Here is a 121,896-nt window from a genome sequence, read left to right on the forward strand (position 1 = left end):
AAGCATAGCAGATGGATGCTTTATCAGCTTGTCTCTTGAACCATGGGCAGGAGGGTGCACCAAAGCAAAATGGTAAGTCTTGTTCTATTGCTTACAGCCTCTTTTTGTGGATATGTACTATAGTTACAGTTCCCTGATGTTCACATCGCGGAAGAACTCACCTGGACAACCAACACCAGCTCCCTGCCCAAGAAATCCCAGCAGTGCCTGCATTTCCTCCTGCATTTCCTCCTCTGAATAAGGCCAACATCCTCCCACCCATCCTCACCATGTTCTACAGGGGCACCTTAGAGAGTTTCCTGACCAGCTGCATCACTGTCTGGTTTGGGAATCTCCAACAGAGAATAGTGTGGACAGCTGAACGCATCATCAGCACACAGGCATTTTCCACTCACACAGCATCTGCATGGCCTCTAGCATTGTGGACAAGCCCTCCCACCCCTCCCACAATTTACAGCTTTTGCCCCTCTACCATCCGGAAGAAGGTTACACGGCAACCACTCAAGAACTGCCAGAATGGGTAACAGCTTCTGCCCCCAGGCTGTCAGACTCCTGAACACTGTGCTGCCCCCTCCCAAACACATCACCCTGGGATCCAAGTAATACCCTCCAGCCTACTGCATTTTAAATCAATAATGATGCACATGTCACTCTGTTCATTTACTGCACTAATGTACTGTTTACAGCATACCAACACTTTCATTGTACTGACTCTGTCACTTAAACTCCATTCCCCATTCCTCTCAGGTTACTATCACAACCATTACTGCACTGATACTTTATACTAAATTTCCATTCTTGTCACAGCTATGGAGCTTATGGTTACTTCACTGTCTTATCGTCATGTTTAAATGTTCTTTTTGTGTGATGGGAGTATATAAGCTCTGCTGCCTCTCTGTGTACTCATCCCCACTGTTTTACATACCCCCCTCCCTGTATGCTTCTTGATCCTGTTGCACTTTATTAATGTCCTGTCAGTACTGTGTCTGTCATACATATATCTTGCACCTTGGGACCGGGAGAAGCCTTATCATTTCATTGTGTACTGCACACTGTATATGGCTGTGATGATCTACTTGACTTGACTAACGTCACCCCACTTCAATATTATAAGGCTACTGCACCCAGCAACTTACTGAATTGTTTAATGTGTAACAAATAAAGAACAACTCAGGTGTGGCTACTAAATATGAAACTGAATATTTACACAGAACACAGGATGGTATATAATTAACATTTAATGGAATCCATAAGATAAACAATTAAGACAGCTAAATAAATAAAAATTAAGTACCAGGCTCATCAGATTTATTGCCATCACAGAGATGAAGAATTATAAACACTGTCCTGGAGTGCTCACACATAAGTGAACATGTGGCAGTGCTGTGATCTTACAATTTTTTTTGTACTTGCATTATATACATGAAAATGGGAACCACAGTAATAAATATTTGAAAGTTTCTGAGCATGGTTTCTGAAGTTGTTTTCTGTGTTCCCAAATCACCTTGTGCATTGCTCATTTTATTTCTAGGGTGTTGTTTTTATGTGACACAGAGGATTTTTTTCATTGTGCAGGGAAGGCATAACTCTGAGTCCATATGGTGCAGATTGGTTCTTTTAGTGTTCCCTATCAACTTTGACCATTAGTACCATTTTTTCAAAAGTACAGTAAATTGGGCTGAGACTTTCTTTGAGAATTTTAAGCAAACAAACAAGGATAGGCAGTTGGTGTTCTCTTTAAAACAGCCTTCCAGTTCTCTATGCTAAACCCACTACGATTCAAGATCATATACAGTGTTTGGGAAACATACAGTGTGATTCACCAGCCAGAATTTTTTTTATTTTTTTTTGGCCTGTTTGGGCACATTGAACACAATTTTACTACAATTTTATATCATGATTATGTAAGAGTTTTGATTAATTTATGTCAAATACCAGATAATTTTTTTAGCACCAGTCACCAAGCAACTTATCTCTGGTTGAGTGTTCATCACCAATCTGGACTTTGGAGGAACCGATACGCACTTCAGGTAAAAGCTAAAAGTTATTCAGGTAAAGGTTATTTTTATGAATTTTGAATGAAAGCTCATGTGAATGGTTCACATGAAAGGTACTGAGATACTACTGGCATTAGCAGCCATTAACTACACAGCTAGATTTACTACTGGGGTGACATGTCTAAGAGTATGACACCATGATGTCAAGTAAACTAGTTAATAGCTCTTGAGATTTTGCAGATTTTTCATAATTAACTTAAATTTGGAGTCATGCTGTGGCAATTTGTCAATTTTCTTTCAGATTTTATTCATATCTATTCTAAATAATTTCAATTAGCAATATGTATGTGGTTCTAAAATTATTGGTTGTCTTGATTTCAATGAGTCTACCTATTTAATTTTACCTTTACTACTTCATTAATGAAATTAATATATTTAGCAATGGATTACTTGCCAGTTATTTGAAGTTAGAGATAAGCAAATTGAAGTATGTTATATTCTTCCACTTCTTTATGGCCTGTTTACCTCTAGCACTTTATCACTATACAGTTACTGTCACAAACTGACACCCGCACTCACTTCTGTTTGAGGGCTTGACGCTAAATGTCAAGTTGCCATTAAGACACTAAACAGAGCTTGATAGCATTTAAGTATTAATAGCAGAGTGTGATGCACATAATGTTTGTTTATAAACTTACATATGATAGTATTTTAAAATTATGGATTTTGACATACAGTCAGGTTCAGAGTCTAGCACTGGAAACTGAATTTGTCTATATGTTTTCAATTCTGCTGAGATGTGCGTTTTTCAATTTATGTTTGCATATATTCATTTGGCAGATGGTCTTATCCAGTGTCATTCTAATAAAGCAGATCCAAGTACACAGTTTTGATCAAAGGCCCAGCTGTGCCTGTGGCAGTTCTGAGATTTGAACTAACAGCTTTAGAGTCTCTAGTGCATAACCTTAGGTGCTGAGTTAGTACTGCCTATAGCTCTTTGTATTTGTACATGTGAAGAACAAGAGAGGCTCCGGTACCACCAAACGAACATACAAGGAATTACATCTACAGCAATACAAATGCAAACAGATTGATTCATCTTGACTAAGAGTAAAGGTATATAAATTTAAATAAATAAAATTAAAATATATTAATTGAGGCAAAAGAGTCAAATGCTAAACTGTTAGCAGACACATGCATCCTTCATATCATATGCATGCAGTTTGTAAGTAAATATATAAATTCTAGTGTTAGATATACATTTCATATACAGTATACATAATACCTATAAATAGACTATAAGCAATGGAATATTGCTATAATTGATTTATTATTTGAATTCCCTTATTTACTGTAGATGGATTATTTTCTTGTGGGGTTCATGCCAAAGCAGTATATTCACAAAAGAGTTGTTTAGGAGTTTGAAAATATATATCTCCATGAATTTTAATTAGGAAGGAGGGTCTTCCTTGAACATATGATGGACCCCCTCCAGTGAAATGTGCATACACAAGCAATGCAAGGCAGTTCATAAAGCACAGACTGAATTTATTTTGCTGAACACAACAGAATACCTTGCAGCTTAGCAGGCATTTTCCTCAGCCCTAATATACAGAAGACCAATCAAATTGTAACATCCCATTCCATATCCTGTACCATTGACATTTTCATGATAAATGTTGTGCCATCATTTATGGACCAGGCCCAGACTTGATGCCCTTTCCAACCAAAATAGCAAACAGTTGAGAGATGCACATTTATGTAACCACAGAATGGACTGCTAGAGTGAATCCAGTAGTAGGAATACAATAAATAAATAGTTTCAAAGCAGAAAGGCCTTTTGCATGCAGATTAAATGAACAGAAGTATAAACCACTGATTTCCCCTGACGAAGTTACTATGTACTCATCCATTCTAAACACTGTATCAGCAGAGTCATCTAAGCCTTCGTGTGATCTTTGTAGCACTGTCAGCAGTGCTACATGGCATAGCTTTCTGATGTGTGCTGCCCTTTTTTTTTTTTTTTTTTAAATCAAATGCCACTCAAGTCCATCAGAGAGAAGGGCTAATGGAATTAAAGCAGGATGCAGTCATACAACATAACACAGTTATAATAACAGCATACCTTTAACAGAGCATATTGACCAACTAATAATTTTTTTTTGTGTGTGTGTTGTTTCTTAGTGTTTGACTACCTGACCTGAGCCATATGGGCAATGATTCTGTAAAAATTCAAAGATATTACATATATAATAAAAACTGTGTGTGTGTGTAAGAGAGAGAGAGAGAATCAGTTGAGTGTATAGGCAAAAAAGGAATTGCAGTTTTGAGGTTTAGCAGTCCTCACAATGAAGCAGAATCAAACTGCAGCCAAAGGATTCTTGTTTTAATTCTAATGGAAATGGAAGAATGTGGATAGGAAAGGGGGGAAGCAGTGAGAATTTATACTTAGGTATAGATAATGTGTAAAAAAAAAAAAAAAATGGGAGCATTCAGCTAATTGTACTCAAGTGAAAGTTTGTAAGTATTAAAAAGTAAAATGTAAAGGCTTTTTTGATGAAATTAAGTTAATGTCATGTTCTTGTGTGTGAAGTATAATATTATTTATCAATAAATATTAAAGGATGACTTTGTTTTAAAACAACAGTGTGATTTTCTTTCTTCAAACATGATAAGCTGGATTATTGCCAAAGAGTTCTATTTTTGTTTCATCTGACCAGAGTACATAGTTTCAAAAGAGGTCTGATTTGTGTACATGATTTGAGTGGGGTGTGGGAATGGAGGTGATTGGGGTGCAGTTCATTGCTTATTATTCCCTGTGTAATAAATCTGTAAGTGACTGCTGGCTTCTCTCTTACCTTATTTATCATTAGTCTGAAAGCACGTCTTGGCATCTTGAAATCTTGCATGGCACACCTGTCCGGGGACGATTAGTTGTGGTTCCATGACATGACAGATGACAGATGTATAAGGTCTTTTCTATGGGTCTGGGGCAAAAAGATCCGGAAAACACTTAGCATAAACATGGTCAAGAACAGGCAGAGGGTCAGGCAATTTGTAAACAGAATATCCAAGGCAAAAACAGAATCACATAAAACAGAGAAACAAACCAGATCAAAAACTAGAATCATGCCGACGAGATACAGGCTTGCTTTGTCACGTGATAACAGCTGATCGGATACTTCACAATAAGTGTATGTTCAAGGTCTCTATTTCTTGGGTGTGCTGTGTCAGTAGTTAGCCGAAAGTGAATGTGTCAATATGTGAGGTGGCTGGATGTTGTAGTCCGTGGTGGTCATATTTGTAGGCCGTGGTGTGCTTGAATGGAGACCGATGCTGATTTTGGCACTGACATGACAAAATATATTAAATAACAGAAACAGAATACTTATTTCCCCCTAATTGTATGCAGGACTAACATTTCAAGGTTTGCTAATGAATTAATCAAAAGTAAAATATCCTGTAAATAGCCAATATTAAACTTTAGCTGGAATTTGACTTGCTACCTTGCTACTAATTTATGTTACTTATTATCTTTGCTAGTCTAACCTGGCATTAGCAAATAAAACAGGCTAATTTATTTAAATGTAGCCTGTCTAGTTACAATATCATACCTTCTAGGGAGGCTAAAGAGACACGTAATTTTACATTTTACTGAGGTAGGTCTAGGGGTGCTCATCCTCAAGTCCGACACTGCAGTGCGTGGATTATCAATCTTCAAACACACATAGATAGCTAAAGTACTAACATATTGATAAATTGATGATAAAAAAGAGAGCTTTTTGGATTGTAATAAGTACTTTGAATGTCTAAATAAATGGAGGGAGTGAAAAGGAAAGTTTCTTTTTTGGAAAGAAGCATAGAGAGACAATTAAATTAGAAATGCCTTAATCCCCCATGACATAGGATGATAAAATTGTCCAGCAGGCTTATTCACTAGCAGAAATCTGCTAATTTATCCTGATATATTTTAGACATATTTATGAGAAGAATAAGTGCCATTTATTTGCCTTTGACTTGCCATGTTATTAAACTACATAATCATTTAAATATTCTATGCATTTTTATTTTTGTGATCCATCATTAATATACAAAAATTTATAGAAAAGCTATTAGTTGATATAATCTTTTATATAATAATTATATATAATCTTTGATATAATAGTTCCTATCACCTTAACCCTGTCACATCCAGATTTACATTCCTCACTCTCATAAACTCACAAGTTTCCTATCAGTTTCACTGTATTTACTGAATAATTCATAGTAGCTGCTGATTTAACCTGAAATAACCTATGACCTGGCAATACTATTTTTCACAGCTGTCAACAAATCAGTTTATTTGGTGAATAATGTGTGTTGATTTGGGACAAAAATGTTTTGAGTGAGAAATAAAGATACAGATTGACCAAAACTGGACAGTCTTGATTTCTGCTGAGGCACATAGATGGTAGGGTCAGGATTTGGCACCAACAGCATGAATTTATGGACACAACCTGTCTTGTGTCAACAGTCCAGGCTGGGGGAGGTGGTGTAATGGTGTGGGGAATGTTTTCTTGGCACACTTTGGGCCTGTTAATACCAGTCAATCATCGCTTGATTGCCACAGCCTATTTGAATATTGTTGCTAACCATGTGCATCCCTTCATGGCAACAATTGACCAATCTTCTAATGACTACTTCCAGCATGATAATGCACCATGTCACAAAGCAAAAGTCACCTCAAACTGGTTTCATGAACATGACAATGAGATCAGTGTTCTTCACTGGCCTTCACAGTCACCGGATTTGAATCCAGTAGAACACTTTTGGGATGTGGTAGAACAGGAGATTCACAGCATGAAAGTGCACCTGAAAAATCTGCAGGAATTGTGTGATGCAATCATGTCAACATGGACCAAAATCTCAAAGGACTGTTTCCAACATCTTATGGAATCAATGCCACAAAGAACTGAGGCTGTTTTGAGAGCAAAGACCCTAGGCCCTACCCAATATTAGTATAGTGTTCCTAATAAAGTGTTCAGTGAGTGTAGTAGGTAATTTTTGGCTGCTGTTTAATACCAGGTTACTAAAAAGTGTGTCTTTGTAAGTTTCCTCAGAGTTTTCCAGGTTTTCTCCCACCTCCCAAAAACATGGAGGTAGGTGAATTGGCTACTCATAATTGCCCATAGGTGTGACTGTGTGTGCATGGTGCCCTATGATGGACCAGTGTCCCTTGCATCCGGATAGGCTCTGGATTCACCACTGACCAAGACGATGTGTTTGCTGAAGATGAATGAATAAACAAATGAATAAACAAACAAATACACACAAACACACAAATGAACTTAATGCTGAATCATAGTCTATAGCATTTTTAAATTTTAAATACTCTTTAGCAGCTCATAGTCTGTAACTTTGTTTCACAGTCTCCAGTGCTATCACCATTCTCAAGTCATCACTCATTACATGACTATGTCGAGTACTGTTAGTGAATACTTGACGCTGCTCTAAGTAACAGTTTGTACCTCAGCCATTTCTCACTGTCTGAAGCGTCACTGTACTGACCATGGAGAGAGACTTATTAGTATGTACAAAACCTCATCATTATCAGCCCTAATGGTTCTGTGTGCACAATTTTTTTTTCTTCTCAATTGTAGTGGGACAAAAAAAAGCAAAAGAAAAGTCCATAGACAAGTTGCCCATTCCAGGATTACTGTGACGAATATATGACTTGGTAGATAAACAGTGGCCTTAAACAAAATTTTTGGATGATCAGCATGAAGCTGTAGAATGAAATCCCATTTATGTATGTATGTAAATCCCCTTTATTTGCAGAATGTACACAGAGAATAGTATATGCACCACCAAACATTTCTTATTTCATTACTTATTCCATTTCAGGATGAAAAAGTTCCTACTGTAGGTTAGCAACTGCATCATTGGCAGCCCATTACCTGTTAACTTAATGTAATGTCACAGGCCTGAACTTTAATCATACATAAAGGGTGCATGCACAGTGGTCCTTCTCACTGTTTTCTGCATAATTGTATACACCCACTTTCCATCTAACCTTGCATCTACAGGAGAGCAGAGCAGAACCTTCAATATAGTCTAATTATGGCTTCAATAATATACCGTATATACTGTTCAAGCACTAGTACTAGAACAGGATAAAGTAATGGAAGGTATGACTTCTGTTCCAGCAATTTCTACATGTAAAGTGCCCCATGCTGTGGGAATTCTAATTCTGGTTGCACCAAGTTACAACCATAACATTACAAATTTTTATTGTAACCAGCACACATCTAGCCTAGCCCCTTGTTCAAGCCTGACATTGTGAAGTATAAACAAATCTAAGCAATAATGGATGCAGTAGTTTTTTTTATTAGTTTTCATATTTCTTACAATATAACATTGATGTCAGTTCTCAGTGACATGAATGTCTTTTCATAGTTTCATTATTGGGTCATTCATAAGGAAAGAAGCATAAAAAGCCTTCTTTGTGTATAATACAGATTTGCGATATTGTCACGTTGAAATCTAGGTAAAACTTTACATTAAGACTCCCTTAACTTGACATTACAGTATTTAACACCTTAGTTAACATGAACAAACCACAACCCTCAGATTATACAATAATACATCATACACCGATCAGCCATAACGGTAAAACCACCTGCCTAATATTGTGTAGGTCCCCCTTGTGCCACCAAAATAGCTCTGACCCATCGAGGCATGGACTCCACAAGACCTCTGAAGGTGTGCTGTGGTATCTGGCACCGAGATGTTAGCAGCAGACCCTTTAAGTCCTGTAAGTTATGAGGTGGGGCCTCCATGGATTGGACTTGTTTGTCCAGCACATCCCACAGATGCTCGATCGGTTTGAGATCTGGGGAATTTGGAGGCCAAGTCAACACCTTCAACTCTTTGTTCCTCAAACCTTTCCTGAACAATTTTTGCAGTGTGACAGGGCGCATTATCCTGTTGAAAGAGGCCAATGCCATTAGGGAATACCGTTCCCATGAAGGGGTGTACTTGGTCTCCAACAAGTACAACCTACCTCCAACCTGTTTAGGTAGGTGGTACATGTCAAAGTAACATCCACATGAATGCCAGGACCCAATGTTTCCCAGCAGAACATTGCGCATAGCATCACATTGCTGGCTTGTCTTCTTCCCATAGTGCATCTCTTCCCCAGTTAACATACCCAGCCTTCCACATGATATAAAGGAAAACATGATTCATCAGACCAGGCCACTTTCTTCCATTGCTCTGTGGTCCAGCTCTGATGCTCACGTGCCCATTGTAGGCGCCTTTGGCGGTGGACAGGGGTCAGCATGGGCACTCTGAGGGGTCTGCAGCTACGCAGCCCCATACGCAGCAAGCTGCAATGCACTGTGTGTTCTGACACCTTTCTATCATAGCCAGCATTAACTTTTTCAGCAGTTTGTGCTACAGTAGTTCTTCTGTGGGATCTGACCAGACGGGCTATCTTTCGCTTCACACATGCAGCAGTGAGCCTTGGGCGCCCATTACCCTGTTGCTGGTTCACTGGTTGTCCTTCCATGGAATGCTTTTGGTAGGTCATAACCACTGCATATGGGGAACACCCACCAAGACCTGCCGTTTTGGAGATGCTCTGACCCAGTCATCTAGCCATCACAATTTGGCCGTTGTCAAAGTCGCTCACATCCTTACGCTTGCCCATTTTTCCTGCTTCCAACACATCAACTTCAAAAACTCATTGTTCACTTGCTGTCTAATATATCCCGCCCCTTGACAGTTGCCACTGTAACTAGATAATCAATGTTATTCACTTCACCTCTCAGTGGTTTTAATGTTATGGCTGATCGGTGTAACATTAACAAAGTAACTACAATAATAAACCAACCAACATGACCAACTGGCAACATTCAGAAATGAGATTAGAGGTCAAGTCCCAATATTCACAGAAATTTCAGTTAGTTCTCAACATTTAGGAACATTCTGTAATTAAATTTTTTGCTAATTTATGTGGACTTATTTTTAGCCATGGGATGGCACAGTGGTGCAGCATGTAGCATTGTCACCTTACAGCTCCAGGGTCTCTGGTTCAGGCTTGGATTACTGTCTGTGTGGCTCTTTGCATGTTCACCCCATGTCCATGTGGGCTTCCCGTGTGGGCCCTCTGGTTTCTGCCTCCCAATAACGTACCAGTAGGTGGATGTCCTACTCTAAATTGCCACTATGTGTGAATCTATCTGTATGGTGCCCTACATTGTACTGGTCTCTTATTCAGTGTGTGTTCCTGCCTCACACCCAGTGTTCCAAGGATAGATTCCTTGTCCACCACAACCTTGACCAGAATAATGTGGTTGCTGAAGATGAATGAATGAATGAATGAATTTTTTTAGCCATGGATTGAAGGAAACAGTCAGTGCAGATGTATTTTGTCAACATTAAACATTTGTCAATTAATGCATGTGCTAATTTTGGTAATTTGTTACTTTTGTAATTTTTACGTGGATTGAAACTGTATTTCCGTGTGCACATGTGGTTTATGAGTGCAGGTTAGAGTGTGCTCTAGGCGTCATTAGTCATTTACAGTTTCTGCTGAATTTTAACAGATAATTAATTGGGATAATCTGCCTCATAATTCTTCATTATCTTCGCAAAGTAGATATTTACACTCAATAAATTTCTCATTATGCTCTCTTGTTCCCCTTGTCCAAGAGTTGGGACTTAGTGTGGATATACAGTGTGTGTGTGTGTATGTGTGTGTGTGTGTGTATATATATATATATATATATATATATATATATATATATATATGTATATATATATACACATATATATATATATATATATATATATATATATATATATATATATATATATATATATATATATATATATACACACACTCAGTTACATTGTGAAGTTGCTGAACACTACTGAATTTGTAACTGTTAAATTAATTTTAACCTAAATGGGAACTACTCTGAAAAATTGGTTTAAAATATGAAAAACTGTCGCATGAACTGGTTGGGTTTGTTTTTACCTCTGCAGCTTGGCTTGGTAGTTAATGCTGTGGAGTGTCCCACCACAGAGGGTCCATGATGAGGCTTCAAAGCAGGTGAGGAAGCTGAGGCATCCTGAAATGAAGATCTTACCAACAGAGCTCCAGCGAATTGGGCTCATTAGGCTCAGTGTGTTTGTGCACGTACTGGATTTGTCTGTTGGAATTAGTCTGCTGTATGGTAAGGTATAGTTCCCAAGTCAGACTTTGATGTGAAATGTACAATCCTTTATTTGGTTGTGGGCCTGGAAACCTATATTCTGGGTCTCTTTTAATTCTCAGTAATAAGCAATTGCAACAGATAAATACATTTTTTAAAAAAGGTTTAAAACTATATTTTTGGTGGGGGTCTTGGCAGAATATTTTGACTTAGAAATCACAAACAAGAACATGTAGCTGAGTACCTACATGTGTACATTGTGGCTGTGAAGATGCAGGTGCAGCAGACTCATTACTGCTTCTCAATACTATGTAAAAAACTGGTGTTGGAAGCATGGGACTCACTGCAGTCAGTGCAGCACTCGCCTGTTTGGAGGTTGTCATCAAGGTTGTCATCAACATTCAGAGCATTCCTCAAAGATGACTATTTGAGTTTCTTTATTTTGTCCCTTTTCCTATCCTTCCAGTCTATTCTCCACCTTTTGGGTCATGACATAGTCCAAAGTTTGAGTTCCAAAATGATCCTCTGGATTAGTAGTAAGCATACCTCAGCTAGGCAAGATTGGCTATTGTTTTAGAGAATCAGGAAGATATGCTGGAGGAACACACCTCATCTCTTACTTTTTGAACCTTGCATCATTAGCCCCTTCAGTGTATGACATGATATTGCTGGATGGTTGACTTTGGGGATATTCCCTTTCTGGCTTCTCTTGCTACACTGCAGGAATTCCATTAATTGATTTAATTTGCAGACCTTTAGGGTGTGAGCTTTGTGGGAGTTATAACTTAACATTACTATTGCCATCCTTTTGGGGGGGATGCGTGGACAAGCAGCTATTCTTATCCATTTCTAGCTCCAACTCACCATCCAGATCAGCTCTCCTGACACTCATAGTGATTCGTGCAGCTACATCCTGTCAAGAATTCCCCCATTTCAGTCACAATTTCAAGTTTGATTATGTCAGGCTTGCCAAATACAAGGCATTTAATGCAAAGCAGAATCTTTACAGAACCTCAGTTTTTTACATGTTCTTTCCCCATTCTACAATTTTCAACATATTTCACACTTATTTCAATAATTCTGTCTGTACACCATCACATTTCCCTCTCCTTCCTGTTCTTTATGTTTCATGCACTCTAATTTATGATGTCCTTTCCTTATTAATCATTGTTGCTATCATTTATCCAAATGACTGGCAAGTGAATGTATAGAATGCCCTTGGAATTAAGGCTTAATGTGTTTTTTTTTTTTTTTTTTTTGATACAAACGGGCAATAATTGATGCACATCATGATCACTACACATTGTCTAACATGTTGAGCTTTTTTTCCGAGCAATTAAGCAATTTAATGACTGCCTCGTTTTCATTTCAAGAGCATGAAGAAGATAAGCGCATTCCCTAATAGTGCAATACAGATTTTCTTAGAATGAAGAAAGGGTGTGGCAGGAGGTCTTTTTATAATTAGAGCTTCAATAGGATAATGAGGAAATAGCTTCTGTATGAATTCCATGCATTTTAAGCAACTTTAGTTAAAAGATACACTTCCTCAGAAACCTGTACTGTTGTAAAGGGCATGATCTATTGCATGAGTAATCAAGGGAAGTGAAGCATCATCTGTCCTGTCCTCAACATAATGGCCATTATCTTAAGGCTTCTCTCTAATGCCTCAACTGCATCTTGCATTTTGTGCATTTAAAGTAAGGGCATTAATGTGAGTCTTGCAAACATTTACAGTAATATTGGAAAAAATTAACATAAGCTAATTAAATGGCTGCAAAAGTATAACAATCTGATGCCTTTAAGCAGAATAATGGCGTTGTTGTGGTCTTGGCCAGGGCTCCAGTTTTTTCAATTTCCTTGTGTTTCTCTGTTTTTCCCTTTCTTTGTGTCTCCTGTGTTTGTCTCTCCCTTTCTTCCTGTTTGTTTGTGCTCGTGTATGCCTGGGTGTGGCGCTTCACTTTGTTCCCCTTCCTGTTTGAATCAGCTGACTCACCTGCTCCTTATCATCGTCTCATCAGCCTGCAGTATTTAAACCCTGATTCTCCAGTCACTCGTCGCCAGATCGTTCCGTCTACCTGTGTGGTACCAAGGCTAAAGCCTAGTGGTTCTTTAAGGCCAACGCTAAGGCCTAGGATCTAACTCTCACGCCAGTCCCCTGAGTTCGACTCCCAGCCCTGCTTCACTTCCCCTGTGGCTCACAGAGAAAGCATTTGACCCTCAGGCCGCTGACCCAAGTTTGAGTCCTGGCCTCAACAGAAACACCATGCCATGCTTCCTCCAGTCTTTCACCATCTCTCCCTTCATTAATCTTTCAACAAAACCCGTTCTACTTTCTCACTCAGAGTCTGTGTTCTGCTTTTGGGTCCAAAACCGTCATTGGTCGTAACAGGAGTTCATCAGAGGTAGAGGGGATCTGGCTCTACTGCTCTGTTTAGTATAAAATCCTTTCATTGGGCTTTTATGCAAGAACCCTTTAATGACAAGTATTTTACTACAACTGCCAATAAAACACATACAGATGGGTAACAAATTGCAAGTCTCTGAAACTGTACTGACAGGATGGACACCATTCTTCCAAAAGATATTCCTTCACTTGGTGTTTTACTGATAGTTGAGGAGAGCGCTGTCTAACATGTCACTTTAAAATCTGCCATAGGTCTTCAACTGAGTTTAGATCTGGTGACTATGAAGGCCATAGCACAGCATTTACATCATTTTCATATTCTTTAGCCCTTCAATGAGCCCTTGTGCCTTGTGGATGGGGGTATTGTCATCCTGAAAGACACCACTCCCATCAGGATAGAAATGTTTCATTGTAGGATAAAGGTGATCAGTCAGAATACCTTTTGTATTGATTTGCAGTTATCTTTCCCTCTAAGGGGACAGGTGGACCCAAAACATGGTATAAAAATTCCCCCACAGCATAACAATCACTGGTCAAGTATTCATGCCTCTAACATTCTCTAGCCATTTCTATTTATCTTGAGCCTGCTCAGCATTTTTATATATACCACAGAGCATGGTGGGATAATTGTATCATGCAATACACACGTAGAAATTTGTTTTGTTTCTTCACTCAATTATTTAGATTTTTCTTTTCATTTGTAACCTGTCTGTAAAGTTGTCTTTTCAAATTGTGCAGTCATTCAATTCAAACAAAAAAGAAAAAAGGCACTATTTTTGATATACATTTTTGTGGGATATTCGTAATCCACTGACTGTGTGATATGTTCAGTCCACCTTCGGTCTAAAAATGAACTTGATTACCATCTGCTGAGATGCCCATTTGGAGCAAACACAAGACGAGGTATTAGCGGATTTAAAGTGTATTATATATTTACACGGGTTGTTACCCACAAAAGTGCACAAGAAGACAGTTGTCTGGCAGCTAATTTCTACCTGTCATCTCACAATCTTGAGTAGAAAAGAGTCTGACTGATATAGTGTAAATGGAAAAGGTGAGCACATGGAAGAGACTCTTTGTGATGCAACAGGAGCAAAGAGCAAAAAGGCACAAAGCAAATTAAAAGAGCACACTCTGTCTAGTCCACTTGAGTTACTTAAATGATGACTATATATAGCCTATCACAAAGTCATTAATGAAAAGAAAGAATAAAAACTTAAAACAATGGGGTAACTATTCACTGCCAGTCTTACATGCGTAGTTGTGTGCCTGTTTATAGGCATGCAGTGAAGAGTAGATCTAGTGAGGTAAGCAATGGAGGAAAATTTAGCTAAAATAATTGGCTTTAAGCATGATTCAAGAAGCAATCTGTCTAGCCCAGGATATTATTGATCTGTCGTAGTCTGCTCATTGATTTTGCACTTTGGCTTCTTTAAAGAAACTCTGAAGCTGTATTGAACCTATTATCACTGATTGTTCAACCTACAGTTGGAATAAAACTGTGAGTTTAAAAATATTAAAAGTTTATAGGATAGTGGAGTTTAGTTTTGTTGCACTGGAACTTAGTGCAGAACACAGAACAAGGACCATGGACATTCCACTAATAAGAGTGTGCAGTCCTTCTGTGTAACCATGTTAGCATGGCTAGCCAGCACTATGAAAGGTTAGGTTTCTATTTTCAAAGCCAAAGCAGGCCTCAGCACCACTACTTTCAAAAGGTAGAAAAATACTGTGTTTCACAAAATGTCAGCATGCTGGAGGCAGTTAGAGTTAGAGGTTAGAGGGTTGTGCTGCATCCAGCGGTGTCTTATTTTAAACCATTTATGGGATGGCATAAAAGTGCCTAATTTTTTTCCTACCTTGACATAGCCATGATGTTGAGAACAGCAGAGAGGCAGTTGTGGTACAGTGATATACAGTCCCCTCTGAAAGTATTGGGATAGAAAGGCCAGTTCTTTTGTTTTTGATATCCAGAAGACATTTGGGTTTAAGATCAAAAGATGAATATCAGATTAGTAGATCAGAATTTCAGCTTTCATTTCCTGATATTTAGACCTAGATGTGTTAGACAACTTAGAACATGGCACCTTTCGTTTGAACCCACACATTTTTCAAGTGATCAAAATGTTGGAACATGTGACTGACAGGTGTTTGTTGTTGCCCAGGTGTGCCCTGTTAGATTGATTGTTTAAACAATTAATAGAATGTCTCTGAATGTCTTCTCTTGGTTCGAGCCCTGCATTTGTTGTTAATAAGGATAAACCAAAATGAAGACCATAGAGCTGTCTATGGGCGAAAAGCAAGTCAATTTGAAGCTGAGAAAAGAGGGAAAATTGATCAGCGCCACTGCACAAACATTAGGCATAGCCAATACAACAATTTGGAATGTCCTGAAAAAGAAAGAAACCGCTGGTGTACTAACAACCAGACACCAAACGGGTCAGCCAAGGAAAATAACAGCAGTTGATGACAAAAACATTGTGAGAGCTGTGAAGAAAAACCCAAAAACAACAGTCAGTGACATCACCAACAACCTCCACAGGGCAGGAGTGAAGGTATCATAATCCAAAGTACAAAGAAGACTTGTAGAGCAGAAATGTAGAGGCCATACCACTTATCAACAGAAAAAATCAGAAACCCAGATTGGAATTTGCAAAGAAATACAGAGATGAAGCACAAAAGTTCTGGAACCAAGATTAACCTCTACCAAAGTGATGGAAAGGCTAAAGTGTGGAGAAAGAAAAGATCTGCTCATGATCCAAAACATACAAACTCATCAATCAGGTATAGTGGAGGTAGTGTCATGGCTTGGGCTTGCATGACTGCTTCTCGAACAGGCTCACTAATCTTTATTGATGAGGTAACATGACTACAGTATGACAGACATGACAGTACCTGCAGAATGAATTCAGAAGTCTACAGAAACATACAGCAAAATTACAGAGAAATACATCCAATCTTATTGGGAGGAACTTCATCATGCAGCAAGACAATGACCCAAAACACACTGCCAACACAGCAAAGGGGGAAAAAAGTGGAAGATTTTAGATTGGCCAAGTCAATCATCAGATCTTAAACCAATTTTCATGTATTTCACTTCCTGAAGAGGAGACTGAAGGGAGAAACCACCCAAAACAAACACCTGAAAGAAGCTGCAGTACAATCCTGGAAAAGCATCACAAAAGAAGAGGTTTGGTGATGTCAGTGGGTTACCGGCTTGATGCAGTTATTGCGAGCAAGGGATATGCAATCAAATATTAAGTGATATTTACTTTAATTTACTTTAAGTCTATCCTATGCTAAGTCTACACTTTAAGTCTATTGTATCCTAAGTCCTATGCTTTTTTTTTTGGAAATTGGGTGGACTGACCTGGGGCTGATAAGTGTCCAGCAGCGTTACATTTGTGAAGGTGGCATGTACCAGCATTGTCTCCCATATATAAATGTACAAGCACACAAACTGTAAACATTGCAACCAAAATTACAGTAATACTGGAGAAAGTAATGGTGAAGCCCTGGTTTTTCTTGAATTGGTCAGCTAATGAGTCTAGTAGAGGTAATCAAATTTGGCACCTGAAGTGTAGACAGGAAGAAGAGATGGACATCCGTCAGCCAGAGAAATAGAAATAGAAATAGATGCAATGCGAACACAGTATTTAACAAAAGAAATGGACTCAAAAAGAATGCAGCTGAAGAATGCAGCTAAATCAGGGGTACCCAAACTTTTGGAGCAAACGACCCCAAATGGATATTATATATTTTTGTGACCCCAAGCCTTGACCATCTTACATTTTTTAAATTCCAGATTTATAATTTAAGACTACTGTAACATTTGAATAATTTATTGTGTCAGTAACATACATATGTGTAACATAAGTAACTAAAAAAACAAAGGAATATTCCTTGTACTGATTTACCAGTCTAGTCTAGTCTTGTGTTGTGTTGTGAAAAAATCCACACTGGAGTGGTGCGATATGGCCTGAAGCTAAGCAGAAGAGCCTGGTTTATTCTTGTTGCATGACTGTACGTGTGCATGCAGAAGCAGCAGCAGCACGACTGGCACTGTTCACACACTCACTGTGCATCTTACATACATCCAGAAGATTTAAAAGTGACATTCACTAGATAATATTTCAGAGAGAAAAACATCCCTGGCTGTCAGGTTTCCAAGTTGAACTGTAAAATGTTTATCAGTTTTATGCACAGCAATGTGAAAGACAATGACGAGCTCTGTCTCTCTTAAAACGTTTTGCTATCGTCATGATTATTGTTATGGGCTGCATCTCAAATTGAAAAACTCTGACCTTACATTCAAAAGTATTTACTAATCTAGGTAACCACCTTTGTGGTAGTTTGAAGTTTGGGAGGTTCTTAAAATTCAAACACAACTGCAATGGAAAACCATTAGTACATAGTAATGGTCTTGACTATAACGTATGTGTTTTGAGACACAGTGCCTGTTTGTTTAGCAGATGTAGGTGACGGAATTTGTCCATTTTTATTGCTGAACTGTTATACTATTAGTGCAGCATGTCAGGATAGTGAAAAGACTAAAATAATATGTACCATATTATTTAAAATGTGGATCATCAGAATGTGACTCAAACTAACATTTCAAAATATTACCCCAAAAAAATTGATCTTTAACATTTATAATATTAAGTTATAAAATAAATAAATGAAACAAAACAGGAGCTTGAGTTTCCCTCGTGAGCTCATTTGTAAATTGACCCCTAGTTTGGGAAAACCTGAGCTAAATGCTCAAGAATAATGGTCTTGCAAGAGAGTATTGTATCACTGTAGACATTGTGAGCTTGGAATTTAGTCGGCATTAGTTTGCAACATGTTAAGCGTGAAGATTAGGTCATAAGTCATGATGGGTCGTATCTTAAAACTTCTCATTGTTTTCATTCTATCCCTAGCTGAACAGCTTCATTACCATTTTACACTACTTTACCATACAACAAATACATTAGAGTAGGCAAGATGGAAATAATGAGATTTTAGTAGCAGTAATCTAGTTAATGTACAGGGCTTATTAATAAAAAGTACCACCTTTTTTTTTTTTTTTTTTACATTTGTTACTCTAATAATCATAGCTGTTATAAATAAAGAAAGAAATAAAATAAGCCCTTGAAAAACAGTCAGCCTGTTTTGTCTGTTTTTTTACTTTCTTGCTTTATTTCCTTAACAAGGGCAATGTCTGTGTGGGTCTATTTTAAGTTTTAATTTTGCTCTAATTAGCATGTGTCAGTGTGTCTCAGATAATCCCCTAAATGTGTGAGTCCCACACTTGCCCTCAAAGCAATGAGTACAGTAGTACAGTAACAGTAGAGCCTAGAGTGAAAAATATGATTAAGTTACCTGATAAACAGTGTTCCACAGATCATGAAAACTAGAAACAACTGGGGCTTTTCTTTCATTAATATTCACATCCTGCTATTAGGTTCATGATATTACAGCAATGTCATCATATACGGCAGGCATGGCTGTGCTAGAGCTGTGTTATCTCTCTTACACTTTAACTTTACTGTTAAACCTTACTGTTAATTTAGTGTTGTAATGGACATTTGTTTCTATTTGTTGCTGTGGTGCTGTGTGTTGTAGGTTGAACTATAATACTGTATCATGCTATGACAGGTTTTACATAGAGAACATAAAGTATAACTGAAAGGACACAAACTCTGCTTCTAAGCACTACTCAGTGAAGATAATTTTTATTTTACAATGTTTACTATTAATAGCACATAAAGCAGTTGGTAGTGGTAATTAAATATTCCACACTTAGAGCAGAAAGGCAGCTGTGTCTCATACTTATACTGAGCCCTGAGGGTGTATAATCCTGCTGAGATTTATGCACCACATCTGAGCTTTTAACAATTTCAACGCATAGGCTCCTACATTTAAAGATTCAGTATAATCCTTTTTTAAGTAATAATAAATGTGGCTTGAAAGAAGATTAGAATGTGTGTGTAAAACCAGTGGCATGCCGTTTGTAATAGATTTGTTGCTTTATCATCAAAAAAGGTATCCGTTTCACGGGTGCAGCTCTATTTTATGTAATGGTCACAGTAGCTTTATGAATTAATCTGTGTCTGGTGTTTGAAGGAATGGAGAACAGTCCAAATAAGGACTTGATGAACAAGCACTCTAATCATTTTGACAGTAATCAGTGTGTTCTTTGATGTAAGTGTAACCTGGGCTTGGTCCAAGCAGGCGATCCTAACTGCATCCAAAGTGATCATATGCCTACATGTCTGTCATTTTACTAATTGACTCCATTTTAGAGGAGGTTCTGTTTGCTGTAAGATCAAATCAATGGCACCCACGCAAGAATACACTCCATATCCTGACACAAGGGCTCCTTTTGCTCCTCATAAAGTTGTCACACCATGAGAGTGCCAAGTTTCTCTCTGACCTGAAAAAAAAAACCTCTACACTCTCAGTGAAAAAATTGCCAAATCTAGATGCTCTAAGAGTTCTACAGGGTTTTCTACAGAACATGGCAACAGTGCGTTTCTCTATCAGAAAGAGTTCCAATCTAGACAGTCCCTCCAATTTTTCACGGTTCTGATCACAGAACACAACGCAAAATCAACAAAATGTCGCATTTTTTTGCAATCCCGCACGATTCACAATTTTAATGCATAATTGGTAATTTAACTGCAAAATAATCACAAAAAAGTAGGCTACAAATTATCCATAATTTAATTTTCATGAGGCTACAGATGTCACACGTCACACACTTGATGTCGTCAGTCAGTGGTCTGTGTGAAACATGGCGAAAGCGAATTCTTCTCACCTGCCGTCTCACATAAGTGCCAAGGACTGGGCGAAGCAATATCTCAACACATTACACGAGAGTGGAGGTTAATTGTTTTGCAGTCCTGTAATAAAATGTTGGATCAAAAAAAAAAAGTCTACTGTTGACTACCATCTCAGCGAGAGCAAGCACCTACAACAACTGGACCCATAGAATGAAAGGAAATACAGGCAGTCAGCGATGTCTGAGCTAGCTGCTAGGATAGCTCCAGGAGAAATAATAGGGAGAAGTGTACAGACAGGAGAAGGAACAACTTAAAGAAAAACTTTCAGGGGAGCCAGTTGCTGTCATCTTTAATGAAACTCCAGACGTGGAGGGAAGATGTGTGCTAAACATATTGATAGCACCACTAAAGAATGATGAGTCTGGAAGAATCTTTGCACATCTGGTGAATACAGTTTTCATGGAGAATTGCAATCACTCCACTGTTTCAATGGTTGTTTTCAAACCTCTACAAGAGTATGACACTGCCAGATGCCTTCCACAAACACTTCACTGACTTGAACACATTTATGATGTACTTCAGACGTTTTACATGGCAGGGATCGCAAGAGAAGATACCTGTCCTACGTGTCTGGCAAACTGAATGTCAGTAAACCAACCATGGCCCCAAATCCACGTGCTACCCGTTGAGACTCCTGGTGCAATATCACACTGAGCATTTCACTCATTACAGGGAATTTCTACAGGCAGAAATGCAGGTAAGTTTAAAGCATAAAATCATTTTAAGCTAGTTATGTACTGTTGTGGGTACAGTATGAATAAAATAACCATAGTCTCCTCTTCCTTCCTCCTCGTCTTTCTCAGGTGTGTGGGCGCAGTGCTCCACAATCAGTGGAAAATCTGAACAAAATGCTGGGAGACCCAGAGTGTGCAGAGTCCCTACAGGTTCAACTGAACATTGTGTCTGACAAGTGCAAGGTGATCCTGCAAGTGTTGGACCTTTTTTGAAGCACATGCCCTGTCAGAATGAAGGAATTGATTACCTTGAAGATCTGCAGATGAACTTTGTGGCAAACAAAGAGCTCCATGATGAGGTGTGTTGTCAATACTTCTCACATTTTCTGTTGCCTCAAGAGAAAAGTCTTAAATCAGGCGAAAGCAGCATTCAGTGATGATGGTGAAAAACCGAGTAAGCACATGGTGCATGGACAACCTGGCACTGAGTTTCTTAGATTTTTGAGCCACGATGCCTTGCATTTATGGATGACAGCCCCACCAGCTACAAAGCCTTTTCTAGCTTCTCCTCAGTGTCTGAGGATGAGATGAATAGCTACATCACCAACCTGGGATCAGCAGCACTTCGAGCATCTGTGAGTGGAACTGTAGACTTTGACAACTTTTGGATAGGTCTACAGGATAAGCTTCCTGTGTTGCACAAACTGGCCCTGTGCTACAAATATGCAGTTTCCAACTCTGCAGATGCACAATGCAGCAACAGCATCTATAAGATTGTTCTCTCCAACCCAAGGCACTCTACTTCAAGCAGTAACTTGAGGACTCTGGTCTTCCTGTAGTACAATCAGAAAGAGAACAGTGGTCTTCTGGAAATGGACGACCCACTGCTCAAAAGTGAAATGTAATTGCCTCTACCCAGTGTGTCTACCAGTTCCCAAATATGTTTGCAAGTGTAGCATATATTAGAATGGCCTATAATCAATGTTTACATTCTATTTGTTTAAAGTATGAATTGATGATAAAGTTTGATTTTGTGCCTAAATTGCTGAGCAGTGAATTAACAGGTTCAGGGATGTCACCTGTGTTTTTGCTTTATGTGTGTAATCATCTGTGATATTGAGCCTGTGTGAATTGGAGTTATATACAGTATCTATGTATAAATTACTATACCTGCTATTTGTGCATGTTCACATAGGTCAAGTGGGGAATTTTTCTATGCTTATGTTGTTGTCAAAGTTGTTTAAAAGTTGTCTTGTACATGTGACAGAATTTGGTAAGACACAAAAATAAACAAGCTTTATGCATTTTGTTTGTTTTTTGTGTCATGTATGACTATTGTACATGTAACAGCATACATAATATGATAAATGTGGTATCCTAATTATACAAAATTCTGGAAACTACAGCCACAAAATCAGTCATTTCGATCACAAAAATCACAAAAAAAAATCTGAAATCCTGACTGACAAGAATCCTTTCAGAGGGCTAAGAACCCATAACTACACAAAGAACCCACTGGATAACCTTTCTTCTAAGAGTGTATCATACTTTTCACTTTAGGCATTCTCACTGGGTGTATGTGTAAATATCATCAAACAAATATAAGCTGTATATCATATATGTGTATTATATACTAATATATATGAAAGATTAAGTGCATAGGATTTTTTGGTTTAAATGAATAAAAAAAAAAAACAGAACCAGAATTAACCAGGAAAAAAACATCCTGCATAATATGATTTTCCTGAGCTGCTGTGAGTCACCCTGGAAATCCTGTAATAGTAATTCACAATAATCCACAGTCAATTCAGATTGGAATTTGGAGTTTCAAACAAACATGTCAGTATGGCCAAAGACTCCCAAATTTGCAATACAACTTTACACAGATCAGGCAAGCCTTTTATGTAAATTGTTGGGCTCCAATAAGGCAACAATAAAATACAGCTGATGGGTAGAAACGATGGTTATATCGTAGTTTATTTCGTTTATTTACTAAAATTAAACATTTTTAAACCGTGATCTATTTTGGTACATGTCTGTCCTTTCATTTACGTGAGTAGTAATTGGTGTGCAGTGCTTGCATTTTGGGACAGTAAGACTTAAATTGATATAGTTAAAAAGAAAAACAGGAAATTATCCTATTTTGCCTTCTAAGCAAACAGGTTAAAGGAGAAAGGCTTTGTTCTTCATGTGCTACTCAGTAAATATGACGGTCATATTGATGTGTACAATAGTTTTTATTCTCATACCTTTTCTGTAACACTTTAAAGACCTTGATAACAGACAGATGTAATTACTGTATATCTTCCATTCCAAACCACATAATGCAGTAGAATGTCAGTACACCAATGGTGTCTATGTTATTTAGCCATTGTACTGTATATGGCATCCTGTTTGGGTTGCAGCCCTGAATTCTTGTTGAATGTGCATTATTTGCCTCTCACAGCCTTCAGATTAATCCGCATGTTGAAGAAGCAAACACCAAAACGCACATTATAAAATGTATGAGATTGCATTTTCTACCAGAGAGGGCAAAATTCCAAAATCTTACATGCAGTAGGTTTAAGCAACAATGGAAAATAATTTTACATTTATTAGTATCAGCCTGAGGCTAGTATTAAAATACCAGAGTCATTAAACTTTTTATAATTGTTAATTCTCGCATGAGTGTGGGAAAAGAAGAGGGAGGTGAGTTTTTTTTTTTTTACATCTCTTTGGATGCATCCTGACAGTCCTTGGGGCAAAGTCTATTCTATTCTCTTTTGCTGTTAGATGGTTTAGGGTTTTTTCTGACGGCCCCTGACTTGCTTATTCTGCCACAAAGAGGCTCCTCTCTGCATGACTGTCCTCACTACACTACAGAAAAATTATACACATTCCTCCATGCCTATCATGTACCTTTTCATTTAGTCATACTGTATATGTGGGTTTTCATAAAAATGATTTGTAGACATTTGTAGAAACTGAATACAATTTAATACAAACAATTTCAGAATTTCATATTTATGTTCAAGGAGAAAGATTGGCATGGCTGTCCTTCACCTTGCCTCTGTAGTGACCCTAAATTAATCAGTGTTTTCTCTGATTCAGACCACTCAGTTGTAGACAGTTTTGTCTTTTGTGTGTTGTAGGTCAATACACTGATGCTTCTCCACCTGTCAGATTAATACTCCTGATGAGCATTGTTATGGTTATGACAAAAGCCCTGTTTCAGCCACAAACTTCACAGATTCGCTGAGATGTTTGTGCTTCTTGTCTTTGTCCTGTTCCATCAAAGTCGACCTATACAAGTAGTGGCAAGGATTTCCCTTAACATATTCATTTGAACAAGATGTTAACCATAAAGTCCTACATCTACCTACATTTTATGTCATCACAAACTGTATTATCATGGTTTATTAAACAGGCACAAGAGGCTTTTACTGTCTCTTAAATAATTGCTATTTTGCTCTCTTGTCACTTTCCAGATGCATAAAGAATATGCATAAAGGTTTTCTTCTCAAAGCAATAAATATTTTGTGGGGATTATTGTAACAAACCACCTCTTACTAGTTTCTCAATGCTGAGTAATTACTTTGCATCACTTGTGAAATACTGGTACTATTTTTGGCACATTAATGGCTAAAACCTACTGAAGACTGCAGAGACAGTATATTTAAAAACAGTGTTTTGAAACACAATAATTTAAGGTATCAAAAAAAAAAAAAAAAACACTTTAAATTAAACATGGCTTTTTTTTGCACTCAGTACAATAGGCTTTTACTCAGTTACTAAAACAGGCAAACAGAAAGCATATAACTTGCTCAAACTCTAAAAACCACAAATATTGCTGCAAAATACCCCAGATCTTCCCTTTTGATTATTTACTGTTTCCACTGAATATGAACAGTTATACACATACATAACGTTGGCATCTACTATCATGTAGAAACCACTCTTTCTTACACAGTCACTAATGTCAAACAATAAACAACTGATGACTCACTAAAACTGTAACTAAATTAACTAACTAAAACTAACTATTCACTAAAACTGTAACACTGTGACATGATGTTTTTCCTTTAAAGCTGGAATCTCACTTGAATGTAATCATCTCAATAGATCAATCAATTTCCAAACTGATAAGAACAACTTAATAAAAACTGTGGAACCAACAGTACATGAATTAATTCACATTTATTTGAAATAAATGTGGCACATAATAAAAACACAAGCAGGCTAGACTTTCCAGAGAGCATGGCGAGCACAAAGAGAACAGAACGCAAAAGGAAGGATACATCCATATCAAGTCTGTCCAGAAAGAGTGTAGTGATGTGATCAGTAATGATGAAAAACAGCCCCTTCAGCAGACTAATCTGGATCTTGTTCAGATATTATTAAACTAGCTTGGAGTGTGTAAACCTCTAAGTCAGAGATCACAAAAGAGGTCTCACAGACTGCCAGCACTCAGTAGCTTGTTATTCAATCATAAAGAAGAGCTCCATAAATCTATGAAAGATTTATAGGATTAGATGAACTTATTCTAGTGAGAGTGAGATAGCAGGAGAGCAGTAGACCTGAAATGATATGAGCAATAAAATGGCTTACACTGATGCATGAAGGAGATCAGGGGCAAATCTCTACTGTCTAGAAAAAAGTTTACTGTATTTATTTTGTTTTGTTTTGTTTTTTTCACTGTGGCCTGGAACACAAGTGACTAACTAACTACAAGTTATTAGAATGCTAATATGTTGGTCACTGACTTTTTTCTTTCACTCATCTACCAGACAAAAAAAAACTGCTCGCTGTTTACCACTAAGCAAAGCTTGTTTATATGTATTTTCCAACTGATCCCTACACTTCTTGGTGGTATTAATGTGCATTATTGCTATAGACTACAATTTTCTACTAATTTCTGAATCTCAGAACCTTGAAACAGGGCTATACAATGGATGTTGATTGGGCAGTGATAAGAACTAATTTTAGTTGAACTACTAGATCATCATGCATTTATGTATGTTAAATTATCCTAGCCAAAATTTCTTGGCCTAGATAATGTTAGCCAGCTATAACTTCACATAATAATAACTTATATTCTTTGTTAGGTCCTTGCTCTCAAGACGTGACTTTGCAGGGATCCAACCCTAACTGAAACAGACAGAACATTGACTTTGCCAAAGTACCAGCACTAGTACATCAGCATGTAACAAGAATTATGATAGCTAGATGACTGGGTCAGAGCATCTCCAAAATGGCAGGTCTTTTGCGGTGTTCCCGACATGCTGTAGTTAGTACCTACAAAAAGTGGTCCAAAGAAGGACAACCAGTGAACCAGCAACAGGGTCATGGGGACCCAACATTCATTCATGCGCATGGGGAGTGAAGGCGTAGCTGCAGACCCCTCAGAGTGCCCATGCTGACCCCCGTCCACCGCCAAAGGTGCCTACAATGGGCATGTGAGCATCAGAACTGGACCATGAAAAATGGAGTACCACTGGAGTAAGGAAAAATGGTGGCCTGGTCTAATGAATCCCGTTTTCTTTTACATCAGGTGGACGGCCGGGTGTGTGTGTGTCACTTACCTAAGAGCTGGCACCTGGATGCACTATGGGAAGAAGCCGGTGGAGGCAGTGTGATGCTCTGGGCAATGTTCTGTTGGGAAACCTTGGGTTCTTACATTCATGTGGATGTTACTTTGACATGTACCACCTACCTAAACATTGTTGGAGACCAAGTACACCCCTTCATGGCAACAGTATTCCCTGATGGCAGTGGCCTCTTTCAGCAGGATAATGCACCCTGCCACACTGTAAAAATTGTTCAGGAATGGTTCGAGGAACATGACAAAGAATTCAAGGTGTTGACTTGGCCTGCAAATTCCCCAGATCTCAATCTGAGCGAGCATCTGTGGGATGTGCTGGACAAACAAGTCCAATCCATGGAGGCCCCACCTCATAACTTACAGGACTTAAAGGATCTGCTGCTAACATCTTGGTGCCAGATACCACAGCACACCTTCACACAGCACACCTTCACACAGCACACCTTCAGAGGTCTTGTGGAGTTCGTGCCTCGACAGGTCAGAGCTATTTTGGTGGCACAAGGGGGACCTACACAATATTAGACAGGTTGTGTTTTAATGTTATACAGTACAACTTGCAATAAAAAAAGAGTTTTAAGGCCTGACAACATCTGACAGCATAACCTGACTCCTGTCCAAAAATGACAAGGAAGAACTGCTTGAAATTAATATGGACTTGGTGTGATATTATAAATTCAAATTTACTAATATTTAACATTACATTACAAATAATGTTTCCTTTGTAGATAAATACCAAATTATAGCATACAATTATTGAGGCTGATTATTGATGTTTGATTTTTTTTTTCCATGCTACTACAAAAAACAAAAAAGGAACAAACTTGTGTTTATCCATATGAAAAGTCCACTTAATACACTGTTGTGTCTTCTAGATTACTATTACTATTACTATTACTACTATTACTATCTAGATTAACTGTAGAGTTTACAGATACCCAAAACATGAGACTGGATGTGCCAGTGTGCTAGCTAATTAGTTTATGATTTGTCCTTTTCTGGAGAAAGATGTACAAATGTGTCCCATGCCAATGGAATGACCTTTGAGAGTAGCAGATAATAAATTTACATGTATGGATATAAATGTCTCCTATCTGAATTTGATTAGAGACTTTGTAAGCATGGCTCCTGTGTGTCAACAATTCAGTATGGGACATGGAGAATGCGACCAATATTTAATAAGAGCCTGAACTCATGATATTCAGGACAAGAACATCTACCACAATTAGTGGAGTAACAATTTCACATTGTTATTTTCAGCATTTTCAGCATTTAGAGAATGCTATACTAAAAATATAAGTGGCAGTGTACAAGCATCACTATGGCAAAATTTCTATAGTCTTCAAATGTGTACAGTGCCTTGAAAAAGTATTTGCCCCCTCCTGATCTGCCACCTGCCAAGAATTCTGCAATGTCACCCAAATCCAGCAAAGTTTCTATGGTGTTTAATATTATCTTTACCAGACAATATGAGCGACTATGAAATAGGCATGCAGAACAGTGTCTGATGTGTGTCTGATGCCAGGATATGACTCCATTTGCACATTTGCAAGTCAGTTTGCTACTTTTAAAAGTGTAAAAGCTGTTCTTGAACCAGCATGCACTCTAGAGGACATTTCCTTTGACTTCTGGGCCAACAAAACAGTGTTGAGCAAAAATAATAATTAATCAAATAGTTCAGGATTATAGATCAATTAAATAAACAATAATATAACCATAAATATATATATATAAGGGATGCACCTAATATAACGCATTTCATTTGTAATCATTATTATTACATGTGAAGTTTAAACTTATCTTTCTCTGGAAGACATATTCATTTTACTCACAGTATTTAATTTTATTAAATTTAATATATATATATATATATATATATATATATATATATATATATATATATATATATATATATATATATATATATATATACATTAATGCAAACACTTCAATTGGCTGTTTCCTTTGATTATTTTCTTTGAAAATCATGTATGCATCCATACACCTATAATGAGACTTTACAATGCATTATGGGTAGCTCATTCTCTCCTCAAAGACTCAACACCTTTTTGGCACCCACACAGTCTGTTACAATTTTGAGAATCCTGCCTCATTTAGAGCCTTTTCTGACTGCTATCTCTAAACAAAGTGGCTGTATACTTTCTCCTTTTTCTCTGCCTTTGATGGAGAGACACCCATAGGCATTGTAAGAGAGAGAGATATTGCAGTTTGATAGATCGGGAGCAATTTTGCAAGAAAGAGTGGAATAAAATTAAGGTGTCAAATAAAGATGTGCTAAGTTGGTAAGTTGGTGGACTCTTAGACCACTGAGTGCTTTATTACAAGCCAAAGGTTCTTTAACAAATTATTATTTAAGAGGTGTGCACTCTTATGCAACCAGGTTATTGTAAGTTTTTTCTTTTTTCCCTAAAACATTTTTTTGTTTGTTTTACATTGTTTGTTTTTCCCTTTAATTTTGATGGTTCCTATATCACATTAAAGGTGAAAAATGATCTGACATGTTTTATCTTGGTTTCATTTTTTTTACAATTTTAACAGGGGTGTGTAGACTTTTTGTATCCACTGTAGTTTCAGATGAATAATAGTCCTTGTACTACTTATACATGACTAAACTAAAAAATGCCCCCCCCAAAAAAAGACTTTAGTGCTATGATATGACCATTTTAATAGAATTCCAGGGGGCCTTGACATGTAAGAGGCACTTCTGATAAGATAATCAGTGTCTGCTCACTTGTAAAGTTACAGCTCTGCATTCAGCAAGACCTCAGCAAGAATACAAAGAACAGAAAGGACTGAACTGGTGATGGATGCAAGATGTGCGAGTTATATCCTTGGGCAATTCGAAACTGTTTCTTTTCTTTTCTGATTTAGCAACTCTCTAGAGGTGAAAGAGAGAGAAAGTGAGTGTGCTTAGTTTATCAGAAAAAAATGAGGACTAAAAAGAAAGGGCATATTTCCTTTTCTAATTTTTATTTATTTTTTTCACTGAAGTCTCTTTCTGGTGTTTTTTTGTTTTTTTTTTTCCCCCGTATCATTTTCTATCCTATTTTTTAACTCTTACAAATAAATTGTCTTCTTTTGTTAACTGTGCGTTTAAGGCATATACACTGCTTTTGGGAACACCTTGAAAACTTTAAAGTAATTCTTATTTTTCTTCAACCCAAAAACATTTCAAATCTATGCAAGAAATATAGCATTGCCTGGGATAGAATATTCCTCCCAGTCATCTAATCTTATCTCCATCAGTGTGGAGAAGGACAGAGACCTCTGGAAGGTCCTGGTAGAGCATCCCTCCCACAACAGAGCATCACTAATAAAGACCTTGAGAAACTGACTGTTTGTATGAATGTGTGCAGCAGTAATAGCTTCAAAGGAAGAGGTTTTCAATAATTTATAGTTTAATTGATATTTAATTATTTTCACAAATGTTGAATAGTCTGATACTAATGGGCATGTTGCCAAAGAATTGACAGTCCCAGTAGTTTGCAAAGGTGCTAAAGTTTTTGCTAAACATGTTCTTGGAGCATACGTTTTAGTGGTTGATTGGCCTTAGGCGAACCTCTATCACTCTGTTTCATTCTTCTTTACTGTCAGTCAGAACATTGTCAGCAGCTTCTAGCTATCTATTGCTTGGCCTTAAACAAGTAAGCAAACAAAAATTGATTAGTTACATTAAAAGACACTGATATTCCTAAGACAATAAATGAACTTGGGTATGAAGAAAAAATTCAGAATATTGGAGATGATGCTTTTTTGCACTACACTCTTTTGGCCTGGCACCAGATTCAGACTGGAGATCCAGCTACGACTTAGCTTTCATTAGTTTCTTCCTTTTTCCTAACTGTTGGTTAAAACTATCTTTAGTCATGATGTGTATGCACAAACATCACTTTACTCATATCAGCATGCAAATATTCATATCAGGGATAAAAATATATATCAGCATGCAAATGTTGTGCTGATATTCAACACTACCCATTTGTGCATGGCTTGATGTGACATCTAAAAAGAGAATGCTTTCCTTAAGCAAGCCCCTGAAGAAAAAGTACCTCTACACTTATGTTCACATATGTAAAACAAAGTAATATAAAACATGTAATGTAAATATATATCATTTACATGTACACTAAACGATTAGTTTACAGATACAGTAATTGCATAAGGAACTTGCATCGTTTTCTTTTTACAATCTGCAATTACATTTAGCGGCAAAATTTCTGAGAATTGATTAAACTTTCATTGAAATTATAATATGTAAGAAATTTAGACAAAGGTTAAAATGGAGATAAAGCCACTATTGCACAATCAAAATGGCAGTGTAAAGGAAATGAGATTGTATGAGGTCTGGATGTATTAGGTATGTAAAAAGCATTGTAATCCCTTCATGCTCTCTCCTCCCAACATGATTCTTCTTCTAACACATCTCCCAATTCAAAGCCCAGTCTATCTTCAGTAACACTGGTGACTCCCAACATCCAGTCCATTCTCCCAACACACTTGCAACTTCCAGACTTGCAGGTTTTCTTTGGTCACACTTCTTGCTGATCTTACACTTTTGGAATTAAATATATTGACTTCCATTGCTGTAGCCAAACTAATGTGTTTGCTCATTGGTGCTATAAAAGTTTTAGAGAGTAGATAGAACAGGTATCCAGAAGTGCACGTAAAAATGCAACTGCATAACCCACTACCATAACAAATTAATGACTAATGTTTAGCTATTAGCATAAAAAGTACTGAAATTTCTCTTACAAAACAGCAAAAGAGGAGTTCTCAGTAGGCTGTGAATCTGTGGTTCTGGTCCGTGCTGTCAACTGGGTGATAACCAATTTACCATAAAAAGTATAACATCAAATTTCTTCCACCACAACGGCTATATAAAGACTAATAAGTAATAAGTCTTTTCCATGAAGAATTTCTGAAACTAATTGTCTGCCTGCCCCATAAAATTACTAACGAAATGAGACTAATCATCAGTGAAATGTAAACAGCATGTGCTCTTGTTAGAAACAGTAAGATCATCCATCAGGTTAACTTATTTTCCCATATCACTGGGTCAGCACATCATAAGAATTTAATAAACACTGTGTAGACACAAAATGAACAGGAAAGGTCCTCCCTGCTAAGCTCTTTATTTATGTGTTGGATATGTCAAGTCTTCAAGAAAGCATAGAAGAGTTTTACATTTGCCAGTTCTAAAAAGCAGTAATGAATTGTATTGCCGTGGTAAATATCTGTTCCAGTGATTAATGATCAGCCACAAAAAAGGTCATGAAATGTAATTTGCAATAATTACTACACTTAACATAATGACTTTGCCTCTAAATGAGCGTAAAGTGCTTAATAATGAACCACAGAGGCTTAAAGAGCCAACAGTGCAGCATTATGGACCAGAGGGAACAAGTGCTTTTGAAATTCATGAGAAGCTAAAGTGAAATGGAGAAACAAAAACTTCACAAATGAAATAATGAATGCTTTAAAGAATTGAAGGGACTCTGGAAGAGAAGAAAGCAGTTACCATTTCTGCCATCTTACCTCTCACAGTTAGTTTCTTAGGATTTTTGTTATACATTTTAATTTAATTTACTTTAACACGTAAGTTCAAGGTCAGAATCGCCCCAAGCACACAACCCCCCACAACTGTCTGTAGTTACGTCTGGGGTCTGTCCTGTGGACAATGTTAACTCCTCACTACACACACTTAAGTCAACTCTGAATACAGCCCTTTATGATTAGTGTAAAACTGTTGTAGTAAAGGTTGCAAAAGCAAAATCTCAGGTCAAAGTCTTATTCAGTGCATCACTTGCAACAGGGAAGAAGCAGCAGTGCAGCTGGGATTATTTGGGCCCATCAGCATATCACTCAAGCACTGTTACAGGACCTTAATTCATTTGTAGGTTTACTGATTGCCTCACTACTCCTCAGGAAATGCTGAGCCTTCATGCAGGTTGTTGCAGATGTTGGAGTAATTATCCAATTAAAAGTCCAAGAAATTTGACAGTAATATCTAACCAAATTGTTTCTAGGAATAGGAGGAATTGGTCAGTAGCTACAGTTATTCTGTGTTTTACATGGAGAGATTAATCACAGGCAAGAGAACAATTGCTTACAAATGGCAGCAAGGGCGATGACAGTGATACCTAACACAGTTCTTCAAAAGCAGATTTCCATTTTTAATGAGCACAATAACGCTGCAAAATCAAGATATTTTAAGAGGTTTTATGTGTATTGGTCATTCTGTACTTTCACTGAAAACATTTTCGTAGCAAAGCACAATCAATGAGTTAATGAATACAGGCCTTTGTGTGTGTCTCTGTGTGGTCGAACACACCCTAGAACATGGCTCAGACATCTCTTTGGCATGTGGCCTGTCATAACTTCACAGTGTTAATCATATAGCACAAACTATGATGACTTAAATGCTACTTTATGAGTAAAGCTTTCATGACCTAATAATAGCTCTGCATGGAACTCTCATTAGTTACTACGGAGAGGAAAAGGCAAAAATAAGTAAATAAGGGTGTTAGCATTATATATATATATGTATATATATATATATATATATATATATATATATATATATATATATATATATATATATATATATATATATATATATATAAATAATATACGCTCACTGAGCACTTTATTTGGAATGCTATACTAATATTGGTTAGGGCCTCCCTTTGCTCTCAAAACAGCCTCAATTCTTCGTGGCATGGATTCCACAAGATGTTGGAAACATCGCTTTGAGATTCTGGTCCATGTTGACATCAAGCAATTCCTGCAAATTTTTCAGGTGCACTTTCATGCTGCAAATCTCCTGTTCTACCACATCCCAAAGGTGTTCTATTGGATTCAGATCCAGTGACTGGGAAGGCCATGAAGAACACTGATCTCATTGTAATGTTCGTGAGTCCAGTTTGAGGTGATTTTTGCTTTGTGACATGATGCATTATCATGCTGGAAGTAGCCATTAGAAGATGGGTAAGTTGTGGCCATGAAGGGATGCACATGGTCAGCAACAATACTCAAATAGGCTGTGGCATTCAAGCGATGAGTGACTGGTATTAACAGGCCGAAGGTGTGCCAAGAAAACATTTCCCACACCATTACACCACCTCCACCAGCCTGGACTGTTGACACAAGGCAGGTTGAGTCCATGGATTCATGCTGTTGGCACCAAATTCTGACCCTACCATATGTGTGCCTCAGCAGAAATTGAGATGCATCAGACCAGTTTACGTTTTTCCAGTCTTCAATTGTCCAGTTTTGGTTTTCGGTGCCCACTGCAGCCTCAGCTTTCTGTTCTTGGCTGAAGGAAATGGAACTTGACATTGCCTTCTGCCATTGTAGCCCATCCGCCTTAAGGTTTGAAGTGTTGTGCATTCTGAGATGCTTTTTTGCTCACCACAGTTGTACAGAGTGGTTATCTGAGTTACTGTAGCCTTTCTGTCAAACCAGTCTAGCCGTTCTCTGTTGACCTTTCTCATCAACAAGGCTTTTCTGTCTGCCACTCACTGGATGTTTTTTCTTTATTGCAGCTTTCTGAATAAACTCTAGAGACTGTTGTGCATGAAAATCCCAGGAGATCAGGAGTTATATGAATACTCAAACCAGCCCCTCTGGCACCAACAATCATGCCATGTTCAAAATCACTGAGATCACATTTTTTTGATGGTTGACGTGAACGTTACCTGAAACGGCTGGCCCGTATCTGCATGATTTTATGCATTGCACTGCTGCCACACAATTGGCTGATTAGTTAATTGCATGAATGAGTATGTATACAGGTGTACCTAATATGGTTCAAGGTCTTAGCAGCACGCAGAAGGAGTTATAGAAGTATGCAAGCCCTCTTCAGGATGCAGAGTGTTTCGCAAATGCTACAACATTTTTTTTCAATTATGCACCCACAAAATGTCAGCTGTGAGTGACAGTCTTTAATTTGGAAAAAACATAAACATTCTACTACTCTCACAAACATTTAATAAAGCTTAGTTTGTTATAAAAGTTCACCCATGCCCCACTTCCAAAAGCTAATTGATTTTTACAGAGAAAGAGCAGTGGAACTCTCAGCTTGCATGGCATCCCTACTGCTTCACCTTGCCAACACTTTGTCCCTTGTTAAATTGACTCGAGTGTACTTTTTCTAAGAAGTATGAACTCCAACCAAGGAGTGAACTCCAAACAGCATGGCTGGAAGCCAAGCGCTCTATACTTTTTTTTTTCTTTCTTTTTCTGAAAGGATCTTGTCCCCAACTAAGTTTTCATATGTTGTTTTTCACACTCGTTTTCTCTCTCTCTCTCTCTCTCTCTCTCTCTCTCTCTCACTCATTCACCACATATCTTTCCCATTTTATATCCCCTGTAGACCCAGAATGGAGCTTATTGACAATAATGAGATATCAAGTGCATAAATCAGTTCCAGCCCACCTATTAGGATGTATAGACTGATGTGGTGAGGGGCCCTCGTGTGGCTTTTCTTTTTAGGTTTAAAAATAATTGTTAATTTTTTATTTGTTCATTATTTTCATTGTATTGTTAGTAATTGTGTGCCCGCTTAAGCTTTATGCCAGTAACCTGACTGGGGTGTAAGCTGGTCTAGGCATTTATCTACATATCTACACCTACAGAATGTAGGGAATCTACATTGTACATTGTAGAGGTAATACAAAAAAAATGGTTTCAAAGTTATGGTTAATAAAATGTGGAGTCTTTTTTAATTTTAGGCAGAAATATCAGCTTTACCTAATTCCAGTCATTCGCAGTCTATTTATGGCCAATTTCCTTGGGCAACAAACTCTGCTCAAGTTATCTTGAGGTAATGTTGCAAATCAAGATAAAATTATTTTGTGCAATTTGCAGGTAACATCATGTTACATTCTGCTAGCTAGGTATTACCTTGGTGTTTGTTTGTGTGTTGTTGGGTATCACTGCCATTCGTCTGCACTTTTAAGAGCATGTAGTTAGTTTGGGACCAAGAAGGCATGAGAATAAAATATTTTCTTTCATGTTGACCTCTAGATAGCTAAGATGTTATGTTATTTTTAATCCACTGAGTTAATGACACTGTTCAAGTGAGATAGTTGCTAAAGATTAGTGACAGTTTCTAGTTCAATATTATGTCAGTTAGCCTGAAATAATCCATATTGTCTAATGTATTACTATATACACTGAGTTGCCAGTGTAATAGGTCCACTTGGACAATACCCAATAACCTGGAAATTAATGTACCTGGAAAGAAAAAAACACAGAGAGTTGATAGTTTATTAGGTGCTAGACATGTGAAAGTCAGACAGCAAAATGAGTCATGCCTCAGTGCCAGTGCACACTTCCACCTTTTATCTGAACCACATGTCGTTGCGGAATGATGTAGACAAGCTCATATATTCTGGCTGCCAGTCCAAAGTCAAAAATCAACCTAAATCCATATTTCAGGCATAATATGGACTATTTTCATCCCAAAATTGAAATACATGTAGTTGGACCATTTTGGCTCAGATTTCAAATGCCATAAGGTCACTTTTGGTCCTCAAGACATTTTTTTTATATTTGAATGTGATGTTTTTATCTGTTCATATAAAACTAATATTTAAAGTTGAAGCTGCACTCACTAAACATTTGTCACATCCAAGTCAGCTGGCAGGCATTGCAGGTACATTAAACCCAGGCATAAATATTATATAGAAAAATCAAAACTTTCTTGTAAGTGCATTCCAGGAAATAAATAGGCTGCTATTCACTAGACAATGAGAGCAACACAATGAATGAAATTGTAAACTATATTGATTATAGTTTAAGTAAGGAATAAAGCATAACGGGGCATGCTGTTATGGGAAAATAATCAATGACAGGTTGGTGTGATGCAGCCCCTCTTGAAGCACATCTCAAAGTTTCTCTGTCTAAAAGACAAAAATAAGACAAAATGTAGATTGTCATAGTATCGAGAAACTGCAACGCTCTCCATCCTGAAGATTTCCTGTTCTTATAAAACTTAAAGGAATAGCCTTACCTCTAACTGTTACAAGGCACTGTCACTGGAGACTCCTTCCAAAAATGTAATTGTCTCCTCACAGAAAGCTTCACCATGTCTGTTTAACGGCTGCCATACAGGTCCTTGTGTAAGTTACAGTATTACTATAGAAATGATAATGTATTAGAACAACCACATTAATATAACCCTCTGATTCACTTTACAGCCAGCTGCTGTTATAGAAAATTAAACACCTTCTGCCAAATCAGAATCGAGAACAGTACAACAGTAACATCATAGTTTAAAAGAATTTAAACTGTAATGCTTACCTTACTTCAGTTCAACAAAATTATATTGTAGTTACTTTGCAGTGCGTCACCATGTGTAATTTATAAAAAGAAAACTTTCAATATTTACCTCTGACTTATAGCAATTAATAATCACTGGCTAATCCATGATGGAGTCTATTCTCCTTTACTTTTCCTTTCTGTCTCCTTTCCAATCTATGTCTGGTCCTCTTTATTTTTAATAATTATTTCTCCATTTTCTCACAGATGATTTACCCTTACAGAATGTTTTTCAGAAGCAGACAAGGAGTAAGCCTCTCTGCTTGTCTTGTCCAACCCTGAAAGACAAGCCAATTACTTTGATTAGGACAAACATGGTGAAAGAATTTGATTAAGTACAACACATTGCCCTTTCAAGGACTCCCTAAAGCTTATTCTGTTGCAGCAGTGGCATCTCTGCACAAAGGTTTGTCAGGCTAAATCCTTCCATCCTAAATCACAGACAACACAGTTATAGCCTTTATACAAAGAGGAGCTCCTAATAATCACACATTAATTCACTCATTGTGTATGTTCCAGAAGTAGCCAATGATTTGAAATACGTAGCCCCCGTTAACATGAAATCTTTGATGAAGCTAGTCCATATGAGTTCTTTAAAGAACAACTCCAATGCTCATTCTTCCTTTTGACACACCCCCTGATGTAATCACTAGTGTGCATTTTAATCATTTTCATAGCTCAAACACTCACACACTTTCAGTAACCGCTTATCCTGGTCAGGGTCGCCATGGATCTGAAACCTATCCTGGGAAAACTTGACATGAGGTGGGGATACACCCTGAATGAGATGCGCGTATATCGTGCACACACATTCACACACTCATTCACATGTAAGAGCAATTTATCTTATCCAATCCACCCACTGGCATGTTTTTGGTAGGAGGGAGGAAACCCAGGGGAAACCTGGGACACAAGGACACAAGGAAAATAGTGCACAGAAACTCCACATAGACAGTAAACTGAGCTGAAATCCAGAAGCCTGACAGCTCAAATAGGCTAAATTGAGCAAGTCCACTAATTCCCAGAAGCTGATCATGAATTTATTAAGCCTGATGTGTTTGTGTTCTTGTCAAAACTTAATGACAGAAGATCGTTGGCTGTTTTCTCTCTGTGTTGTCTCTTTCACACTTTTATTTTCACTCTGCATGTGTTTAAAGCTCACTGGAGCATTGTAATAATTACAGATTAATGACTTCTTGTGCCACTCAGTTGCCTTTGTAGTTATTCACTACAATAGATAAAATGTTAAAATCCTCACCATTTTCTCCACTTTCTCATTTATAGCTTACCAGTACTACTACACCCCACAGCCTTGCTTCTAAAACGATACATTTACCAGGCCTGATTTTTGGTGCTCTCTCACTAGTGTCGGCTATATGAGAGTGTTTGTATCAGACAGACTAACACAAAAATTTGACAGCATAGGAAGGCTGAATTTTTTGTATAATTAATACAATACTAATAATACCATTATACTAATAATGGAACATTACTTTTGTTGACTAATGAATATTGAGCTCAAGCTCACCTTTTTTGCTTCATTTTCCATGAAATTTGTTGGCACTTCTCTTCAGTCAGCTTTCATGCATTTATTCATGCATTTATCAATTTAGCTTCAATAAAGAAATTTGGAAAGCCTGGAGATTCTGTATTTAAGATGTTTTTCTCTAAGTATTTTCTCTGGGTTGTGATATTGCATCTACAGATCATTTGGCTGAGAGACAAAGAGGCATCTCAGCATGTCCTTCCTCAGAAAGCAGATTGATGAATGAACAGATAGTTGGATAAGGAGAACTCAAAGAGCACCACAAGCCTTTCTAAATGTCATGTCTAGTTGTTCTCTCTTTATGTCAGGGATGTACTTAAGTATATTAACTCTGATAACTCTGATACACTGACAAGTACTTTTGGATTTGCTCAGCTCAGGTGCTCAGTCTACTCACGAGTAAATTAGTGATTTCGTGAATTCATCTGACTGTTCAAGCTAAAACCTGTAAGTCACTATCAGACTTTTTTCTTTAACATTTTTCTTTAATGACCTGTTAAAGTTGAATGTCAGTTCAATTCCCCTGATAAATTTCATATACACTTAGGGATTTCATTATGTACACTTTTTCCTATAAGTAATCAAACTTTGTTTGTCAAGGAAGTAAGTATCAGGAATACAGTGGAGAATTGTGACTTATGTCAAAGGTCAGTTAAAAAACAAAACAAGAAATTGTCATTGCTTAGTCTGCTTACATGTAAAACATCAAGTGTACACACTCATTTTGAAATGAAGCACAAGAGACTGTGAGAATGTGGGCTTGGCTTCTGACTGGAACACAAAAACAGGGTAGCTATTTGAATAGCCAATTCATAATTTTTCTCTTATTCAGGTAAACTGCTGTTAGCTGTATAGCCTAGATATAAATTAAAATGTCACATTTCCTTTTTGGAGGAGTAAATTGGCACACAGTAACTGCCATAGAAGTTACATATAGATTGATACAGATTCCACCAGACTCTAGGAGATCATAGGAGATTCACAGAATACTCAAAAAAGAAGACCCTAGCTGCTAGATGAACACAGAAGAACCTCAACTTCACCTAAGTTTAATAAGGACAGAGACCAACACTTTAATTTGTATTCATATATTTTCTGTTTCAGTATATCTCATGAGAAAGGAGTCTGAACCCAATGCCGACTAATTAGCTAAATAATCCAACAGTATGTTAATTTGAGGGAATTGGGGATTTTAAACCCCTGCAGGTATCATCAAATATATCTAAAAATATAAATATATATCTAAAATAAATTAAAACAACTAATAATAACTGTTTACTCAACATGTTTAGTTATTTTTCACCAAACAAGGCTTGGTGGTGAAGCAGATAGTGTTGGTGCCACAAACTCCAGGGTCTGGGATTTGATGTTTAGTTCTACTTGTCTATGTAGTTGTCTATGTACTATTGCATGTTCTCCCACATACCTGTGTAGAAATTAAGCCTGTATAGCACAGCTCTTTTTGCCTCATGACATAAATATCTTGTAAGCAGTCTTCTTCTAATTAAATTGCACCTCCAATATATCAGCATGCACATAAAAGTGATTTATGTACATAATTAGTTCATAAATGCTGGAGAATACACAGTGCAACATGCTGTTAGCAAAATGTTAGCAAAAACCAATATGATTATGGCTGAATGAGTACAAATTCCCACAGCCACATTCCAAAATCTAGTGGAAAGCCTTCCCAGAAGAGTGGAGGTTATAACAGCAAAGGGGGAATAAATCTGGAATGGGATGTTCAAAAAGCACATACAGTATGGGTGTGATGGTCAAGTGTCCACAAACCTTTGGCCATATGCTGTATGCTGTATGTGCTGGTTGTGCAAGGCTAGAAAATTAAGTGCTTTGGTAAAGAAACATTGCTGTGCACACAACTGGAAATCAAAATGAATGGCCTTAGATAGGACACTGAGATTTGTTTGGTATATGAGGTTTTTGTATAAAGAGAGACGGGATGAGCACTGCTGAACACATTAATATATGTAGCCCTCCACATGACATAAGGTTTGGACTATTTGGACTATTGTGTGTTATTTTCACACACTAAGGCAAAAACCTTTGAGCAAAACACACATAATGAGGAATTAATACATCATTATTCAGATCTCAGGGTTATTTATGGACCTAAGTGCTGCCTAGATAGAAGCATGTTTGGGGTAAACTTTGCCCAAAACAGAGGTGTCACATCTGAAATTTTGAACTTGAACATAAGTCAACTCTAATGTGAAACTGCATTAAATCCAGTGTCACTATCTGACTATTTGTTGTAACAACCATAACCCCCATGTTCCAGTCAAAGTAATTACACACAAAACTACTGAAAGCCTTTTAGAGACAACGTAAAATATGTAAACATATCATTTCAAAATAAATAATCTTGTGAATCATCAAAACATCTTCTGCAACCCCAAAAGCATCAAAGGCTTTTTTTTTTTTAATCCCTAAGCTTCTTGCTTTCTGTATGGCATTTGAATAGTATTTTTAATAGAGAGCTAAACACAAAACCTTAGCTCAAAGTACAATGTGCAGGAATAGAAGTAGAGATAAAACGGTAACCTACTACTAAAACAAAAATGCATGAACAGCTGCCAATTTCAATTATAATGAAGAGTGTATAGGTAAAAAAGGAATAGTGGCAGTAGTTTAGTTTAGCAATTCAGATCAATATGACTGGAGCCAAAGAACATTTGCTTTGATCCTAATAGATATAGATGATGAAGGCTCAGTTTTCTTATGTTCGTTTTTTCTCTCTCAGAGACCCAGAGTATCATACTGACAATCCCATGGCACTAAAAGCAAAAGCTTACATATTCAATCTAATGTCAGTCTAAAGGCTACTCAACATACACATACTCTACACTCCTGGGCAGAAAAATTGGGCAAGTCCAAAATGGCAAAATATTAAGTTTCAATGGCCTTAATAACAAATCATTGGTCAGGAAATTAGCAAGAATTAAACAAATAGATAAAGGAAGTTAGTATGGGAGAGCTTTTCCCTTTGATTTCTTTAAATGTTTGAGCCTTGTGGCCCTTGATGGGCTGTATCAGGTGTGGCAGATAACCAAATAATGACTAATCTTTTAAGAAAAAATATCCCAGAAGTTGTTTTTGGATTTTGTACACCCAGACACGTGTTAGTTTGAATTTTACATCAAACATTTTAATCATTATCATGATTTTACCTTTGTGTACAAGAAGACTATGTAAGTGAATTTCCCTGTTTCTAGCTTTTCCCCAAACAGTCCACTTTAGCAAAAGTAAACGAGCAGATGGTGGCACAGGAGCTCTCAGGAGTGCATTTGTTTAATTCTTGCTAATTTTCTGACCAATGATTTGTTGTTAAGACCATTAAAAGCTTAATATTTGCCATTTTGGGCTGGGCCCGTTTTTTGCCCAGGAGTGTGCATACACACAAACACACAGTTTGTTTTTAAACACTTATCTTTTTAAAGTCATCAGTCTTTTAGAGTAACATTGGGGATGGCATTGCAAATTCAAGCTGTCCCAGACCACCATTACCTACAACGAGAATCCCACATATCAATCATATTCTCACTCTCAGTGCTCCAAAAGTGCTGATAATTAAAACTGTCTGCACTCCAGCTCAAAATACAAACACCCAATGGCACCAGCTAGCTGCTGCAGCACATATCATTATGAAAGCTGTCAAGAACTTTTCATGCAGCCAAGTAAGGAAGGCCACCTCCAGCCTTGGCTTTTAACAGTCCATCCTGTGTGTCTTTAGTCAGGCATATTTACCATGATAATATTAAATCTATTCAATAAATCCAATTCTGAGCCTTTCACAGGATCATCATGCAATCAACAATGGTTTAGCGTCCCAGGCAGTTGATGGTAATCTAGCATCGCATCACTGCACCTAACTTCTCCCTTTTCCCATCCTTTCACTCTTTGTAACTAAAACCTTCAGCTGCTATATTAAACACAGCTTTTATAAACTTTAAATTGTTTTGAAGACAGTTTAACTCAGTTGGAAGAGTCAGAACCGTCTGTGGGTCTCTTGCGGCGTGTGTGTGTGTGTGTGTTCATTTATATACAGCCACATGTCAACAATCTCTGGTGTATTAAGGGCTGACTGATTGATGGAGTGTTTTGGAGATTTGTGCATTTAATAGAACAACATATGAACATATTGTATGTATTATAATAGATCTGCATACATCTACTCTTGTGTGGGGGTATTTGTGTGCATTTAAAAAAAAAAAAAATCTCTACTATGGCCCCTCTTCTACCCTATCCCAGGAGATAGGGTAGGAGCAAATTTTTTAAAGTGAGGAATTCCTATCTGGTCATCAATCAGGATTACTAAAATAAATGCATTGTTGATCTAAAATGGCAAATTAAGTCTTGATTTAGAGTCATTAAATGCCAAAATTTACTGAACTTTAAGTCTCTATAAATATACTCTTACTCTTACTTTGAATTTTTTTTTTAATCTCTAAATGAGAAACAAGGTGTCTAGGCTTGCAGGCTATTTAAGGATTGCTCATTTGACATGCAGGAGCGATATCAAATTTAAGATCTCTTTCTTTCTAGGAAGCATGCTAATTCATACATTACTTCTCTGAGGCTAATCAGTTAACTTTACCACATAATTAGCTGCTTTGAAGCTTTTTCTTGATGGATCCACTCACATCAGGCTGCAAGATAAGCCTGCTGGTTGATATTCTTTACCCCAGGGACCAGAATAACTACAAACTGATCTAAAACAGGAATGCATCAACAGAATATCAAATTCAGTTATGATGACGTGTGTATGTAAAAAAGGAACAGCGGTGGCTCTGAGGTTTAGCGATCCATATCAAGAAATAGAACATTTCTGGAGCCAGTGGGTTCTTACTTTGATCCTCACAGACATTGCAAATGCTTAGAAATCACTGATAAATCAGATGGAACAGGTGCAAATGGATTTTACAGGGACAGGGTGGTCCTGGGACAAACTATGTTCACCTTATGAAAACTTGGAACGCTTGCAGGAGATACACATATCTTTCCTGACACAGTTAATGCTGCGCCTGAGCTTAAGTTGAATATTCACATGTAGTTTTGAAGTATGAGATGCGTAGCTATCGGGCAAAACAGTGTTTGAGAGATAAATTAGATATTTCAGGAGGCCAAATAGCTACTTGGAATACATGATCCCAATTCCGATAACTGTACACATTTAATTACCTGTCAAAATTCAGCAGATGCTGCACATTTTGAGTGAAACTGAAATCTTGAGCACCTACCAGTCTACACACATAGTCCGCACTTGTAAAGAGAAAGACATGTTACAAATAAATGCTAACCATTCCGTTTTTGGTAAGACACTTCATGCCAGTGTGAAACATACACATGATCCGCAAAATTTCTGGCATCAAATTAAAATACCTGGTGATAATACTGATGAAAATGTTATGAAAATATTCTAAAAGTAACAAGGTGCAACAAGAACTATTACATATTTCACTGCTGAGTTCCGTTTACAGACTTCACAATTCATGGCTGGTGTAGGAACAGTGGGATGCTTCTATTTTTTATAATGGCATTTTATCCAGGCCATACTAACCCTTCACTAAGGTCACCCTATATTTTATAAAATACCTTTTTATTATCATATACATTTTTGCAAAGTTCAGTGGGCAGATGTGAGACAAAATGTGAAAGATGTTGATGCTGCTTTTTGCTGCATTTTTTTATAACTGGGTGCTAAAAACCTGAAAATATGACGGAGCATGTCACAGAAACAAGCATTATAGACTAATGTCACATTTAATACACCAATGCAGGGCATATGAATTACAAGAAAATATATGTATGAAACATTTCCACATAATAAAGTAAGTAACTAAATGAATGCTTAAAAATCTACTGAGCACCACTGTAAGTACCTGTAAATACTATGGCCAATTAACATAACTAGTGTTTGTACTACCATTTAAATATGAAAGAGACATAAAAGATTTTCCTCTGTTTGACTGCCACACACATTTACACACTTATCTGCAGACGAAAAGCTGTTTAAGCTCCAGTCTTTACTAAATGGTAAAGGTAAAGCAATAAACCTCAGAAACTAAAATTTTCAGAAATCCTTGTCTCCACTTGTCAAATGCCACTCTTCACTGTTTTTTTACCCAGTCCTCAAGGACTCCCAGTCCGCATTTTGCTGTCTCCAAGCTCCTAACACACCTGAATCAAGTATTGGGAGTTGGAAAGAGCATAATTGTGGACTATAAAGTGCTTATTATTTGTTTAATGTATCAACCAACCTGGTTCTACATGCGCTTCTGCAGAGTGGTAGAAACCTCTGGTGTAATGTTTTCACACAAAGTGCACCATTTTGGAGTGCTAATAATCACAAATTTGACCAGTATTTCTATGCTGAAGACAGCAATATTGAGGGACTGTTCACTTAAAAATTACTTCACTCTGGATAGCCAGAATGGATCACATATATATATATGTGTGTGTGTGTGTGTGTGTGTGTGTGTGTGTGTGTGTGTGTGTGTGTGTCATACCAAGGTTATTAAATATTGGACAACATTTAAATCTGCATTTCTTTTTTAGTTCTTCTTATTTAAAAATAGCTTTGTGAAGTCCAGACATGGAGAATGCTTGTCCTCTATTTTTATACATGCTCCATTTGTACTTTGAGGCTGATATCTGGAGAAGCAGATACAGTTAATGGTCACCCTTTCATAAAGTAATTCTGCTGGGTTCTCTGTGAAAATGCTGATAAGCGTTTTGCCTTGTGTTTTGTTCCCCTCAGAGACAACTACAGAGAACTCGAGGGCCCAGTATGATATGTCACCAAGCTGGAGGTCACCATTACTGGTAGTCTTAATAGAATGACATTGGGGAACTGTTTGACATGCTATCCACTATATGATTTGTGTGATTTTTTTTTTTTAAATTCCATCACCCCAGTTGACAGGTTCATGACAGGTTGTTCGTTTTCAATTAATCCCAATTCTGCCAGATGCTTAGAAGGTTTCAGCATGCTCTATGGAAAGAGAATCTTGACTCTGCATTAATGTTTATGCACTGGAGGGAGTATGGGAATGCTCTGAATGTATCAGCAATATTAATCTCCTCTTGTAGAAGTCCTTTTATAATTACTGTCTGATCTTTATGTTCCTCTGAAGATCACTGAGTCACTGAGTGGTTGGTGTATAAAGGTCTTCTGTCATACACATGACCTACTCAGTAGGGCTGCAGAGGTTGTAAATAAGTTCTGTCCTATAAACTTGCTGAGACAAGTCCTACTGTAGTCTGTTGATGAAGCCAACTTTATAAAATCAGCAGAGATGATTACAGAGGAACAGCAGACAATAAGACTATAGAATGTTAAACACATGAACAAATTCAAAAAGGACATCCAGGACACTGGCAGTCACTGTGGTAAAGTACTCTTTTGAGATACTTTGAAGGTTGGCTTTTCAATGAGGAATAGCTGACTGAAGCAATGGAGGACAAAGTAATATTAATATCAATTAATTTAAGCCTACATTTGAATTCGTAACTCAGTGACAATATCTAAAGTGATATTTAGTTCCTTATTTGCTCCTTATGTCAGTGAAAATATGCTAAATAACACTAAGCCACCAAGGTCCACTGACATCTGTCCACATATATATTAAAGTCATCCAAGGTTTAATGTTGATCATATTAATGTCAGTGATGGGTCCACTTAAAACAATGCATTGTTTTAGAATATAAAGGGGGCAACTGGGTGAAATGTGTATGAAAATGTAAATTTTCTATATATTGTGTTCAAATCTAGAATTGGGGGGCCAAAACTTTCAGAGATATGTTTTCACTTTTTTATAGCACTATTTAAGCATAGGACCTCAGGACCTGGTTAATTAGACAAATAAGGGAAGCTAAAGAAATAGTCCAGCCCAGTGGTGACTTGTCCATAGGGGCAGGTTGGGCAGAGCCCCACCATACATACCCGCTGTTCAACAAATATTTATCTTCATAAAGTCCTCATTCACAACTCCATACATTTTAGCTTCTGTTGAAATACTACTGAACTCTTTTGCGTGACCAATGGTTTTAAAAATGTTGCTATCTGACAGATATAAGCCTATGTTCCATTGATTTGCTCACCTTTCTTGATATTGCACAATCATGGGGCCAACCCCATTTAGCTCCATAGAGTTATTATTGCACCTAGGGAAAATGGGAACAACAGCAAGTGTTAATAGAGGCCTACAGGCACAGTAATCACACTGCCACATGCATGCTCTGTGAACATTTTCAGTGGAGGAGAAGCAGCAGACTGGACAGATCAGATCGTCAGAGAGGAAATAATTTTATAGGAAATAATCAGAACAAAAATTAATCTCTTTTCTATTTCTTCTATTTTCTGCAAACAAAAGTAAAGTTTAAATGCAGACAGTGTGTCTATGATGTACAGAACTATTTCTATTGTATGATATATTGCAAAGATTGAGAGACGGAAAATGGGATTGTGGCGTGGATAATGTCCACACGTGCATCAGAAATGCATGTGCACTATGTGCAAATGCAGTGCCATTGCTTCCCGTGCAAAGGCTGAGAAAAATGTGTCTCTCTTTTCTAATGCTGCTTTTTTTGGGTGGGGGCGAGGGGGCTTTTTTCAGGCATTTCTGTGGTTTTTGAGATTTTTTTTCTTTTTAAATTTTGCTGAAACCTAGTGACCCTGGTTAATGATATTAGCGATTATGTGTGTGCCGAACACATGGGAAACACTCCTGTTGTATCAAACACAGTTGAACAAAGGTATTTCTAAAACTGTTCGAAACCAGCTGCTAGACTGTTTGTTGTCATCTCGCAACTGCCTATTATGGGGTTAATTTTTAAAAAAAATTACTAGTAGCCTATAGCATAAATGAGGAGAGATAGCATCTTGACTTAATTTTCTTTGTGTTTCTGGCCTTTCTGTTTCATCATGTGCAGCAATAAAAGACTTTGGTGCTCCAGTCTTTCATTTACAGCTCATGTAGATAATATTACTAGGATAGCCCTCTTTCATCTAAGAAATATTGCTACGATAAGAAATATAATGTCACTAGACGATGCAGAAAAACTAGTTCATGCTTTTGTTGCCTCTAGATTGGATTATTGTAATGCTTTAGTGTCTGGATATTCTAGTAGGTGCATAAAAAAGCTCCAGTTAGTCCAGAATGCAGCAGCCAGATTTCTTACTATAACCGGAAAATATGACATCACCCATATCTTATTCACACTGCATTGGTTCCCAATCAAATTTTGCATTCATTATAAAATATTACTATTGACCAATAAAGCACTGAATGGTCTCGAGCCGCAGTACCTGGGCGAACTTTTGGTCTTTTATGATCCACCACGCCTACTTCAATCAAAAATTGCAGGCTGCTTGTTGGTACCTCGAATAGTGAAGGCTACAGCAAGGGGCAGAGTTTTATCTTACAAATCCCCACAGTTAGGGAACAGCCTTTCAATTAGTGTTTTGGGCTCAGACACAGTCTCATTGTGTAAGTCATATGTGTTTAGCCAAGCCTTTTGTGAAAAGTTTTTTCTTAGGTAAAGAAGCAGATCTGGAGGGTTCACGGGCATAGGGTGTTTTGGTTAACTGGGATGTTTGGATGCAGTCGCCCCCCCACTCTCACACTTTCACTCATGCTTGTTGATGGTGGAGTGGCTGGCCACTTTATGTCCCAAGGCGCTCTCATGTCTGTGTTAGCTTCTGGCTCTCCTTAGATATGCTGTCATAGCTAGTCCTGCCAGAGTCACTGATTGCACTCTGCACACAGTGTACATTGTCCTTAACCATTACGTGACAACTAGCATACCTAATAATTTCTCTCTCTCTCTCTCTCTCTCTCTCTCTCTCTCTCTCTCTCTGTCTCTCTCAAGCTACACATGCTACTCCTGAGATACCAGTGATTACCCCTTCTGCTCTCCAGACCTGCCTGATCCATCTTGGACAGACCTGCCTGGACCCACATGGACAGCCTAAAGTTACATGAGATTACTGTGGATGGTACCACTTAGAAACCATGAAGATGGCTTTTGACTGTAACTGATACGAACAGTTTTGCTACGATGGCTTAGGACTACAATTGCTTTGATAGCTTTAGGACTTCAATTCCCATGAACAGTTTTGCACTCAAGTCTCCATCAGTGAACAATTGATAACTTCAACAAAAGAGACTTCATGTGAAAACTATAATGAATTTTCCTGGTTACACAATTCCATTTTTTGACCATATAGTACAAAGTTATAGAAGGTAATTATTTATAATTACCATTAATCTGGTGTCACCCAGATGAGAATGGGTTCCCTTTTGAGTCTGGTTCCTCTCAAGGTGTTTTCCTCATATCGTCTCAGGGGGTTTTTACATGCCACCATCACCTCTGGCTTGCTCATTAGGGATAAATTCATAAATTTAAAATTTATATCCTGAATATATATATTTCTGTAAAGCTGCTTTGTGACAGTGTCCACTGGTAAAAGCGTTATACAAATAAAATTGAATTAAATAAATTTTGTTTGAGGCTATGATATTATTAATGTTGACCTTCTGCACTAAAATCTGTGGCCACGCTGGTCCCACCAAAATAGATACACCTAATTTAGTTGATCATCCAGGACATGAAGTCACTGATGATGTTACAAGCTTAAGTCATAAACCTTCTGATAAACAAGAGACATGCAAAAAAGAGAGATGGGATGAATTATGTTTAATCACAGACCGAAGTCTTCTCTCTGCTTTCCCAATGTCTTCATTGCCTTGTTGTTATCTGGCATGTAATACATCTGTAACGCAGCATAGAGGGTCTCCAGAGACAGGAAGGATGGCAAAGAGACGGATAGTGTTGCATTACTAAGAGCTTCTTCCCTTGATGCCCTTACCCTCCACTCTCTTTTTCTTCCTCATCTATTGTTCATGAGCTGGCCCCTGTTCTCAGCCCTTTAGAGAGGCTGCTAAACAGCTGAGGTGGCGTTACCTATGTTCATCTCTTTCACTGGGTGCAGCCTCCAGAGTCCAGGCCTATTTATCACACACAACATAGGCATGGGCAGCTACAGAAACAGATGAAGAGGAGAGGTAGTGCATAGAGCTAGAGAGAGGAGGATGGGCAGAGAGGGCAAAAAGGTAATGGAGAGAAGGGAGATTGGGCATTAAATATATGTTAGCTGACACATAAGTAAGCAAAAGCTAACAGGATTGTAGATGAAAGTGGGTAATGAAAAATGAAAAGCAGTTAGGCCATGGATATAAAGAATATATGTTATATATTATAGTATACAGTATACAGCCATCATACAGTAATTCCATCATAAAAGTAAATCTACAATATAGACATTATATATGTCAAGACAATTATAAATTTGCATTACTATCTCAACAAGAGGTGTGTTAAATGTTAATAAGGCTAATTCACACCAAAGACGTTCCATTTTCATTAATGCTACGATACTGACCACTGCTGTCAGACATCTGTGAGTTAAAGTATTTGATATAAATATCATTGACATACAGCCATCATTTCCCTTTTTTGTTCTTGCCATGTACATATGTTGGGTCTTGGAGCTATCTGCATAACAGCTTGTGACTACAGTCAAAGTAACCTATCCTGCAAAGTTGGTAATATACTCCAATCATGCCTTATCATCTCCTTTCATCTCTTTATGGCTGTCTTGATTATATTTCATACTTTTCTGAGCCATTTGGTACTCTATGGCTACTAGCTTGAGTTCCCTCATTAGCTTGATAGCCTTGTTATATATCACTCCCATGCTGTCAATGAGTTAGCTATGAAATGTTCTCTTTCTGCTTATTTTGGTTTGTATTTCTTTCCTTAATGAATGTAAGCTCACACCATGGCTCTTTTTACATGGCTGATTGAAATGTGTCTAAATGTAGGCACTGTTTAACACACAGCAGGATTCTAATTGATACTCATTCTGGGAAATGCTAACTTCCTGTTCTATGCTGCTAATTTGTAGCACTAGATCCGAGGAGACAGGGACCTGTGGAGCATCAGAGCCAGTTCATTTCAGGAATAATGTTTTACTGAGTCCCCACCGACACTGCTGCATCTCATGAATTTGTTAATATTGTCGCATGGTGCCGTTCCTCAATTAGTGTAGAGAAAAGTCACAATGTGTCCACTTAATGAACATGTTGCTAGATGGCTTCTTTCAAGTAGAAACAAGATAGAAGTGTAGAAATACAGGCTTATAACCCAAGGTTTGTGGCAATGACTGTATCTATGAGTGGACAACTTGGCGCCAATTAGTCCTATTGTTAGGTTTTGAAGCCTTGTTGGTCAATTTGAAAGTCACCATCTTGTGAAAATTGGAGCTAAAGTCTGCACAGGAGAGATCTTGGAGCCAGAGCAGTAAACACAGTTACTTGGACAGTGGCCCCCTTCTCGCCCCCATATTAGAGACAGACACTCACTTTTTCATGTTGGGAGCGAGCATGCTGTGAGGTATTACCTGAAGTTTTAAAACAGCACATCAGCTAACTCAGTGTGGCAAGTTCAGCGTTATTAATTAATATGTAATATGCCAAACTGTAGTCATATAATTTTCACAAGAATATTAATTTTACTGCTGTCAGGAAAAGCTTTGAGTCATGACTGACATAGCTAGCTAACATTATCCAACATTTTAATCAAAGTGTGTAAGTAAAACTGACTAATTTATTGTACCACCTGAAAATATACTAGTAAACAGCAGTCAGCAATTATGCTCAAAACAATTTCTTTTTTTTTTGAGGAAAAAAATAGCTGTGCTCCATGATTTTCATCTAGATCTGCCCTCTGCAGTAAGTTACCCATCTGAATGGAGAAGTCTGCTATTTTATGCCCCACTCATTCTGTTGGTGGAGTACACCTAAAAAGTAGTGACTAGCTAACCTTCACAAATTACTTCAAGTGTTAGCGAAGGTCATACTGTCAATAAATTGATATGAAATTTAGCCAGTGTTTGGTTTATCCAATCACTTCATTCACTCATGTTGGTTTGCTAGTTATAGTATCAGTGCAGCAAATTATAGCTTAGAAATCAAAATGAGCAACATACCAGAAAAATTGCAAAGAACTCCCTGCTGAGGGTCTGTTAGAACAGTTTACAGCAGACATGGCTTTGCTACAGAACTGTCAAAAGCTTTAGGTGTGTGTTGGATAGTGCGTTCCTGTTCATGAGGCTCCGTATTAGACATATTCTAGGTCTAATAATAAACACATTAAAAATGTGTCCTGTGTGGACTGACTACACTAAATTGCCCCAAGATGTAAATGTGTTGTGTGTGTGTGTGTGTGTGTGTGTGAATGATGCCCCACGATGGACTGCCATCCCATCCATGAATTCCATGAAGAAATGAATAGGCCTTAGACTCTGACCAGGATAAAGTAGTTACTGAAGATGAAAGAATGAATAATTTATGCACTTAAAATTTCATTATTCATCAATAAGTTCCATTCAGAGTCCACAGGGGAAGGTGCATAATTGTGTGTGTGTTTGAGAGAGAGAGAGAGAGAGAGAGAGAGAGCGAGAATTTTGTCATGCTGTTATGTTGTTAGAGGCAAAAACATGTCAGGAAAATGAGTGCAGAACTGTGGGTTTCAGCCATGTGAAAAAATACACTCCAGTCAATTTACCATAGGGGAAATGAATTTATGAGCTGAAGCATTAGGTGTTGGAATGAGGAGAGCCACAAAATGTTGCAAGCCCTCAGCAAGTTTTTCTCTCCAGTGATTCTTTAAAAATGTCCTGGGTGAAAAGGTGCAGTAAAGCCCATCCTCTCCCTCGCCATTCATGCCTTTGGGAAGGAGAGGAGAGTACAAATGCTAATGTGTTTATCTTGGAAAGTGATAAGCATTTTGGGTAAGTGCTTGATTATCACACTGTAAAGGCTGTTGCATCTGTCATTTGGCTACACCATTTTAGCTAATGTACATTATATGGGCAAACATTTGTGGACACCTGACCATCACACCCATATATGGGCCTTCCCCAAACTGTTGCCAAGTTGGAAACACACAATTGTATAGAATGACTTTGTATGCTGTAACTTTACAATTTCCCTTCACTGGAACTAAGAGGCCTAAACCTGTTCCAACATGTCAAGGCAAGGAAGAACTTGGGTGGCCTGCACAAAGCCCTGACCTCAACCCCACTGATCACTTTTGTGATGAACTGGAATGCTGACTGTACGCCTGACGTCACTAATACTCTTGTGGCTGAATGGGCAAATCCCCACAGCTATGCTCTCAAGGGGAAAGCCTTCCCAGAACAGTGGAGGTTATTATAACAGCAAAGGGAGGAATAGGATGTTCAGAAAGCATATATGGGGTCAGGTGTCCACAAACCTTTGGCCATATAGTGTATGTCTGAATATTCTGAATAAATGATGGTGCTTTTGCTGATTTGCAGAACTTCAGCATTTATCCTTACTCAGTATCGGTTGACTGTAAGCTCCAATTACACTTACTTACCCACAAGATCTCTCACTTTAAAAAATCAAGATCAGTTCAACAGAATTGGTTAAACATTTCCCTCTATGCCTCCAACATGAAAAATGTATCTACGTAGATTTATATGAATGTACATAATGTCTTTTACTTCCGTTAGGAAAAGCACAGCACAATAACAGATTAATATGATGCCAGGAATACGGATACCATGACCATCCTTTGAGCATGTCATATATTAAAAATCTTTCTAATGCAAACAGTTTTGCCAGAAACTGATGACATTATTAGTGATTAGGTAATTAACTTGAAAGTGGGAAGCAGGAACTCGGAATTACATAATTTTTTTACCTCACATGCATTCAAGCTACAAAGTGGGAAAAAGCCATGAACGCCTTCATGTTTGTCTTTTGTTAGCCAGCTAACTGTGATGAGTGCTGTATATTTCCTCCTCAGATGGTATACAATAGTACAGATGGTATATTCAGTGGTATACATTTAACAAGCAAATATGTCTCTGTGTTAACTGATCTATATACATACATACATATATATATATATATATATATATATATATATATATATATATATATATATATATATATATATATATATAGATAGATAGATAGATATAGATAGATATATATAGATAGATATATATAGATAGATAGATAGATAGATAGATATAGATATAGATAGATTCATATATACACAGCCATAATATTGTGTAGGTCCCCCTTGTGCCACCAAAACAGCGCTGACCAGTTGAGGCATGGACTCCACAAGACCTCTGAAGGTGTGCTGTGGTATCTGGCATCAAGATGTTAGCAGCAGATCCTTTAAGTCATGTGAGTTGCGAGGTGGGGCCTCCATGGACCGGACTTGTTTGTCCAGCACATCCCACAGATGCTCGGAAGCCAAGTCAACACCTTGAACGCTTTGTCAAGTTTCTCAAACCATTCCTGAACAATTTTTGCAGTGTGGCAGTTCGCATTATCCTGCTGAAAGAGGCCACTGCCATCAGGGAATACTGTTGCCATGAAGGGGTGTACTTGGTCTGCAACAATGTTTAGGTAGGTGGTACATGTCAAAGTAACATCCACATGAATGCCAGGACCCAAATTTTCCCAACAGAACACTGCCCAGAGCATCACACTACCTTCGCCGGCTTGCCATCTTCCCATAGTGTATACTGGTGTTATCTTTTCCCCAGATAAGCGATGCACACACACCCAGCCGTCCACATGATGAAAACATGAATCATCAGACCAGGCCACCTTCTTCCATTGCTCCATGGTCCAGTTCTAATGCTCACGTGCACTTTTGGTGGTGGACAGGGATCAGCATAGGCACTCTGACCGGTCTGTGGCTACCCAGCTCCATACACAGCAAGCTGCAATGTACAGTGTGTTCTGACACCTTTCAGAAACATTACAGGCTCAGTATCATAGCCAGCATTAACTTTTTCAGCAATTTGTGCTACAGTAACTCTTCTGTGGGATCAGACCAGAAGGGCAAGCCTTCGCTCCTCATGCGCATCACTGAGCCCATGACCCTGTTGCTGGTTCACTGGTTGTCCTTCTTTGGACCACTTTTTGTAGGTACTAACTACAGCATGTCGGGAACACCCCACAAGACCTGCCGTTTTGGAGATGCTCTGACCCAAGTTGAGGGAGTGTTTTCTTTGGTTTTAGTCGAATGCATTGGGGCTTAATTAATTATTAATATTAAATTAATTCAACACTAAATCCATGAAATGGAGACAAAGCAGTCTTTATTTCTTTTCAAATCTTTGCAAATTCCCGAATAAATACTTGCCTGTAAACCAACTCTATGTTTAAAAATGTAGCAGGTAAGTTGAATTTACACATCCACATTCTTTTTTAGGCAATTTTATGTGGGTGACAGAGCAAATGTACAGAGCTCCCTAAAGTATGTCACACATTTAGAAATAAATCAGATTATTGCCTGAACTAAGTAGAATTGTTTTCACCACAGAGTTTTTATTTCTATTTTGTTTTCCCATCATTAGATTAGTTATGTCAGTGTAAACATATTGGACGATTGATTACTTTTAGACTAGATTATTTTGAACATGTACATGTAATTACTCTTTATGTAAAGCTGTATTTCTTGTAGTCCTCATGTGCCTCAATGCAACAAGTTATTGATGATGAAAAAAAGAGAAATAAACTTTAGAAAAACATTATATCTGTATTGACCAGTTTTCATAATGTACTTTCAATAGTACTCTAAGTCTGCCTTGAAGTATTGTAAAATAGATTACATTTTGGACATTCACTCATCTGTCATCTGTGAGAGATTATGTTCTTTTTCTTTTTGATGGTGGAAAGTGAACTGCGATGTTCAGAACTGAGAGCACTCACAGACCCACATAGCTAATCAACATGAGAGATTTTCAGTGTGTGTGCCAGAGAGATGTTCTGATCACAGGTGAGATGAGAGGGCAGAAATGAGTGTCCTTCTGCTTTTACCTCCCTCTATCTCACATAGCTCTTCAATCCCTTATTGACTTCTGTTGTGAACGACGTTGGTAAAGGAATGGACTTTCTTTCTTTCATTTTGCTTTCATTTCTCAGAAACTAAACAAACTGCTTGGAAAAAGAAACACTGGTTCCGTCTGCCCTTTAAAGCTGCACTGGTACCTCGGTGGTTTATTAGTAAGCACTTTAAAGTGTAGACATAATTTCTGCTGGAGACATGTCCTCACCACTGTGTGAAACTGTAGTCTTTTGTAATCTTTCACAGACCACGCAGAAAAATGCCTTCAGTCATTTAATAATGTCGGATGTTCTGTGTTCTGTTCTGTGGTTGTGTGTGTGATCAACCCAGTCACATACAACTTATTTGCAGCACTTTTGATGCGATGAGTATTAACATTCTGTCACAAGCACACAATGTAAATCAGCTATGGGGGTAACACAATGACACTCTCTATATCTGTATCTGTATCCGTTTAGTGCTCCAAATATTTGTATCTCTATTGAGATTTAAATCCAAACAGTTTTTTTTTTTTAAATTAAACCTGCACCTTTGAAACCCTGGAAAACACTGAAAAAATTCAGAGGTAGAAATGGAAGCACGGTGGTAGCATGGTCTGTGAATTCTGGCTCTGACAGATGTCACATCACGCAAGTTCATAATTGGTCTACTACAGATGTGCACTACTACAGTTCTTTAATCCCATTCACAAAGTTATTATTTTTTGTTTGTACCTGCCCATGATATTATGTAACAAATTTAGTTGGTAATAATTCCCAAAATATAAACAAACTCGTGACCTAATTATAACCACCACGACTATGACCAGTAAGGGACCACTGCATATGTGCGTTAATGAATGTGGTCTTTCTCTGTTCCAAAAGCTTCATACTCACACCCTTCAAGCTCACACCAGCCTCACATGAAAGTAAAACATCCCACTTGTGGGGCTTTTTTGTTGTGTCTTTACTTTCACTTGACCTCTCTGAAGGTCATATTCTACACCATTTAACCATGTCCATATAAACATACTGGACGTAGCCCATTTCATTGGTAATTTAGTGCTTTTAGTGATATGGCCAACGGTTTGGAGACCATCACACCCATATGTGCTATTTGAACATCCCATTTCAGATTTAGTCCCCTTTGCTGTTATAATAACCTCCACTCTTCTGGGAAGGATTTCTACTAGATTTAAGAGTGTGGCTGTGGGGATTTGCCCATTCAGCCATAAGAGCATTAGTGAGGTACATAAGGTAATAGTGAGGTATACAACTGTGTGCTTCCACCCTTGTGGCAGCAGTGTGGGGAAGGTCCACATATGGGCATGACAGTCCACAAACATTACTGTATGATTAGTCTTAGTAGACTCATAAAATTAATAGACTAATAAAACAATAATATAATATAGACATTTCATTTTTCTTATTTTCACTACCTAAACTAGGAAGCTTAATGGCTATGTTTGTAAACTATGGCTAGATCAATACATTAACAACCTTTAATTACAAAATGTTAGAAACAAATTTAGTCAACAAAAGTGACCTCAACCACCGCAAAGGTTAATTCTGTTATTTTCCATTTTTTCCATTAACTCAAAACATATTTTGCAGCATTTTAAAAATGGTAAATACAGTTTACAATATGTAGTTTTCAGAACTACATTTAATAGAAAGTACCTGAATTTACTGCAAGAAATATCTTAGCAAGTGAAAATATCTTGAATAATGGCAAATTTATCTAATATTTCATGTTATGAGATTATTTTAAATCAAATATAAGATTATTCAGGCTATTTCTAGATCCTTTTACATATTTCAAGCTTTGAATATTCTATTCTTTTGGCAGATACTTTAGGATTTTTGTGGAAATAAATGCTTAAAATTAGAAAAATTATATGCCAAAAAACAAGACTATTGTAAGTTTTGAAGAAAAAAAATTTTTTTTTTAAGTCTAAAAAGTTTTATTAATCTTACTATATATTTGGTTTATTGTAATCTTTGAAATACTAGATAAAGTTGAATATATTTAAAATTTTTCACCTGCATCTTCTGCACTGAAGGGATTTCCCAGGCCACTACACATTTATCATGTCACCAGAAATGGATTGAGAAATAACTTTTATTCATCCATTTCTGTAACCACTTTATCCTGATCAGTGTCACAGAGGATCTGGAGCCTATCCTGGAAACACTAGACACCCTGGATGGCGTGCCAGTCCATCACTTGGCATCATGCACACACACATACACACAATCATTTACATCTAGGGGCAATTTATCGTAGCCAATCCACCTAGCAGCTTGTTTTTGGACAGTGGGAGAAAACCAGGGAACCCCGAGGAAACCCACACAGACATGGAGAGAACATATGAAACCCAACAGTAACCTGAGCTCAGGATTGAACCAGGGATCCTGGATCCACATGTGTAAACTTATGTTTTAATAAGTTTACATATGTACTTATTGGTAAATAATATTTGGTATGAAAAAGGTATATATATGCATTTCTATAATTTGACCATCATAGTGAGATTATATGATCCCATCACTTCCTAGCTGTTCCCTGGTATTTTCAAATGAACAGACAGAGGAATCTATAGCTGAGCACTTTTCACTGTGCACTTTCATACTTTCATTATTTAAGATAATCTGTTTAAAATATTACCTTCAATCACATTCTTTTTGCTCCTGATAAATCATCAAAGCCATATAAGCCTTTTAATTTATATTGTTCACTCTTAACATTTCATTTCTTTGATCAGCAGTGGAATCTTGCCAGCAATTTAAAGAAAGCACATGTCAAATTCAGCTATTATAAATGCTAAGTTTCCCACTACCCTCTCCATCAACCCTTTACCTCCTCCACATTATCACTTTTATGCACTTTCTGTTGCAAACTAACACTTGCACCCACACAGAAGGTTCTACGCTGCATATGCTGTCATAACAATGGCAGTGAGCTGTCACTCAGGCCCTGAATAATGATATCATTTAGGTTTTAAAACCTTGAGTGTAACACACACACATACACACACACACACATTAGTTTTTCCGCTAAGAATATTGTTTTATAATATTAACTATCGTGATAATATTTTGAAGTTATAGCTCTTGACCCATTTGTAAATGACTGAGATTGGGATTCTAAAATTTTAACACATGACACATTTTCATGCCATTGGAAAATCATGGATTTTTTTTCCTCCTCAGTTTTGCCAAGTGTCATGGTTTTCACTTTGTGTAACCCATTAAGTAGTTAAGCAAGTGATTATGGTGCCACCAAGTGATCCTGCCAAGAATTACATCAACACAAATAATGAACGTGGAGAGAATTGATACATAAAGTCAGATTAATTATTAAAAAACTATTAAAATATATTAACTGAAGCAAAAACATCATCACTTAAACTGATATTAAAAATGTACTTCTCACTCCTAATATAGACATGCATTTATTGAGTTCATAATTGGAACTTTTGTGGTGAAATATAAAGAATAAGCAACAGCAAAAGTTTAATTGTAAGAAAGAATTTAATGCTTTCCTATTGTAAAGTTCTCTAATATTCACATCAGAGCTGTGCTCTAGAGGAGTTTGCTTTTATTTTTGCAGTTATTTTTCTAAATTCATTTAAATTACATTCAGTGTCACTTACATTCAGTTGTTTTTTGGGGGCTTTTTTTCAGTAAGTTTGGTGATTTAGAGTAAAAACATCTACACCAAACATCTTCCCTCCTGTATTCCAGCCACCAGCACCAGCAGTGTCTGATTATAAGCAGATACAAGTATATCTAATGTATCATTCATTATATAATAGATGACTGACACTACCTCACTATTTCAACATCCTTACAAGATAAACTTTGAAAAACCCAGCGCAGAAAAAAAAAGGGGGGAAGTCAGTCTTGGAGGATCTGCTCCAGAGCAAAGAGGAGGCTCCTCAGTCCATATATGTAGCCTTCATCTGAGCTGTCACTGGGAAACACATGGGCAAAATCAATCATCCTGACCTCCACATCTTCCTCCTTCCCTCCATTTGAGCTCTTGTCTTCAACATCAGTGTTTGTTTTTGCCTCCATTTCAGCCGTCATTCCCTTATCCTGGTGATGTAGAGAGTGAGACCCAAACCCATTCACTTTCCTCACATAGTGAATGGCTTCAAGAATGCTACTACAGTTTACCTGCCCACAGGAACTCTTCAACTTTGAGCAGGTGAGATGAGCATTATTTTTATTCTCTAGCTCAGCTTGTATATGCTTCTGTCCTGTCAGAGCTTCACTTCTGTTCTTTGCATTGGCTAGGTGAAGAGAGCCCTCATACACAAACAACAGAGAGCTGGCATAGAAGTGGAGCTGTTTCTGGCCCTCAAACCAGCGCAGGATGTTACGGATTTTATGGATGCTTGAAGAAATGGCATCTTTTCTTAGCTCTTCTCCATTATGGAAGAATCTAGCTAATCCTGCAAAGAAAAATAGAACACTGTACTTAATATCTGCACAGAAACAATATGAATGATTACTCTTATTAAAGAAGCATTCAAGTCTCATTCATACCAGTTTTGAGTGTTCCCTTTGTCAGACTGCGTCCATAGAACTGTTCGTGACTAGTATAGCTTCCTGAAGCTACATGGTAAACCTGAAAATGAGAAAAGGAGACATGAAGGCTGAAAGAGACACTTCAACATCAATGGACATAGCATTACTCTATTTGCATTGCTAGTTGTTGTTGTTGAAATGGCATGAATATCCTGTTTTGATAATAACTAATACATCATTAACCATGCTGATATCAACTAGTTTCACCTCCTACAGCATCAGAAGTACTTTGCATTCACAGCTGATGAAGGACTTTTTGTCCAAAATACCCTGGTCCACTGGAAACTTTTTACTCTGAACTTTTACTACATCAAAAATAAATCAAGGTTCATCGGACCAGGCAATGTTTATCCAAGGCAGGGATACACACTTTATTGTCCATAAAGTGTGTCCATCACAGGGCAGCTCATACAATTGTCATGCAAAAACATTTAAAAGTGCTGTTTTAGTCCTTTTAGTTTTTACGTAACATTATGTTTGCCAACATGTTAACAGCTGCAGCCCAAAACTAACTAGTGACCATTTGGCAAGTTCATGAGTGACAAAAAGATATGTAAGGAACAAAAATATTGGGTAGAAAATAATGCACATAATGAACGTCTGTGAAGATTAGATATGGAAAACACACACACTGTCTCACCCTCATTCCTAGAATCAAGAACCCGATCTCTTCCATTAGAGGATACTTTCTAATCTGCTCTTCCCGTTTATCTTGTGAGGCAAACGGATCATAGCTCCTTCTCCCAATCTTCACATCCATGATGCATGGACATGTAAACCTCCTGGCCACATCCTCCAGCTTCAGATACAGCTCTATGAAAGAAAGTGCATTGAGGCAGAGAATGTTTTCACAGATTTAGTGCATGAACAAATTTGGGTTTGTTATGATTAGTTGTGTTTTTAGTTAAAGAACAAAGAACAAAGTGTCATTCAGGAGTGACTCAGCAACACTTTGACTTTGACTTAGAGTTATTAATTTCAATAATTACTATTTCTTGTCAAACATGAGCAGTAAACGTTAAGTCAGTGCAGTTTCAGAGGGCAGGGCTGCAGCTTCTCTGCTGAGAGACTCTGATAAGACTTTATAACAAGTCAATACTTTTCAGTCAAGTTAGTAGTCATTGTCAAGCCAATCCTCAACACAATCAGCTGATTAGAGTCTCCATGACGAAGTGCTTTATTGTGTGCTATTACTGGGATAGTTTAAAGTTCAACGTTGGCCAAAAGTTATCCATTAACATATATGCACAAGAGGTCAGGACTAAGTACAACTACCCTATAATTACATCCCCCTCTCTCTTTCTTTCTTTCTTTCTTTCTTTCTCTCTCTCTCTCACACACACACACACACACACACAGAGCATTTAATCTTTAAATGCTAACTTAAATGCAAACATTGACTCATAGACATGTCAAGGAATATGCTCTCACCATAATGTCCCTTTCAGCTTACATTCCACTCACTTCTCAGATAAAACAGGGCTACTACGACTACATCCTGTTCCTGTTGGACATGATGTCAACTATGCAAACATAGCACATTCACTGAGAGGAGACTCCAGTATAAATCATTAACCAGTGAAACAATTATTAATTGAGGAATAACTTCATTAAATCAGTCATTAGTCACACATCAACATTAATTTGCAGTCTATGAAATGAAGTAAAGCAAAGCAAAAATGTGTTGCCATTTGGAGCTGTTGTTTATACACTACATGGCCAAAGGTTGGTAGACACCTGACCATAACACGCATATGTGCTTTTTAACATCCTGTTCCAGGTTTAGTAACCCTAACCTTGAAGGTGACAACTGAAATTATATAATTAGGTTCAGATTTTAAATAGGTAAATGCTGGACAGGCATATCCAGTCTCACCATTTGGGTTATCTGGAGTTGACCATGTGCCATAGTATTTGGGTAGGTGTTGTTGTAAGGCCAGTAGGTGTGGATCTGTACAGTCTTGAGCAAACACCTAAAAAGCATATTCAGGTAAGGGCTGACTTGAGTAACCAATACAATATTTGAGCAAACTAATAAGTGTATGTGTGTAAGGACTGTGATACAGTGGATTTAGTGAACTGTCCAATTGCTGCTGCATTGTCAAGTTTTGAGTGGTGGATAATACCTGTGTGTAGAAGTGCATCTCACGTGGGCCTCTGGGTGGAGGCTGGAGCTGTTTGAGTACAGTGCCATCAAAGTGCTGTAGGATACCTGAACAATTACGCACACACACACACACAAAATAATCTGCATCAGGAAATACTTGACAATCATGAAAACCGAGCTGGGTCATTTAAATTCTGCATTTTCTCTCTCTAGTGTCCTAGAAATTTATTTAAACATATAAAGCTGATTTTTTTTTTGTATTTTCTTTCAGTGAACACCAAATCTCTCTCTCTCTTTCTCTCTCTCTCTCATACACACAAACACACACTATACACTCCAATGATTTATTCACTGGATCTAATAATTGTGCTTCTCAGTTGCCTTTAAACTGTTCCACTAGATAACGCTGCTACCTCTCTTTTTCAGACACACATAATTAAAATAAAACAATTAAGAAAAAAGAAAGTTGTGGTTTCAGAAGAATTGCGGGACCAGCAGTTCACACTCTTGTAAATCCTGAGGCTCCCAAATTGAAATTAAGGGAGTGCATTAGAGCTCTTAAAGAGGACCTTGGTGTAGACTTTAATTTCATTCTGATTTTAATTCATTCTCATACTCTCATAATTAGTTGCACTGTACAGTGGTTACTGAATAAAACACAGTATAATGTGATTTAAGATGAATAACTAAACAATAAGAGAAGAGATTAAGGGGTTAACTGACCAACTTTATGGATGCCATACTTGTGTCCAGCCACCTGATGAGAGAGCGGCACTGGAGCCCACGTGCTCTCTGCTTTCCTGCTCTTCCGTTCTCCTGCGTTTTCATTCTGCAGTCCATCACTGGCATCTAGAGCTGACTTTAATACTCGATCTTCTGTAGCCATTCCGAGCTCCAGCTATCACATCACACCATACTCATGTTATTTAACTCTGCACTTCATGTTACCAGGGAGTCACATACCTCACGTGGGTGTCTGCCAGTATAGATAAGAAAAACCAACTTTGACCTACGAAAGATTTATAGCTACACAGATTCCTACAAACAGTTCTGAATCCAAGCGACCACATTCCACTTCCTCGTAAAAGCAAAGCAACCACTCCACAACTGTCCTGTGCACTACAGTTCATTAATAATCTCTCGGCAGTGCAAGGTGTTAGCCAACTGTGCCACTCACACTTCACGCCCAGCTATTATTCTGGCTGCCTCTAACTCTAGAGGAATATCGTTGGCCTTTGGCTCGAGTTTGAGTGTGGTTTCGATGATTGTTCCCTGAGGTATACAACCAGCCCTGGCGGTTATTTAAAGTGAGGAACAATTCGTTTTCTTACATGCACGCATGAAGAGAAAATGTTACCATATGTCAAAGAAATATAAACTGAAATGTGACAAATGTGAAATGTCCCATTCGCTTAATGGTGGCAGAGTTTCATTTTATACCACAGTGCTACTGAATTCTTGAATCTGATTGGTCAGAAGGCGTTGATTTTTTCTACAACAGCAGCTTTGATACTAGTGCCACCTGTAATTCAAATCACATAATGCACTCATTCTAATACATTATAATTTCTATAGTAACAGCTAAATCACACATGAAAATTAAACAAAAAAAAAGTTTAAATGTACTCAGGTATTAAAATTAAAAGATAAATGTCATATAATGTCATGTTCTCATGTGAAAAGTAACTTTTATTACTTATACAAAACTGTAAGAAGATGTATGTTGTTTTAAAGCAACTATGCCATTTTGCCTGAAAACTTCATTCAATCTCTAAGTTTGAAATATTTACCATTAGGTAGAATTGCTGCCAATCGATGCTAGTCTTACCTGGCATTACCAAACGAAACAGGTTAAACAGGTTAAACAGGTCTTGCCTTAAACAGGTTAAACAGGTCTTACCTTCTAGCTAGGCAAAGGACACACCTCATTTTAGAGGAGGCCTGGGGGGGCAGTCGTGGCCTAATGGATAGAGAGTCGGCCTTGCAACCTGAAGGTTGTGGGTTCGAGTCTCAGGTCCGGCAGGGATTGTAAGTGGGGGGAGTGAATGACCAGCGCTCTCTTCCATCCTCAATACCATGACTGAGGTGAGACCCTTGAGCAAGGCACTGAACCCCCAACTGCTCCCTGGGCGTTGCAGCAAAAAAGGCTGCCCACTGCTCCGGGTGTGTGTTCACTACTGTGTGTGTGCACTTGGATGGGTTAAATGCAGAGCACAAATTCTGAGTATGGGTCACCATACTTGGCCACAAGTCACTTCACTTCATAATAACTATAATAACTGAAACAAACTTAGTGTATGTGTATATATATATATATATATATATATATATATATATATACACTAAGTTTGTTTCAGTTATTATAGTTATTATGAAGTGAAGTGACTTGTGGCCAAGTATGGTGACACAACTGTGGCACAATTTGAAGACTTAAAAAATTAATGACTACCAAATAGACATACTACTTCACATAAAATGCTTCACATTTTACATTCTTTTGACCCAGTTTTTGACTCCCACATTTATGGATCCCTTTGAAGTTAATGCTCACCACTCCATTCATGTTTATTAAAAAGAAAAAAACAGAGCTCCACCTCTTTCTTCCCTAAAAGGAAACCCACAAAGCATAAGTAGTTTTAACAGAGGGGTTGGGTTGGTTGAGGGTGAGGGGAATGTCAGTGTTTTCACAGCAATTGCAGTGCTGGCAACAGAGGGCCATGAAAATGAGAAACTGCTCCATTAATATACAATTCAGAATATTCAATTCAGTTAAATTCAGCTTTATAAGTTCAACGCCTGTTAAATTGACACTGTCACAGTCAGCATTATAGAAATCCGAGTCTAGATCTAGATCTCTAATGAGCAAGCCAGAGGCAACAGTGACAAAGAAAATCCCCTGAGATGACATGAGGAAAAAATCCTTAAGAGGAACATCAGAAGGGATCACATCCTCTTCTGGGTCAGGATCATTACAGTATATTAAGAGAAAAGGCAAACAGCAGCTAATGTGTTGAAAAGAGACAGAATGCTTGGTATGAGTGTACTGTGAATGTGAGTCCTGAGATGAGTATAAATTCACTGCAGCATTTATACTCTGCAGTTGGAAGGTTTTTACTGTAGTGCAGGTCTCTAGGGTATCCAGGTTAGATCCGATCACCTGAGCTGAATAGCAAATAGCTCCAAGAATAGGAAGCAGGACAAGCAGAGCAGGAGTGGAGTATTAGGATCAATCAAGCAGTTCCTGAGGGTTGGAGGAACCACAGCTTAAGAAGTGTGTCAGGATTTTGGCGCATCAGACAGCAGGAGTACATGTACAGCCCAACTGACAGAGTTTACCCAGTTTATCTTACCTCTATATCCATGAACAACCAGATCTGTATCTTTGCTGTTAGCAGAATGTCTGAATAAATAAGTATATTTCAGCCAAAACATAAAGTCTGAGATTTTGCCCTGAACATTACCTGGAAGGCCATTCCATGCCTGGGAGGCTCTGTAGGAAAAAGTTTTGCCTCCTGCTACAATTTACATTATTCTTGATAAACATCTGTGAGGCAAGAATCAGTGCTTTATAGGTCAGTAGTAGTATGTTTTTTCTGTTGTTTTTTTTAACCACAGTGTGGTTGAATTCTCTAATCAGACTAGCAAGAAGGTGTGCATTATTTTTGTATAACAGCATGGCTCAGACAGAAGTTCTGACTATAAAATGAATATTAATTTATATTATATTAATGCAATTGTCTTAATGCAATATTGTTTCTCTAGTAACAGCTCATTCACAGGGACTTGTATGGTGGACACACCACATAATCCAAGACTAATAATTTAACTGATTAAAAACTGCGTTTTTTAAACAAAGAAAAATGTATAATCATTGATGAGGTTTTTTGTTAGGAGTCTTTTAACATTTATGGAAGGAGTCTCGGTTGTAAGTGTAACAGTCACAGGGATTTGTAATGTTTTCCAGCACAGGAAAGTCTTTATTACAAAGGAGACTACATGTTCTGGTTTCTCAGTAAAAGGACAGGCTACATTGTTTTAAGCAAGAGAGAGAGAAAAGGAGATGCTGGTGAGGGAATGACTTTATCACTTCTATAACATAAGTGTTAATATGAACTATTAACTATAAACCATTAAAAAGTGTGACTTGTCGCTGATTAATAAATTAAACATTGTAATCATTAGCAAATCACTGTGATGTAAACAGAATAACACTTTGGACCATGCAGTTATATAAAATAATACACTTTGGGGAAGTACACTATTGCTGGGCATCGAACCATATCACTCCTTGTATTATTTTCATATAAAAGCAGGGTCCATTGTGTTATTCCTTCCTTAATCAATATTAAATTTTACTGTCCAATGTAGCCAGTATAGTGTAAATAAGATAGGAAAAACAAACTTTCTATTTCTAATAAAGACTCTAAATTCTGGACCAAATGGTGTTTACTTAGGCACCTAAAGAACTATCAGAGTGTGACTGAAGTATATAATGAAGTCATTTTGCCTCATATAATGCAATTACGATTCTTAGGAACATTCTTTGCAACGTTACTGAGATAGAAAAAGTGTGCCCTAGTATATTATCTACATGAGCTTCAAAGAGACTGGCATCTATACTCACTCTAAGGTTTGTCAAAGCGACACACGAGAAAACTGAAAGGCCATCTAGGCTCATGTTAGGCTCATGTCTGATCTAACTCTGCTTATATACAATGACAAGAGGTTATATTACGTATAGAACAAAGCATTTTGGTGTCAAGTAGACAGGCTGGGAAATTCAGTGTTAAATAAAGGTAGGTCTCAGATGGTGGAGAAATGGCAGAAACCAAAGGGTGAACTCTAGTACACTAGTACACTAGTCAGATAACATCCTGGCTAATTAACACCCTGCTCACAATCACACTAAGATAAAATCAGCATCTAGCAGAGGCTAGTGATAGATCATTTACAACATTTACATTTTTCTGAAACCTTTTATGTATGTAATTGCTATGCAAGTATGAGCATAGCTTCCGTGCTACTACCTTGTCATGGCCCTTGGAGGCTTGTTATATATGTCTCACAAACGTGTAGTGCCTTTTAGGAGTCCATGTCTAAAAGCACTTTGCATCTTACCGCTTTCAAGTGAAAAGTACACACTGTATTAAAATCACTCTTTGTCACATGGAAGATTGTCATAGACAGATATTATAGATTTATTGCTGATGTAAACATAATACAGCAAATTAAAATCTATTGTCAGTAGAGGGAATATACAAAATAATGACTGCAGCAGTCAGATTACAGATTACACACAGAGATCATCACCAAAATGTGAACTGTATTTACCAGAAAAGCAGAGACAATTGAACAATCTTTCAAACATCACAGAACCACATTTGTCAAAGTTAAATCAAGTGTTAACCAATGAATTTAATCATGTAGTAATATCATCAAAAAATGAGACTTCGAACACACTGCACTGCCATTACCACAGCATATTTACTCACTTCTAAGAAGTTTAAGAAGTTTAGGTACTTAAGGTCACATTTTTGTTTAATGACAACACTCAAAACTTGTACCATTTTGTATGCTTATTGCAATTTTCAGCCAACGGGTCATTTAGGCTTTGTTTAAAAATATCTTCCATGCTTCTTTGAAACAATCAAAGTTGTCAAATGTGTTATTCATACAAACCATAATTATCAAATTATTACTAAACCAGAATCAGATCCTCTTATATTAATAGAACACAATGGCATTCAGCTAAGAAAATAAACCAAATCTGATTTCACCCTCGAGTGTCCACATATTTACATCTTCAGCACTTATGTATTAAATCTTATTTTTCAGACCTCAGATTTTATTAGGTTTTTTAATGCTGAAAACACAAGATGTAAATTTTCCATTTTGTGACTTGCTTGTACTTGTGTGTTTGGATAAGATTAGAGCATGGACATTCTGCAGAGAAACATACAAATTATCATCCAGATTCAAACAAATACATTCACTTTTTCTTACATTTCATTTACTTTTTTTTTGTTCATTTATTTTCATGACTTTCAAATGTACACTCTGTCATTTTACATTCACTCTTAAGTGCTTTTGTCAATGTTGGTTTGCAGCAATCTCACCAAGCCTTGCAATCAGCTGAGAAGCAGCTAAGGATATAAGAAAAAGAATCAGAAAAATGTAGTGCTAATTTCATCACCAACATCAAGATTCAAATGTAATTACTGAACTTTTGGGAGGAAAAATATATTTCTTAATATATACACCTGCACTAAGACAAGAAGATAGAGAATAAGACCATGATGAATGATGAACATTCAGACATAGGCAGCTATGACAAGAGAACCTAAAATCTTATGACGAGCTTAGTCGCACGTGAGGCAAACATATACTAATCTCTGTCAGTGCTTCAGTGGGATTGCAAACGTGTACTCTGAGTACATCAACTCTCACACTCATGCATCCTTCCTTTTAATGATCAGAGGGCCCACATTGTCCCCCGTCTCTTGATTGTGTTTTGCATGAGCACCATCACAGTATGGAAACTGAAAGACAGGAAAAAAAAGATCAGAGTCATTTTTTATTTTGCCAGATGTTACATATGAGGCATTTGACTTGATGAGTGCATGTAACAGTCATGTTACATGCAGAGAACACTATATACAGAAGTAGAAGAACCTGATAAGGAAATAAACTAACATGAAATAAGAAAGGATAAATAATACTTAGGTATGATAAGAAGGAGGTATAAGGGGGTTGAGTTATAAAGGGTATTGAATATGTATCCCCTACATACAGTCCCCTCTGAATGTTGGAGCAGCAAGGCCAATTCTTTTGTTTTGCTATACACTGAAGACATTTGGGTTTGAGATCAAAAGATGAATATGAGACAATAGATCAGAAATTCACCTTTCATTTCCAGATATTTACATGTAGATGTGTTAAACAACTTAGAACATAGCACCTTTCGTGGGAGACCACCCAGTTTTTAGGCGAGCAAAAATATAGGAACAGATAGTCTTAAAGGAAACAACACCTAAAATTTGGTTGCATGTCCCTTGCCACTGACATCCCTTACTTCAGCTTCCTCTACAGGAGGTGAAATGCATGCTCAGTTGGGTTAAGGTCTTGTGACTGACCTGGCCAGTCTAAATCCCCCCAAAAGGATAAAGTCCATTGTTGTTTTGGCAGTGTGTTTTGCATCATTGTCTTGCTACATGATGAAGTTCTTCCCAATTAGATTGGATGCATGTCTCTGTAAATTGGCAGACAATGTTTCTGTAGACTGAATTTATTCTGCTGAGTTACATCATCAATAAAGAACAGTGAGCCCGTTCCAGAGCCTGTGCTTGACCAGGGAGCTGGTATGTTTTATATCCTGAGAATATCTTTCTTTCTCCACACTTTGGCCTTTCGATCACTTTGGTACAGGTTAATTCTTAGTTTCAGGACTTCTGGTAGTATGGCCTCTATACTTCTGCTCTCAAAGTCTTCTTTGAAAATTTGATTGTGATATCTTCATCCCTGCCCTGTGGAGGTTGTTGGTGATGTCACTGACTGTTATTTTTGTGCTTTTTTTCATGTTGTTTTTCTTGTCTAACCTGTACGGTGTCTGGTTTTTGGTACGCCATTGGTTTCTTTCTTTTTCAGGACATTCAGGACAATCCAAATTGTTGTACTGGCTACGCCCAATGTTTGCGCAATTACTCTGATTGATTTTCCCTCTTTTCTCAGCTTCAAAATGGTTTCCTTTTCTCCCATAGACAGCTCTCTGGTCTTCATGTAGGTTTATCCTTTTTACAGTCTTTACAGGTGAAACCCAGGGCTCACACCAAGAACAGACATTCAGAGCTATTAATTGTTTAAATAATCAATCTAAAGGGCACACCTGGGCAACAAGTAACACCTGTCAGTTACATGTTCCAATATGTTTGATCACTTGAAAAATTGGTGGGTTCAAACAGAAGGTGCCATGTTCCAAGTTGTTTAACACATCTAGATATCAGGAATATCAGGAAATGAAAGCTGAAAGTCTGATCTATCATCTCATATTCATCTTTTGATCTCAAACCCAAATGTCTTCAAACATTCATAGCAAAAACAACAGAATTGGCCTTGGTGTTCCAATACTTTTCGGAGGGGACTGTATGTGCAAGAAGGTGCATATATGTGCATGGTTTGAGGAGGTCACGTTGCAGTGTACTTTCTGAGATATGCATGCATTCAAACTGTCACTATCCTATCATGACAGTGAAATGAGATTTCATTGCTTTCTTTTCATAATAAGCACGCGTTCAACTGATCCAAACGCTTTCTAAAAATATCATTTTATCCCTACTGACAGTGAGGGTGGTGTCTGTAATAAAATGACTCCTGTATGATAAAACCCATGTATCTGGAAGGCCACCACTTAACAAAGCATAAAAGAGTTCTTTTCTACTTTTTCTGTTTGCGGCATGGAGACATGGCAACATGACCACATTACTGTATAATGAATTTGTCTGTTAAACTACAGAAACTATACTGTGGCACATGCAAAGTGTTATACTGACTGTAAGAGCCAGTGACCAAGTTAATCAGCCTGTGGCTGAGCCCTTTGGTTTATTTTCTTTCTTTTTTTTTTTTTTCCAGGGCAATACAACATAGATTATGTAAACCATCATCCTATTATTTGTAGTTTTAGAAAGCTGCTGGTTTAAATGGAAGTGTTATCTTTTCAGTGGGAGGTGGGGACAGGCTTTCAGTGAATGCATCATGCAGGGATACTTATTGTTTTTGTTTGTTTGTTTGTTCATTCGTGTCCCCTATGGAGGACAATAAATGACTTAAGTATAAATAAATAAATAATTGCATAAATAAATAAATAAATACACAAACAAACAAACAAACAAATAAATAAATTTTGGTCATGAAAAATTGTATAATTAAATTAATGCCTTGAACTTGTTTCTACATTTCCATACATTAACATTATTTGGGCTAGTTCTGTATTTCTACATTTATTTATCTATCTATATATCTATCTATCTATCTATCTATCTACTTATTTCTGCATTTCTGTAAATAAATAAATAAATAAATAAATAAATGTTGATGCGTGGAAATGTAGAAATAAATTCAAGGCATTAATTTAATTATACCCTTTTTCGTGACCAGAATTTATTTATTCCTGCATTCATTTATTCATTCATTTTTCTTTCTTTCTGTGTGTCTGTCTACTTAAGTCATTCTTCGTCATTCACAGTCGCCGGCACTTTTGAAAACACTCGTGACTTTAGGAGGCAGGTGCAAACTGAAAGTCAGCAGAAAGCCATTTTCACACTCTAGAGATGAATCAGTTTTGCCTGATTTAGTGTATATTACCTTCTTAGATCTCCAGCATCTACAGTAGACTGCTTTATCACCCAGGTCCTCAATGTCGAAAGCATGCACCACTTTGGGGTTGTCTTTCTGCAGGTCCAGGTTGACTTTTGGCTTCACGGCTTTGGCTTTGGAGAATAATGTTTTGTGGATGAGGAAACCGACGGCCATGGCTCCAGCAGTGACAGACAGAGCCGTTATCACTTCACCTGTTAATCGACCACAGCGCTGTTAGGGCTTTTTCAGGACTCTGTTATATAAACATGAACCTGCAGCTTTTTAATCTCGCGCCTTAAACACGAGCCTCGTCCTCTTCACTGCTACCGTAAAAATAAACAAAGCGCAAGTGAAAAAGCTAAGGTCAGGTAACCCATGCTAATGACACTTTGTTTAGTAATATCCCTGATTTCTGAAGTTATTTTGACAGAACTAGTTGTCCACACAAGGCACTGTGACACAGTACAGGAGACAGACATGAGCAGCTATGGGAGCTACCTTCAGAGAGTTAATCATATGCCTATAGGTCATTTACAAGGTGCCTGTACAGCTACTCATATTACATATTATATAAACATAGATATTACCACAGATTATCCAAACATTACCTTTAGACAAAGTTGGTGAGCTACTCATGACTATATCGATGAATCAAGCGCCTAAAGAGACTGCAAAGTGTCCTTCTTTTTTGAAAGACTAATGACCCATATTTTAAAGCTCCTCCAAACTGTGGGTGGATCATTCAAGCGAATCAATTCTGCACCCAAATGCGCATACGACACCCGGTCACCAGCTCTATCAAACAAAGTCCCCAAGCCCACTTTCTCAACAAATCTTCACCAGCAAGCGACCCAAAGTGTAGGCTGTGTCAATAGTAAATGCAATATAGGCAACTTTCTGAAGTGGTGTATGTCAAATTATTTTAACACAGGCGAATGTGGTGCTTTTAGAAAGGAATTTGAAGCGGAGATGGACTTTATTCTGATAGATGTGCCAGTGTCAGGATAGTTAGAATGATTTAAATAAATAAATCCTCCGACTGAAACACGTATTATAAAACTGAATAACCGATGATAATTCAGCAACGTTGAAACAGTCCACGCTAACTCAAAAATCTTGACAAGAAATGACTCTTATTTTGAATTTCGGGTTCACGTGTGTGAACAGGAAGCAATACCAATGCCGGTGCCCAAAATTATATTCCACTCATTGCAACCGCTGATCTGTTTAGTTTAGGAGTCTATAGGTTGATCATGATTTGTAAGTATCTGTTGATATTTCTTGTGGTATTTTATAAACAGTTGATGTTACTAAAATCTCAATATTGAGATGATGAGATAAATATAGATGAGATGAAATAATACAGAGGAGATAAATGCTTTGTTGGTGATCTCTGTGTAATGCAGTTTTATGGTCATGCCAGTGAGATGAGTTATTATGGCTCTGCATCTGCATGTTGGGGCTCTGAACTCCACTCATTCAGCTACATTCAAAGTGTGTATTTTTTTCATAGTCTCTCCAACTGATCAGTTAATTATCAATATCAAGTCTCCGAAGCTGGATCAGGTGTCTTAGCAGAAGTAGGACAGGAGAGATCCCTTATATGTCATGTAATATTGACTCTGCAGAAGCAGATCTCCCAATATCATAGACAAGTACAAGCTGACTTAATGCCTTCACTCATAAGAGGTGCATTTCTCTCTCTCTTACTTGCTGAAAGGACATGAGTGGGAGAAGGAAAGCCAAACCCAACCGGGGTGGAGGACGCTTTAATAAGAGTGGTGGAGGTGGTGGAAGAGGAGGAGGAGGAGGAGGAAAGAAAGCATTCAGTGGCTTGGACGATGATTTTAGCCTCGATCTTGCACCGGGTCGCTCCATCAAACCTCCCTCTAGAGGAAGAGGACGAGGGGCTTTTACAAGTAGAGGCCATGGGGGCAGTAGAGGAAGGGGACGGGGCAGCTCTCAGGGTTTTTCCAGAGATGGCTCCTGGCAGAGCGAGGAAGGGCGAGATCAGGGTAGATCTGACCGGTTCAAGCTACCTCTACAGAAGATACATATGACATCAGAAAACCGGCTACAAGTAAAGGAATTACTGAAAGAACTTCAGAGTCAGGAGTATAATACTCCAAACAGGTTAGTGGCTATATGGACGTGTTGTATCTATCAAATGTTAATGGCTAATTTAATGGTTATATCTAAAAACCACATGGCTAGGAAATCTAAATCAAACCTTCAAACCCAAACCTAAATTTAGGCAGAAGTTTTGAAAAGTCTCTTGTTTCAATTCACATTGCACATGGGCTCATTTATTTATTTATTTTTTACCAGTGGCTCAGACTATGAGGGAGAGGAAGAGGAGGAGGAGTATGATGAGCTGGACCATCGTGAGGAAGGTCAGTTCTGGATCACTCAGGATGATGGTGTCGGCTGCGCAGAAGAAGATGTCTGTGAAGAAGACAATGAGGAAGAAACATCTGCCAAACCAGAACCTGTTGTTTCCCTGTTTGCCTTAGGCACACTCTGCAGGTACTCATTGTCACTGTGCCTTTATATGTAAAGAGTTTCTCTGTGTATTTTAACATTTTAAGATCATGCATTAGCCATAATCAGAATATTAACCTTATAGTTCAAGATTTGTAATTTAATGAGACTTGAATTCAACCTGCAGTTAAACAAAATCTTTTGTTTAACTTTTGTCTCCCTATAACAAAATTATTGTTATAGGGAATCTCTCTCATTGTTGGTTTAAGATGCTGGACAGACAGACTAATATAGTAGAATTACAATAATGACACAACTGTGAGGTGTAAAATGTATTCACATGTTTGTTAAACCTATAAATGCCTGTTGGGAACTCAAAATTTTCTGAAACAAAATAAACAAGCTTAGATATTACAACAGCAGCAGCTTCCAGAGTTAAAGTACTTAGTACAATATCAGGTTTTATCTCCTGTCGTGTACCTATCAAGCATTCCAAATCATTTTCCAGAACAGACTGCAATGAACTCAGGTAGCTGAGTTTTATATCTAAAAGGCGTCCAAATGTGAGGAGATGAACAGCTCTAAGTAGAATTTCCGAGCAGCCATCTTGTTGTTACTGTCACTCTGGTGTGATGGCGCTATTATGTTCTGTCAAAGATAATATGCTTGATATGAGTTAATATGAGTTATGTACAGGCAATGGAAACTGACTTTTGTACAAGTGTTTAACTTTGTCCAGTTAATTCATTTCTAGTGTACTAAACAATGGTTTTACGTTTGCTTGTGTTAGGTATGGCTTTGACCGTGAGCGTAGCAGGCAAGCTCTGGAAGCAGCAGAGAGCGGTGGGAAAGGGGAAGTCGGAGCGACACTGGAGCTGCTTCTTTCTCAGATGTTCACTGAACGTTTTGGCTCGACTGCTCTTGACCTTCAGGTACCTGACCCTCCATCATATGAGGAATGCGTGGCCCTACGCCAAGAGGAAGCTGTTGCTTTAACCGCCATCTATGGAGAGCGCTTCTGCGAGAGAATCAGTGGCCATGTCTGGACCATCCGTCTGGATCTGCTGTGGAAGACTGAAGGCCGTAGCCGCACCTCAGAGTTGACCAAGAAAGGACAGGTGAGAGGGTCTTCATCCACTCAGGTGTGTAAATTCTACTTAAAGGGATCAGGATGTAAATTTGGGAGGCAATGCCATTTCAAACACCAAAGACCAACTGAGTCAAGCCATCACAGAGACCCATGTGGGCCCAGCCAGCCAGGTTTTAGCAGTACTGATTGCCCTGTTTACCAGCTGGAAGTCCGCTTTCCTCGGGGAAACTGCTACCCCTTTCAGCCACCATTAGCTGCCTTCAGTACCACGGATGAGACAATCTCTGGAGCAGGACGCCTTAATGTGACAGAATATCTCTTTGGCCAATTACTTTCAGCAGCACAAGAGGGTGAGCCTGTGGTCTACACTCTCGTCTCCTGTCTTGAGGAAGATGGACCAATCAGACAGCTCCTTTCAGCTTCACATCACAAGTATAGTGCTCCACCCCCTGTGTTATCTCCACCCACTTTTACTGCAACAAGAATTCGTAGTACTAAGTGCACCTCAGTCGACAGTACACCGAGCAGTACAACAGCTTCTTCGCGATTCACTAACGCAGCACAGAACACCAACCTCACAGTCAAGCATACGGAAGGTAAGATATCTGCTGCTGAAGTCGATCATATTCAGTGTGTCTAAAAGAAAATGAAATTATGAAATGTTATGAAATTTATTGCAGTTAATTGCAATTACCAATTTCCTTGTCTTTTCTGTTGAGCTAATGCTACATTTATAATATAAGAATAACATTCCACATAAATGGACATTAAACATGGATGTTAATTTCTGTTAGCCTTTTAACAGAAAGGGAAGATGTAGCACAAAAGAACTAGACCATTATAAAACCTATTAGTGAAATACACAAATAGGTTACTGGATAATGAAAAATAAACTATAGCAAAACTATGAATTTTTGCTATAGTTTATTTTTAGCAAAACTATGAATAAGTAATGTACTAGTCTATACTAATGTGCTAAATCTTGTTATCTACAATATGTGTTAAGGTGAAGAAGAATACTCCATGAAATATTACTATGTTCCGTGACTAAGTATGATTAATCATAGTTCATAGATTAAACTGTTTGACTGAGAATAAGGATTAAAATGTGATTTTGCAGAAATTATATCAAGAAAGTAAAAAAAAAAGAAACAAAACTGTGAATGTGGAAATGACGATTAACTGCACCTAAAATTATCATAATCATTTCTGAATAATTACCTTTACACAATTATATAATAATAGTGGCAAGTACAACTCTGATGATTGGAGACAGAAATTTATCAGTCATGTGCAAAATAGCTGCATATAATTCTTCCTGCTCATATCTCTCCATCTGTACAATTTTTAAAAGCAGCATATATTTATTCAACATAATACATACACTATATGGTAAAAAGTTTGTGAAGGCCTGTGGTGCATTCCAGTTCATCCCAAAAGTGTTCAGTGGGGTTGAGATCAGGGCTCTGTGCAGGCCACTGGAGTTCTTCCACTCCACTTTGTACACAGGTGCCTTGTCATGCAGGTTTGGGGCCCTTAGTTCCAGTGAAGGGAAATCTTAATGCTACAGCATACAAAGACTATACAATGAACAATCCAATACAATCCAGTACTTCCAACTTTGTGGCAATAGTTTGAGGGAAGGCCCACATATGGGTGTGATGGTCAGGTGTCCACAGATGTATGGCCATATAGTGTTCATAATGCTGCACATTAGCTCCAGTTTTTTGTAATTTTTTTGGCTTAAGAATATAATCTTTGATTATAGGTAGCTGGTGCAATCACAGAATAATGTTATGAAATTATTTTATTTCGTCTGGCCAAAGTGAGCTTTTGTGGCTTTTAGACATGAGCATGTGTCTGTATCTTAGCAACATGATGTATTACTTAAGCACATCTCAGTGTGTTTACAGGGACCTATATAGCTATTAAAGTGCTGCCTTCTAAGACACGAAGTCATGAAGCATCAGTGCTGTTATGTAAATGTATTTACAATGCTGCAATGCTTGTTGGCTGAACTATATGTATATGGTACCTGTCATGTGTGTATTACTACAGGAGATAAACGCAACACAGAAGATATCGAAGATGAGCAATTTGATGAAGATGCTGAAGAAAGCGTTCCCATAGAGAATGAGAGCTACGTGAACTTTAGAAAGAAGATGGAGAAAAAAACTGAGATAAGAGCTGTAGAGGTGCTGCAGGAGAACAAGAAGCTTTGTAGAGAGTTCAGGAGAAACTTGGTAACAGTTTTTACTTGTGATCAGTCACTTTTTACCCACCTCACTAACTCTGATGGCTATAGAGAATTTGTATCTTCATGCCTGGAACCAGGAAAATACATCCTGTATATTAAGTCTTATGTCTCTGCTAGTCTTCCAGGCGCTATGTGTCGATGCAGGAGCAGAGGGTCAAGCTGCCTGTGTGGGAGAAGAGACAGAACATTCTAGATGCTCTGGAGAAGAATCAGGTTCTGGTGATCAGTGGGATGACGGGGTATGTTGGAAAATATGACCGGTTGTGTTATTGGTTGTGTTAGTGTGTCAGAAAGGCCTTTTACAATTAGGTGCGTGTTTTATCTCAGGTGTGGTAAGACCACACAGATCCCTCAGTTTATCCTGGATGACTCTCTGAGTGGACAAGGGGAGAGTGTAGCCAACATCATATGCACTCAGCCTCGCCGTATCTCTGCAATCGCCGTGGCAACCAGGGTTGCTCAGGAACGGGCCGAGACTTTGGGTCATTCCACTGGATACCAGATCCGTTTGGAGACTGTCAGAGTAACTATCTCTCTCTTATACATACATTTATACATATACATGGCATACATTTAAGGTATCAGATCTATGTGGCATTTAAAAAGAGCTACACAATCTGTGGGTCGCATATTTTACATGATTAAGCTAGTTCTTGAACCAGATGATGGAAAGAGCAAGTATATAGGTGGTGTGTTTTTGGGTTAATTAAAAATTGTCTGCATCTGCAAAGATCTTATTTTAAACCAAATAATCAGAATTACAGTATATTATCAATTTATGCAAACATAAACTGTGGCAAACAAAGGGAGAGTGAAAGTGCCGTCAGTGTATCTACTATGTACAGAACCATTTCAGTTGCAAAATATATTACAAAGATTGTTTCCCAAGCAAAGACTGAGAAAAAGAAAAATGTGTCTCCCTTTCCCAATGCCTGAGCTTTTTAGGCTAGTATTAGGTAGTTTTGTGCAGTTTTTGGGCTTAAAACTTTGCTGAAACTGGTAACCCTGTGTGTGTGTGTGTGTGTGTGTGTGTGTGTCCAGTCCTCCTGCACTAGGCTTCTGTTCTGCACCACTGGTGTCTTGTTGCGCAGGCTACAGGGAGACGCTCAGCTCACTGGAGTCACACACGTCATAGTAGATGAGGTTCATGAACGCACAGAGGAGAGGTGAGAGAAACTGTGTTCATAATCTCACAAATACACAAAAATACACCCACATAATGAACACCTTCTGACATCTGACATCACTTCCTGCCTCCCAGTGACTTCCTGTTGCTGGTTCTGAAGGATCTGATGTTGCAAAGGTCTGACCTGAAGATCATCCTGATGAGTGCTACTTTCAATGCTGATCTCTTCTCCCAGTATTTCCACAAGTGCCCCACCATCCACATACCAGGCAACTCCTTTATGTATATTCATATACTGCTTTTAGTGTACAATTCAGAAATTAATTTCACTCATACTAATAACATGTCACTATTCACCTTCAGGACGTACATTCCCAGTGGAGCAATTTTTCCTTGAAGATGCCATTGCGATGACCAGGTACATAAAAGCAAATATATTTTTACCTCTGTTCGAATCTTTCATGCAACTTTATATAGATTACGTAGGACAAAGACAAACAGCACAGCTGAATAAAACACAGTTGTCATCTCAAAAGTTACCTAAAGTAACACAAATAAAAATTAAAAAGCAATTCATGTAAATGTCAGAATGGTATAACTATCAGAATAGGCATAAACACTGGTTAATACTGGAAATAACGTTGAAACATACTGTATATAAAATCTAAACAGTATGCTCTGAGTCTATGTTTTATGTTTACTAATGAAGGGAGTTCTGCAGCTTTGGAGGATAAATCCAGTACTTAGTTGTTAATACATTTGGAAGCCAGTGTATATTCACATATTCAGATGTTAGATCATAATAGTCTACTAAACAATTAAATATCCATCCTAAATTAAACTGGTAGCCAATGACAATTAAACATATGTGCTGGGATTTAAAACATTTAACACCTAACACTGATATGCAGGTTGTTACATGAATGTGTGTGTCAGGTATGTGATAGAGGACCGCAGCCCATACCGCCGCTTGGTAAAGCAGAATGGCCCGCCCAATCGAAGGGCTGGGAAAGCACAGCCTGCTGTGATGAACATGGATGATGATGATGGCTGGTCATTTAACTCCTTTGTAAAGAAAGATGCAGTCAAAGACTCCATCCCTGACCAGCAACTCAGTGTGCAGGAGCTCACACTCCGATATCCGAGTAAGGAGATATACAACTGCACTGGTTCAGTTCTTCATTGATACAATTCTGTTTCACTTTGTAGCAGTGACCACAGACAGTAGCTGAATATTTCAGTCATGTTGTAGTGATGTGGTATAGGCCAATGAGCTAGAACAGTAACATGTATTTATATCCAAAACCAAACATTTTCTTCTAGTTGACTCAGGGTTTGTACTGTATATGCATCTTTACTCATAAGCTTGCTCAAAACCTGTGGTGAAAACTCTGGCTGCAATGGACCTGGATAAAATCAACATGGATCTTGTGGAGAGTCTACTGGAGTGGATTGTAAATAGAGACCACAGTTACCCTCCAGGTAATCGTTTTATCTATTACAGTGCATGTGCAAAATGCCATGCACCTATGTGTAGGTGCTGTTCTGGATCTTACCCACTGATGAAAAAAAGTTTTTGAGGCAGATTGCTTGAACTATTTTACTTCTTCAGCTTTTTTCTTCTGTGTGTATGTGTAGGTGCTGTTCTGGTCTTCTTGCCTGGATTGGCTGAAATAAAGCAGTTATATGAGCAACTGCAAGCCAATAGGATGTTTAACAACCGAAGAGCTAAGAAGTATATACACATACTGACATAATTTTATCAGTTGAGCGTTCTGTGATTTGATGTCTGAAAAATATTGTATAATGTTTATAGGTGTGTGGTGTACCCACTTCACTCCTCTCTGTCCAATGAGGAGCAGCAGGCAGTGTTTACACGGCCACCAGAGGGTGTGACCAAAATCATCATCTCTACTAACATTGCAGAGACGTCAGTAACCATTGATGATGTTGTGTACGTCATTGACTCTGGCAGAATGAAAGAGAAGAGGTAAGAGGTTGGAAATGCTACTTGACTCTGGCCCTCCAGGACTGGTGTTGAGAAGCCTTGTGCAAGACAATTCATGACTTTTGTACTGTAAGCATACATTATTATTTAAATGGTCTGGGTATGTTCAGGTACGATGCCAGTCGCAGTATGGAGAGTTTGGAGGATGTGTGGGTGTCTCGTGCTAATGCTTTGCAGAGGAGAGGCCGAGCCGGCCGTGTGGCCTCTGGAGTCTGCTTCCATCTGTTCACCAGCCATCGCTTCACTCACCACCTGAGCCAGCAGCAGCTGCCTGAGATCCAGAGAGTGCCACTGGAGCAGCTCTGCCTCAGGTATGTGGTCGGTTCAAGTTTCACAGAATCTCCTGTGAATTTTCACCAGTGTTCCACTAGGCAGTCTTCTTAACCCATGTTCCAACCAACACAATATATTGAAAATGAAGGTGAATAGCATATGGGTAGGAATAGTAAACAGCCTTAAAATGATGATTTATCCTGGCACAAGTATGCAACAGACACAATATGAAATAATACATAGATGTACAGGGAAAAAAACACAACAGGGCATGAGGTTATGGGAAAATAATAAATAATAAACACAGTCCAAAAGTCTGTGGAATCGCTGTATACCACACTGCAATTTTTATTACCATTACTTTTATTATTCAATCTTGATTTCGGGTTACAGTCTGTGTGGAATTTTGCTTGGTTTCGTCCAGGTTCTCCTGTTTCCTCCCACTTACCAAAAACATGCCAGTAGATGGATGGGCTATGCTAGTTTGCTGGTTTTATGGGCTGGTTTGAATATTTCAGAAACAGCTGATCTCCTGGGAATTTCACACACAACAGTATCTAGAGTTTACAATGCATGGTGTCAAAAACAAAAAACATCCTATGAGCAGAGGGTCTGTAGGCTGAAGCACCTTGTTGATGAGTGAGATCAAAGGAGAATGACCAGACTGGTCTGAGCTGACAGAAAGTCTATAGTAACTCGAATAAGCACTCTTTACAACCGTGGTGAGCAGAAAAGCATCTCATAATGCATAACACATCAAACCTTTAGGTGAATGAGGTACAACAGTAGACCACATCAGGTTCCACCCCTGTCAGCCAAGAACAGAAATCTGTGGCTCTCATGGGCACAGACTCACCCAAACTGGACAGTTGAAGATTAGAAAAAAAAAATCACCTGGTTTTAACTGTCCATCAGCAGGTTCTGAAATACTCAAACCAGCCCATCTGGTACCAACAACCATGCCATGGTTAAAGTCACAGAGATCACACTATTTCCCCATTCTGGTGTTTGATGTGAATATTAATTGAAGCTCTTGACCTGTATGATTTTATGCATTGTGCTGCTGCCACATGATTGGCTGATTAGATAACTGGATGACGAGCGTATAGCAGTTACTGAAGATGAATGAATGAATGAATGAATGAATATTTATTACATACCTCAGCCCATGTTCTCTTCTGTTTTAGAATTAAAGTGTTGGAGGTGTTCTCCAAGTCTCCCCTGCACTCGGTGTTTTCTCGGCTCATAGAACCTCCAGCACAAGACAGTCTGGAAGCAGCTAAGCAGAGACTCTGTGCTCTTGGGGCACTTACTGAAGCCGAGTGTCTCGCTCCTCTTGGTTGGCATCTCGCCTGCCTTCCCGTGGACGTGCGCATTGGAAAGTTGATGCTGCTGGGTGCCATCTTCCGCTGCCTGGACCCAGCCCTCACCATCGCTGCTAGCCTGGCCTTCAAGAGCCCATTCGTAAGCGAGGATTAGCTTGTGCTCTGATTTCAGTTATGCAGTTTTCCTCTTTCATCATCCTTCTACTGTATCTCTTTCTCAGGTCTCTCCATGGGATAAAAGAGAGGAGGCTAATGAGAGGAAACTCAGTTTTTCTCTCGCCAACAGTGACCATCTTGCTCTGCTTCAGGCATATAAGGTTGTTGTGATTCGTGTGAAAAATGCTTTTTATTATATTATAAACAATTCCTCAAATTGTGATTTGATGGCTTAATATCTGTTGAACTTGAAATACACCAGTAATTATGTAATCATTGATTGTATGATAGGGTTGGTGTACTGCAGCACAGAATGGATCACAGGCTGGCTATTTGTACTGCAGAGAGAACTTCCTGTCTATCAGGGGACTACAAGTGAGTCTGGCCACCAGCTGGCTAATTCTTTTCAAATTTATTTAGTAGAATTGCTCTCTAATTACGTATGTTTGTGTATGCATTTGTCTTATAGGAAATAGCATGTCTGAAGAGGCAGTTTGCAGAGCTCCTCTCTGATATTGGCTTTGTAAAGGATGGATTGAAGGTCAGAGACATAGAGAGGATGAGCTCTAAAGGAACAGATGGCGTGCTGGAGGCTACAGGCTATGAGGTAATACTTATATCTGTCGCTTTTGAAAGGAAGAAAGGTCAGTTGGTGGTTGGGATATACAGTGCTGTATAAATGTTAGAATGTGGCTGATTTTGACCACTGCTGACACAAAGCCAAGCTAATAAACTTACTTTTGCTGTGTGTCTGTCTCTCTAAAAGGCAAATCTAAACTCTGATAACACAAAGCTGATGTCAGCAATGCTGTGTGCAGCCCTCTACCCCAATGTTGTCCAGGTTAGTATCTGTAACACTTTTTCCAAGTGATCAGGATTATGCTTTGTGAATTTTCCTGTGAAATGTGCGTGTGTGTCTGGTAGGTGCGTGTTCCACAGGGGAAGTATAAGCTGACAAGTAAAGGGGCTGTGAAGATGCAGCCTAAAGCTGAAGAACTCCGCTTCCTCACTAAAAACGATGGAGCAGTTCACATCCATCCTTCATCCGTCAACTTTCTGGTAACATGCCACACATGGTTCTTTTGCAGATGATTTCATACAGGTTAAGCAGACTGGCTTCACTCACTGTTTTTCTTCTGTACAGGTGCGTCATTATGACAGTCCATACCTGGTCTACCACGAGAAGGTGAAGACCAGCCGTGTGTTTATCCGAGACTGCAGTATGGTATGTGTATATCCCATGGTGCTGTTCGGTGGAGGTAAGGTCAACGTGGAGCTACAACATGGCGAGTTCATCATCTCTCTGGACGACGGCTGGATTCGATTCACTGCTGCCTCACATGAAGTAAGCCGGCTCATTCTCAGAGTCAGTGCCTTGAATTCAGTGTACTGAGAGAGTATTTGGTTTAATATGAGGCTTTTTTTGGGGGCATGTAGGTTGCTGAGCTGGTGAAGGAGCTGCGTTGGGAGCTCGACCAGCTCCTGGAGGAGAAGATCAAAAACCCCAGCATGGACTTGATCACCTGCCCACGAGGCTCCCGCATCATACACACCATAGTATCTCTTATCTCAACGCAGTAACACGCATGATTGTACACATATTTCTCACATCCATCTGCATCACCTGCAAATAGTTAAGCATCCATCATATCTACCAAGTATGCCTTTTGTACAACACATTAGCATTATTTTTATATGTAAACTGGAAAAGAGAGATTCACCCCTTATGTGATTAACACATGTACTGTAATTTGGATTTGAGTCCATATTGGATGCTTGGGGGGATGGTGCACAAATACAAACAAAACGCATGCACAAAAAAGGACTTACAAATGTATAGACATTTGGAACATTATTTGAAAATTAGCATGGATACTGCTGTTGCTCTTTAGATATTTTCTTATTCTCTGCCTTTTCTCAATCAGTGTTGTACAATAATGGAAAACCCAACTGACAGAATGCCTCGAATGTTAATTATTATGATTTGACATTTTTATTAATATAGGACTGCATATAATATCAGCTAGACACTGATACTGAGCAAACAACAATTTAAAAAAATTGTCAGATCCAAAAAATGAGTTTAAATTTATCTTTATTTGACTTCAGATTAAAAAACATTTATATGAAACAGATCTGTGAACTTATCTTCATTTCACCCAAATACATAGAAGTGCTTGAAATTTATAATTCAGTCCTGCAGATTTTATAGTGCACATTTCCTTTTGATGAAACTGTGGCCTTTCAACTGCTCAATCTCTGTACTAATCTGTTTTGTGTATATTTATGTCTCAGGCAACTGAGAAAGTAAAGCATGTAGTGTGAATATACTCCTCTCCCGGTCTCAGTAGAGCTTCAGGAAACTGGGGCTGAAGGGAACAGAGCACAGTATGGCAACATTAATCTGAGTTTTGATGTCTTTTGCTGTCTCTGGCTTAACGTGATTCTATGAAGACACATCATAATTTGGGACAGTATCAGTGCATAATTTTAACACCATCTTGCATTTCATTACCTGATTAACAGCATCTGGCCAGTTTTGTGTCTCCAGACAAAAAGCGCTGTGTTTTGGGTATGACGTTCCTCCTTTCCCTCCAACTGTCCCATCCAGGAAGTTGGAGGTATAGAATTGAACACCAGGCTGGGTGGTACTCACCTCCAGAACACGCCCTGTCCCAGGATGCACCACTCTGCAGCAAGAGCAATAGATATTTGTTAGATGATACATAGTCACCGCAGTCAGCGTGAAGATCAGTAAGGAATCATATGGAAGTAAAAAATGAGAATGATTTTACCTTGCACACTTCATCTCTTGTTTTGATTGTCCTGGAAGCCAAAGGCAGAAATTGTGGTCAAACCCAGGGCCAGGAAGTTCCTTGAGTCGAGACCCAAGAAGAACAGGTTTGCGGAGGTCAAAGAGTGAATTTTCTACTGGTCGAATTTCTCCTGTGAAGAGAGATGCAAAATGAATTCACTAATCTCACTGAATAGATGTGCTGTAATATATCAGTTATCTGTTACAGGAATTTAACTATCCATTTGTCATGGTAAAATTCCTGTAACAGATAACTGATATATGAACATAATGAATATAATAGTAATGTAAAGCTAAGAAATTAAGCCATGAGGATCAATCATTCTAAAGAGGCCATGTTACAGTCAAAACTTTAAGGTAATATACTCAAGCATCTCTATGAGAATTCTATTACATTTTTATAGATTTCTTGTTAATGTGTTCAGCTTTCTTTGTACCTTAGGCAAACACTGTGCTTCTGCATTGCTTAAAAATGTAAAACTACACTGCTGTGTAAAAGGCACAGAAATCATTCCGATTAAAGATAACAGTAAATAATTACCTGTAGGGATCATGGTGTCATCTACAGGCAGGTATGCCTCTGCTGAGATGCTTACTTCATGGTCATAAATGTCCGGTGCACCCTGAGAAGAAATGGAGAAGCAACATTGCTGGTTTTGTTATTCGAAATAGATGTTGTCTTGAATTAATGCTGACTTTCTGCACTTTAGCCAAAACCCTCAAAAAAGGGGGACTAAACTGTACCATTTCTTATCACTGGGGGTGATACCATTATTTTCTGTTCCTTTAGTATGTATCTTTTACCTAGAAATTGGTATATGGTGTATACAGGACCTTTAAAGCTTTACTCTAGAAGGTAACTATGGTCCAATTCCTTCCTTCCATCCATCCATTTTCTGTACTGTACAAGGCGGGGGACACTCTGGATGGGGCGCCAATCCATCACAAGGCACAATCGCACACACACATTCACTCGCTACGGACAATTTAGAGATGCCAGTCAGCCTACAACACATGGTCTAATTACAGTCAGGTCCATAAATATTGGGACAGTGACGCAGTTTTGGTAATTTTGCCTCTGTACACCACCACAGTGGATTTGAAATGAAGCAGTCAAGATGTGACTGAAGCGTAGACTTTCAGCTTTAATTCAAGGGGTTTAACAAAAATATTGCATTAACCGTTTAGGAATTACAGCCATTTTTTACACAGTTCCTCCATTTTTGTTAAACCCCTTGAATTAAAGCTACGCTTCAGTCACATCTTGACTGCTTCATTTCAAATCCACTGTGGTGGTGTACAGAGGCAAAATTACCAAAACTGTGTCACTGTCCCAATATTTATGGACCTGACTGTATGTACCTTAAATCTTTTTTTAAAAATACACTATATCCATGTTTCCTGGTGAAAGATAGCCTACACATTAAATCTATAAAATATAAAGGGCAGCAACAAGGAAAGGTACAGTTTAGTACCCTTCAGTGAGTAGTCACTGATTCATTATAAATCAAATGTGCTGAAATACAGGTAAACTCAGAAATGGGGTCACTGTCAGCTATTTATGGAAGGCATTGTATTTTTTCTGCATTTCATTAATTAGTTTAAATTGATATTGTTGTCATATTTAGGCTTTCAGCATTCTGGACACATTTATTACAGCAACTGTCTTGTCTCACCTGTCCAGCCAGGTTGAAATAAGAATGATTGGTCAGGTTGATTGGTGTAGTTTGGTCCGTTTGGGCACAGTACTGTACACTTAGTGTGTTTTCCTCCAGTGTGTAGGTAACAGAAACCTTTAGGTTGCCAGGATAACCCTCATCACCATCAGGACTAGTGTGGCTCAGTCTCACTCCATTAGGCACAGGCTCACAGCTCCACACAGCCTGAACATTACAGTCCAAGTGACAAAATATAACAAAACTACACACAGAGGAGTTGTTTCTAAATAAGACCAACACACAGTTTCAGACAAGAATGTTTATTTATTGTGTCCTAGACTAAATATAACCTAGGTCAGTTTACTTACCTTATCAAAGCCCCTGATGCCACCATGCAGGGAATTGGGTCCGTTATTGATAGCCAGCTTATACACTTTCCCCTCAATAACAAACTGACCCTTAGCAATACGGTTAGCAACTCGCCCTACCACAGCTCCAAAGTAGCGAGGATTAGTGAGATAACCTATAAATGTAAAAGAGTTCAAATCTTTCATTATGCAGTCTAATTTTACAGCAAGTTTGAACTTAATGTACATTATTAATGCTCCAGTAAGTTATGGCTCTGTAAAAAGTGTATACAGTGTAAGCCAAACAGTAATTTAAGTGTTACATTGTTGACTAAAGGACACAGGGAAAGAAACAACCTAAACTTTATACATTGTATAAGACAGTCTATTATGTATTGTGAAGCCTTTCATTTGTACTTCACCTGCAATTTGAACAAAAACCTCGACATTAGGAGGCTACACATTAAAGTGCATACTGTTAATGAAACTCAGATCCAAGTGATCATGAGTGCAGAGGATCTGAAAGATCATGTGATAAACAATATATAAAGATTCCTTCCAGTCATCCACCAAAACTGATTTACTAATGAAAAACCTGTGGTGAACTTACTTTCTAGATCATCAAAGCCTAACACTATATCCGCACTTTGTCCATTCCGGTCATGTGTTTTGATGGAGGTTATGACACAGCCTAGAGAGATGATTTCTGCACTGACACTCTTGGATCGCAGTGTCCACTTTTCAACAGAGCGCTGACCAGATCCTAAAGTTAACACATCTTTCTTCACCTCACACATCTCGGCATAAATCTGCGAACACAAATATTCTGTTTCTGAAGTCAGTCAGCTGTCGCAGCTCGCCGACAGCACAGCTCAAAATCTGAACCAGCTAGGGATGTGCCGACTCCTTGAACCGACTCTTTTAAGTGAACAACTGGAGCCGATTTGCATTTCTGAAGGGTTTTTTTGTCTGTTTGTTTTGTTTTGTTTTGTTTTGTTTTGTTTTCAGCGAGGATCTACATCCTGTAATGTTCTCACTGAAACCTGATCAGCATTCTGTATTCACGATATCACATACAGTGCACATCACAATGATGTACACTCACCATCTACTTTATTAGTACACATTCAGCACATTCAGCTAGGCAGTTGAACACGGGTGTGGGGTGGGGACAGACCAGGTGATTTTTTTTCTTCTAATCTTCACCTGCCCATGATATATGCTTGAGACTCTTCTGTGTGTGACTGAGGCAACATGTGCCACAAAAATATTAATGGACAAACGAGTGCGTAGTAGTCAGTCAATCAATGCAAATATGTAGCACTTTGCATGTGTTTAATACATGTAAAGTACTTTTGCATGTATTTACATAGGTTTTATGACAAATGCAATACTATGTATGATGCTGATAATAACAATGAGATTTTCAATTAAAATATAAACGATCGATGTGTAAAGACCAACCACTTTGGCTAATTTTGGGGAAATTGAGCTGGTTGGGAACCGAAAGAGTCGACTCTTATCGGTGAGTCAACAAATACTCACAGAAAAGGGCCGACATATCCATCAATGGAACGAGTCAGACTTTGAACACGTGACTAATTTACGTCACCATAACGCGACACTCTACTGTGTTGCAAATTCCCTTTACCTACTCCTTCGCATAGACATATAAATATATATGAACAGTATGTTATATATAAATATAACAGTATATTATAACATAACGGCATATTAAATATAAATAGTATTTATATGTCTATGTTCCTATCTATATTCAGACATACACTATTCTGCCAGTGTGGCAAAAACATCTGCATACTGATAAATCTGTTGGCGTATTCGGGTTCTGCACTGCACTATGCACTTTGGTACACGACTATAGCAAGAATTCTTACATACTATCTTAGATCACATAGGTCTAGAGTTAAAAGCTCAGACCCGTTCAAAAAAATTGTTGTAGTTAATTGTAGTCCAGCTTTAGATCCAGGACTTGAGTATATCTGAAGCAAGAATCACGAGTCTCATTTACCAGCCTTGTGTACACACCGCTTTGTGCCTAAACTAGTGATCGTTCGCTAGATCGTTCGATAGTCGACTCTTTAGGTGAACAATGCGAGCCGACTCACATTTCTAAAGAACCACTTTTTGGAAATAGTAAAGAGACAAATACAGTCACCGAGCACTTTATTAGGAACACCTGTACACCTACTCGTCCATGCAATTATCTAATCAGCCAACTGTGTGGCAATGTATAAAATCATGCAGATATGGACCAGCAGCTTCAGGTAATGTTCACATCAGCCACCAGAATGGGGAAATGTAATCTCACTGATTTTGTCCATGGCATGATTGTTGGTACCGGATGGGCTGGTTTGAGTATTTCTGTAAACGCTGATCTCCTGGGATTTTTGCACACAACAGTCTCTACAGTTTACTCAGAATGATGCAGAAAAGAAAAAACATCCCGTGAGCGAGAGTTCTGTGGACAGAAATGTCTTTTTGATGAGAGAGTTCAATGGAGAATGGCCAGACTGGTTCAAGCTGACAGAAACGCTACAGTAACTCAGATAAGCACTCTGTACAGTTGTGGTGAGCAGAAAAGCATCTGAGAATGCATAATGCATCAAACCTTGAGGCGGATGGGCTACAACAGCAGAAGACCACGCCATGTTCCACTTCTTTCAGCCAAGAACAGAAAGCTGAGGCTGCAGTGGGCACAGGTTCAACAAAACTGGACAGTTGAAGATTAGGGTGGAAAAAAATCACCTAGTCTTTTTCCAGTCTTGTCATATGATAGAAGAGAGCTGGCTGGTGGGTGAGCAAGCTGGTGGGGGAGAAATTACATAACTCGTTGGTAGGTCATCATTTAAATGATCATCTAATTGCATTGTGGACAGCCATTACAATGATTACATTAGTGTGATACAGGGTTAGATGAGTGTAGTACAAAAGAGGTAAAGTAGTATTTGTGTTATTTTTCTAAAAACTCTGATCACATATTTCTCTGTTAAAAAATAATACTTATACACTGGTTGTGTTAAAGGTAACACAAAATGAGTTGTCCTTAACTGGATGTACATTTGAATTGAAACACTACACGTTTACACAAATTTAGATATTTAATGCTACTTAAAAGTACTATCTTTTAGATATCCTCATTGTAATACATTATGAACCAGAGAGCTTTTCTCCAGTATTGAACCTGAAAATTTCCTCTTTTGTCACTCAACACATTGAAAACATTTGATAATAGATAAACACTTCTATATAATAAGTTAAAGTTTAATCTCATACCATACAAAAATTTAATATTAAAATATTTTATATTCTACTTAGAGTTTTCAGTAAACAACATTCAATATTTCAGTGCTTTCCATTTTCATATGGGATGGCAAACACATTTTCATATAGGCTGGAATTACCTACAGGAAAATCTACCTTCTGCCTTCCCAAGGTAGCAGAGCAGAGCAGAGTACATGAATTTTTACAGGTGAGCTGCTTTGCATGTGGCACAACAAAATAGATGCACAACTCAAATGACCTAAGCTTGCCACGAAAGGTCCAGCTGACTGGAGGAAGGGAGGGAGAGGGAGAGGGAGAGATTTTTACCTCTTTCCTGAAGATCCTTTTTTAGCTGTATTATAACCTATTTTCAGCTGCTCTGTGTAACAGCCTGCAGAGTTGCAAACACCCCAAATCATACAGTAAATAGTTAGAAGTTTAATATGATATGGCCACTAAAAAATGTTCTGGTCGCAATGTCTTTCACTCATTACTACAGATCCCTTTTACCAGAAATTCCAAATTCACATCCTGCAGGACAATATATGATATTGCTAATGGTTATATGTTGTCTGTCTGACATTACCTCATTACAACAGTGCTGACGTGCTTTGGCCTCTTTTTTGATTATTGTATTTATTTTACTATCTTGTATATGGTGAATTCTGGTAACCGGGGACAATATTTTCCTGACTCCTTCTGCTCTCCGGACCCGCCTGATTCATTCTTATGCCCTACTTTTATTTGGAGTCCTCATCATCTGAAAATCATTCGCTGCTACTGAGGATGGCCGACATGGACAGCCTAAAGATCATCATGAGATTACTGTGGATGGTACCACATAGAAACCATAAAGATGGCTGTGGATGTTCTTTCTTGGATAGCCTTAGGACTGCAATTGCTAAGAACAGTTTGCACTCAAGTATAATTGACTCATTAAACAGTTAATAACTTCAGATCAATACAACAGACTTTAAGTTATAACTATAATGAAATCAGAAATGACTCATGCTCATAAGTTGCTCATAAGTTCCTGTTTACACAACTGCACTTTTTGACTATATAGTACACAGTTATAGAAAGAGAAATTATTTATAATCACATTATCTGGTGTCACCCAGATGAGGATGGGTTCCCTTTTGCATGTGGTTCCTCTCAAGGTTTCTTCCTCATGTTGTCTCATGGAGTTTTTCCTTGCCACTGTCACCTCTGGCTTGCTCATTCGGTATAAATATAAAATTTATCCTGAATTTATGTGTTTCTGTAAAGCTGCTTTGTGACAATGTCCATTGTTAAAGGTGCTATATAAATAAAATTGAATTGAATCTTTTTAACCATTTTCTCAGAACAGCACAAAGCTTCCTGAAGTCTTCACAATGTTGTATAATCCTAGCAGAAGGTAAACTGTAGATAAGATTATCATACTCACAAAACAGATGGCCAACTATTTAGCTTTCTTTGTTCCAAAATATTTTTTCTGCATATATGGTTTGTGTCCACTTGTACCCTTAGAGTGAAGAGTCATTGCAAATCAATACAAAGTTATTCTGTCTCACCACCTTTATCCTATGATTTAATATTTCTATCCTGATGGGAGTGGTGTCTTCCAGAATAACAATGCCCTCATCCACAGGGCACAAGGGCTCACTTAATGGCTGAGTGTGAAAATTATGCGAACCATATGCTATTTCATTTGCAGTCACTAGATCCCAACACATTTGAACACCTATGGGAGATTATGGACTAATGTGTTAGACCAACTGAGGGAATATCTTTTGGGAGAATGGTGATCATCCCTCAAGTAGAGTTCCAGAGACTTTTACAATCTATGACGATGTTCACTGATACTCCTCTGGTGGCTTGGCCCAACACCTTAGTTAGCCATCTCTAGTTAAAGGTAGATAACCCCTTGGAATAAAACAGCTGCCGTTATCTTGGAAAAGATATCTTGGACAGGCTGAACTCCAAATTGAACTGATCGACTAGAAGTGTATTTAGATTGTGAATCAAAAGTAAAGGGTTAAGGTAGAATTTTAGCTTGCTGGTGAGTTAACTGTTTAAGATACTGTTTATTATTGTTTATTGTATCTTTAACTTGATCAGGTTTATCTCAGCTGATGTTAATATTTGAAATTATATGTGTCTGGGGTGGTTACACACTAGTTTGGTTTGAGGACAATTGACATAATTCGTTTGGTATGTTTATCATGATGTAACTTGCAATAGCTAAAATTAGACTTAGGCCATAACCGTGTCTCCAAGTCAAGGATACAGACAAGGTAGGCTGCATTTCTCTGCTGTCCTGGAGAACGGGCTGTCCCATTGTAAAGCATCCTGCAAATACAACTGAGAAATGTAACTTTGTTTCTGAGAATTACAAGGAGTTGTATCCTTGCATTCCTTTGGTCGCTGAAAATCGTTTGCATGCATTCTAAGTTTTGAAAAACCTAAAGCAGGAATCAAGTATAAATCAAAGTTTCATAAGTCAAAATATGCCCCATTATTGCTAGTAGAGAATGTCTGTATAGTTAATGCTTCCTATAGGTGACTTAAATGAGTTGCACTTGTTGCACTACGCTAGTAGATCACAACATGCTTAGGATACTTGAATGTGAATTACCAAACATTGAAGAGAAGCTTTTGTAAACAGGTTCTAGCACAGACTTCATACACATAAATTGGTTTACAACTGTGTATAGCCCTTTTCAATATGGTGGTTGCATTGATGCATTGCATCAACAAATGCAGGATCTACTGTGTGGTGTCAGTAGACAGTGCTACCTTGAACTTCTTAGGGTAAGAAATGAAAAATAACAAATTAAATAAGAATCAGACTGCTTTTGTAAATTTTCTACAAACGTTTCTTCAAGAGGGTGGGGTTGAATGAACTTGCACATTCTATGAATATATGCATTTCAGTTTTTTCATATATCTATATGAAATTTTTCATATTTCATATTTGAGTACGACATTTATTTTATGACACTTTTCTAAAGTGTCTTGTGAAATGTGAATCGAACAGCAGGTCATCAGGAAGCGGTCCATGACAGAGAAATAACCAATGAAGAGTATGTTTTTTTCAGACCACACCTCACTGGCCACGCCCCCGCATCGCGGTTCGCTTGTACATGTCGTTGGGGCGTGGCTAAGCAAGATCAAGTTCAAAGAGGGAAAGGAACTGCGAACGTCACGCTGGATATTTTAACTGCACAAGATGGCGGAGCGCAGTGGACGGAGAAATCGGGATTTCTTGGGGACAAATCATATAAGTAACAGTTTTGACGAAGGTAACAAGAAAACGGAAATATAAGCTGGAGTTCTGTGTGTAGTTTGATACTGTATTGGTTTGATTTGTGAGCGTTTTGCTGAGAGAAGTGGAAAGTTGTCAGTGTGTGAGAGTAAAGTAAGTTATTGAGAAAGTTTTCACCAGGTTCACTCGTGTCTTACTGAGTAGTCAGCTGTAACGTTAGCTAACCGCTTGCTCTGCCTCGACACACACACCGACAGGTTTCTGCAGCTCATGTCTCACTGCGGCGGTGTTTTGTGCCTGTGTTTGGAAATGGAAATGTACTTAGGAGGAATATGAAGCTTGTATCTCTGGAGGAGCTTCACCAGCTTCTCCACCAGCTCTCTAACGGTTTTTTGGTGTATTCAGTAATGTGTGTCAAGAGTTTGCTGTTCTCAGCTACTTTACACACTTCAAGCGAAGTCTCAGGGTTTTAACACGCCGGTTTATGTAAAAAGGTCAATGTCTTTACTTTTCGGGGTGTTTAGTTGAGTGTGTTAAGAGTTAAGATAGTTTCGAAATAGTCCGAAAATAACAAATGTGACTCGAGCTAGGCAAACTGATACTGCAGTTTATACTGTGTGTGTTTGTGTGCGTGTGTGTGCGCAGTAAACTGGCACGTCCAGTCCAGATGAAGATTTCGTCTCAGCGGCCCTCGTGTTTTTCCCTCTCTTCTAAAGTACCAGTCTGTTTCAGAAAGAGTTTAATTTTGTTTGTTGACATTACTGTGAGTGGTGGGGATGATTCTGCGTGATATTTACCGTCACTGTAGCAGTGATGTGAGTGTTTCTGAAGCTCGGGTTGCTGGTACACAGCGCTTATAAGGCGAGCTGTTTTCTTTGCCTTGTCCTTGGCTTTGCACTGACACTCGAACCCCGACTGACTGCGGATGAAGGGACGCGCTGGGAACTGAGACCAGGGTTTGCTTAGTGTTTGTGTTTGTGTCCTCCGAGAGAAATAAATGGCTGAATTTAGCGGCGGAGGCTGAGAGTGTGCGGGTTTGTGGCGGCTAAAGCGCGGGGTTTAGCGCGAGCCTGCGCGAGCCGGGAATAGAAAGTGGAGCAGCCGAGCCACAGTATAAACATCCCAAGAGCTCGATAGTAAGCCCTGCTTCACCATGGGCCTTGCTTACAGAGCAACTCTAGTGCAGTTATGAAGTGATGTACCAAAAACACGATCGAAACTTGCTCTTATTATTATGATCAGATTGTAACAACCTGATTCCCTGCTGAAAAATTCTAGCTTAGTCTGACTCTGACCTGCTGCCGAAACACAGGCCGAGCTGGTAGGACTGGTAGACCTGAAACTGAGTTACTGCTACTAATGCTCCATTATAGACATTTCAAGAATACAACACGTCATTAGAAAACTTTAGTAAAGATGGTCTACCAGTTTAAACACATCAGTGTGTGTTTTGGCAGCTGGTAGTTCAGACCAGGCTGGATTTTTCAGCAGGGGAAAGACATTATACTGGAGTCTGGTACCATGACCATGAACTAAGGTCATGGCTTATTTGATTGCCAAGTGTGAACCCACATCACTGTGAACAAACAAGCAGAAAAAGGAAGAGTAGCTCATCTTTATCTGTGTATGAAAATAAAAGCAGCTCGAAGAAGGACTGTATTACATGCTAAATAAATATTTGCAAGTAAAACAACTTAAGGTTATAGTTTGCTAATGTTGTGAGTCTGGTCTTAAAGGAAACAATCAACCTTAAATGAGATGCATATTAATCTTTATAATTAACATGTGATGTTCAATGGCATCAAGTATTCATTTTGTAATGAAATTTTGAGCTAACCTTAAGTTTAAACATGTTGGTCTGTTTTCATTTTAGTTAATTCAATTCAATTTTATTTGTATAGTGCTTTTAACAATGGACATTGTCACAAAGCAGCTTTATAGAAATAAATGGAGTCACAAAAATATATATTGTAAATACGTGAATTTATCCCTAATGAGCAAGCCAGAGGTGACGGTGGCAAGGAAAAACCTCCCTCAGACAATATGAGGAAGAAACTTTGAGAGGAACCAGGCTCAAAAGGGAACCCATCCTCATCTGGGTGCAATGGATAGTGCAATTATAAATAAATCCCTTCTGTTATTGTGTACTATATGGACAGATAGTGCAATTGTGCAACCAGTAAATTCATCAGTTTTTGCAAGAAGTCCGGTTGGTTAAAATCTATCCACTGTCCACTGATGGAGTCTTGAGTACGAAGGTGCTCGTGGCAACTGCAGCCCCAAGCCATTACAGTACAGCTCCCCATATGTGATCCCCAAGCCATCTCCACAGCCCCCAGGTGGCACTATCCCCAGCAATCCAAATGGTTCTTCAGGCAGTCCATATGGGGCCACCCCCAGCAGCAGCGAGCGAACTCACCCGATGAGAACTCCAACCAGAAGTGGAAAACAGATTAGTGTTAATAGAGATTTTCATCATAAACCTGAAGTTATGAGATTATATAGTTGAGGGCAACCTTTTTTTTTTTTTTTTTTTTTTTTTTTTTGCTACCCAATGCTAGTAAACCAATAACTTTGCTACTTGTAATGGCACTACTGAAAGAAATCTTACTATTTTGTGACTCAGACTTTCTTGTAGTCCTGGAGTTTCCTCATTAGCAGATTACTCAAGTGCATTTGAACACAGTGATGGACTTCTTGACTATATCTATATCTTTTTTTTACAGTCATTAGATTATTTTGTTCATGTACTTGAACACATGTCACTATATGCATACTTATTTATTGGTTGTGTTCTCTGGACAAGCAAGTCTGTCGGACTAAGTGTCTTGCTACTGTGAACCAGCCCATAATGTCCATGGTTTTGAGAACAGGAATATGGGTTGTTGGAGTAGCCCTTTTTTAAAATGTTGAGGCGCACTGGCTTAATCGAATATGAACAACCATTTTATCCCTTTCAGACTGTCATGACTTCTTCAGTGCTCAGCAGATGCTTTTGATCCTCTGGAAGCAAGTGAAGGACTGCATAGTTATTAATATGCACTTGGCCTCATTTGAATTATGTCTTCTATAAATAAACTCTCTCTGTTGCATGTATGGCTCTGTGCCTTTCTGTTACATTACCAGCATTAGGTTCAAGTCAGTCTTTTATATTTATATTGTTATGCTATCTATGTACACATATACAGTGGGAATAATGTTGTGGCCAGGACTGGTGCAATACAGGAACACTCTACAGTTTCAGAAAAAAAAGTTTCCATTGTTAACCATGCAACACCTGATTTATTTATGACCATATTTATGCCAACTAAACTTTTGTATATCTTATTATGTACACAGATATGACTGGGGTAGAGGAGGTGCCACTGTATCATCCGTCTCATGATTCAGGCAGGGTGGATGAGTTAAGCCCCGACACAAACGAAGTTGCTCCGTGTGCAGTGGAGGAAGATCTCAAACCTGAGGAGGAAGAGCTAGTCACAGAAGGAGCTCGGCCGATACAGATAGTTGTTGCAAATGAAGACGACCATAAATTTGAATTAGATGCTGAGGCATTGGAGAAGATCCTAATGCAAGATCATATCAAGGACCTCAATGTGGTTGTGCTCTCTGTTGCTGGTGCTTTTCGCAAGGGCAAATCCTTCCTGCTAGACTTCATGCTACGCTACATGCACAATCAGGTTAGCTATGCATGCTCCAGCATGTTATGCTCATGCCCCTAAAATCATCTGTATGCTGTCAGTAAGTCTGGCCCTCATCTTCACTGGCATGTCATGACTGCTTCCTTGAAGTGCAAAACCAGCCTGGCCTGTTAATGTTCTTCCATATAAAAGAGCAGTTATAAGCATTCAGATCTCTTGTTCTTGTCGTATTCTGTAGTCATCTGAATCATGGATGGGAGGTGATGATGAGCCACTAACAGGTTTCTCCTGGAGGGGGGGTTGTGAGAGAGAGACAACAGGAATACAGGCCTGGAGTGAAGTGTTTGTGGTGGAAAAGACTGATGGCAGTAAGGTGAGGTGTTCCTCATTTACTCATCATCTATTTGTATAACAACTTGTTTTGTCCTCAATTAGTGTCTAATCAAAACTTCTTACTCCTCAGGTTGCTGTCCTGCTGGTTGACACACAGGGAGCTTTTGACAGTCAGTCCACTATTAAAGACTGTGCTACAGTTTTTGCCCTCAGCACTATGACCAGCTCCATACAGGTATGTTTATGATGGGCAGAGAAAAGTTCACCTACCTTGTGTACTCAGGCATGTTTACAAGTCCTTACGATTACTGGGTGTGTGTTTACTAATGTCTTTGCAATGTGTTCCATTTGTTTGCCCTAGGTTTATAATCTTTCACAGAATATTCAAGAAGATGACCTGCAGCATCTCCAGGTATGTGATATGCATATGTGTAGCCACCTGGGAAAACCCTTGGTCAGATTTCCACATTTTCTAGTATATACAGTTGTGGCCATAAGTTTACATATGCCTGGCAGAATCTGCGAAATGTTAATAGTTTTTTTTAAAAAAAAGAGGGATCATAAAAAATTGTATTTTGTTTTATATTTAGTACTGCCCTGAATAAGCTATTTCACATAGCAGATATTTACATATAGTCCACAAGACACAATAATAACTGAATTTTCGCAAATGAGCCAATGCAAAAGTTTACATACACTCGATTCTTAATACTGTGTTGTGTTACCTGGATGATTGACTGTTTGTTTTGTGATAGTTGTTCATGAGTCCCTTGTTTGTCCCGAGCAGTTAAACGACCCACTGTTCTTCAGAAAAATCCTCCAGGTCCTGCACCTTATTTCCTTTTCCAGCATCTTCTGCATATTTGACCCCTTTCCAACAGTGGCTATATGATTTTCAGATCCATCTTTTCACACTGAGGACACCTGAGGAACTCGTACACAACTATTAGAAAAGAAGGCAAAATGATACATTAGGACCCATGGGGATGTAAAGTTTTGAACTGGATGATCGGTGTAAATTGTTATTATTTTGTTTAAAGATCTTATTTTTTTTGTTTAGTACTACCCTTCAGAAGCTACATAAGATATTTACATGTTTCCCAAAAGCAAAATAATAACAATTTACACCAATCATCCTGTTCAAAATTTTACACCGCCCTGGCTTTTAATGTATCGTGTTGCCTTCTTGAGCATCAGTGAATGTTTGCACCTTTTGTAATAGTGGAACATGTTTGGGGCTCATAGTTCTAGGGAAGAGGAATTTTAATGTTACAGCATACTGAACAATTGTCCAAAAACTGTTGGTTTCTGACAGGATTCACTGACCGGTGTGTGTGTGTGTGTGTGTGTGTGTGTGTGTGTGTGTGTGTGTGTGTGTAAAACACATTTTGTCATGTTATGATCTCTTCTGTATGTCAGATTGGAACAGGACATGTACCATTTTCACTGTGTCTTTCTCCACCGGCATTTCCAGCCCCTAGTTGTAACTGTGTACAATTGAGTATGTGCCCTATTAAGTGAATTCAATAAAAATTAGGGAGGCACAGTGATGCACCCGGTAATGTTGCTGCCTCTCAGGTCTAAGGTCCTTGGATTGAGCTTGGGTTACTGTTTGTGTGGAATTTCACTTGCAGTCACAGTGTCTGCATGGGTTTCCTTTGGGTTCTCCAGTTTCCTCCCACCTCCCAAAAAATGCTGCTAGATGGACTGGTTACTCAAAATTGTCCTTAGGTGTAAATGTGTGTGTGCATGGTGCTGTGATGTCCCATCCAGAGTGTATTCCTGCCCAGTGTTCCTGGGATTTTCATTTGCCAATTTAGTGGGTATGTCTAGTTTATACCTAATCCTACTATGTAGCGAAAGATCAGAGCTGCAGTCAGCATCTATAATGGATGAAACTGTAGAAAATGACCAGTAAGTGCAGATATGGATCATACTGACTGCTGTGAGACTGTAGGGAGACTGTGGAGAGTCTACTCCCTTCTTTCAGTGCATCCGAGCCTCTCTCAAAAGCTACTCAACGTCTTATTCACACAGTGCAGTGGTATCAAGAGGGGCATTGTAATCAAAAAATATTTTCATGAATTCAGCCTTCCCCCTCAAATGCAAGGAGTTACACATCTAATTCCAAATCAGGAAACTCATTAATGCCTCAGGTGATTAGAATTTGAATGCTACAAATTCACAAATTTGTAGCAATTAATTATTATTCAATTGCTTGGTTGAATCAAAAGGCTCTGTGCGTTTGTAAGCTTCAGTCAGGGTTAAATGCTGTCCTGCTAACTATGTTATCTATATTATGTTGTAAGACAAAAAAATGATAGCTAGCATTAGTTCTGAAGCACTTGTAGCTTGGGTCTCTCCAGCTTTCTGCACTCTCTTAGCCTGAGAGTGCACCATTGATTGCAATGGTAGAACCAGAATATTTGGTCAAATTATTCTTGAATGTCCACGCATGTTGACTAATTTATCATTAAAAGTTTACATTACCATTGTTACCAGTGTTAGCAAAGCCGCACTAGCAGTAAAAGAATCTGAGCTTGGTTACTGAGTGGGCAGTCAAAACCATTCCACTTTTATTTAAATCTGACATGATTTAGGAATAATCCTGCTGCTAGGAATAATCCTGGTGCCTACCAGTCTATTTTATATATGTCCTTTTTTTTTTTTTTTTAATTTTATTTTATTATTTATTTATTTTTTTTTAGCTTTTTACAGAATATGGTCGCTTGGCAATGGAGGAGGTCTATGAAAAACCATTTCAGGTAAACATATTGATTTGTACATTGGACGGGTTACAACTTGTTCCTGTTCAGCAAATGAATTGATTTTCATGCTTATTCTCAGTTTATTTAAGATGTTTGATTCAGCTGATTTGAATGATTTTCTGTTTTTCAGAAACTGCTGTTTCTGATCAGAGACTGGTGTTACCCCTACGAGCATGAATATGGACTTGATGGAGGAAATCGCTTCTTGGAACGGCGACTGCAGGTGAGTTCTGGAGAGAAAATTGGTTTTGTTGTGCATTCAGAAGTTATACTGTGTGCAAAAGTGTTTGTGTTGATTGTTTAGGTGAAACAGAATCAGCATGAAGAGCTACAGAACGTGAGGAAGCACATCCACTCGTGTTTCTCAAGCATCGAGTGTTTTCTGCTGCCTCACCCAGGCTTGAAGGTTGCAACTAACCCCTACTTTGATGGCAGACTGAGAGGTTGGAATATTCTTCCTTACTTAAAAAAAAAAAAAAAAGCAAACATACCCAAAAACTGTGGTTTAATCTTGCAGTACTTTTGCAGATATTGATGATGATTTTAAGGAGGAGCTGCAGAACCTGGTGCCTTTGCTACTGTCCCCTGAGAACCTGGTTGAGAAAGAGATTAATGGGGCCAAGGTGACATGCAGGGATCTTCTGGAGTATTTCAAGGTTAGGCTTATTTTATAAACCTAAAAGCATAATTTGCATTGTATTTGCTGTTACAAACATGTAGTACACACCTTGTTCTAAATCAAGAAATCTGGACTTGAGCTATAGTCTCTTGTTGAGAATTTGCCACTTACCCAAGGGGCTCCATGAGTTACCAACAATCCACTTATAGTATTACAAGACCATGGAATCCTAAAGTTCTGTGTGACTTTTTAGTAAAAACTGATTAATGTTTGACTTGATGGTGCGTTGGATAGCATTACTGCCTCACAGCGTCACGTGTTCACATGGGTTTCCTCCGGGTTCTCCAGTTTCCTCCTACTATCCAAAAAGCTTGCAGGTTGGCGGATTGGTTGTGCTAAATTGCCCATGGGTAATAAGTGTGTGAATGTGTGTGCATTGTGCCATGTACTGGCGTCCCAGTTCGGGTGAAATCTCCTGCTTTGTGCACAGTGTTGCTGGCTCCGGATCCACACCGGATCTGCCACCCTGACTAGGATAAAGCAATTACTGAAGATGGATGAATGAATAATGGGTTAATGTTATAAATGTATAATATTGTTTAAAAGTATACAAAAATGAATAGTTGAAATGTTGTGTCTACGTTGTCGGTCAACACAATCACAATCTTAATCACATAATTGATTCTAATAATTGATTCATAATTGATTCTAATGTCTTGATTACCTAATTAACTACATAGAAAATTGGCTCTGAAAAAGTGTATACAGTATTGTGTTTCCAAATAATGGGCATCTAAAGTTCTCACTTGGGGGAAATATTCATAATCATTAATTGTGATTAATTTCAGAAATGCATTTCCAGTCAAACTAAACATCTAATCTGCTCTGTGTTTGTATTTAGGCATACATAAAAATCTACCAAGGTGAGGAACTCCCTCATCCAAAGTCCATGTTGCAGGTATGCTGCTAATATGCTAAAGTTCAGCTGTAACCAGAGATGATATGATTGGTGAATGCCCACTGCATAAAATATGAATAGGTAGTACATAATGCTCAATAAAGTGGCGATAAGTCCTTTCCTCTCTGATAAATACATCCAATCACTATGTTAGTTAAGATGTTACCAGAAAATGCCAGAGACTTAAAGTGTCACAGATATAGAGTGCTATTGGTTATGGAGCATTGTTATTTGAACCAAAGACCACATATTTGCATTTTTTGTAGAATGTTAATAGCTATTTCAAATCATTGTTGGAAAGATCATATTGTTGGTCCATTTCTGGTATATGGGTCACTGCCCATTCAGGTAGATAGGAACTGGGTCTTGTATGACTGAAAATAACTGCCCGGGCATGCTGCCAAGATGGCCGCCACGTGGACATACTTTACTAGAAGGTCTTTGCTGTAATCTGACTGTTTTGATTATTTCAAATCTCACTCACTGTGCTTTTAACCTCTAGGCAACTGCTGAAGCCAACAATTTGACAGCTGTGGCTGGGGCAAAGGACACTTACAGCCGGACCATGGAGCAGGTAGATGTTTTTCTGCTGTTTTTACTGTTTTTAAACTATGTATATGGTAGCATATGACTTCAAATAAACCACAAGATCTTAACTAAGCTTTTATAAAAGTAGTCCTAAGAAGGATAGAGACTTAATTTCTCTCTTAAAAGAGCTGGAATTTGATGTGACGAGGTCACCTAGATAACTCAAAATAGTGTGAGGCCATTGCACTAAAATAGAAGGTTTTAATGTGGCCTAGATATCTAAATCTCAAGCACTGAACCACACTGAGTGTTCCTTATCTGAGTTGGGCCTTCAGTGACATTTTAACAATTGGATTTTGGTACTTAAGGCTTCTTTCTTCCTCCTGTTCCCCATGTGTAGATATGTGGTGGAGACAAACCATACATTGCACCAGTTGACCTCCAGCGCTATCATGATGAGCTGAAGCAAACCTCTGTCCAGCAGTTCCGTGCTGTTAAGAAAATGGGAGGAGCCGAGTTTAGCCGACGATACCAGGAACAGCTGGAGTCTGAGCTTGATGAAGTTTATGCTAATTTCATCAAGCACAATGAAAGCAAGAACATTTTCTATGCAGCAAGAACGCCTGCAACATTGTTTGCTGTCATGTTCGCTGCCTACATAGTCTCCACAGTAACAGGGTTCATCGGCTTATCGATGATCGCTGCCCTGGCCAGCCTTGTAATGGGGGTGTCCTTGATGTCACTGTGTGCGTGGGCGTACGTGAGATATTCAGGCGAATATCGAGAAGTTGGCGTAGCTATAGACCTTACAGCAGAGGCCTTGTGGGAGCAGGTGGGTGGAGCACTATCTTTATTATTTTTTAACTCTGACAGTAAAACTAAGATGTGCTTATTAATTTTAGAAACAAGAAAAAGTGTCCACAATGTAAAGTCCAAGCTTTTAGTCAAGACTATATTTGTGCATGTGGTAAATATTAGTTATTTTGGTTATTTGAATTCAGAAACCTTATAGCTTCATTGTGTAACTTCATTGTTTTTTTTTTATGAAGAAGTAATAAGTGAAAAGCTATTAGTACATGCCTGTAGCTACTTTGTATGCCAGTCAAAAGCAGTGGTCAATTTGATCAGGCTGAGAAACTGATTAAACTATTGACTTAACTAAACTATAGAGCAGTTGTCAACCAATTATCAGGCAACATTTAATGTATATCAGAAAACATGGAATTACTCTATGCTCTTGAGGGGTAAATGTTAAGGATGATCACCTGAGATATGAGGGCCAGGTGTAATTACATGGTGTACGTTTAGACCCAGCCAGGGAAGTACTCGGATCATGTTCTCCAAGTGTCCTCCCTACTGTAGGTTAAGGAGTCCTGGTTTATTTTAGCATCACTGCATTGCTGCTGAAAGAAGCTACACTATTCATGCCTCCTCTCAGTCCTGACTTTCCTTCTTGTACAATGGATATAAAAAGTCTACACACCCCTGTTAAAATGGCAGGTTTTTGTGAAGTAAAAAAATGACACCTAAGATAAATCAGATCTTTTCCCAGCTTTAATGTGCAATTGCAAAGTATACAAATAAAGTGAAAAACTATCAGAAACATTTATTGTCTGGGGTGGGGGGCATGTGCTTCACTACCATCAGATTAACTGATTACATTTTGCCATTGATCCAAACATGGTCAAGGTATTTTTAAGGGTATTTGAGGCATACAAATTAGAAACAAGAAGAACTAGACTTGCTGGCAGTGGAGGCATCCTCGTCAACACCGCTGGCACCAAATTCTACCTGTTATACTTCTGCTGTGCAGAGGTTTGTGCCAAAGTAAAGACTGTCAAACCCCTCCTGAACTAAAGCGCTTCCTTCCACAATCTTTATATTTTTCCACTTCTATATTAATGGTTCTCAATTGAGACGACAGTAATTCCCTCTTATTTCTCTCCCAGATTTTCCCCATTTGTGCACTCATAGTATGCTTTTTGCCTTCTTTCTCTTGTTGTCTTTATCTTTAATTCTCTTCAGGTGCTGAAGCCATTGACCGAACAATACATGGAGGAAAATATCCGCCAGACTGTAGTTAACTCTATAAGAGCCAGTCTGACTGAACAAGTGACGCAAACTGCAAAGTTAAAAACTAACTGACAGCTTGCTATGTCTCATGTCTCTCCTGTTCAGTGTGTACAGAATGTGTTTTTGCACAGTTTTATTGTGGACTCTTGTACCCTTAGGTTGAAAAATTAAAACCAAAGTTTACAACCCAGACTAGACATGATGTACACGTTTAGTGAGTGACTAAAGCTCCGTCACTATAATGTAACAAAACACATGCATACCTCTGTGGGTTTTTTCTTCTTTTTCTTTTATAAGTAGTCATAAAAAATCTATCAGAAAAAAGTTTCATCCATTTTACCAATTTCAGTTAATGCCTGGGTCCTTTTAGGTTTATTCATTCATTGTTATGTGTTTGAATTTAGATTTGTCCCATTTGAATGTTGCTGACATCAGGAATACTGCAGCAGTGCAATGTCTGCTCACTACCAGAATTTTTAATTGTTTAAAAACTGACTCTTTCAGTAAATGCACTACTGCAGATTGTAAAGCCATGCATAACTGCTCTATACCAGTTTCCTCGCTCTACAATTTAAATTGTATCATAACCCCCAGCATGTACATGAATGTATAAATATAATTTTTTATTATATTTCTAGAAATCGGGTGGGGCGGGTTAGTTCAGTGTGAGTAATTAGAGATTGTTCTATACTGTATGTGAATTCCTCTGCTCACTTATTGCCACATACTTGTCACATCATACACAGCCCTACACTGGTATGTGTGGGATAACTTGCTTTGTCTGCCTTTTAAGGATGTGTTGTAATTTATTTTTTAAGTGATTAAAAATATTTAAATAACTTTCCTGTTTTATTTTTAACGATTATCCACAAGGTTAGACTTGCTAAGCGTTTCAGGCATGTATTGAATCAGTTCATATACTGCCAGGATGTTTGAGTGTGCAAAAAAAGTTTCTGCAGCCGTTAGGGTTTCAGTTAGTACTGACTAGAAGGCCGTTGATGAATGCCCAATAATCTTTTTTGCTTCTTTATTGCACAGCTAAGGCCATGTTTCATGTTTCTATGGTGACAGACATTTTAAACAGTTTGAACAATAGGGTTCGAGTGGCTCCATAGCCTGTTTTCACAGTCTGGTTTAGGCAGCAGAAGCAACTGCAAGACTGATAAGGTAAGGGCTGGAAAGAAAAATGCCTTGTGGCTTTTTTTTTTTTTTTTTTTTTTTTTTTTAATATATATAAATATAAATATTTACATTAACCCAACTTTCAGATAGCAAAGGCTCAAGAAAGAAAGAACCAAGCATTTAAGCTAGTGATTCTTGAATAGTTTGTAGGCTTCATTTTCTCTGAGAAACATTTTATAGGATCAATGTAAAGTAAATTACAAATAGAAGTACAAACTAAAATCAGTAGTGAATGAAACATTTTTACTAATATACTCTTCACTTATGTTTGAAAGGATTTATTAATGTTCCTGAAACTATGGCATCAAGTTCTAAAACAACTGATTCCTCACACAGCAACACCCTTCAAAGACAAGTGGACTTTGAAGGAATGCTTTCTGAAGGCTTGGTAAAGATTCAACATGGACTATTAAGATCAAATGCAAGGAGTCAAAAGTTTCCTTGTGAAGACTCAAGGTATGATACTAATAGTAATTTTTCTGCTAAGTACACAAAAGAATCTTGGGCTTTTCTCAAAAACCACAGGAATATGTATGAAGGTTTGGATAAGCAGACAATGGAATTCATGCAAGATATTTTATCCAGAAGAGAACTGAGAGAAGATGATATTGGGATCTGTACCTTGGGGCTTAAGGCCCTGACAGCAATGTCACCACATGCAAATACTGATGATATAGACCTAGAAAACCTTCAGGTGGACCTTAATGCCAGAAGAAACTCCCATCCACCAAAGAGTTGCTCTGTTCATTCAGATGTAAAAACTGCAGTGTCAGTTTCTTCAAGTGAAAAGGGATACAACGTAAAAGGGACGCAGCCTGAATTTATTGGAGTTTTGAAAGAAAAGCTGCAACAAAAAGATACGGAAAATCAACAGATTATTCGATTACTCCTGCTAAAACAGCATGAACTGATAGAAATTTCAAAGCTAAGGAAAGTGGAGGCCCAGCTCATGACTGAAAGGCTGAAATGTGAAGAACAGAGGAGTTTTGAGATTACCAAGAAATTTAACCACATCTCTGAGGACATGAGAGAGCAACTTTCCATGGCCAAGAGCAAAAATGAACACTTTGTCAGGCAGCTCAGGGCAATTCTTGAGAAATATGAGCGGCTTAAAAGACGTTCTGACAGCATTAAGAAACATCTCACAGAGGAACGTACAGAGAGAAAGAGTTGTCTAAAAGCATTAAAGAAGACACAACAGATGACTGAAGAGTTATTAATGAATCAGGCTCTTCTGGAGGAACAGAGGGACGCTGCAAAACAAGAGTACTCTGAATTCAGGAAGAACATGAAGGCAATGGAGGAGCAACACAATAAACTTGTTAGGACTATACAAAGACTTGAAGATGAGAGATCATCCATGAGAGCTGATTATGAGAACCTTAAAGATCAGTTAAGTAATACTGAGCGAGAGAACCAGAAGCTCACTGGAGCACTTCAATCTAAAGAGCTAGAAAAGAAACAAGCTGAAAAAAGTGTAGAGGAATCTCAAAAGCTGGTTAAACAAATGTATGAAGAACTTGATGACTGTAAAATGCAAAGAGAAACTGCTGAGAAACAACTGGACACAATGAAAAAAGAATTAAAACTAATGCATGACAGGTATAAAGTGAAGACAGTTCAGCTACAGGAACAACACAAGTCCTGTATGGAACAGTTAGAAGCTAAGAGAACAGAGTGTGAGGCTTTAAGTGAAGTTGTCTCTAACTTGAAAAAAGACAAGCATGTGATTCAAGAGGAGCTGCAATGCCTGCAAAAAGAAAAGGCAAAGTCTGAGATTGAGAGCCAAAGGGAGGGGGAGAGAATGAGAGAGGCTGTGAGTCTGCTGGAGCATGAGAGAAAGCTGCTTCTGGATGAAATGGGAGACTTGAGAAGGGATTACTTTAATCTCAGTGATCGCATCACACAGAGACTTGAACAACTGGAACAGACAGATGTACCCATGTGCATCACAGACATATCGTCCAATCATCAAATCAGAACATCCAAGACAAATAACACTGTTGGCCAAATCACATCAAATATGGACAGTAAGTATGACAAAAAAGTAAATGATTATATTTAAATTTAGCTCTGAATCAAGATTCAAGATATTTTGTCACATACATAGTTATATAAAGTATATAACTTGCAGTGAAATGAGAAAGTGGAAAATGATGAAACATTTTTAGGTGATTTCATATTAGCAGAGCACTGAAGTGAATTACAATCGGCTTGCTTTTTTCCAGTGATAGAGCATATAAGGAGGAAACTGGAGGAACAAGAAAACATCCAGCAGAAATAACATGCTTCCAAAGCAGATGTTCCAGAGCACTACAAATTGGACAATATTTTTTTTGTCACATTCAATCTTTATATTGCATTCAGAGATTACATTTTTTTTTGAGCAATATCAATTTAGCACTGTTTTACCATTCTTGTTACTTTTGAGAATGAAGGAACAATTGTGAAACACCACCGATGAAAAGGTCTTAAGGGTGTGCAAACGTTTGCCCTCAACTGTAAATGCAGATAAACATTTGTAAACTTTTCCCATGTGTTAAAAAAAAATGCAGTGCGTCCGATTTTTATCTTAATGAGTAAACTTGAGTGGCTGACTGCTAATACAATCAATACATCCCACTTACAACAACCTCTAAATTTGGCACTCCATTTGAGTGATACACATTTTAATACGAAAATATATTTATATGTGTATACAAATAGCTACATCTACCAAAACAAGACATTTATTAAAGAAGCCAATCATCATGACATAAGTCTATGACTGACTTCTAAGCATCATATATATATATATATATATATATATATATATATATATATATATATATATATGAAGAGGGCCATGAGAAAATGAAATAAGACAAAGAAGGCCATGAAAATGAGCTGGTTTGAGCATTTCGATAACTACTGTGATCTCCTGGGATTTTCACGCACAACCGTCTCTAGAGTTTACTCAGAAAGGTGCAATAAAGAAGTGGACAGAAACTCCTTGTTGAGCGAAGTCAATGGAGAACGGCCAGACAGGTTTGAGCTGACAGAAAGTAACTCAGATAATCACTCTACTATTGTAGTGAGCAGAAAAGCATCTCAGAATGTTGAACCGTGAGGCGGATGGGCTAGGTTCGAAGAAGACATCAGGTTTTAACTTGTCAGCCAAGAACAGAAAGCTGAGACTGCAGTGGGCACAGGCTCACTAAAACTGGACAGCTGAAGACTATAAACACATAGCCTGGTCTGGTGAATCTCCATTTCTGCTGAGGCACACAGATAGTAGGGTCAGAATTTGGCACAGCATGAATCCATGGACCCAACCTGCCTTGTGTCAACAGTCCAGGCTGGTGGAGGTGGTGTAATGGTGTGGGAAATGTTTTCTTGGCACACTTTGAGCCTGTTAATACCAATCATCACTTGAGTGCCTATTTGAGTATTGTTGTTGACCTTCATAGCTACAATTTACCCATCTTCTAATGGCTATTTCCAGCATGATAATGCACCATGTCACAAAACAAAAAGTCAACTCAAACTGGTTTCATGAGTACGACAATGAGTTCAGTGTAATCTACCAGTAGATGGAACTACTCTTATTGGGAAGCATATTGGAAGCAATACTGAAAATCAAAATTAGGCACAGTGCTGTAGTATTTTTTACTCTAGAAATTTGTGGAATCATAATGAAAGAAAAACATTTTCTAACTGATAATTTCTGTCCTGTGTAATGTTTTTGTGTTTTCTCAGCAAGGCAGTTGCTCAGAATCTTGGCATGATGACTTCTTTAACCAAAAGACTTTGCTGTACAAAACTATATTTATTATATTTTGTAGACATGAAAAAATAAATCAACACAAAACATCATGGTCCATGTTAAGCAGTACTTGAAACATGTTCAAAGTGCTTTTGAATTAACAACACTTCTATGGAAATACTGAAATACACAGATGGGTAGATGACAATATTTCACAAGAACTGGCTTTACAATAGAGAATGGCAACAACCCAGAAGGATTTAAGGTGCATTAAGTACAAATTTCCACTGAAATTTTCCAAAATCTTAGCAAATTACACTGCATTCTGTGGAGATGAGTATCATGGTAGCAGTGTTTAATCTAAATCTGGGCAAAACCACCAGTCTGAGATTGCAGGCAATTGTTTGAAATCGCTATTATATATGACAGCATGTTAAAGCAGCAATGTAAAAACAGAAAAGATTAAAAAGCAGTAATAACTGTAGCAAAGTACTATACAGTTTGTATAAACAGCAGATTGAGACCACAGATTGCTTGACTTGTGCCATCTACTTGGTCGCACGTGCACTTTGTTGCTCATCGGATATTTAGGACAGACAAATCTCTGTGTTCTCTTCTTTAGTCTCAACCACCCTGAACACTCCATCCTTCTCTTGTCGAACACTCTTTTTGGCTCGATCTGAAACATTGTTCACATAATATAGTTGATTAATATAAAAATACCTAATCCTATGTGTGTCTAAATCACATAAAAATAAGTAAACAGGAGTACAGTAAACAAGATGCTTTAATGTCATAAAACTTACCCAACAGGTCACTGCGGTCAAGCAAAATCTCCAGATCTTTGTCACTGATTACCTTGCCTTTAGTGCTCTTCACTGCCCTACAACACAGAGATATTCATTAGAGACAATTATACAGTTGCCATAATGACACAGGCAGATATTTACTTCAAATAACCGTATTTGTTTTGGTAAAACTGCCACTTCGTGCTACATTTAATGACACGAAGAATTAATTATGAAGGTGTTTCACATCAACAGGCTCACTAGTGGCTAGTGTATTCCAATCAAGACAGTACTTCAAAGGATATATTTATTTTTACAGCCAATATTCAGTGTAGATATTGGGTAGGTTTTTATAAGAGACAATATTCATTATTTTGGGTATAAAAAAAATATTGGCCCTCTGCTCTCATGTGACAGTTAATATTCAAATATAAAGAAACTGAACGCAAACAGCAAACATTCAGATGTTTAATGTATGAGCCCGAACGCAGTACCTGTCATAATCACTGGACTTCAGAAGGTCGATCAGTTCATTCATATCCACACAGCTTCTGGACTGCTTTAGATCAGCTTTTCCCCCTTTAAACTTCTCTGGGGGAAAAAAAAAAAATACAAAACATGACAAAACCTCAAACAGTGCCATCCTAAAATAAGACTGATACTGGAATCTTCAGCATCAACCCAAACAACCTTATCACCTTATTCAACTGACTTAATTTTACTGCTTATACGGGAAAAAGTTGGAGCTGCTGCTGTCCATCAGTAGGAGAAAATGCATTGAGGTAAAAAGGAGGCCTTAAAATAACCATTTAAAGATCTTTTTGGCAAGTACGTAGGGCATTTTGCTTGTATCTGCTTGGTTGAACATTCTCATGGATATATTATCAAGGACACTATGTGCTGTGCTGTGAATATGGGAAGCTGTGAATCTTAAATGAAACCAACTAATTATTCCAGTGTGCAAATGCTAGCAGTCTGAGACACAATATCACATAAATCATAAAAGTTGCTAATAAACATGGCGATGTACAGGGTGTCCCAGAATTTTCCATACATAGGGGAAATTAACACTATTTGGCAAAATATCTTTAAAAATTTTTCATACTTGGTTTATATTACATATTTTTTTCAGATAGCCTTTAAGAATGCCTTTGACAAAAGAAGAACGTATTGAAATCATTCTTATGGCTGGATCGGGAAACTGTCGCAAGGTTGCGATGAGCATGCAGTCATGTGGAGGATGTTTTGTAAATAAAGTTACTTTTGCTAAAAAGTGTTATTTTTCCCCATGTATGGAGACATTTGAGACACCCTGTATTTTGGTGATAAGAAGAATGGCTGAAATGCCAAATTATTGCCAATTTCTTGCCCCAGCCAACTTCAACAAATCTTTTCAACTGTTCTTCCATTACAGTAGTCTCAAGTATCAGGTTTATTTTAGACACTTTCTAGCACCACCTCCTGGACAAACATGTCCTGTTAACAAGATCCTTTAAAAAACACACACACAATTTGTGCTGTCTTGTGTTAAATAACTTACTTTTATGAATCACCATCTTCTCTAGTTTCCTCTTAGCAGATGCCCTTTCCAGGATCTTCTCATCAATAGTGTTTAGAGTGATGAGACGGTACACCACCACAGGCTTGGTTTGTCCAATACGGTGACACCGATCCTGAGCCTGCAAGTCCGCCTGAGGGTTCTTCAGTTAAAATGAAAATATTTAAACATTTTAAAAGTCTTACACTGACATTTCACTGTCATTTTACATATGTACAAAACACACATGTGGATTGTGGCAAAACATACCCAGTCACTGTCAAATATGATGACTGTATCTGCAGCTGTAAGATTGATCCCAAGGCCACCAGCTCGTGTGCTCAGGAGGAAGAGGAAGACCTCAGGATCTGTGGAGAACTTCTTCATCTGCACAGAGTAGATAACACCTGTATCCATGTGGCTAATGTTGCAAGAGTAGTGCGTATAGTAGCAAATAAGTGAATCAAATGCATCCTGCATACATTCTCTTCTCGGTCAGCATATCTCATGGTCCCGTCTAGTCGGCTGTGCTTGTATCCCCGGAGGTAGCAGTAGTCCATCAGGATGTCCAATATAGAGGTCATCTGGCTGAAAATTAGGATCTGCGCAAACCATCAGGAGCATGTAAAGATTGAACAAATGAGGTACTAAAAGAGACAAATGGTTTAGAAAAGACTGTACTTCACCTTATGTCCTCTTTTTTTCAGTTCGGGGAGCATTCGGTCAAGAATTAAGAACTTCCCTGATGTCTCCACCAGCTGTTCATCAATCTGTATGAGAAAAACAGGGTTGCATAAATTAAGACTACTTATGCTCCCCTTGCCAATCAGACATGATAGGTTTACTCATATAGGAGTTATCAATTTTAAAATTTGAATTACTTTAAACTCTTGAGTTCCAGGGACAAGAGGATATTCGATCAGATAAGGATGATTGCAGCATCGCTTCAAGAGCATCAATATGTTCTGTAGCTTCAGGTTGACCTGGGCATCAGCAGGCATCTGAACATCTACCAGAGGAGCAAAACTGAAAAACAAAACAAGAAAATCTATGCAGCCCTCTAATCTTTGGATCTGAATTTATTTTTCTTAAAAAAGAAAAGAAATTTCTATAAATAAATAAATAAATTCCAAGACACTGACTCCAGCTGACTTTCCATCTCCTTCTGAACTTTTTCGATGTATTTTTCTAGGTCATATGGAGAGTTATTAGTTTCAGAATAGTCCACCACCTTCCGAGACTTGCGTTTAGGGCGCCCAGTGGACGACCGCTGTACTGGTGCAGTCTCCCCCTTGGTTTCAACATAGGTTAAACGATCAGATGATTAAAAATGAAATAAGGCATGAACTAAGTACAAGCATAAAAAAACTGATTTATATACATTTACTGTATCTGAAGTAGTGTGTCAAATTCAACACAAATTAAAAAACACTCCTTACTTTTTCCTGACCCAGCACCTTTGCAATGGTTTTGTCAACAATAGCCCTGTAAAAGACATCCTGCTTGGCTGTCATTGGAGCATATACCACAATCTCTTTCTTTGGCGGAACCTCCAAAGTCACATCTGACTTCAGTCGTCTCAGTAGAAAGGGTGTGAGAATCTGTGCAACATAAGATAATCAATGCAAAGATAACACAAATTACACAGGGTTTATAGAGCAATGTCTATGGGTATTACATCAAATGAGGAACTTTTGAAAAAGAAAAGTTCAAGTTTCTGATTTGTTCTTACCTGGTGAAGCATATTCAGTATGTTTTGTTCTCGTTCATTAACTACAAGTGTCTCAACATCTGAGGTGATGGTGCTGATGTCAAACCATGACTCAAAACTGAAGAATTTCACAAAACATAAAAAAACTATTACTACAAAACTGATCCAAACAGACTGCAAGAAATTCATAATACTCCTCTACATTTATGAATACCTCTTTAAGTCATCAAAGACGTCAGGGAGAAGGAAGTTAAGCAGAGACCACAGCTCAGAAAGATTATTCTGCAAAGGAGTTCCTGTCAGCAGCAGTTTGTTGTCAGTTGGAAGCATTTTCAGCTCTTGCACTAAACGACAGTTCAAGTTCTTTATCCTGTGACCCTCATCCACAATCAGGTATTTCCAGTGGAAACGCTAGAGAGAGAATTGGAAGAGACCAAAACAGTTGCTCAATCTTTTAATATCATTAACAGAATAAACTGCACTACAGGGGCCTCAATTGCCCAGTCCTAATTACTGTACATCATAGCACTGGTGTGCAGGAATCAGTTCTAACCTGAAGATACTTCCTGTCAATCATGGCAATTTCAAATGAAGTCACAACAACAGGGCACATATGCAGGGAACCCTGAGGCTTGCGGATTGTCTTGACGAGGTCCATTCTCTCTTTCTGTGAGCCATGGTAGAGCATTATAGACACCTAACAAAAAGAGACAAAGGAACAAAGTCTTGTAATGAATAAACATTGCACTATATTTACAGGAAACAAGGTGTAAACTGCAGAATGTAACCAAAATTTAAAATGTAGCACTGTTTTAATGTTTTTCTCCACTATGTTCTTGTGCTTAAAACCACAGCTGGGTTAGAGTCACAAGTTTGTCCCAAGAATTATTAGACAACATTTATTAAATTCTATGCTAATTTCACTACCACCAGTATTGTGACAAAGTTACTGTTGTAAAGCTAGCACTGGGCCAGAGACTTGGAGTATAACCCTAAACTCTACAGCTGTCTTGACCTCAGGCATTACAATGTAGCTGTACTGTGCTCTGTATTTTCCCCATCATTGTGTCTTATATGCAACTAGCTAATTTTAGCCAGCCAGCTCACCAAAAGTTTTAGGTTGGCCTTAGTCACTGGATCTAGATTAGGAGTTGATTACAGTGCCTAGTCAATTTTGGGGTATGCTTTGTTCTTCACTGTTTTTAAATAGCTAGCCAAAACTGGACAGCAATTTCCCTATTCATGCTTAGCTGGATGGCATTAAGCACACTGACCCCATGGATCATGCTGTAGCTGTGCTAGTAGGTTTTACTGCATTAACAGTTAGTATCATTTAGTGTTGTGTTCAAAACGCAAGTACAGTCCCAAGTTAAACCCCATTTCAGTAGCCTCACCTCTGGAGTGAAGCGCCTGAACTCACTAATCCAGTTGGGCAGAGTGGACAGAGGAGCTACAACCAAGAATGGTCCCAGGACTTTCTTCTCAATCATCATTGCAATATGAGCAATGCACTGTATGGTCTTTCCCAGTCCCATCTCATCAGCCAGGATACCATTTATTCCATTTTCCCACAGCATCTACACAACAAATAAAACAAGAATATGTGTGGGTAATTGTCCTCAAATACATTCACCATTTCAATTTCTCATGGCCTGAGCAGAATGTTGTATTTGAACTAGGAATGTGCTTTCTGCCTAATTTTAATATTTGAATACCTGTTAGAGTTAATGAATGGATTATTTGGTTAACTACTATGAGAAGAAGGAAGGAAAAAGGGTCTTTAATGTGAGGTAAACAAGTATAACTTTTCATTGCAATTAAACTTTCTATCTGCTGATGGCAGCGCACTTCCTTGAGTTTGACAGATGAAATATAGAGAAATAATAAACAGAAATATTAAATGCAAAGCAAAAACGTTCACTGAATGTAAGCTCAATATTTCAGCCTGTAGTTCCACTACAGCAGTGCCCGCTCTGACATAGGTTAAAATTCATGAAAGTGAATTTGTGAAGGATAACCTTCAGTGCTGATGCATGTTTATAATAACCTGACTGGCAGTACAGATATCTGCATGTTATATTTACTAAGACATGCAAGAGCAGCGCCAAATGTAAAATTAACGTGCCGTGCATGCAGTGTCATTTCTGCCGTAAAAACCAAGGTAGCTAATTTGTGTCTACTGTAGTTTAGTCCTTTAAATGACGTTGCACAGAACGTTGTTGGAAATGTATTCTCTCTTATGTCCTGCAAGCTTCATATCGGACTGCCCTCTTGAACTGCGTTACTTGTATTACAATTGCCATTTTGTTTTGATAATTACTCTGTATCCTGTTGTTTACTTACCCTCAGCCATTCAATGCCCTCCACCTGGTACCACCTCATCACACCACCAGTGAAGAGTTTGGGTTGCTGCAAAGGCACAGGCTGCCCGTTCACTTTCCTTTCTGGGTCCAGCATTTCCTTGGCATTTTCCCGCACAACCTCAGACATTCGCCCTTTTATATCTGAATTAGAGTCACTTAGTTTTTCTATATCCTCCGCCTCAAGTTTCTTCTTGCTTTGAGCCTCCTTCAGAATACAGAGTAGGAACATTCAAAATAAAAATCCTGAGGTAAACAGATTTCAAATGTCAAATTATCTTAAAAAGAAATTCTTAAAAATACTCTAGGTTCGAGTAAATCTTCTCATAAAAAAGCTGTTTCAAATTACCTCGTCCACTTTCTGTTTTTTGGCTTTTGACAAAATTTCCTATAAAAGATAACATTTCAGTCAATGGTCACACCACGACTTTTTTATAAGAGAACATACAGAATAAGTCACAAAAATGTGCTTACCTCTTTGGATATAACATCAGCAATTTTATAATCTTCCTCCCTTTCTCTCTTCTTCCTCTCAACTTAGGACATGAAGAGATTAAACATTAAAACTCCACCTTGTTAGATTTCCATTTTATCTACTTAAAGTGTACAAGCTATTGTACATGTCCTAAAGTGCAAGTCTTTGTGCAAATATATTAAATTTATAGTTGAAATAAAGTAATCCATATATTTACACGAGTCATTATATTCAATTAATATATAACAATACCTTTTTCTGTCTTCTTGCCATTGCCCTGTGGAATTGTGGGATAATTTGTATTAGTTGGGTATCCATACTACTTGCGTTTACAAATACCAGTGAACAATGATATTTAAAACGCTGAAGCAGGACAATATAATAGTATTATATCTATACTTTACTTTGCCATTTCCACAGCAATGATTTTAGCACCCACGTACCTTCTGCTTCTGCGCTGTTGCTTTCTTTTCCAGTCTCTCCTTCTTTAGTTTTTCCTGTCAATAAAAATTGGTATAAATATTTTAATATTAATATTCTCAAATTTTAAAAAAAGAAGACTTGAAGTTCTGAACATTTATCACTTGCCAAATAATAATAATAATAATAATAATAATAATGTATTAAATGCATAGAGCTGGACAAAACTTCCAATTTGAAAAAACTCTTTGGATAATTTTAACTTTGAATAATTAAAGCTGTCCTTTACCTTTACACACTGCATACCTGCATTCTTATACACCTATGCTCATGTTTCTTAGGATTAACTTTAATCCTTGAGGACAAACCAGGAAACAAAGTATTTTATTTCTTGGCATTCTCCCCTGAAGGCAACATGAAAACCCACCTCTTGCTGCTGCTGCTCCATTTTAGTAAGCAGAAATTTGGAGTATATGTTGCTTTTCTCCAGAAGGTGCTGCAGCCTCTTAAAACGCATTTCTTGAGTGTCTTTCTCCCATGACTGTCTCACCTGCAAACCACACACATGCACAGAGACCAAATAAGGAGAGATCCAAAGCAATACTCAATGTATTCAAATATAATTACACCTTTACAAGTTAATGTTTAATAAAGCAAAGCCTGACAGTTAAGTATTACTTAGTAATTAAAAGACACAACTAATAATTAGATGTACAATGAAGTACACCTTCAGTTGGTACCTTTTCCATCGTCTCTCTCTCCTTTCTTTCTCCTTCTTCCTTTAAATTCCTTTCCATCTCTGCCATTTCCTTGGTTATAACCACCTCCTCAAGTTGACCTGGTACTGTAAGTGCAGACATGCATTAACCCAAATCTGCTTACCGCGTTTAAACAGAGCCTGGCTCTACACACTTTATGGGCTGATATCAGTGCCGTAGTAATAATCATCCCTCAAGGCCTGAACAAGCTAAAATTCAGTCTCATACCTGCAGAAGAAACCTCCATTGCAGCTCCCTCTGGCTCCTCACATTCATTGTGTTTGGGACAAAGGGGAGACACACTACGTGTCTCTTCTTTAACGCTCCTAATAGCAAATAAACAACACTTAAAGACTTTTTTCTGCTTACCTACAACCTTCAGTAAACGTTAAACGTCGAATATTGTCGGAGAAAAAAGGTAGTGTTGTAATGAATGAAGTGTGTAGTAGCTAAAAGCTAGCTCAGTCATACTTACACACTCATTTCAGCTGCTGTGACCGGCTCTGTTCGTGTCAGCTGCCTCAATGCTCAAACACACAGCTCTTTAGTTTTGCTTGTTTTCTTTTTCTCAAAATTGCACAAACTTTTATAACCTTCTGCAAAAAGAAACTTTTGTCGCTAGGTTATTGTTAACCGTAAGTTAATCCAAGTTAACAAGCAATAAAAAGTGTAATGCACTCCCAATTATAAAATAAATCCTAAACTGAATAAATTTTTTTGCTCGTTGAAGATACAGACCAAGTTAGCTAGCTAACTCCGACAGCACATAGCCCGACCCGCACAGTGAGACAGCGTGCAGCTGTGTAACCCGAGACACTGGGGACCGAGCACTTTCGCGCCAATGTGGACGCAACCAATGTAACCTTCACGTGGGGTGGATCTGGAGTAGGTTTTTGATAAGAATTGCTCTTTCCATATACACATATTCCAGTAACATGCTTTGAAGTATAAACCTTGCTTTGTATTACTATTTTAATGAAGAAGACACAATATGGTCTGAAAAGGATTGTATTCAATATCTTGTCTTTTACAGAGGTCCCCCTGTCTTTGATATGTGTGCGCCTTGCTTACTTGACATTTCCCGCGAAAGATTTTGGCGAGAGTACAGAAGGTAGTAGTTTTTTTTTTTTTACCGCTTCAACAGCAAGTAATACCAAGACTAATGTCGCGATACCGATACTTCTTGTATATGTAAAAAGGTTGAACTGGCATTTCCAAAGGGAGAATTTTCAAACCTGATATTAAAGCATTTGAGACTATTCTTGCTTAGAGTCATGTTTCATTACAGGAATAACAATACGTGTTCACTCTATGGTTTCTGCATGCATACCTGACTTGGCCTACATTAATAATATTACATCTTCTAATATTTTAACCATAGGGTCACACTCTGTTTGAAATAAATCCAATAAATAAATAAATACCGTGATATTCTAATACCAGTATCAGTGTTAAAAGGAAAACCTTCAGGACTGAAAGTATAGATCTGCTCATTCCTAACAGATGGCTGGCAAGCCTTTTTTCCAGATCAGATTCAAGAGTAACAAACAAACAAACAAACAAACAAAGGGTAGAAGTTAAGACAGGGGCGAATTTGGTTATTTTGGGGCCTCCGCATTGACGGTATGGAAAATATTTGATTCAATTCATCAACACATATATCTAATGTATATATACATGGGGCCCTTGGACTTTTATACCTAGTGCAAAGACAGCCCCTGAGTTAACAAATACTCCTGGATAGAAGTCATAGACATTTTTATTTCGCTTTACTTTGCTTTGACAAGTGGGCTAATGGATTGCGATCTGCGTAGTCCAAAGTCTCAACCTGTGAATTACAAAAATTCTCTATAAATCTCAAAGCAATGCTGAAGACTCGACAATCACGTGCAATGACTCCAGTTGACCACTAGGTGTCGACATTTGCTATTTTATTTACATTACTCATGCAGGCCACCGGTCAGCTTGAGTATCACCAATAAAATAAACAGTAATTACCTTGTTTCCTTCCAGTAACCACCCTAATTCTGGAAAAGTTTGGCATTCCTGAAATCGCAGAGGAAAGATAAACATAGACTACAATTTGAAACAATTCTTGCACTTACAGTTTACATTTAAATACATTTTGATATGGCTCACAGTTTTAACTTCTTCCCCTCCAGAGAGGTAATGTTATGGAAGACTCACTTGCAACATCTGACATGAAGAAATTGAATGACAATCACCTACATTAACTACTGACACTGTGATTACTAACCATTTGTATGATACAATATTAAACCACAAGAGGTCAGAAGAAAGCTAGATATCGTGACAAAAATGAAGCTTAGATTTAATCGAGAAATTCTCAAGTGTAGTCCTGAGTACATGTATGTACACTATATGGCCAAAAGTATGTGGGTCTTCCCAAAACTGTTGCCACAAAGTTGGTAGCACACAGTTGTACAGGATGTCTTTGTATGCTGTAGCATTACAATTTCCTGGAACTAAGAGGCCAAAATATGCTCCAGTATGACAATGCCCCTGTGCACAAAGCAAGCTCCATGAAGACATGGTTTGCAAGGTTGGTGTGAAAGAGCTTGAGTGGCCTGCTCAGAGTCCTGACTTCAACCCCACTAAACCCCATCCCTTTGGGATGAACTGGAGCGCCGACTACATGCCAGGCCTCCTTGCCCGACATCAGTGCTTGACCTCACTAATGCTCTTGTGGCTGAATGGACAAATCCCAACAGCCACATTCCAAAATCTAGTGGAAAGCCTTTCCAGAACAGTGGAGGTTATTATAACAGCAAAGTGGGGTCTAAATTTGGAATGGGATGTTCAAAAAGCACATAAACGTATGATGGTCTGGTGTCCACAAACTTTTGCCCATCTAGTGTACACCCTCTGAAGCAGATCATCCCCTAATGATAAAGCTATATTTTATTTGTTTCAGGTGTGGGGCTGTCTGAGAGCCAACAACTAGAAAAAGGTTGATCAACTAACTTAAAGGATACAAATACAAATTGTGCACAATATTCTTATTATATATACACTATATCCTTGTCTATGAAGTAATTGGACATTTGAGGGTAGTATAATCTCAAATTGTGTCATAAAGGCAATTCTTAAGGCAAATGACAAATAATTGTGGATACCTCACATCACTGAATGTACCAAATGTTTACCCTAAACACATTTATTTATTTATTTATTGTTCCACGACATACCCATAATTCTAGTATGTTAGTACGTTGAGTATTAATATTACGTATCTTGTTGATGTTTCCTGGTGAACACACTACCTACACCAGAATTTGTGATGTAACTTCAGTTTTGCAATCTGTGCCGGCAAACTCATTCATATAGGCATTCATTTACCTCTGTAATAATGTACATAATTCCCCCACTGTCAAGCATTTTATTCAACTATGTGATGAATGAATACTGCAGCCTTCAAAACACAAGATTCTAAACTATCATTCTGGCATTTATTTTGATATGAAGACAGCAGGGCTGGCATTGCAGAGTCTGACAAAAGGCCAACAGTAGTGAGACAAAGTTGCCTCTGAAATTCTTCACGCCTGATAAGACTCTTTGCTCACTTCCCTGAAGCAATGTATCCTCTGCCTGGGCATGTGTATGAACTGTGTCATATTTCTGTTCAGCAAGTCTCCATACATCTCTAATCCTAGGTCTCAAATCACCTGATTCAGTAATTTAAAAAAAATAAATAAAAAAAATAAATAAACATCTTAACAGTTAGTATTGTGGGTGGACAGTGTATGGTTACTTGAATTATAATGTCTTAAATTAATTAAATATTGTATTTATAACCTCCCAGATAACCTGCGTGTGTGTGCAGGTTATCTGGGAGGTTATCAGTTAGGGCTGCCTGGCTGTAAACATATGGAAATGACCCATTAGCCCATTTCCTCCATTGCAGCTCTCTGTCTGTTATCAGTATAAAGGAGATTGCAATCTTTGTACACAAGCCTCCTCTCATTGTTTTTTCTTCTTTAATTTATGTACATTTTGGAATGTGGCAGAGGTAGTATTGAACTTCTGTCAAACTTTTAGCTGTCTTTTTAAAATGCCAGTATGCAGTGGTTAGTACCTACCAAAAGTGGTCCAAGAAAGGACAACCAGTGAACCAGCGATAGGGTCATGGGCGTCCAAGGCTCAGTGTTGCGAATGGGAAGCGAAGGCTAGTTCATCTGGTCCGATCTCACGGAAGAGTTACTGTAGCACAAATTGCTGAAAAAGTTAATGCTGGCTATGATAGAAAGAACACACAGTTCATCGCAGCCCCATGCTGAACCCTGTCCACCGGAAGTCCCTACAATGGGCACTTGAGCATCA

General features: G+C 38.1%; 7 protein-coding genes across 10 annotated transcripts; 3 read left to right on the plus strand and 4 right to left on the minus strand.

Annotated features, from left to right (window-relative positions):
• Window positions 1-59,043: 59,043 nt before the first annotated feature.
• ipmka (inositol polyphosphate multikinase a) lies at window positions 59,044-62,342 on the minus strand. Of its 2 annotated transcripts, none has more exons than XM_053232663.1 (4): window positions 62,257-62,342; window positions 60,771-60,943; window positions 60,089-60,170; window positions 59,044-59,994 (listed from the first exon to the last, which is right to left on the minus strand). In XM_053232663.1, exons 2-4 carry the CDS (start codon window positions 60,888-60,890, stop codon window positions 59,435-59,437), a joined length of 762 nt encoding a protein of 253 aa, XP_053088638.1. In that variant the 5' UTR covers window positions 60,891-60,943; window positions 62,257-62,342; the 3' UTR covers window positions 59,044-59,434. The 2 variants fall into 2 exon arrangements, with proteins under 2 accessions (XP_053088638.1, XP_026793571.3); XM_026937770.3 differs by lacking the exon at window positions 62,257-62,342 and adding an exon at window positions 61,562-61,821.
• Window positions 61,842-84,437, plus strand: dhx57 (DEAH (Asp-Glu-Ala-Asp/His) box polypeptide 57). Of its 2 annotated transcripts, none has more exons than XM_026935634.3 (23): window positions 61,842-62,120; window positions 73,309-73,721; window positions 73,917-74,114; window positions 74,860-75,755; window positions 77,218-77,402; window positions 77,534-77,655; window positions 77,744-77,939; window positions 78,458-78,582; window positions 78,678-78,811; window positions 78,906-78,960; window positions 79,479-79,687; window positions 79,908-80,024; window positions 80,181-80,277; window positions 80,359-80,532; window positions 80,661-80,861; window positions 82,011-82,287; window positions 82,370-82,465; window positions 82,596-82,679; window positions 82,774-82,911; window positions 83,071-83,145; window positions 83,229-83,363; window positions 83,449-83,649; window positions 83,742-84,437. In XM_026935634.3, exons 1-23 carry the CDS (start codon window positions 61,980-61,982, stop codon window positions 83,883-83,885), a joined length of 4,413 nt encoding a protein of 1,470 aa, XP_026791435.3. In that variant the 5' UTR covers window positions 61,842-61,979; the 3' UTR covers window positions 83,886-84,437. The 2 variants fall into 2 exon arrangements, with proteins under 2 accessions (XP_026791435.3, XP_053088637.1); XM_053232662.1 differs by lacking the exon at window positions 61,842-62,120 and adding an exon at window positions 72,379-72,848.
• cisd1 (CDGSH iron sulfur domain 1) lies at window positions 67,412-72,354 on the minus strand. The gene is made up of 3 exons (XM_026935666.3): window positions 72,197-72,354; window positions 71,595-71,800; window positions 67,412-68,776 (listed from the first exon to the last, which is right to left on the minus strand). Exons 1-3 carry the CDS (start codon window positions 72,222-72,224, stop codon window positions 68,687-68,689), a joined length of 324 nt encoding a protein of 107 aa, XP_026791467.1. The 5' UTR covers window positions 72,225-72,354; the 3' UTR covers window positions 67,412-68,686.
• galm (galactose mutarotase) lies at window positions 84,383-88,034 on the minus strand. The gene is made up of 7 exons (XM_026935656.3): window positions 87,735-88,034; window positions 87,146-87,300; window positions 86,796-87,002; window positions 85,661-85,742; window positions 85,100-85,250; window positions 84,820-84,994; window positions 84,383-84,673 (listed from the first exon to the last, which is right to left on the minus strand). Exons 1-7 carry the CDS (start codon window positions 87,919-87,921, stop codon window positions 84,596-84,598), a joined length of 1,035 nt encoding a protein of 344 aa, XP_026791457.3. The 5' UTR covers window positions 87,922-88,034; the 3' UTR covers window positions 84,383-84,595.
• Window positions 88,035-93,554: 5,520 nt separating this feature from the next.
• Window positions 93,555-105,418, plus strand: atl2 (atlastin GTPase 2). The gene is made up of 13 exons (XM_026941539.3): window positions 93,555-93,696; window positions 96,999-97,339; window positions 97,539-97,673; window positions 97,764-97,868; window positions 97,995-98,045; window positions 100,342-100,398; window positions 100,532-100,624; window positions 100,706-100,844; window positions 100,930-101,057; window positions 101,922-101,978; window positions 102,481-102,552; window positions 102,907-103,338; window positions 104,532-105,418. The coding sequence occupies exons 1-13, from the start codon at window positions 93,624-93,626 to the stop codon at window positions 104,649-104,651; spliced, it is 1,803 nt and encodes a 600-aa protein (XP_026797340.1). The 5' UTR covers window positions 93,555-93,623; the 3' UTR covers window positions 104,652-105,418.
• A 147-nt stretch (window positions 105,419-105,565) lies between these two features.
• On the plus strand, window positions 105,566-108,325 carry si:ch211-250c4.5 (coiled-coil domain-containing protein 110). Of its 2 annotated transcripts, none has more exons than XM_026943673.3 (3): window positions 105,566-105,746; window positions 106,037-107,791; window positions 107,990-108,325. In XM_026943673.3, exons 2-3 carry the CDS (start codon window positions 106,060-106,062, stop codon window positions 108,043-108,045), a joined length of 1,788 nt encoding a protein of 595 aa, XP_026799474.3. In that variant the 5' UTR covers window positions 105,566-105,746; window positions 106,037-106,059; the 3' UTR covers window positions 108,046-108,325. The 2 variants fall into 2 exon arrangements, with proteins under 2 accessions (XP_026799474.3, XP_053088809.1); XM_053232834.1 differs by having other exon boundaries at window positions 106,098-107,791.
• Window positions 108,326-109,549: 1,224 nt separating this feature from the next.
• Window positions 109,550-118,368, minus strand: hells (helicase, lymphoid specific). The gene is made up of 23 exons (XM_026932098.3): window positions 118,031-118,368; window positions 117,784-117,881; window positions 117,538-117,641; window positions 117,225-117,347; window positions 116,821-116,874; window positions 116,630-116,654; window positions 116,377-116,438; window positions 116,252-116,290; window positions 115,886-116,110; window positions 114,937-115,119; window positions 114,096-114,239; window positions 113,757-113,953; window positions 113,564-113,660; window positions 113,271-113,432; window positions 112,974-113,122; window positions 112,713-112,857; window positions 112,518-112,601; window positions 112,314-112,433; window positions 112,102-112,218; window positions 111,835-111,994; window positions 110,789-110,885; window positions 110,313-110,389; window positions 109,550-110,185 (listed from the first exon to the last, which is right to left on the minus strand). The coding sequence occupies exons 1-23, from the start codon at window positions 118,036-118,038 to the stop codon at window positions 110,094-110,096; spliced, it is 2,562 nt and encodes an 853-aa protein (XP_026787899.1). The 5' UTR covers window positions 118,039-118,368; the 3' UTR covers window positions 109,550-110,093.
• Between the last annotated feature and the right edge of the window lie 3,528 nt (window positions 118,369-121,896).

Source organism: Pangasianodon hypophthalmus, chromosome 3, assembly GCF_027358585.1.
Source record: "Pangasianodon hypophthalmus isolate fPanHyp1 chromosome 3, fPanHyp1.pri, whole genome shotgun sequence".
NCBI lineage: Eukaryota > Metazoa > Chordata > Actinopteri > Siluriformes > Pangasiidae > Pangasianodon > Pangasianodon hypophthalmus.

What these genes read in the sequence shown, in the direction of transcription:
- dhx57 (XM_026935634.3), top strand. Translation starts at nt 61,980, where the DNA reads ATGCTGGACAGGCATATCCAGTCTCACCATTTGGGTTATCTGGAGTTG. An exon ending in CCCCACCATCCACATACCAG is followed by an intron (nt 78,812 to 78,905) that starts GCAACTCCTTTA and finishes ATTCACCTTCAG; the next exon opens with GACGTACATTCCCAGTGGAG. An exon ending in TGGCCTTCAAGAGCCCATTC is followed by an intron (nt 82,288 to 82,369) that starts GTAAGCGAGGAT and finishes TCTCTTTCTCAG; the next exon opens with GTCTCTCCATGGGATAAAAG.
- hells (XM_026932098.3), bottom strand. An exon ending in AGAGAGAGACGATGGAAAAG is followed by an intron (nt 117,348 to 117,537) that starts GTACCAACTGAA and finishes TGTGGTTTGCAG; the next exon opens with GTGAGACAGTCATGGGAGAA. An exon ending in AGGGCATTGAATGGCTGAGG is followed by an intron (nt 115,120 to 115,885) that starts GTAAGTAAACAA and finishes TTTGTTGTGTAG; the next exon opens with ATGCTGTGGGAAAATGGAAT.
- galm (XM_026935656.3), bottom strand. Translation starts at nt 87,921, where the DNA reads ATGTGTGAGGTGAAGAAAGATGTGTTAACTTTAGGATCTGGTCAGCGC. An exon ending in GCATCAGGGGCTTTGATAAG is followed by an intron (nt 87,003 to 87,145) that starts GTAAGTAAACTG and finishes TGTAATGTTCAG; the next exon opens with GCTGTGTGGAGCTGTGAGCC. An exon ending in CAAGAGATGAAGTGTGCAAG is followed by an intron (nt 84,995 to 85,099) that starts GTAAAATCATTC and finishes CTCTTGCTGCAG; the next exon opens with AGTGGTGCATCCTGGGACAG.
- cisd1 (XM_026935666.3), bottom strand. Translation starts at nt 72,224, where the DNA reads ATGAGTAGCTCACCAACTTTGTCTAAAG. An exon ending in CTCACCAACTTTGTCTAAAG is followed by an intron (nt 71,801 to 72,196) that starts GTAATGTTTGGA and finishes GTCGATTAACAG; the next exon opens with GTGAAGTGATAACGGCTCTG. An exon ending in GATGCTGGAGATCTAAGAAG is followed by an intron (nt 68,777 to 71,594) that starts GTAATATACACT and finishes CCTGTCTTTCAG; the next exon opens with TTTCCATACTGTGATGGTGC.
- si:ch211-250c4.5 (XM_026943673.3), top strand. Translation starts at nt 106,060, where the DNA reads ATGGCATCAAGTTCTAAAACAACTGATTCCTCACACAGCAACACCCTT. An exon ending in AATCACATCAAATATGGACA is followed by an intron (nt 107,792 to 107,989) that starts GTAAGTATGACA and finishes GCTTTTTTCCAG; the next exon opens with TGATAGAGCATATAAGGAGG.
- atl2 (XM_026941539.3), top strand. Translation starts at nt 93,624, where the DNA reads ATGGCGGAGCGCAGTGGACGGAGAAATCGGGATTTCTTGGGGACAAAT. An exon ending in TACGCTACATGCACAATCAG is followed by an intron (nt 97,340 to 97,538) that starts GTTAGCTATGCA and finishes CGTATTCTGTAG; the next exon opens with TCATCTGAATCATGGATGGG. An exon ending in TCTTGGAACGGCGACTGCAG is followed by an intron (nt 100,625 to 100,705) that starts GTGAGTTCTGGA and finishes TTGATTGTTTAG; the next exon opens with GTGAAACAGAATCAGCATGA.
- ipmka (XM_053232663.1), bottom strand. Translation starts at nt 60,890, where the DNA reads ATGGATGTGAAGATTGGGAGAAGGAGCTATGATCCGTTTGCCTCACAA. An exon ending in TCTTGATTCTAGGAATGAGG is followed by an intron (nt 60,171 to 60,770) that starts GTGAGACAGTGT and finishes TCTCATTTTCAG; the next exon opens with GTTTACCATGTAGCTTCAGG. An exon ending in AAAGGGAACACTCAAAACTG is followed by an intron (nt 59,995 to 60,088) that starts GTATGAATGAGA and finishes TTTTCTTTGCAG; the next exon opens with GATTAGCTAGATTCTTCCAT.